Below are 131,571 nucleotides of genomic sequence, written 5' to 3' on the forward strand. Positions count from 1 at the left end.
ACCCTGACACCCAGCACCCAGCGCCCCGGGATACCCCTATCCCAGCACCCTGTACCCTGTACCCCAGGATACCCCTATCCCAGCACCCAGCGCCCCGGGATACCCCTCTGTGGGGGCACACTCACGTTTGGGGGCACACACGTGGGGGGGCATACCCATGTAGGGGGGCACATGCATGTCCTGAGGTGTGCACGCACATGTTTGGGGGCACACACATTTGTGGGCACATACGTGTCATGGGGTGTGCACACCCGTGTAGGGGGACACCCACGTGTCCCGTGGTGCACACACACGTGTTTGGGGACACACACATGTTTGGGGGGCACACACCCGTTTGGAGGCACACATGTTTGGGGGCACACCCATGTTGGGGGGGCACACACCCCCATGTTTGGGAGCACACACCTGTGTAGGGGGCACACACCCATGTAGGGGGGCACACACCCGTGTTGGGGGGCACACACCCATGTGGGGGAGCACACACCCATGTTGGGGGGCACACACACGTGTAGGGGGGCACACACCCCCATGTTTGGGAGCACACACATCCGTGTTTGGGGGCACACGCGTGTCCTGCGGAGCACACACGTGTGTGGGTGCTGCTGCCACATGCATGTGCCCCCCTCCAGCCCTGCCCCCCCCACGCCCCTCAAGGTGCCCCCGCGCTCGGGGCCGGGGGGGTCGGGCAGGGATTAATCCCGGATTAAAGCAGGAACACGGGGACGATCCAAGGACAGAATTCCCCGGGTGGTTCCGCGGGACCCCCGGCCCGGGGGTTTTGGGGCGCGGGGAACAGGGCGAGGGGGGACCCCCTGCTCCGTGTCCCGGGGGTCCCCTGGAATTCCCGCCCCCCCCTTTCCCATAAAAAGCTGCCTCATCCCAGCACAGTTTGTTCCGGCTCTTTTCCCTCTAATTTTGGACCCAAAATCCGGCACAAATGTTTGGAGCTAAAAATACTCCCGGGAGGCAAAGCCGGGGGGGGAGGGGCACCGGGAGGGCGGGGGGGGCACCCGAGCGGGGAACCGGGGGGGGCCTCCATCCCAGGGGGGTTGGGATGGGGTAGGGAGGGGGGATTTGGGGTGGAATGGGGGCTGTGGGGCTGGGGATGGGATGGGAAGGAATGGGATGGGATGGGATGGGATGGGATGGGATGGGATGGGATGGGATGGGATGGGATGGGATGGGATGGGATGGGGATGAAGGCCAGGATGCAACAGGATGGGATGGGGGATTGGGGATGGAGACAGGGATGGGAATGAGGATGGGAACAGGGATGGGCATGAGACCCAGGATGGGATTGGATGGGATGGGGACGAGATGGGATGGGAACAGAGGACAGGGATGAGAATGAGGATGGGAGGGAATAGAGATGGGGGACAGAGAGGGGATGGGATTGGAGGGGATAGGGGGGGAATGGGGATGAAGAGGGGGATGGGGATTAGGATGAGGATGGGGATGATGGGAATGGGGACAGGGATGAGAATGAGGATTGCGATGGGTGACAGGGATGGAGATGAGGATTGGGAGAGGGATGGAGACAGGGATGAGGGCAAGGATGAGATGGATGGGATGGGGATGATGGGGATGGGGATGTGGGATAGCGTTGGGGATGAGGATGAGGACAGGGACAGGGATGGGATTGGGATGATGGAGATGGGGACGGGGCCAGATGTCGATAAGGATGGGGATGGAGAGGGGGATCAGGATGGAATGGGACAGGGACAAGGATGAGGATGGAGACGGGGTTGGGGATGGAGAGGGGGCCAGACCCGGGTCCGATTGGTCCCATTGGGTCTTGGTCTGTCCCGGTGGTCCCGGTGGGTCCCGGGTGGTCCCGGTGGGTCCCGAGTGGTCCCGGGTGATCCCAGGTGGTCCCGGTGATCCCGGGTGATCCCGGGTGGGTCCCGGTGATCCCGGGTGGTCCCGGTGGGTCCCGGGTGGTCCCGGTGGGTCCCGAGTGGTCCCGAGTGGTCCCGGGTGGTCCCGGCTCTCCGCGGGTTAACCCCGAGCGCTGCCGCCATTGGCCGAGTGCGGTGCGGGGCAGCCAATGGGGACGCGCCGTGCGCGCCGGCCCCGCCCCCAGAGCCGTCCGGGCAGCGCCGCTCGGGGACGGTCGGGAAATATCGGAGAGAATCGGAACCGCTCGGAACAGTTCGGTTCCCATCGGAACCGCTCGGGGACCATCGGAACCGCTCGGGCCGGGCCGGGTCCGTTCGGGTCGGTTCGGCTGCACTCGGGAAGGATCGGGAAGGATCGGGGCGGTTCGGCCGCTCTCGGCCCGGTTCGGCCCGGCCCGCTCGGCTCCGCCCGGATCTGTTCGGCTCCGCCCGGATCGGTTCGGCCCCGCTCGGCTCGGTTCGGCTCCTCTTGGCCCGGTTCGGCTCCGCTCGGGTTCGCTCGGCTCGGTTCGGTTCGGCCTCCTTGGGCCCCACCCGGCCTCACTCGGCTCGGCCCGGCCCGGCCCGGCCCGGCCCCGCTCTAGGCCCGGCCCGGCCCCGGTGGTAACGCCCGGGAGGTGGGGGGGTGGGGGGGGCTGAGCATCCTCCGCCGGCCCCGGGACTGGGAGAGAGGAACCGAGGAGGGACGAGGCGGGGGAACCGGGCGGACCGTGACAGCGGGGACATGTCGTGACAGCGGGGACAGGGCCACCCCGCTCTGTGACCCGCGTGGGAAGTGACCCCGCGGCACCCGTGACACCGAGGGACCGACCACCCCCCTCACTGTGACACTGAGGGACCACCGGGGACAGAGACACTGCACAGTGTGACACCGGGGACAGAGACACTGCACGGCGTGACACCGGGGGACAGAATCACTGCATATCGTGACACTGAGGGACCACAGCCACCCCACGGTGTGACACCAGGGGACCTCAGCCTCTCCATGCCGTGACACCAGGGGACAAAGCCACCCCCTCAGTGACACTGAGGGACCACAGCCACCCAGCACCGTGACACTGAGTGACAGAGCCACCCCAGACTGTGACACCAAGTGGCAGAGCCACCCAGCGCGGTGACACCGGGTGAGCCCCGAGCCCGGCCGGGCTGTGACAGCGGGTGACTGAAGCCACCCCGGAGCACAGAGTGTGACACTGGTGACAAAGCCACCACACCCTGCACCACTGGGGGACCGGTGACTGGTCAGTGACAGTCACCCCGGGCTGTGACACTGGATGACTGAAGCCACCCTGGATGGTGACACTGGCTGAGCCCCAAGCCTGCTGTGACACTGGGTGACTGAAGCCACCCTGGACTGTGACTCTGGGTGACCCAACCACCCCACTCTGCAGCACCAGGTGACCCCCCGGCTGGTGACACTGGGTGAGCCCCGGCCCCAGCACGTGCTGTGACACCGTGTGACCGAGCCACCCTGGCCCGTGACACTGGGTGACCAGCTAGCCTGGCACATGCTGTGACCAACCCGCCCTGTGCTGTGCCACCGGGTGACCAACTCACCCCACCCGGGGACACGGGGTGACCAACCCGCCCTGGACTGTGACTCTGGGTGACTGACCCACCTCTCCTGGGGACACGGCGTGACCAACCAACCCCACCCGGGGACACGGGGTGACCGAACCCGCCCCGTCCCCCACCCTGGTGTCCTCCCGGCTGCCCCGTGCCCTCACGCAGCCATGGGTGTGCCCGGGGGTGCCCCGTCCCCGCCGTCCCCGCTGTCCCTGCTGCTGGCCCTGGCCCTGCTGTGCCCGGGGGGTTCGGCGGGCGGGTCCTGCCCCGCTCACTGCATCTGCGCCTCCAACCTGCTGAGCTGCTCGCAGGCCAACCTGAGCCTGGTGCCGTCGCCGCTGCCGCGCTTCGCCTCCGTGCTGGACCTGAGCCACAACAACGTGTCGCGGCTGCGCGGGGACTGGAGCCCGGCGCGGCTCCCGCACCTGCACACGCTGCTGCTGAGCCACAACGGGCTGGCCTTCGTGTCCACCGAGGCCTTCACGGCCGTGCCCCGCCTGCGCCACCTCGACCTGTCCAACAACCGCCTGCGCGCGCTCGACGAGAACCTGTTCAGCGACCTGGGCGAGCTGGAGGTGCTGCTGCTCTACAACAACGAGATCTCCAGCGTGGACCGCACGGCCTTCGAGAACCTGGGCCGGCTGCGCAAGCTCTACCTGGGCCGCAACCGCATCGCCCGCTTCCCGCTGGAGCTGCTGCGCGAGGGCTCGCGGCTGCCGCGCCTGGCGCTGCTCGACCTGTCGGCCAACCGGCTGCGCGCCGTGCCCGCCGGGGAGCTGCAGGCGCTGCCCGCCTGGCTGCGCGACCGCCTCTACCTGCACGACAACCCGCTGGGCTGTGACTGCGCCCTGTTCCAGCTGCTCGCCCGCGGCCGCCGCCGCCGCCTCAGCGCCGTGCTGGACTTCCAGGAGGAGCTGACGTGCCACCTGCCCGGCTCCCCGCATGCCTCCGTGGCCATCCTGGAGCTGGCGGGGCGGCAGCCCCTCAACTGCAGCGAGGCGCGCGAGGCCGTGCTGGAGGCTCACCTGGGCGACAGCGTCACCCTGGGCTGCGACAGCCGCTGGCAGGACGGCAGCCGCCACTGGGTGACACCGGCGGGGGACAGGGTGATGCCGGGGGACGGCGGCGGCAACGGCACAGCGGCCCTGCTGGCCAACGGCAGCCTGGAGCTGCGGGCGCTGCGGGCCGAGGACGCGGGCACCTACGCGTGCTGGGTGGCGGGGCCGCTGCTCAACGAGACCCTCTACGTGGAGCTGCTGGTGCACAACTTCACCCTGCACGGCCCCCACGACACCCTGAACACGGCCTACACCACGCTGGTGGGCTGCATCCTGAGCGTGGTGCTGGTGCTCATCTACCTGTACCTGACCCCGTGCCGCTGCTGCTGCTGCCGTGCCGCCGAGAAGGCGCCGGCGCCGCGCGACGACAGCATCAACTCCTCGGTGCTCAGCACCACCCCCAACCACGACGGGGGGCACGGCGAGCCCCGGCCCGCCCTGGGGGGGGGCCCCGGGCAGAACGGCAGGTTCAAGGGAGGAGCAGGGACCCCTCCGCCGGCCGCCCCCCGGGGCCCCAAGGGGCAGAGGAAGGTGTCCGACCCCGACTCGGTGAGTTCGGTGTTCTCCGACACCCCCATCGTGGTGTGAGCGGCGCCGGGGACGGGCCCCGGGACGTCCCGTGAGCTGTCCCCGGGAAGGAGGGGTGGCCGGACCCCCACTGCCGCGTCCCCGGCTTGGGGGTCACCCCGTTGCCCCCCAGGACTGCGTGTCACCGCTGTCCCCTCTCTGCCGAGGTCACTGTCACTGCAGGACCACGAGGGACGAGCGTGTGAGGGGACACAGTGGGGATGGTCCCTGGGCAGGAGGGGTGGCTGGACCCCCACCACCATGTCCCCAGCTTGGGGGTCACCCTACTGCCCCCCAGGACCTGCCGAGGGCACTGTGAGGGACGAGGCTGTGCGAGGACACTGGCAGGACACCATGGGGACAGTCCCAGGAACACCCCATGTCCCCACTGCTGCCGTGACAGTCCCCAGGCAGAAGGGGTGGCCGGACCCCCAGCACCGTTTCCCCAGCTTGGGGGGTCACCCCATCACCCCCCAGGATTGAGCATTGCCCCCCAGGACCGCCCCAGGTCACCGTGGGACCGTGAGGGACAAGGGTGTGAGGGGCCACGGTGGGGACAGTCCCAGGCACCCCGTGTGTCCTCACTGCTGCTATGGCCTGTCCCTGGCAGAGGGGTGGCCGGACCCCCAGCACCGTTTCCCCAGCTTGGGGGGTCACCCCATCACCCCCCAGGATTGAGCATTGCCCCCCAGGACCGCCCCAGGTCACTGTGGGACCGTGAGGGACAAGGGTGTGGGGGGACACCAGAAGGACCCCCCAGGGACACCCCCTGTCCCCACCACTGCTGTGACAGTCCCCAGAATGGAGGGGTGGCCAGACCCCCCCACACTGTGTCCCCAGCTTGGGGGTCACCCCATCGCCTCCCAGGACCCCCCCAGGTCACTGTGTGGACAATGTGGGCACCGCAGAGCAGGGGGGGCCCACTGGTGACAGTGACAGCACCGTGACCCCCCCCAGGAGCAGCAGCCTCCCTGTGGCAGGGCAGTGGCCCCCCGCAGCCCCAGCCCCCCAATCTTCACTGCCCCCCCACCCCCGGCATGTGAACCCCCAGCATGACCCCCCCGGGGAGCACGAGCCCCCCTGGGAAGGGGGCACCAGGGGTGTGCCCCCCACCCCCCCCGAGACCCCCCAACACCCTCCTGAGCCCCCCTGCAACCCCCCCGCGAGGAGAGCACCCCCCGCACGCAGGGGGGGACCCCGGGGGTCCCAGCCCCCCAAAGGGTGCCCCGTGTCCCCCCCTCCACCCCCCGGCCGTGCCCCCTCCCGCGCTGATGCCTTGGCCAAAATAAACCTGTCCCCCCCCCCCCCCCCGTGTCTGTGCTGCCCTCGGTGGGTTTGGGGGGGCTCCAAGGGGGGGCCCTTTGGCGGGGTTGGGGACAAGGCCACAGTGACAGCGCCGGGGGACCCCCCCAGGGAGGAGAGTCGGGGGGGGGCTTTGCTGCCATCGGGGAGGATGAGAGGGGAGCAAGGGGGGGTCGAGACGGTGGGGGGTCACCCCGGTCACCCCCCAGGGCCCCGCTGACCCCCGAGGGCTGTGCTGGGAGGGGGGCTCAGGGCAGCCCCCCAGGCCAGCCCCATGTTCACCCCCATCCCACTGCCCCCCAGCACCCCAATGACCCCCCCAGCACCCCGTTGACCCAGCACCCAGGGGTGTGTGCACCCCACCAGGGAGGTGTGTCCCCCATTAGGGGTGTGTACCCCATTAGGGGGGGTCTGTACCCCCCCCAGGGGTGTGTACCCTATTAGGGGTGTGTGTACCCCCCCAGGGCTGTGTGTAGCCCACCCAAGGGGTGTGTACCCCACCCAGGGGTCTGTACCCCATTGGGGGGCTGTAGCCCACCAGGGCTGTGTGTGGCCCACCGGGGGGATGTGTCCCTCATTAGGGGGGGTCTGTACCCCCCCCAGGTGTGTGTACCCCACCTCGGGGGATGTGTAGCCCACCCAAGGGTGTGTGTACCCCATTAGGGGGTTCTGTACCCCACTGGGGGTGTGTGCACCCCATTAAAGGGGTCTGTAGCCCACCCAGGGGCGTGTGTAGCCCACCCAGGGGGTCTGTAGCCCACCCAAGGGGGCCGCACCCCCACAGCGAGGCAGACAGCAGGACCCCCAACCCAGAGCTGGTACCCAGGACTTTATGCACCCCCGCACAGCCGCGGACTCCCCGGGGGTGACACACAGACCCCCGACGACCCCGAGCGGGACCCCCGGCATTGCCCGGCCCCCCCTCCTGGACCATCCGACCCCCTCCGCGGCTCCAACCCAGCGACGCCCCCCCCCAGGCTGGCGGCCGGCGCGAGGACCCGGGGCCGGGGGGTCCCGGGGGGGTACCGGGGGGGTCACTGCTTGTCGATGGCGCCCTGCTCGGCATCGCTGTCCCGCGCCGGGGGGGGCCGCAGCCACGGCGTCTCCCGCAGCACGAACCAGCAATTCCCGGCCCAGAGCAGGAAATTCAGGAACCCGAAAAGCTGCGGGAACGGGGGACGGGGAGAGGGAGAGAGGAGAGGGAGAGGGAACAGGGATAGGGGACAGAGAGAGGGGTCAGGGGAGGGGAGAAGGGAGAGGGGGAAGGGAGAGGATCGCATGGGGCACCCACGGGTGAGAACAGCACCGGGCACCCCACACACCCCGTGAGCTTCAAGCACTGTGTGTGTCCCGTGTGCCCTGGGCACCCCATGGACCCCACACATCCCCACATCCCACAAATCCCACACGCCCTGTACATCCCATACATCCCCTACATCCCATATATCCTATACACCCCACACACCCCATAGACCCCACACACCCCATACATCCCCAAATCCCACACACCCCATAGACCCCACATATCCCCAAATCCCACACATCCCACACATCCCCAAATCCCATACACCCCCTATATCCCATACATCCATACACCTCATACACCCCCTGGACCCCAAACACCCACCCCGGGGGTCCCCCATGGCTTGGGGGGTTTCCTGGGGGTGCAGGGTGGGTCCCACAGCCCGTGGGGCCCAGGGGGGGAGGTGGGCACCGTGGTCGTGGGGGGTTCCTACCCCATTTCCACCTGTGTTCCCATCCCATTCCCACATGTTCCCCCATTCCCACATGTGTTCCCACCTATTCCCAAATGTTCTTCCATTCCCATGTGTGTTGCCACCCCATTCCCACGTGTGTTCCCCCATTCCCATGTGTGTTTTCCCATTCCCATTGCCCTCTCCTGGCCGGGCTTGGGAACCCAGCAACGCCCAGCTCTGCCTGAAACCCCACAAACCCCGTCCCCAAGGGCACAATCACACCCTTGTGCCCATGTGTGCCCCACAAGGCCCGGAGGTCACTCAGCTCCACTCAAACCCCCCCAAACCCACTTCCTCAAGTGACCACCCCCCCGTGCCCACGCCAATGCTGCTGGTCACACCTCACCCTGGAGATGTTGGCCAGAAACCCCAGAAACCTCAGAAACCCCATACTCACCCCAGAGATGTTGGCCAGAAACCCCAGAAACTCCATAAACCCCATAAATACTCACCCTGGAGATGTTGGCCAGAAACCCCATAAAGCCCACAAACCCCATAAACCCTCACCACGGTGTTGTTGGCCATAACCCCGCTCTCACTCGCTACGAAGATGCTGGCCATAAACCCCACAGACCCCATCGTCACTCACCATGGAGATGCTGGCCAGAACAAACCCCATAAACCCCACGAACCCCACAAACGCTCACCACGGAGATGTTGGCCAGAACAAACCCCACAAACCCCATCCTCACTCACCACGGAGATGTTGGCCAGCCCCATGGCGGGCGTGGTGCCGGGGCTGCAGCGCACACCCTCGTCCTGGCACACGGCCATGGCGCCCAGCAGGGCCCCGGGGCGCGTGGCCGCCTTCACGTCGCTCAGCCCCTTCCCCCAGGCCGCCGCCGCCACCAGCCAGAAGAAGGCAAAGCACACGGTGACACAGAAATCCTGCAGGAGCGGGAGCGTGGAATCACGGAGTCACGGAGTCATGGAATCACGGAGTCATGGGATCATGGAATCACGGAGTCATGGGATCATGGAATCAGAGAATGAGAGACTCAGCTGGGCTGGGAAAGCCAGGCCTTGAGCTGTGCCAGGGGAGGTTTAGGTTGGATATTGGGAAGAGGTTCTTTCCCGAGAGAGTGCTCAGCCATTGGAATGGGCTGCCCAGGGAAGGGGTAGATTCAGGATCATGGAGTCAGAGAGTCACAGAATCAGCCAGGTTGGGAAAGACCTCTGAGATCATCCAGTCCAACCCTTGATCCAACCCTGCTGTGGTTCCCAGCCCATGGCACTGATGCCACATCCAGTCTCACCTTCAACATCTCCAGGGACGGAAAATCCACCCCCTCCCTGGGCAGCCCATTCCAAGGGCTGAGCACCCTCTCTGGAAAGAAATTCTTCCCAATATCCAACCTAAACCTCCTCTGGCACAGCCAGGAGGTCTCCCTTGAGCCTCCCCTTCTCCAGCCTCAACAGCCCCAGCTCCCTCAGCCTCTCCTCATGGGAATTGTGCTCCAGACCCTTCCCCAGCCTCATTGCCCTTCCCTGGACATGGAAGGGGGTCAGGCACTGGGAGGAGCTGCCCGGGGGTGGGAAGGGGTCCAGAGGATGGGGTTTGGGGGCTCAGGGGGCGCTGGCACTGCTGGGGCGGGGGTTGGACCCAATGAGCTTAAAGGTCTCTCCCAACGTTGATGATTCCATGATTCTGTTCTGGGATTATCAATGATTCCGGTCCCCTGGGATGGAGCGAATAACCAGGTTGGGGTAGTTCCTTGGGAATGGGGAGGACGGATGGAATAACCAGGCTGGAATGGTCTCCTTGGGAATGGGGATGGATGGAATAACCGGGCTGGGGTGATCCCCTGGGATGGAGGGAATAATGGAAATAATCAGGCTGAGGTGGCTCCTTGGGAATGGAGGGAATGATAGAAATTGCTGGAATAACCAGGCTGGGGTGAGGGATGATGGGGATGGAAGGAATAGCCAGGGTGGGGTGATCCCCTGGAATGGAGGGAGTAATGGAAATGGCTGGAATAGCCAGGCTGGGGTGGTCCCCTGGGAATAGGGATGGATGGAACAAGCAGAGCCCATCAAACCCCCCCAGGGGTGGCACGGCTGCCCTGGCACCGCTCCCTGGGTGGGAGACATGAGCTCATCCCTGCAGGAACTGCTGGGGTTGACGCTTTTCCCCGGAAAACTCATCCCTCCTTAAACACAAATATTCCCATGCACACCCCCCTCCCCCACGGCCCGGGACCCCCCCGCTGGATCGGGGGGTGCTGAGGGGTCATTCCCATCTTACCCCGAAGGGGAGCTTGGTGTTCTGGGAGTAGAGGGAATGGAAGCGGAGGTAGATCCCCAGGGCTGCCATGGAGTAGAGGAAGCAGAAGACCCCCAGGGTCACGAAGAACTCGGCGGGGGCCGAGAAGTCGCCCACCAGGTACAGGGTGCGGGCCTCGGACTCGTCCTGGCAGTCCGGCATCCCGAAGGGAATCTGGTACAACCTGGGAGGGAGGGAGCATCAGGGGATGGAGAGGTGGGGGGGGGAATAACCGAGCTGGGGTGGTTCCCTGGGATGGAGGGAATAATGGAAAGGGCTGGAATAACCAGACTGGGGTGAGGGATGGGGATGGAGGGAATAACCAGGCTGGAGTGGTCTCCTGGGATGGAGGGATGGAAGGAATAACTGGGCTGGGGTGGTCCCCCAGGGCTGGGGGGATGGAATGACCGGGCTGGGGTGGTATCCTGGGAATAGGAGGAGGATGAGGATGGAGGGAATGACCAGGCTGAGGTGGTATCCTGGGAGGAGGGCACAGATCTGCTGCCAGGCCCGAGCCCGGATGCTTTTCCAGGGTGCAGTGCCCTGGCACGGGGCCGGTGGCACAGGGAGGGGGCAGAGCCGGAGGCTCAGGGCTGGCCCGGGTCCATCAGCACATTCCCAGATAAACCGGGATTCCCCTGGTGCTCCCTGATGAACGACAATCCCGCTGGATGGTGGTGGGAACTGGAGCCACAGGGATCCCCTGTGACCCCAGGGATGTCCCATGACCCCAGGGATGCCCTTTTATCCCAGGAATGTCCATGGGTCCCAGGGATGTCCTGTGACCCCTGGTATGCCCCATGACCCCAGGGATGCCCCGTGACCCCAGGGATGTCCCATGATGTCCCCATGGTGTCGGGGTGTGACAGGTCCCCATCAGGACACAGCCTCACAGGGCCACGCCCGTGTCCCACAGGGGTCCTGGCAGTGGGAGGGGGGGTCTCACCCCAGCGCAGCCCCCTCGGGGGGGATCCCGAGGGGGTTCCGGGGCTCAGCCCCCCCTCACCTGAAGGGGTAGCCGAACTGGACGGAGATGGCCGTCATGACCCCGCTCTCACAGCGCACCGTGGCCCCCGTCTCACCGCTGAAGGAGCCGCAGGAGCCGAAGGCGAAGATGGCAAAGAGCTGCGGGAGAGGGGACGGGTCGGGGGGAGACCCCGCGGGGACCCCCCCTCATCCCGGGGGGGGTTTGCACTCCCCGGGGCTCAGTCCCGGGCAAAGTGCCACCCTGCAGCTGTCGGCCCCGGGTGGCAGCTGCTGGCACCAGGAATCCGCTGGCACCAGGATTTCGCTGGCACCGGGATTTGAGGACGGGGGTGATGTTGGGGGGGCACCAAGGCCGAGCCTACTCCTCCCCTCCCTTAATTTTCGGCGGGCAGCCGAGGGCCTGGGGGGTTTCCAGCCGGCCGTGGTGGGACCCCCGGGGTAGTCCCGTCCCTCGGTGCCGCATTGCCCTTATCTCCGGGATGGGGGCGCTGGGAAAACCCCATTCCCGGAGTGTTTTCCCGCAGCTCTCCCCGGCCGAGCTCCCGCCTTCCCACCAAGTGGGGATTCCTAGCCTCCCGGCCCGGGCGTAGACAGCCCCATGTGCGGCACCGAGGGGCGAAGCCGGGAATTCCGGTGGCTCCTCCTGGGATTTTTCCCTCCCGGTTTTGCTTTCGGAGTCTCTTTGCACACCCGGGGGCCTCCCTGGGTGGGATTATCCGACCCATAGAGCCCCTGGCAAAGCCCCCAGTCGGGTTGCTGCGGGTGGGAGATGCCCAAACCGGGCTGGAAGCCCCCCCCGTGCCTCAGTTTCCCCCGGGAGCCCCCGGCCCCGGCGAGGCCGAGGCGCGGAAATGCCGTCCTGAAACCCAATCCCGCCGGGATCGGCCCTGGCACGGCCGGGCAGGGTCCGCGGGCACTCGGCTCAGCCTCCGCCGAGGGTCCCCCGGCCCGGGCCCCGCCGAACCCCGGACCCCTCCCCACCCCACCCAGCGCCTCCCGAGCCCGTGGGGGGACCCGCCCCCCGTGTCCCCGGTCCACCCCCCGTGTCCCCGGCCCCCCCGGCCCGGCCGGGCACGGCCACCCGCTCAAGGTCACCCGGGGGGGGGACACGAGGCCCCGCACCCCAACCCCCGAACGGGGCCGGCGGGGGGGCTCCGGAGGGGTGGGGGGGCTCCGGGGTCCCCTCGTGCCGGGGGGGCTCCAGGGGAGGGGGCGGTGGCTGTGCCGGGGTCGCAGGGGTCACTCACCCACTCGAGCACCTTGATGAAGCCCAGCGGCTCCTGCAGGCGGGACCAGCGCAGCCCACCCAGGACACGGTCCTGCGGGGGAAGAGAGCCGGGAACACCGGGAATACTGGGATCACCGGGAATACAGGGGATACAGGGAATACAGAGATCACCGGGAACACCGGGATACAGGGGATACGGGGAATAGAGGGATCACCGGGAATACTGGGAATACAGGGGATATAGGGATCACCAGGAACACCGGGAATACAGGGGATACTGGGAATACAGGGATCATCGGGAATGCAGGGAATACAAGGATCACCGGGAACACTGGGAACACCGGGAATACAGGGAATGGAGGGATCACCGGGAATACTACGGGGATCATCGGGAATAAAGGTAACACTGGGAGCACGGGGATTAGAGGGATCACCAGGAGTACCGGGAATACAGAGAACACGGGGAATACAGGGAAAAGAGGGATCACCCGGAACACAGGGAGCACTGGGAATACAGGGAACACCGTGGACACCGGGAGCACTGGGAACAGCGGGGGGCCGGGAATACAGGGAACATCGGGAACACTGGGACGGCACCGCGAGGTGCCCTGGGGAACCGGGAAGCGCTTCAGGGAACCGGGGGGGCTGCACCCCCGGGGAAGCGGGGGGCGACCCGGGTGACGGGGAGGCTGCTCCAGGGGGCTGGGAAGCTGCTCCCGAGGAACCGGCGGGGCCACCACGGGATGGCCCCGGGCAGGGGGGGGCAGCGACCGGGGAGCTGCTCCGGGAGGAGGGGTTACAACGGGGCACCGGGAGGCAGCTCCGGGGACAGGGGGGCTGCACCAGGGGGATGTAACGGAGGGGCTGGGGGGCTTCGCCGGGGAACCGCGAGGACCGCACGGGGGGCCAACGGGCCGGGGGGCTGCCCCGGGGGGCTGGAACGGGGGGCAGGGGGAGCTGCAAGGCGGGACCGAGGGGGCAGCAGCGGGGCCTGCCCCGGGCTGGGGGTAACTCAGTGGGCTGGGGGCTGCTCCCAGGGACCGAGAGGCTGCTCGGGGGGAACCGGGGGGGGCTGCAACGGCATTGTCCCCGCCGGGGGAATTGAGAGTACCACACCGGGGGACCGGGGGGGCTGCTCAGGGCGTCGGGGGGACGCCCCCGGGGCTGTCCCGAGGGACCGGGGGGGCTGCAGTGGGATTGCCCCGGGCTGGGGCTGCACCGGGGCTCGCCCGGGGCGGCTGCACCGGGACACTGTGGGGCTTCTCCGGGAGTCGGTACCGGCCCCCTGGCGGGACACTGGGGGTTGCCCCGGGGGTCTGTGCGCTGCCATCGAGGGGCCGCGCCGGGAGCCCGCCCGGTGGCCCCGGAGCCCTACCTGGAGCCGGGTCGCTTTGTCACCGGCCGCGGGGGCTCCGGGCTCGGCCATGGCCGGGCCGGGGGCGGTCGGTGCTGCCTCCGCCGCCCGCTGGGACCGCTCCGCTGCCGGAGCCGCCGCCGGGCACCCCCCGCCCCGGGGCCGGGCGGCCCCGCCCCCTCGCCCCCCCGGGCCGCCCCCCGGAGCAGCCCCCCCGGTTCACACCTCTCCCCCGGGCCGGCCCCCACCCCGGGCCGCCCCTGTGCCCCCCGCCCAGTGCGGGGGGGTCCGTGTGTCCGTCTGTCCGTCCATCGGCTCCTCCGAGCCCCCGTCAGTCGGGGACGCTGGGACGGCACGGGGGTCGCACCGGGCGCCGGGCTTTGGGGTCCCGGCACGGCCTGGGGGCACCCCGGCGGCTCTGCCCTGGCACCCCCTCCCCGTGGCCCCCTCCTGTAGCCTTTTCCCTGTCCCACTTCCCGGGACACCCTCCCCAACTCCCTCCCCGGTACGCCCTTTCCCAGTACCTCCTCCCGGGACCCCCTTCCTTGTGCCCCTCTCAGTGCCTCCTCTCGGTATTCCCTCCCCAATACCCCCCCCCAATACTCCCCTCAATGCCCCTTCCCGGTGCCCCCTCCCCGGTACCCCCGTCCCAGGGGCCCCGTCCCGGTACCGCGCCGTGCTCTCCCTCTAACCCCGCCCCCTACCCATATAACCCCGCCCCCCGCTCATCTAACCCCGCCTCTGCTCATCTAACCCCGCCCCATTGACCACGCCCCAATCCAATGTCCCATCGCCCTGTGGCCCCGCCCCCGTGTGGCCCCGCCCCACCCTCAAGACCACGCCCCCACCTCGCCTCCTATACCTGAGTATCGGCGGCGTTCTGGCCCCGCCCCCGGTCCTATGACCACGCCCCCTCAGCTAGGTCTCCCACGCGCTCCGTAGCCCCGCCCCCTCCGCTAATCCCGCCCCCCCACCTTCGCATTGGCCACCGGGGCGCGGCGCTGCCCAATGAGCGCGCGGCGCGGGCGGAAGCGGCGCTCGGAGGACCGGAAGCGGCGCAGGAGTGCCGGGTCAGGGTCGAGACCGAGCGGAGTCCGCGAGACCCCCCGGAGACCCCCCAGCAACCCCGAAAACCCCCCGGAACCCCCCGAGTCCCAGCCCCGCGCCCCAGCCCCGCGCCGCCGCAATGTTCCTCACGCGCTCCGAGTATGACCGGTGAGTGTGCGGCCGCCCCCGCTGAGTCACGGGGCCCGTGCGCCGAGCGGGGCCTCCCGGGCCGGGGTCGCACCGCGGGTGGCGGGAGCCCCGGGGGGGGAGTGTGAGGGTGGGGTGGGGGGGTCTGGGGAAGGGGCTGGAGCACCGGGAGAACTGGGGGAGTTGGGAAGGGGCTGGAGCAGCAGGAGCTGCTCGGGGAGCTGGGGGGGCTCAACCTGAGAAAAGGAGGCTCAGGGGGGACCTTCTGGCTCTGCAACCCCCTGACAGGAGGAGGGAGCTGGGGGGGGGTCGGGCTCTGCTCCCAGGGAACAAGGGACAGGAGGAGAGGGAACGGCCTCAGGCTGAGCCAGGGAGGGTCAGGTTGGATGTTGGGGAAATTCCTGCCTGGAAAGGGCTGTAAAGCACGGGAAGGGGCTGCCCAGGGGGTTCTGGAGCTCCCATCCCTGGAGGTGTTCTCAAAACCTGTTGATGTGGCCCCTGGGGACACGGGCAGGGGTGGCCTTGGCAGGGCTGGGGGTGGTTGGACTCGATGATCCCAGAGGGCTTTTCCAGCCTCAAGGATTCCCGCGGGAAAACAAACCTCTCCTGGCAGGGTCAGGTTGGATATTGGGGGAATTCCTGCATGGAAAAGGTGGTCTGGCCCTGGGAGGGGATGCCCAGGGGGGTTTGCAGCCTTCATCCATGGAGCTGTCCAGAAAACACCTGGATGTGGCACCTGGGGGTGTGGGATTCCAGAATTCCAGGGGCTCCCAGGGCACCACTGGGATTCCAGAGGCTCCCAGCCTGGAATGGGACGTGTTCTGTGACGCTCCCTGTTCCCTGTGTCCAGGACCATCCCAAATCCAGTCCCCAGGGGGGTCCCAGGTGGCTCCAGGGCCCCCATTCCCGGTTTTCCTGCCCCCCTGAGTGTCCCTGTTGTCCCTGCAGGGGTGTGAACACCTTCTCTCCCGAGGGGAGGCTCTTCCAGGTGGAATATGCCATCGAGGCCATAAAGGTACTGTCACCTCCACCCCCTTTCCAAGCTTTTGGGGCTCCTGGGGCTCCTCCAAACCCCAAACTGGGTTGGTTGGGACAAATTCCGGGGCTGTTCCCTCCCAAACTTCCCACCCTCTGCTCTCCTGAGGGTCACGAAGGACCAAATCCCAGCGTTTTCCCCCCAGTTCAGGGGGATGGTCCCTTCCCATGTCCCCAAACCAACCCCAATCCCAAGATGTTTCTCCTCAGATCAGCCCTAAAAGGTTGGATTTAAGAGCAGGAAGCCCCAAAGGGACTTTTGGGGTTAAATGTCCTTAATTGGAAAATGTTCCTGTTTATTATGTGGTATTTATAGGATTGGGAATAAGGTTAAATTTGGGATAAACTGATTGAGAGATGAAAGGAAGGAGCCCTGGGGGGTTTGGGTTGGGGAAGAGGAGGGTCCTGCCTTCAGTTCCTGGGAGCACTAAAATGAGGGCTAAAGGGATAATGGGGGGGAAAAGGGGGGGAAAAGGTGATGGAAGTGGTAAAATCTACAAGGAATTGGGAATTAAAGCTCCCGGGATGGGGGCTCAGGGTGGTTGTTCATGGGATCGAGGGGGGATCAAGGATGGGGCTGGTGGGATCAATATGGGATCAAGGTAAGGATTGGTGGGATCAATATGGGATCAAGGTAAGGATTGGTGGGATCAATATGGGATCAAGGTAAGGATTGGTGGGATCAATATGGGATCAAGGTAAGGATTGGTGGGATCAATATGGGATCAAGGTAAGGATTGGTGGGATCAATATGGGATCAAGGTATGAATTGGTGGGATCAATATGGGATCAAGGTAAGGATGGATGGGATCAATATGGGATCAAGACAGGGATAGGTGGGATCAAAGCAGCCACTGGTGGGATCAAGGTAAGGGTTAGTTGGATCAAGGTAAGGATGGGTGGGATGAATATGGGATCAATATGGGATCAAGGCAGGCACTGATGGGATCAAGGTCAGGGGCTGGTGGGATCCAGGTAAGCCTTGGCAGGATCACAGTGGGATCAAGGTGGGATCAAGATGAGGATTGATGGGCTCAAGGTAAGAGTTGGTGGGATCAAGGTTGGATCCAGGCAGGGACTGGTGGGATTAAAGGTGGGATCAGGGTGGGCTTTAAAGTAGGGGCTGGTGGGACCAAGGTGAGATCAAGGTAGGGGTTGGTGAGATCAAGGGAGGGATTATTAGGATCAAGGTAGGATCAAGTCGGATCCAGGCAGGGATTGGTGGGATAAAGGTGGGATCAAGGCAGGGATTGGTGGGATCAAGGTGGGATCAAGGCAGGGGCTGATGGGATCCAAGCAGAGGTTTCCAGGTGCTCCTGGGATGTTCCCTGTGCTTGTTGGGACACCACAGTGACCCCGGGGTGTCCTGGAGCTCCCGGGACACTGGGCAGAGCAGGACTCCTGGAAAGCAAAGTGCCCAGGTTTCAGGCTGGGATTTGGGCCCATCTGGGAAATCCTCTCTCCCTTTAAGCTTCCTTCCCTCTGGCAGAGGGGGATTCCCAGGGCCTTTCCCACTCCTCAGGCCTCTCCAGCTGCTGTTGCCCGGGAGGTGAGGGATCTTCCAGCCCAGCCAGCTGGGAATGCCGTGGATTCCACCTTCCCCACTTCCCAGTTCAGGGAATAACCTTGGAAACCCAGAGTGGGTTTGTCCGGGGGGGTGACGGGATGAATCCCGGGAAATCCCAGCCCCAAATAAGGCGGATCTGGGAGTTTCTGTTGGAGCTTTGGAGCCTGGGGGGTGTTTTCCAGCTGGGCTCCACGGCCATCGGGATCCAGACGTCGGAGGGAGTGTGCCTGGCCGTGGAGAAGAGGATCACCTCCCCCCTCATGGAGCCCAGCAGCATCGAGAAGATCGTGGAGATCGACTCCCACATCGGTGAGAATCTGGGATACAGCCCTGGGAACAGCCTGGGAACAGGGATACAGCCCTGGGAACAGCCTGGGAACAGGGATACAGCCCTGGGATCACCCCTGCAATCCTGGGGGTTTATTTCCCAGGGGTCCACCCCCTGGGAGGTTGGGAAGCTGTGCTTTGGGATGAGCCCTGCCTGAGAGGGGCAGGAAAACTGGGAATGGGGGGCCCTGCAGCCACCTGGGACCCCCCAGGGGCTGAATTTGGGGTGTTCCTGGACACAGGGAACAGGGAGTGTCACAGAACACGTCCCGTTCCAGGCTGGGTGCCTCTGGAATCCTAAATGGTGCCTGGAATTCTAGAATCCCCTAAAGGGGCCTCTGAAATTCTGGAATCCCACATCCCCAGGTGCCACATCCAGGTGTTTTCTGGACAGCTCCAGGGACAGAGGCTCCAAACCCCCCTGGGCATCCCCTCCCAGGGCCAGACCTCCCTCTGGGAACAGCCCTGGGAGCACCTCTGGAATCCCAAGGATCTCCCCCAGGAGTTTGGGAAGCTGTGCTTTGGGATGGGCCCTCCCAGTGCTCCTGGGCACTGGTTTTCCAGGCTCCAGGCCAGCTCCAGGAGCCGGGAAGAGGCAGCTGAAGCACTGCCCCTGCCTCAGTGACCTCCCTCATCCCAAATTTAGCTCTGGAAGGGCAGGGAATGCAGGGATTTGACTCCAGGCCAGTTTTTCTGGGAGAGCCGGAACCAACCCGGAGCCACCCCCTCCCTGAGGGCCCCCCACGGGCTCCTGGAGGGCAGGAGAGCTCCCAGATTCCCATATTCCTGCTCTGGGGGCATGGGAAGAGCTCCAGGAGTCCCATTCCCTCCCCCGGGGGCTGTTCCAGGGGCTCCTGCTGCGGGTCAGCCAGGAAGGGCCCCTTCCCAGCAGGTTGTTTCCATGGAATCCTTGAAGTTGGAACCCCCCCCTGGGGTCATGGAGTGCAACCATTCCCAAGGGCCACATCCAGGTGTTTTTTGGATGCTCCCAGGGGTGGGGATTCCAACCCCCCTGGGCAGCTCCTTCCCGTGCTTTGCAGCCCTTTCCAGGCAGGAATTTTCCCAGTATCCAACCTGACCCTCCCTGGCTCAGCCTGAGGCCGTTCCCTCTCCTCCTGTCCCTTGTTCCCTGGGAACAGAGCCCGACCCGCCCCGGATCCCCCCTCCTGTCTGGGAATTCTGGAGAGGGAGAAGGTCCCCCCGAGCCTTCTTTTTTTCGGGATGAGCTCCTGGTTTTCCAGCCCTTTCCCCATCCCTGGATGCTTCAATGTCCTTCTTGTTCTGAAGGACCCAAAGCTGCCCCCAGAATTCCAGGTGTGGAATTCCAGTGCCCAGCACAGGGGGGGCAAATCCCACCCTCTCCCGTTCCCACATTCCCGCTTGGGAAACTTTGTGTCTCACGTGGGTTTTGGGGCAGTTTGGGGGGAAAACTCATCCCGAGGAATGTGTGGAATGACTCCTCTCCCATTCCAGGCTGTGCCATGAGTGGCCTGATCGCCGATGCCAAGACCTTGATTGACAAGGCCCGAGTGGAGACTCAGGTGAGATCCCACAAATCCCGGGAATGCCTTGGGAGTCCGGGGAAAGGGAAGATCATTCCAGTAAAGGAGCTGGAATGGGAAAGGTGTGGAGTGGGAGGTTTGCTGGGAGCACAAGGGCTGTGCCTGCCTCCTGTTTTGGCAAAACACTGGATATATTGGATGTGTTTTTATCCCCCTAAATTTCCTGGATGCTCCAAGGTCCCAGGGGCAAATCCCTGCTGGAGTAAAGGCTTTTCCCGAGGCTTTTCCTTACATATTATCCTACATATTTCCTACATATTCCCCAGCTCTGGAGAGCTGGATAACCCATCGCTTCCAGAACAGCTGCTGGGATAAGGCATTCCAGCCTTGTCTTTCCCTGCTGTTATCCCAAGGTTTGGTTATCCCGAGATTTTCTGGGGATTTCTGCCCTTCCCGGCTCTTCCACAGGAGAACAGGCACCGAGTTCCCCAGGGAGATAATCCCTGTGTGTTCACCCGGGGGGATGCTCCTCCCCTTCCCACCAGCCCCCCGGGAATGCTGTGTTTCCCGGGAGCACAGGGATAGCAGGAATGTTTGTCCCCCTTTCCCTGCAGAACCACTGGTTCACCTACAACGAGACGATGACGGTGGAGAGCGTCACCCAGGCCGTGTCCAACCTGGCCCTGCAGTTCGGGGAGGAAGACGCCGATCCCGGAGCCATGGTGGGCGCCAGCAGGGATTTGGGAATGCCGGGGGGGCTCCCGGGGGGTGTTGATCCCCCCTGTCCTGCTCCGTGTCCCACTGTCCCCTCCTGTCTCCCGCAGTCCCGCCCCTTCGGCGTCGCGCTGCTCTTCGGAGGAGTGGATGAGAAGGGCCCCCAGCTGTGAGTGCTGCTCTTGGAATCCTTTGGGAAGATCCAAACCTCCCCTGGGAACTCCCCGCCGGGCGCATTCGGGGATTTTCCCAAAGGGTTTATCCCGCTGTGTGTCTGTCCCGTTATGGATCCCTTCCCTGAGCCCTCCCTGCCTGTTCCCATGGGAAACACCCCCTGATCTTCCCCAAATCCTTGTTTTCTGGGTTAAAGCCGTGCTTTCCTGGGAAAAAGGGAAGCGTTCCAGCTCTCCCTGGGCCGAGTTTATTCCTCCCTTTCCCTAAAGGAGGCCGGTAACCCAATCCCTGGGACATTCCTTGGGGAGGTGGCTGTAACCTGAACTCTGGGATTCAAAGGGCCCTGCTGGAGGTGGGAAGGACTCGGCAGAGCCAGCCCAGCAAGGCCCGGCTCCCAGCAGGGAAAACTGGCTGGATTTACTCCAAAAAATCTGGAGAAAGGGGGAAAATCCAAAGGGAAATTGTTCCCTGGGCAACAGAGGCAGTGTTGGAGTGCCCAGAGGGGTTTGGAGCCTCCATCTCTGGAGCTGTCCAGAAAACACCTGGATGTGGCACCTGGGGATGTGGGATTCCAGAATTCCAGGGGCCCCTGGGGCACCATTTGGGATTCCAGAGGCTCCCAACCTGGAATGGGATGTGTTCTGTGACGCTCCCCGTTCTCTGTGTCCAGGACCATCCCAAATCCAGCCCCTGGGGGGGTCCCAGGTGGCTGCAGGGCCCCCCATTCCCAGTTTTCCTGTCCCTCTCAGGGAGGGCTCCTCCCAGAGCACAGCCTCCCAACCTCCCATGGGGTACCTCCTTGGGATATAAACCCCCGGGATTCCCTGGGGATGAATCCCAACTGCAGGCACTCCAGGAGCTCCAGGGGGTGGTGGGAGGATCCCTGGGGATGAATCCCAACTGCAGGCACTCCGGGGGGGGTGGTGGGAGGATCCCTGGGATGCAGCCGGCCCCGCTGTGCCTGCAGGTTCCACATGGATCCCTCGGGAACGTTCGTGCAGTGTGATGCCAGAGCCATCGGCTCGGCCTCCGAGGGCGCCCAGAGCTCCCTGCAGGAGGTTTATCACAAGGTAAGGAATGGCTCTGGGATTGGGAAGCGCATCCCAGGGATTTGAGGAACCTCAGCACCTCCCGGCATCCCCAAATTCCCTTCCCAGGGAGGATTTAGGAGTGGGGTGAGGAGGAGGTGCCGGAGCCGCTCGGGGCGGGTCATCCCTTGGCAGAGCATCCCGTGAGGATCCCGTGGATCCCTTGAGGATCCCATGAGGATCCTGTGGATCCTGAGGATCTTTACAGCCCGGAGCAGAGCTGCTTCCAGCACCTGCTGTGCCTATGGGATAATCCAAGCCTTGGCAAGAAGTTCCTTATAAATAACCCTGAGCTCCGAGCGCTGCCATTGGCATCAGGCTCCCCAGGGGGCCAGGCCTGGGAAACCAGGGAATCTTCTGCTGGAATTCCTGCTCATTTGGGATATTCAACAGGAACTTCCTGCCCCTCCACGACAAGGAGGGAGATGGGAATCCGAACCTTAATGAAAAGCACAATTAGTGGGAAGAGGGATTTGTCTGCTAGGATTATCCCAGTCCTGCATTCCCAGGGTTGCCAACCCTTTTCCAAGTGCAAAAGGCTGGGAAAACTCATTTATCCATTAGAATTATCCTAATTCTCGATGCCCTGGATTATCAGCCCTTTTCCAAGTGGTGAGTGATGGTGGGAAGAGTCATTTTTCCACTAGAATTGTCCCAGTTCTGGATTCCCTGATTCCCGACCCTTTTCCACGTGGTGACAGCTGGGAAAACTCACTTCTCCACTAGAATTATCCCAGTTCTGGGCTCCCTTCATTCCCAACCCTTTTCCAAGTTTTGATGGCTGGGAAGAGCCATTTATCCACTGGCATTATCCCAGTTCTGGCTCTGGGGCTTCCTGCAGGGATTTATGGGATTAAACACAGAGGCTTCTTCCAAGAGGGAATTTGGCTTTTTTTGTGGGAATTGGGTGCCAAACCCCAGCCCCTCGTGTCCCAGTCCCACCAGTGGGATTTCTGTGCCCAAAGTGCCAGTTTTTAAGCTGAAAAAAAAAGCAGGATTTCACCATCCCCGGGGATGTCCCTGCCCTGATGATGCTGCAGATCCCTGGATAAGCTGCTCCATCCCGGCTGACGGGATTTGGGGAAGGGGAGGGGGAAGAGGGGCCCCATCCTGGGCCGAGGGATCCAGGAGATGTGTGTTTTCCAGTCCATGACGCTGAAGGAAGCCATCAAATCCTCCCTGGTGATCCTGAAACAGGTCATGGAGGAGAAACTCAACGCCACCAACATCGAGGTGAGTCCTCCTGGAGACGGGAATGCGCCTGGAGTCGGGAAGGGAGCAGCCCAGGGCTTCCTGGAGCTGGGAATGAGCAGCCCAGGGCTTCCTGGAGCTGGGAATGAGCAGCCCAGGGCTTCCTGGAGCTGGGAATGAGCAGCCCAGGGCTTCCTGGAGCTGGGAATGAGCAGCCCAGGGCTTCCTGGAGCTGGGAATGAGCAGCCCAGGGCTTCCTGGAGCTGGGAATGAGCAGCCCAGGGCTTCCTGGAGCTGGGAATGAGCAGCCCAGGGCTTCCTGGAGCTGGGAATGAGCAGCCCAGGGCTTCCTGGAGCTGGGAATGAGCAGCCCAGGGCTTCCTGGAGCTGGGAATGAGCAGCCCAGGGCTTCCTGGAGCTGGGAATGAGCAGCCCAGGGCTTCCTGGAGCTGGGAATGAGCAGCCCAGGGCTTCCTGGAGCTGGGAATGAGCAGCCCAGGGCTTTCTGGAGCTGGGAATGAGCAGCCCAGGGCTTCCTGGAGCTGGGAATGAGCAGCCCAGGGCTTCCTGGAGCTGGGAATGAGCAGCCCAGGGCTTCCTGGAGCTGGGAATGAGCAGCCCAGGGCTTCCTGGAGCCGGGAATGAGCAGCTCAGGGCTTTCTGGAGCTGGGAATGAGGTGGTGGAGCAGCTCAGGGCTTCCCAAGCCAACAGCTGATGTTCCTGCCCCTTCCAGCATGGGAAGCTGGAGTGTTTTGCCTTCCAGAGGTGCCTTCCTGGTGTGTTTTCCCAGCTAATCCATGGTTTGGAAGGTGTTCTCTGCCCTTCCCGAGTCAGCAGGGACCTGGGTTGCCCCCCTGGGTGGCTCGCTGTCCCCCTGGATTCAGCCATTCCCGGTAATATTAGAAGGAATGGAAATTCTCCAGCTCCTGGGCTGCTAAATCAGGCCTGGGGCAGTGCCAGGAATGCCCTGGAGGGACAGAGCAGGATCCTGCAGGAATGGCTGTGCCCCTGGAACCCCGGGAGAGCCCAGGACCTGGGGGTGCCTGATCCCCCAAACCTGCTCCTTGTGGGCTCCTTTTAGGGTGGGAAAGGCAGGAGCCCCCTCTGGATTGGGTGGGATCAGTGGGAGATGAGGAGCCAGGCCCCTGGATAGGGTTTGCTTCTATTTCTGGCGGGTTATGAGACACCAGACCTTTCCAAACCACGGCATTCCAGCTCCTCTCTCCTCCCATTCCTTCCCTCTGGCTGCTGGGAGCCCTTTCCCCAAAGTTTGCACCCCATTTTTCCTTCAGCATTCCTGCTGGTGGGATTCCTGGTGGGATTAACCAGCTTCCTTTGGGAGGGGGAAGCCAAGAGCACGTGAAAACTTGGATCCTCGTGTCCCAAAGCGGTGCCACCCAGCTGGAATCTCCTTCCCAGGTGCTCTCCCATCCCTGGTACAGTGAGGGCCCTGGAATGTGTACAGTATCCTGATGTCATATCCCGATTTAACAGGGGCTTAACTGTGCCTGGCACGGCCCTGGAGTGGGGAGGAATGGGAATGGTGCCAGGGGGGCAGGAATGTGCTGAGGGATCCAAAGGTTCCCCTCGACTCCACTCACCCCCAGGGCCCTTTGCCTCCTGGAAGGAGGTGCTGCTCCCATGGATCCCTGGGGGTTTTCCATGTGGGAACAAAAGCGAGGCTGTGGAAGAGTAAAATCCGTTGGTGGCAAAGTTTGGGAGCCTGGAAGGGTTTTTATGGATTTTCAGATGAATGACTTCCCTGTCAAAGCTGCTTGGGAATGGGGGAGTGAAGGTTTGCAGGGAGAAGGTTTGAGGAGAGCTGGAAAAGCGACAGGATCAGTGTCTCTGAGGGCTGGGTTTGGCTGTTTGTGCAAGGTTTTGGGGAATTTAGGGATGGTTTGGGGTGTTTCTGGCTGGTGGGTCCAGGATCAATCCAGGTTTGGTGCCCAGAGAAGCTCTGGATGCTCCATCCCTGGAAGTGCTCAAGGCGAGATTGGGCAGAGCTTGGAGCAGCCTGGGATAGCGGAAGGTGCCCATGGCAGGGGGTGGGATTGGATGGGATTTAAGGGCCCTTCCCACCCAAACCATTCCAGGATTTAAAGGGTCTAAAGGGCATCTCCAGGTGTCTCAGAATTCCAGGTAAACCCTGAGCTCCCAGGCTGAGTGTTGGGATGTTTCTTGTGGGAAACACCTCCTGGGCTCCCTCCCTTCCCCCAAATCCTGCCCCTCCCCTCTTGCTGCTCCAGGGGGGATTCTGGGAGCAGAGTCACCTCGGGAGAGCTCTGGGATTCGCTGGGATGCTCCACAGCTTTCCTTGGGTGCATCCAGATAATCTGATCCCAAGGAGTCAAACTGTGTTCCCAGTTCAGGAGCATCCCAGGTCATTCCTGCCCCATCCCAGCTCCCTCCAGCCCCATCCCAGGCTGTTCCTGCCCCATCCTATCTCTCTCCAGCCCATCCCTGCTCCCTCCAGCCCATCCCAGGCCATTCCTGCCCCATCCCAAGCTGTTCCAGCCCCATCCCAGGCCATTCCTGCCCCATCCCATCTGTCTCCAGCCCCATCCCATCTGTCTCCAGCCCCATCCCATCTGTCTCCAGCTCCATCCCATCTGTCTCCAGCCCCATCCCAGCTCTCTCCGGCCCCATCCCAGCTCTCTCCGGCCCCATCCCAGCTCTCTCCGGCCCCATCCCAGCTCTCTCCAGCCCCATCCCAGCTCTCTCCGGCCCCATCCCAGCTCTCTCCTGGAGCCTTGGCTGTCCCTCTGGCCCAGCTTTCCCTGTGTTGGGCTCATCCCTGAGCCAGGTGTGACCCTTCATCCTGATCACGTTCCTGCTCCATCCCAGTGTCCCTTGTCTTGCCTCTGGAATGCCTGGGCTGCCTGCCCTGGCCCTGTGCTGTTCCCAGCCTCATCCCTCAGGCTTTTCCTTGGAGATCTCCCTGCAGGATGCACTTAGGCCTGGCCTAGTGTGGTGTTTGGCCCTCCTCCAGCTCCCAGACAGGCCGGGATTTATCCCCTTGGAGGAGAAGAGCCAGGAATTCCCTTTTTCCCGGGGTTTTTTGATGCCTTTCCTCCCCCCCCCACCTTCCTGCTCCCACTGCAATTCCCTGCTGCTGCTCCTGGAGGAGCCTGAGTCAATCCAAAGCTATTTGTGCAGCCAGCAGCTATTTTAGGGAATGAGGGCTGGCAGCTCAGGGAACAGCTGCTCCCTGCTTTCCTCAGCCCCTTAACCCCTTATTCCTTGTTTTCCAGCTGGCCACGGTGGAGCCCGCGATGAAATTCCACATGTACACCAAGGAGGAGCTGGAAGAGGTTATCAAGGATATCTGAAAAACAAGGAAACCCCCCCAGAAGCTCCAATTTCCCAATCCCAATCAAAGGAACTCTCCCAGTGCACCCAGTCCCTGGGATTTCCCCTCCTTTATCCCGCCAGATCCGGAGGTGTTTTTTACTCTTTGTGGACAGAACCGAGGAGGGAATGAAATAAATGATTTTGTTATTCCCTTTGGGGCCCTGGGAGAGGGGGGAAAAGGTGGGAAGAGGGGGTTTGGAGCAGGGATTGGGGGTGGAGCAGGACGGGAGCGGGGCCAGGGGCTCTGCTGGGGCAGAGTCTCCCTCTCGTGGTGAATCCATGGGGAATTCCAGGTGGAATCCCACAGTTCTCTTAAAAAAATTAGGGCTCTTTGGACCTGTTTGGTGCATTCCCCCCACTCCCTTTTCCGGTGTTTTTTATCCACAAATGTCCCAGGAGCTCTGACTCCTTCCTATAACCTCGGGTTTCCTTCCAGAAAAGCTTGGAAAAAATCCCTAAAAAGTCGTAAAACAGAGCCCACCAAGCAGGAACATGGATAGAGGATTTTATTATGGATAAAAATCCTCTAAATCTCTCAAATCCTGCAGGTACCATCGGATTTTATGGGTTTAACCCCATTTTTGACCAAACAATTCCTGCTTATCCCACTTTTCTTCCCTTAGTTTCTCATTCTCCAGTGGGAATCTCTATTCCTGTCCTCCAAAAAGAATCTGGGAATCAAGGATCAGTCTGATAAGGGAATAAACTGAGATTATGAGAGTATTTTCCTGTACAATCGTGGTTGTGTGGAAAACCAGCTCTGCCTGGGAAGGGGAGAGGCCTGGGAACTAAATTCCAGGAGAAATTCCAATTTTAAATTCCAATTCCTGAATAAATTGCAATTTCAAATCCCAATTCCAGGAGAAGCTACAATTTTAAATTGCAATTTCAGGATAAATTGCAATTCTAAATTCCAATTCCAGGAGAAATTTCAGTTTCCAATTCCAAGGCAAGTTACAATTTTAAATTCCAATTCCTGAATAAATTGCAATTTTAAATCCCAGTTCCAGGAGAAATTGCAAGTTTAAATTCCAAACCGCCTTTTCCCCCTCCTTTCTCCCCCTTTTTCTTTCCCCTTTTCCTTCTTCTCCTTCCACCCCCCTTATTTTTTTCCCTTTTTCCCATTTTCCCCCTTTTCCACCAAAAACAACTTCTGCCTTTTCCAGACAGGAAAATGCCCATCCTGTTAATTTTCCCCTCTCTTGCCATTCCCAGCTGGATTCAGGAAGGGAAGCCAGGTCTGGAAAAACAGGCCTAACCCAGAACCCTCCTCTTGGGAATTCTCCTTTCCCAGAGGAGTTTGAAGGGAACACCTTGGCTCCCCTGTGGTGGGGTTGGATCCAACCCCTGTCCCTGCATTAATCCATTAATGGCTTTTTCCCTTTGGGAAGACATTCCCTGGAGCCTGGAATGTGGGGAATTCATCTGGATTCTGGAATGCTGGGCCACTCCTCCCCCCAGCCCAAGCTGGGGCAGGGCTGTGGGACAGGAGCTGCTCCATCCGGAATATCCAGAGGAGCAGGAGCAGCGCCCTCACCCTTTATCCCACTTTATCATCCCAGAGCTCAGCTTCCCTCTGGGAATGAGGCCCAGGGGTGTCCTGGGGGCTGTTCCAGCTGGATTTGTTTGTGTCCCAGGGACACAAAAGCCCTTTGTTGCCACTGGGACAGAAATGGCCCTTTGGGACAGAAATGGCCCTTTGTGCCCCGTCCTGTCACCAGACTGGGGTGGCATTGCCAGGGGACCTTTTGTTCCCCCAAATCCACACATTTTCCCCTCAGGATTTCCTCCCACCACCCAAAATCTGCCTTTTCCACCCCAAAACCTGCCCTTCCACCCCAAAATTCACCTCTTCCACTTCAAAATCTACCCCAGACCCCCAAATCAGAATTTTTTACCTCAGAAATGTCCCCACCCCCCAATATTTGCCTCATCGCCCCTAAATCTACCTTTTTTTTTTTTTTTTTTACCTCTAAACCTTATCCAGACCCCAAAAATCTGCTTTTTTTTTTTTTCTGACCTCAAAACCTGCTTCTTTTCCCTCAGGATTTCCTCCCACTCCTCAAAATCTGCCTCCTCCACACCAAAATCTCTTTTTTTTTGCCTCAAAAACTGACTTTCCCTCAGGATTTCCTCCCACCTCCCAAAATCTGCCTCTTCAACCCCAAATCTGCCCCAGAGCACAAAATCAGAAGTTTTTTACCTCAGGAATGTCTCCACACCCCAATATTTGTCTTATCACCCCCAAATCTGCATTTTCCCCCTCAAAATCTGCTCCTTTTCCCTCAGGATTTCCTCCCACCCCCAAAATCTGCTTCTTCTACCTCAAAATCTACCCCAGACCTCCCAAATCAGAATCTTTTACCTCAGAAATGTCCCCACCCCCAGATATTTGCCTCATCACCCCCAAATCTACCTTTTTTTTTTACCTCTAAATCTGATCCAGACCCCAAAATCTGCTTTTTTTTTTTTTTCTGGCCTTAAAACCTGCTTCTTTTCCCTCAGGATTTCTTCCCAACCCCAAAATCTGCCTCTTCAACCCCCAAATCTGCCCCAGAGCCCAAAATCAGAATTTTTTTACCTCAGGAATGTCCCCATCTCTAATATTTGTCTTATCACCCCCAAATCTGCATATTCCACCTCAAAATCTGCTCCTTTTCCCTCAGGATTTCCTCCCACCCCCTGAAATCTGCCTTTTGAACCCCAAAAGCAGCCTTTTGCTCCCCAAAATCAGCTCCGGATCCCAAAATCTATTTTTTTTGCCTTAAAAACTGCTTTTCCCTCAGGATTTCCTCCCACCCCCAAAATCTGCCTCTTCCACCCCAAAATCTACCCCAGACCCCCAAATCAGAATTTTTTACCTCAGAAACATCCCCATCCCCCAATATTTGCCTCATCACCCCCAAATCTCTTTTTTTTGCCTCAAAAACTGACTTTCCCTCAGGATTTCCTCCCACCCCTCAAAATCTGCCTCTTCAACCCCCAAATCTTCCCCAGAGTCCAAAATCTTCATTTTTTTTACCTCAGGAATGTCCCCACTCCCAATATTTGCCTCATCACCCTCTAATCTCCCATTTTCCCCCCTTGAAATCTGCCTTTTCCACACCAAAATCTGTTGGGTTGGGGGTTTTTTGCCTCAAAACTTGACTTTCCCTCGGGATTTCCTCTCACCCCCCAAAATCTTCCTCTTCAACCTGAAAATCTGCCTCAGAGCCCCAAATCAGAATTTTTGAGGTGCCCAAAATCGGCTCCTTTTCCCTCAGGATTCCCTCACCACTGCCTCCCCCCGAAAAAAAAAATCTGCCTTTTTCATCCCAAAATCTGCCTTTTCCACCCGAAATCTACTCCAGACCCCCAAATCTGCATTTTTTTTACCTCAGAAATGTTGCCCCAAGTTCTTGGCTCCTCGGGGACCGGGGCCCTTGTGCTCCGTGTGGGATCCGTCCCGGAGCCCTTTCCCTGCTCCCTGTTTTCTGGGAAAAGGGAATAAAAGAGGCAGGAAGATGAAATTTTCCCCTCAGCACAATGAAAATTCCCTTTTATTTTTTTTTTAATGCGGGATGAGGGTCAGGACAATGAGCCCGAGGGTCAATCCCGTCTGTGCCGGGCTGGGAATTCCAGGATCTCCCGGTGCCTGATCCCGAGGGGGTTTTCCGTGGGCAGCCCCCCCGTTTTCTGGGGGATGGGGGGTGGTGGTGTTGCATCAGGAATGGCACCAACTGCTCAAGGCGATTGTGCAACGGGAAGGGGCCCCAAAATTCCCGGGACACCGAGGGGGGAGCCGGTCGCGGAGGGGAGTGTCCCGCTGCCGTGCCCTGAGCCACCCCCAGGCCGTGTACCCCCTGTCCCCACGCCGGGACCACCCTCCCGGCCCTGGGACCCCTCTGTCCCCACGCCAGACCCGTATGTGCCCCCCTCCCGACTCCCGCTCCCCAGACTGAGACCCCCCTGTCCCCGCCCCGGGACCGCTCCAGGCCCCCCTGTCCCCACCCCTTGTCCCCTTGTCCCCAGCCCCGGATCCCCCGGGACCCCTTGTCCCCACCCTGGGCCCTCTGTCCCCTCTCTGGGACCCCCCTGCCCCCCGAGGGTCCCCGCGCACGTGGGCTTCTTCACTTTCTGACCGGGCCGGGTGGGCCCGGCGCGCCCCCCGCCACCTGTGCCTCCGACCAATCAGAAAAATCTCCGCGGCACCGCCCGCCAATGAGAGCGCTGTCGCTAGGTAGATTAGCGCGCGGGTGTCAGCGGGCAGGGGGGCGGGCTCCTCCCCATCGTGCAAGCGCCGCCGGCCAATCACGACAGAAGGCTACGATGATTGACGAACAACCAAACCAATTAGAGCAGGGCGAGCGATGACGGCAGGGAGAAGGCGTGGCCGCGCCTTGAGCGACATCTCATCCAGCCAACCAGAGCGCGGGGGTGCGGCGCGGCAGCCAATGGGAGCTGTGGGGCGGGCCGCGGCGGGCGCGGCGGTGCCGGGCCGGGAGTCGCGATGGGGCCGCGACGCGGGGCGGGCGCGGGGCCGGGCCCGGCGCTGGGTCTGGCGCTCGGACTCGGCCTGGCCGTGGCCGCAGGGGCCGCGCTGGGGCTGAGGCACCGCGGGCCGCACCGGGACCCCCGCGGCGGTGGCGAGGCCTGCGCCGACCTGCGCGGGGCGGCGGCCGCGCTCGGAAACAACACGCACCAGGTGAGCGCGGACGGGCGGACGGACGGACAGAGGGGAGGGGGCTGTGCGGGGAGCAGAGACACCGCGGGGACGGCGGGGACACCGCGGGGACACTCCGCCCTCCGGCCGGGACGGACGGGACACGCACCTCCCGCCCCCCAGCCCCGCCCCCGCCCTGCGGGACGGGCGGACTGACGGACGGACAGGGAGATAGACGGAGAGACAGAGGGACAGGCGGACTGATAGAGAGATAGACGGACAGACGGACAGAGCGGTAGACGGAGAGACAGAGGGACAGGCGGACTGACAGAGGGATGGACGGAGAGACGGAGGGACAGACGGACTGATAGAGAGACGGAGAGACGGACGGGAGATAGACGGAAAGACAGAGCGATAGACGGACTGATAAAGCGATAGACAGAGGCGCAGACGGACAGAGCGGTAGGCGGAGAAGCAGAGGGACAGAGCGATAGACGGACCGATAGAGTGATAGAGTGACAGACGGACAGACCGATAGACAGGCAGGCAGACGGACAGACCGACAAACAGGCAGATAGATGGACCGACAGATGGACAGACCGACAGACGGATAGACAGACTGACAGGGCGATAGACAAACAGACACTCCCTGCCCTGGTAGAGCCCGACCCCCCACATGTGATGGTACGTGGTGGTGGGACGGACAGACAGACAGATAGACATCGTCCCGTGCACCCCTTGGGATGGACAGACAGACAGATAGACAGGCAGACATCCCCCCCTGCATCCCCCGGGCTGGACAGACGGACAGACAGGCCCCCATGAGTGTCCCTATGCCCCCTCCCAGTGTCCCCAGACCCACCCGAGTGTCCCCAGCTGCCCCCCCCGCAGCACCTCCAGTCCCCCCGTGTCCCCGGGGGTCCCTGGCTGGCGGGGGTGGCCGTGGGTGGGACCCCTCCCTCTCTGGGGTGGGGGGTCCCAGCACGGCCCGGGAGGGGCTGAGGGGGGGGGCAGGGTGGTGTCACCGTCCTGGGGGGGTGGCAGGGGACAGCCCTGTCCTGGGAGGGGTCTGGTGGGGGGGTCTGTCCCTGAGGGGAGGTCTCTCACTTTGGGGGGTCTGTCCCTATGGGGGGGTCTGTCCCTATGGGGGGGGCCTCTGTCCCTATGGGGGGGTCTGTCCCTGAGGGGAGGTCTCTCACTTTGGGGGGTCTGTCCCTATGGGGCAGGTCTGTTGCTATGGGGGGGTCTGTCCCTGTGGGGAGAGTCTGTCGCTATGGGGGGGGCTTTGTCCCTATTGGGTGGTCTGTCCCTATGGGGGGGGGAATCTGTCGCTATGGGGGGGTCTGTCCCTATGAGGGACTCTGTCCCTGGGGGGGGGGTCTGTCCCTGTGGAGGGATCTGTCCCTGTGGGGAGAGTCTGTTGCTATGGGGGGGTCTGTCCCTTTGGAGAGGTCTGTTGCTATGGAGGGGGGGGCTCTGTCGCTGTGGGGGGTCCCCTGCTGTCCCCCCCAGCTCTGGGGGTCCCTGTGACGTCTCTCCCCCCGCAGTGTGTCTTCGATGACCTCAGTGGCTCCGTGTCCCTGTCCTGGGTGGGCGACAGCACCGGGGTGAGCACTGGGGGGGCACAGCAGGGTCCCCATGTCCCCCCGAGGGGCTGTGAACGCCCCTGTCCCTGAGGGGCTGTGGGGTTGGGGGTCCCTCGGTCCCCCCTGTGACCTGTGGGGTTGGGGGTCCCTTGGTCCCCCCATGTCCTGTGGGACTGGGGGTCCCTCTGTCCCCACAATGTCCCTGATGGGCTGTGGGACTGGGGGTCCCTCGGTCTCCTTCACGATCTGTGGCATTGGGGGTCCCTTTGTCCCTCCAGTGTCCTTGTGGGGCTGTGGGATTGGGGTTCTTTCAGTCCCCTCCTTGTCCCCATGTCCCTGTGACTTTTGGGGTCCCTTTGTCCCCTCTGTGTCCCTGAGGGGCTGTGGGGTTGGGGGTCCCTTGGTCCCGCTATGTCTTGTGGGACTGGGGGTCCCTCTGTCCCCTCCATGACCTGTGGGGCTGAGGGTCTCTCTGTCCCTCCATGTCCCTGTGGGTTGGGGGTCCCTGTGTCCCCCCCATGTCTTGTGGGGCTGAGATCTCTGTCCCCCCATGCCCTGTGGGGTTGGGGGTCCCCCTATGCCCCCCTGTCCCCCCCACCCCCGAGGTGCTGGAGGGCAGGGGGTGCAGGGAGGGCCCCCCCCCCGTGGGGTGTCCAGGGACCCCCGTGTGACCCCCCCGTGCCTGTTTCCCAGGTGATCCTGGTGCTGACGACATTCCATGTGCCCCTGGTGATCATGAGCTTCGGGCAGTCCAAGCTCTACCGCAGGTGACCCCCTTGACCCCCCCAAAACGGGACCCCCCTTAACCCCTCCCCCCTTAACCCTGCCCCTCCTAACCCTGCTCCCTTAACCCACCCCCTTAACCCCTCCCCAACCCCTCCCTCCTTAACCCCACCCCCTAACCCCACCCCAACCCAACCCCCCCACTCTGCCCCTTAACCCTGCCTCTTAACCCGTCCCCAACCCCACCCCTTAACCCCACCCCCCATAACCCCACCCCTTAACCACGCCCCACTTAACCCCACCCCCTTAACCCCACCTTTCTTAGCCCTCCCCCTTTAACCCCACCCCCTAACCCCTCCCCCAACCCTGCCCCTTAACCCCGCCCCCTTAACCCCTCCGGAATTCCAGCGAGGATTACGGGAAAACCTTCCAGGACATCACGGGGCTCATCAACAACACCTTCATCCGCACGGAATTCGGGATGGCCATCGGGCCCGAGAACTCTGGGAAGGTGGGCAGGGAGCCGGGAATGAGGGGAGGGATCTGGGAATTTGGGAACCCCCCCAAATTTCCCTGGCTTTCCCTCGTGGGGTGTTTTGTGTTTTGCGTTTTGCGTGGGGTGAAATTGCATCACAATCCCCAAAATCCCCCCCAAATCTTCCCCCAATCCCCCAAAATTCCACCAAAATCCCCTGAAATCCTCCTAAAATCCCCCCAAATCCCCCAAAGTCTTTCCCAAATCATTTGAAATTCTACCAAAGTCTCTTGAAATCCCCCTAAAATCCCCCCAGATCCCCCCAAATCTTTCCCAAATCCCTTGAAATTCCAGCAGAATCCCCTGACACCCCCCTCACACCCCCCAAATGCAGGTGATCCTGACGGGGGACGTGTCTGGGGGCGGGCGTGGGGGGCGGATTTTCCGCTCCTGGGACTTTGCCCGGAATTTCGTGCCCACGGAGCTGCCCTTCCACCCCCTGGCCCAGATCTCCTACAGCCCCCAGCGGGCAGAGCGCCTGCTGGCACTGAGCACCGAGGTACTGGGGACACTGGGGGGACTGGGAGGACTGGGGGGGCAACTGGGGACACTGGGGCAACTGGGGGGCAACTAGGGGGGAAACTGGGGGCATGGGGGTGGCAACTGGGGGCACTGGTGGGGGACTAGGGAATACTTTTGGGTAATTTGGGACACTTGTGGGGCAGCTCAGGGCATTCGGGGGCAACTGGGGACACTGGGGGGGCAACTGGGATACACATGGGGAGGGTGGGGACACTTTTGGGGTGTCTGGGCACAGTTGTGAGGCACCTGGGGACACCTGTGGGATGACTGGGATCCTTGGAGGGGGCGTGGGGACACTTTTGGGGTGTTTGGGGACACTTTTGGGGTGCTGGAGACATTGGTGGGGCCCCGGGCTGGGGGCACACGGGGTGGGGTTGTCAGGGTAGCCCATCCCGATCCCGATCCCCCCTGTCCCAGAACGGGCTCTGGATCTCCACGGATTTCGGGGAGCGCTGGCGGGAGATCCACAAATCCGTGTGCTTGGCCAAGTGGTGAGTCCCTGCTGGATTTTGGAATGGGGGGGGACCACATTTTGAGAATCACCCCCCCTCCTCCCCTCCCCAAATTACATCTCAGCCCTTTTCTTGGGGCTGAATTCCCAAATTCCCTCTTCCCTCAGGGGCGGGAACGACACCATCTTCTTCACCACGTTCCTGAACAATTCCTGCAGTGAGTCTCGTGGGATGGGGGGTTAGGAGCATCCCAAACCCCTCCGGAGCCCCCTGACCCCCCCTCCCGTGTGTTAAGAAGCTGATCTGGGATTCCTGGAGCTGAAGAAAACCCCCGACCTGGGACAATCCTTCCGGACCATCGGCTCCCGGATCTACTCCTTCGGGATGGGCGGCCGCTTCCTCTTCGCCTCCGTCATGACGGAGCAGGTGCCGATCCCGCTTTTCCCGCTGTCCCGTGGTCTCCCTGTGCCATCCCACGGCTTATCCCGGCGCTGCTGCTCCCACAGGGCACCATGAGGCGCATCCACGTGTCCCTGGACCAGGGGGATTCCTGGAACATGGCCCAGCTGCCCTCGGTGGGACACGAGCAGTTCTACTCCATCCTGGCCGCCAACGACGACCTGGTGTTCATGCACGTGGATGAGCCCGGGGGTGAGGGAGAGTGGGAATGGGAATGGGAGTGGGATTGGGAGTGAGAGAGGGAGCGGGAACAGGATCGGGGAGTGGGATCGGGATTGGGAACGGGATCGGGAGTGGGATCCAGGAGTGGGAGTGAGACTAAGAGCGGGATCCGGAAGCGATATCTGGGATTGGGATCAGGATTGGGAGTGGGAGCAGGATCAGGAGTGGGAGCGGGAGTGAGATTAGGATCGGGAGTGGGATCTGGGATCAGGAGCAGGAGTGAGAGCAGGATCTGGGAGCAGGCGTGGGATCCAGAGCAGGATTGGGAACAGAATCCAGGAGCAGGAGCGGGATCCGGGAGCAGGAGTGGGATCTGGGAGTGGGATTGGGATCGGGAGCGATATCGGGAGTGGGATCCAGGAGCAGGATCTGGGACTGGGAGGGAGATCGGGAGTGGGATTGGGATTGGGATCAGGATCCAGGAGCAGAATCAGGATCCAGGGGTGGGATCTGGGATTTGGAGCGGGATCTGGGAGCGGGATCCAGAGCACCGGGAGATGGGCAGGGATGGCAGGATACTGCTGGGAGATGGGAAGAGATGGTGGGACACCCCCAGGAGATGGGCAGGGATGATGGGACACCCCCAGGAGATGGGCAGAGATGGTGGGACAGCCCTGGAACACAGGCAGGGATGGGGGGACACCCCCAGGAGATGGGATGGTGAGACACTCCTGGGAGATGGGCAGGGATGGTGGGACAGCCCTGGAACACAGGCAGGGATGGGGGGACACCCCCGGGAAGCTCCAGGGGGAGCACAGGGGGGGTTTCCTCGTGGGACTCTGCTGATCATCCCCCCGCCCGCTGCGTTTTCTGGGGATTTGGTGCTTCCCGCCCCCCCCCACTGCAGACACGGGATTCGGGACCATCTACACGTCGGACGAGCGCGGGATCCTCTACTCCAAGTCCCTGGAGAGGCACCTGTACACCACCACGGGCGGGGAGACCGACTTCACCAACGTCACCTCCCTGCGCGGCACCTTCATCACCAGCGTGCTGGCTGAGGGTGCGCTGGGAGCCACCTGGGGTCCGCCTGGGAGCCACCCCGGGATCTGGAATCAGTCCCTGGGAGCTGGAATCTACCCCGGGATCTGGGATCAATCCCTGGGAGCTGGAATCCACCCTGGGATCTGGGATCCACCCCTGGGGTCTGGGATCAATCCCTGGGATCTGGGATCCATCCCTGGGATCTGGAATCCACCCCGGGATCTGGGATCCATCCCTGGGAGCTGGAATCCACCCCAGGATCTGGGATCAATCCCTGGGATCTGGAATCCATCCCTGGGATCTGGAATCCTCCCCTGGGATCTGGAACTCACCCCTGGGATCTGAAATCCACCCTGGGATCTGGGATCAATCCCTGGGATCTGGAATCCACCCCTAGGGTCTGGGATCTGCCCCTGGAAGCTGGAATCTACTCTGGGATCCATCAATGGGGGCTGAGACCCACCCCTGGGATCTGGGATCGACCTCTGGGATCTACCCTGGGATCCGAGACCCAGGATCCACCCCCACCCCCCTGCTAGGATCCACCCTGGGATCTGGGACCTGTCCCTGGGATCCACCCCTGGGCTCTGGAATCCACCCTGGGATCTGGGATCTGCCTGTAGGATCCATCCCTGGGACCTGGGATCCATACTTGGGATCCACCACTGGGATCCACTCCTGGGATCTGGGTTAAGGGGGATGGAGAAGAGGGTGATCCCATCCCAAAAATCCTCTCCATGGTTCAGGGACCTGGGGTAATGGAGAGGAGAGTAATCCCATCCCAAAAATCCTGCCCTGGGATCTGGGGGGATGGAGGGACGGGGGATCCCACCCCAAAAATCTTCCACAGGGGTGGGATTTGGAGTCTGGGATCTGATCTGGGGTGATGGAGGGGAGGGGGATCCCACCCCACAAATCCTCCCTTGGGATCTGGGATGGGGGGGATGGAGGGGAGGGTGATCTCATCCCCAAAATCCTCCCCTGGCATGGGATTTAGGGTCTGGGATCTGATCTGGGGAGATGGAGAGAAGGGTGATCCCATCCCTAAAGTCCTCCACAGGGATGGGATTTGGGATCTGGGGGGATGGAGGGAAGAGGGATCCCATCCCAAAAGTCCTCCTCTGGGATCTTGAATCTGGGATCTGGGATCTGGGGAGATGGAGGGGAGGGAGATCCCATCCCAAGAATCTTCCACGGGGGTGGGATTTGGGATCTGGGGGGATGGAGGGGAGGGGGATCCCACCCCACAAATCCTCCTCTGGGATAGGCCCCGGGTGGGAGGGAGGGGGGTAAACCCTGCCCCCAAACTGGGGGTGCTGGGGGATGTCGAGGGCTGTGCTGAGCCCCCCTGTTCCCTGTCATTCCCGGACATTCCCTGTGCCCATCCCAGACAATTCCATCCGCTCCGTGATCACCTTCGACCGGGGGGGGCAGTGGGAGCCCCTGCGCAGACCCCACAACAGCCCCTGTGATGGCACCGCCCCCAGCGGGGACCAGGTGGGACCACAGGGACCCCAAAAGGGGGGAGACACCAAAGGGAGGGGGAGAGAACCCCAAAAGGGGGGGAGACACCAAAGAGAGGGGGAGAGAACCCCAAAAGGGGGGGAGACACCAAAGGGAGGGGGGGACCCCCAAAAGGGGAGGAGGCACCAAAGGGAGGGGGAGAGAACCCCAAAAGGGGAGGGTCTCCCAATGGGGGAGACCCCAAAGAGGGGGGGAGCCTAAAGTGGAGGGGAGACCCCCCAAAGGGGGGGAGGAGATCCTAAAGGGGGAGGGAGACCCCAAAGGGGGAAGGAGACACCAAAAGGGGCAACCCCAAAGGGAGGGGGAGACCCCCAAAGTGTGGGGGGAGATCCTATGGAAGGGGAGACCCCCAAAGGGGGGGGGAGACCCTAAAGGGAGGGGAGATCCTAAAGGGGGAGGAGATCCTGGAGGAGGGGTGAGATCCCAAAGGGAGAGGGAGACCCGCAAGGAGGGGGACCCCAAAGGGGAGAGGAGACCCCCAAAGGGGGAGGGAGACCCCAAAGGGGGAGACGGTAATGGGGGGACCCCAAAGAGGGGCGAGACCCCCAAAGGAGGAGGGAGACCCTCAACAAGGGGGAGGGACCCCTGTGGTGACCCCCAGGTTGAGGGGGGGACGACACCCCCAACCTGGGGCCGAAAGGGGAGGAGGAGGGTGGGACCCCTGGGTGGGGACCCCCAAACTGGGGGGAAGGTGGGTGTGACTCCTGGGTGGGACCCCCAGATTGAAGGGCTGGGGAGGGGAGGAGGGGAGTGGGACCCCCAGAGGGGACCCCCAAACTCCAGAGGTGAGGGAGGGGTGGGGGAGACCCTCAGACTGGGGGCTGCGGAGGGAGCCCCTGGGTGTAGGTCCTGTGTGTAGGACCCCCGGGTGGGACCCTCATGGGGGGCTGGGGGGAGGTTTGGGGGCTCCCTGAGTCTGAGGGGTCTGCAGGAGGTGCCTGGGGGTACCATAGGGGGTCCGTGGGGATCCTGGGGGTCCCGTGGGGGTCCCATGGGTGCCATAGGAGATCCTTGGGTGCCATGGGGGTCCCCTGGGGGTCCTGTGGGTCCTATGGGGGTTCTGTGGGTGCTGTTTGGGGTTGGGGGGGTCCATGGGTGCTCTGGGGGTCCCGTGGGTGCCGTGGGGGTCCCTGGGGGTCCTGTGCGTCCCATGGGGATCCTGTGGGTGTGCCATGGGAGTGCTATGTGCCTGGTGGGGGTCCCACATCCCCCCTAGGTGTCCTGTATGCACCATGGGGGTCCGCTGTCTGCCCTGGGGGTCCTGCGTGCCCCGTGGGTGTCCTGTGAGCCCCGTGGGGGTCCCATGAGCCCTGTGGGTGTCCCATGTCCCCCCAAGGGTCCTGCGTGCCCCGTGGGTGTCCTGTGAGCCCTGTGGGTGTCCCGTGTCCCCGCAAGGGTCCCCCATGTCCCCCCGAGGGTCCTGCATGCCCCGTGGGTGTCCTGTGAGCTCCGTGGGGGTCCCGTGTCCCCCCTGAGGGTGCTGACAGTGCCCCCCCTGCAGTGCAGCCTGCACATCCACGCCTCGTACAGCATCTCGCAGAAGCTCAACGTGCCCATGGCGCCGCTGTCGGAGCCCAGCGCCGTGGGCATCGTCCTCGCCCACGGTACGGGGGGGCCGGGGGGGCTGCAGGGACCCCCCCGGTGCCCCCCGGACTGACGTGAGCCCCCCTAGGGAGCGTCGGGGGGGCCATGTCCGTGATGAGCCCCGACGTGTTCGTGTCCGACGACGGCGGCTACAGCTGGGCCCGGACCCTGCGGGGCCCCCACCACTACGGCATCCTCGACTCGGGGGGGCTGCTCGTGGCCATCCAGCACACCAACCAGCCCCTCAACACCCTCCTGTGAGTCTGGGGGATCATGGGGGTTTGGGGTGTCTCTGGGTTTGGGGACTTCCTGTGTTTGGGGCATCCCTCAGGTTTGGGGTGTCCCCGTGTCCAGGGTCCCTGGTTCTGTAGGATCCATGGCTTTGGGCTGCCCTGGCGCTGGATTATCCCTGTTTTTGGGTACCCCCATCTCCAGGGTCCCTGGCTCTGGGTTACCCCTGTTTTTGGGGTGCTCCCATTTCCAAGGTCCCTGTCTCTGGGTTATCCCTGGCTTTGGGGTGTCCCTGTCTCTGAGGTCCCTGACTCTGGGCTCCCTGGTTTTGGGATACCCCCATCCCCAGGCACCCCTTCCCCGGTGGTCCCTGGCTGTGCTCCCCAGGTTCACCCTGGTGGTCCCTGTTTCTGGAGCATCCCCCTCCCCAGTCGTTCCTGACTGTGCCCCCCGTGCTCCCCCAGGTTGTCCCTGGTGGTCCCTGGCTGTGCCCCCCATGCCCCCAGGTTCTCCCTGGATGAGGGGCAGTGCTGGGACACCCCAGGTTCTCCCCAGGGTCCCTGGCTGTGCCCCCAAGGTTCACCCCAGTGGTCCCTGTGCTGTGCCCCCCAGGTTCTCCAAGGTGGTCCCTGGTTCTGGGCTGTCCCCCTTCCTGGTGGTCCCTGTGCTGTGCCCCCCAGGTTCTCCAAGGTGGTCCCTGGTTCTGGGCTGTCTCCCTTCCTGGTGGTCCCTGTTTTTGGGGCACCCCCTCCCTGGTGGTCCCTGACTGTACCCCCCCTGCCCCCAGGTTCTCCCCAGATGAGGGGCAGTGCTGGGACACCCCAAGTTCACCCCAGTGGTCTCACCCTGGTGGTCTCTGTGTCCCCAGGTTCTCCCCGGATGAGGGGCAGTGCTGGCACAGCCGCAGGTTGTCCCTGAGGGTCCCTGACTGTCCCCTGTGCCCCCCAGGTTCTCCCCAGACGAGGGGCAGTGCTGGTACAGCCACACCTTCTCCCCCGAGCCGCTCTTCTTCACGGGCCTGGCCTCGGAGCCAGGGGCTCGCTCCAGCACCGTCAGCGTGTGGGGATTCCGGGGGGCCTTCCCCGCCCGGCACTGGGTGTCCTACACCGTGGACTTTGGGGAGCTGCTCAGCAGGACCTGTGAGAGGGGCAGGGACAGGGAGGGGATGGAGGGATGGAGAGATATGGGGGATGGAGGGGATGGGGGGATATGGGGGATGGGGGGGATGGAGGGATGGGGGGATGTGGGGGATGGAGGGATGGAGAGATGTGGGGGATGGAGGGATGGGGGGCATGCAGGGATGGAAGGATATGGGGGATGGAGAGAATGAGGCGATGGAGGGATGGAGGGGATGGGGGCAATGGAGAGGGACAGCAGGGAACAACCAAGGATGGGGATGGCTGGGATGGGGATAAACTGGGATGGGGACTGTGGGAACAGCAGGGACAGACTGGGATGGGGACAAGGGGGGCTGGGGACAGACTGGGAGCTGAGCTGGCGACATGGGGACAGGCTGGAGTTGGGATAACCTGGGCTGGGGATGGGCTGGAGTTGGGATAACCTGGGCTGGGGACACAGGGACAGGCTGGAGTTGGGATAACCTGGGCTGGGGATGGGCTGGAGTTGGGATAACCTGGGCTGGGGACACAGGGACAGGCTGGAGTTGGGATAACCTGGGCTGGGGATGGGCTGGAGTTGGGATAACCTGGGCTGGGGACACAGGGACAGGCTGGAGTTGGGATAACCTGGGCTGGGGACACAGGGACAGGCTGGAGTTGGGATAACCTGGGCTGGGGACACAGGGACAGGCTGGAGTTGGGATAACCCGAACTGGGGACTTGGGGACAGTGGTGGCTCTGCAGCCCAGGCCGGGCCGTGTCCGTGTCCGTGTCCCCTCCATCGTGTCCCCGTGCCCGAGCAGGCGAGGACAAGGACTACACCATCTGGCTGGCTCACTCCAGTGACCCCAGTGCTCCCAGTGACGGCTGCGTGCTGGGGTACAAGGAGCAGTTCCGGCGCCTGCGCAAGGCCTCGCTCTGCCGCAACGGGCGCGGCTTCAGCGCCAGCCCCCAGCGCTCCGTGTGCCCCTGCACCCTGCAGGACTTCCTGTGGTACTGATCCATCCATCCCAAACCATCCCAAACCATCCCAACACAGCCCCCAGTGCTCTGTGTGCCCCTGCACCCTGCAGGACTTCCTGTGGTACTGATCCAACCATCCCAAATGATCCCATCCCCATTCCCGTCCCATTCTCAGTCTCATTCCCATTCCCATCCCATCCCATTCCCATGGGATTCCATCCCATTCCGTGTTCCCAGTGATTTCGGGTACTACTGCCTGGAGAACCAATCCCCATTCGCATCCCATTCCATCCCCATTCCCATGGGATCCCATCCCATTCCTTGTTCCTGCAGTGATTTTGGGTACAACCTCCTAGAGAGCCAATCCCCATTCCCATCCTATCCCCATTCCCATTCCCAATCCCATTCCCTTTCCCATCCCATCCCCATTCCCATCCTATCCCCATTCCCATTCCCATCCCATCCCCATCCCATCCCATTCCCATTCCTATCCCATCCCATCCCATCCCATTCCCATTGGGTTCCGTCCCATTCCGTATTCTCAGTGATTTCAGGTACTACTGCCTGGAGAACCAATCCCCATTCCCATCCCATCCCGTGGGATCCCATCTCCCATTCCCTATTCCCAGTAGTTTTTGGTATTACCACCCTGAGAACCAGTCCCCATTCCCATCCCATTCCTGTTCCTATCCCATCCTGTGCCCTTCCCGTTCCCACAGGATGCCGCGTGTTCCCTGTTCCCAGTGATTTCGGGTACTGCTGCCCGAAGAACTAATCCCCATTCCCATCCCATGCCATGGGATCCCATCCCATTCCCTGTTCCCACAGTGATTTCGGGTACTACCGCCCGGAGAACCAATCCGAGTGTGTGGAGCAGCCGGAGCTGAAGGGCCACGACCTGGAATTCTGCCTGTACGGCCGCCGGGAGCTGCTCCGCACCAGCGGGTACCAGGAATCCCCCTTGGCATCCCCCAGTCCTGTGGGATCCCCGGGAAGGGGTGCTGGGAGCTGCGGGGTCACCGGGTGTCCCCTCCCCGCTCCCAGGTACCGGAAAATCCCGGGGGACAAATGTTCCGGAGGGGAGAGCCCGAGCCGGGAGGAGACGGACATGAAGAAGAAATGCACCAGTGACCTGCTCAGCCCCGGGCAGCTGGTGGGTGCTGGGACAGCTCCGGGTGGGGGTGGGACAGCTCCAGGTGTCCCCGGGGAACCGGGAATTCCGGGATGGGCGGGATAACCCTCCTCAAACCCACCCCGATCCTGGTGCCAGGGCCGCTCATCCCCGGGATCGGCGGGAGGAGGGGGGTGTTTGGGGGGAGGGGGGTGTTTGGGGTGTTCATGGGGGTGTGTTTGGGGTGTCCCTGCCCCCCTAGCTCTGGGTTTTCCTGGTTTTCCAGCAGCTCCATCCCAGTGGTCCCAGCTGTGGTGGCCGTTAAATCCCTGGGATCGGCAGGAGGGTGGCTGTGTTAGGGGGAATGGGGGTGTTTGGGGGTATTTTGGGGCGTCTGGGGGGAGAAAGGAGTGTTTTGGGGTGTTCCTTCCCCCCCAGCTCCGAGTTTTCTCACTTTTCTGGCAGCTCCATCCTGGGGGCCTTGGCCATGGTGGCCATTAATCCCCCGGGTCAGTGGGAGGAGGGGGGTGTTTTTTGGGGGATAGTTGTGTTTAGGGGTGTTCAAGGGGGGTGTTTGGTGTGTCCCTGCCCCCCCAGCTCCGTGCTTTCCCGGTTTTCCAGCAGGGATCCTCAGGCAGCTCCGTGCCCGTGGCCCTGGCCGTGGTGGCCGCGCTCGTGGTGGTGGCCGTGACCGGGGCCGTGCTGGTCAAGAGATACGTCTGTGGGGGCAGGTGAGGGCACAGATCCCATCCACCCCATCCCAAAGCATCCCAAAGCATCCCAAACCATCCCATCCCATCCCATCCCATCTCTCACTTCCCATCCCAATCCCACTCTGACGTCCCAAATCCCCCCTAAACCCCCTGATCCCCCCAATCCCACCCTGACCCCCCAAACCCCTCCCTGACCCCCCCCAATCCCACCCTAACCCCCCCCATTGACCCCCTGACCACCCCAATCCCCCCCCGACCCCCCAAACTCATCCCGACCCCCCAAACACCCCTGTGCCCCCAAATTGCCCCCCTGATCCCCCATTGACCTCCTGGCCCCCCCAAAACCTCCTGACCATCTCTGACCCCCCCACTGACCTCCTGTCCCCCTCATACCCCCTCAATCCCCCCCAATGCCTCCATTGACCCCCGAGCCCCCCCAAAACCCCTGACCCCCTTGACTGCCCCATTGACCTCCTGACCCTCCCATTGACATCCTGACCCCCCATACCCCTCAATCCCCCGTGCCCCCCCCATGCCCCCCTGACCCCCCATGCCCCCCAGGTTCCTGGTCCATCGCTATTCCGTGCTCCGCCAACACGCCGAGGCCTCCGGAGCCGACGGCATCGAGGGGCTGGAGCCCCCCCCTGCCCCCACCAAGGGGGGCTTCCACGACGACTCCGACGAGGTCAGTGTGGGGGGACACCCCCCGGCCCCCCAGACCCCCCTGAGCCCCCGAACCCCCCATTTTGGGAGGATCCCCCGGGGTGACGCTCCCGTGTTTCCGCAGGATCTCCTGGAGTAGCCGAGAGTTCCCACGCTGGACACCCTCCCCCGGCGAGAGGACCCCCCCAGGCAGGGAGGGACCCCCCCAGAAACAGGCGGGGAACCCCCCCCAACCAGCAGGGGCCCCCCCGAACTGGCAGGACCCCCCAAAACGAGCAGGGTCCCCCTGAACAAATGGGGAGCCCTCAAATAAATGGGGACCCCCCAAAAAAACCCGGGGAACCCCCAAATAAGCGGGGACCCCCCAGATAAATGGGGACCCCCCCAAACAAATGGGGACCTCCCAAAAAAAACCAGGGACTCCCTGAACAAATGGGGACCCCCTGAACAAACAGGGACCCCCCCAAAAAAATGGGGACCCCCCAAATAAATGGGGACCCCCCAAATAACCCCCCTCCAAACAAACAGGGACCCCCTGAACAAACAGGGACCCCCCAAATAAATGTGGATCCCCCCACAAAATGGGGACCCCCAAAATAAACATGTACCCTCAAAAAAATGGGGAAGCCCCAAAACAAACTGGGACCCCCCTAAAAAAAAAACTGGGACCTCCCCAAATAAACAGAGATCCCCCCCAACGAACAACAGGGACCCCCTGAACAAATGGGGACCCCCCCAAACAAACAGGGACCCCCTGCACCCTCTACCTGGGAGAGGGGGGTTCATCTGCCCCTCCCCCTTTTTGGGGTGGTCTATTCTGGGGGGGGTGGGGATGCCCCCCATGGTGTCCCCCCTGCTCTGGGGGGGCCGGGGGGGCTCAGGGGTGACCCCCCCCAGCATGTTCCTTCCCTAAAGCGCCACAAATTTGGGGGATCCCCCGTGCTTGGGGGGGATGGGGGGGTCTGTGCGCCTCCCCAAGGTCTCTGTGCCCCACCCGGGATCTGTGCCCCCCCCCCTCCCCGGGGATCTCTGTGCCCACCCCGGGGTCTCTGTGCCCCCCCCGGCCGAGGGACTCGCAGCAATAAGGACACAGAAGCAATTTGGGGGGGGCCGGGGAGGGGGGGGCAGGAAGGAGGGGGGGAGAGGAGCGGCCCCCCCAGTTTGGGGTGTCCCCCCAGGGTTGGTCCCGGCACTGGTTCAGTCTCTGTACACTGGAAAGACCCTTTTATGGGGGGGGTGTTGTACCCCAAAATACCCCCCCGACTTGGGGGGGTGTCTTTACAACCCCCCCAGTGGGTTTTGGGGTCTTTATGACCCCCCCATTTGGGGGTGTGGGGTCTTTATGACCCCCCAATTTGGGGTGCAGAGGTTTTATGACCCCCCCCCCATTTGGGGTCTCTGTGACCCCCCCATTGGGGTTCAGACACTTTATGACCCCCCCCATTGGGGTGTGGGGTCCCTGTGACCCCTCCAGTGGGTTTTGGGGTCTTTATGCCCCCCCAAATTGGGGTGCAGAGGTTTTATGACACCCCCCCCCCATTTGGGGTCTCTGTGACCCCACCCATTTTGGGGTGTGGGGTCTTTATGACCCCCCCCAAATTGGGGTGTGGCGTCTCTGTGACCCTCCTAGTGGGTTTTGGGGTCTTTATGGCCCCTCTCAAATTGGGGTGCAGAGGTTTTATGACACCCCCCCCCCCCATTTGGGGTCTCTGTGCCCCCCCCCACTGGGGTTCAGAGGATTTACGACCCCCCCATTTTGGGGTGTGGGATCTCTGTACCTCCCCCCAGGGGGTTTTGGGGTCTTTATGACCCCCCCAAATTTGGGTTCAGAGGCTTTATGACCCCCCCCCCATTTGGGGTCTCTGTGACCCCCCCCATTTTGGGGTGTGGGGTCTTTATGACCCCCCCAAATTAGGGTGTGGGGTCTCTGTCCCCCCCCCCAGCTGCAACAGCGGGGGGGGTTTCAACAAGACGGGGGGGGCGTTGCTGCAGCCCCCCCGTGCTCCCCTCCCCCACCGCTATCGCGATATGGCCCCGCTGTCACGACAAAGCCCCGCCCCCAAAGCGGGGGGGCCGCGGCCGAGCCCCCCCTTGCATGTGGGACCCCCAAAGGAAAAGCCATAGCCCAGGACCCCCTCGGCCCCCCCGGGGGGTTTGGGGTGCGGGGGGGTTTGGGGCGGGGAGGGTCCGGTAAACAAGGGCCCCCCCGCCCCCCCCGCGGTTTGTGTATATTTGGGATTTTTGGGGTTCGTAGAAATAAATAAATAAAAGGAAAATGGAGACGGAGTGGCCTGGGGGCGGGGATGGGGGGCACACAGATGGGGGGGCATTTGGGGGTGTCACACGGGGGGATCACACACAGTGGGGGGGTCAGATGAGGGGGGGTCACACAATTGAGGGGACGTGGGGGGGGTCAGACACCGTTGGGGGATCACACACAGTGGGGGGGTCAGATGGGGGGGTCATACAGTTGGGGGGAAATGGGGGGGGTCACACGGGGGGGGTCAGATGAGGGTGGTCACAAACACGGAGGGGGTCACCCAGTGTTGGGGGAGTCCCATCTGGGGGGGGTCACACACAGTGGGGGGGGGGGACACACAATTGGGGGGCACAGAGGGGGGTCAGAGCTGGGGGGGTCACCCAGATGGGGGGCAAAGCTGAGGGGGGGTCACAGGTGGGGTCACACAGTTCGGGGGGGTCACACAGAGCTGGGGGGGGCACACAGTCATGGGGGAGTCATGGGGGGGTCACACACTTGGGGGAGTCACACAGTGGGAGGGGTCACACACAGTTGGGGGGTCACACAGTTCGGGGGGGTCACACAGAGCTGGGGGGGTTCCTCCCCCGTTCGGGGTCGATGCTGGGGGGTCCCAGGGGGGTCGCGGGGGGGTCGTGCTGAACCCACGATAGTTTATTGCGGTTTAAGGCAACTCGATACAAACCCACGGACACGACACGGGGGGGGCACAGAAACACCGCGGGACCCCCCGGGGGGGGGGGGCACGGGCACCCGGGGGGGTGTCGGTCACGGGGCGGGGGGGCGTCTGTGCACCCCCGGGGGGGGAGCTGGGGACCCCCTTTTTGGGAGAGGAGGGGTCAGGATGGTCCCAAATGGATAGTGGGGGGGGGCACGGCCGGGGATGCTCGGGGGGGTCCATCCCAACCCCCCCGGGACCCCCAAAAGGTGATTTATGGGGGGGGGGGGAAACAAGGGCTGGGGGGCACCCTCAGACTGGGGGGACCCGTCAGGGGGTCCCGGGGCGGGGTGGGGGGGACAGGGGTTTGTGGGGGGCGCGGTGAGGGCGGGGGGAGGTCCGGGGGGGCTCGGGGGGGCGTTGGGACCCCCTTTGGGGGAGGGGTTTTGGTCCCAAATGGATATTGGGGGGGGGTCATCCCAATCTCCCCGGGAACCCCAGGGGGTCGTTTATGGGGGATGGGGGGGGAACAGGGGTTGGGGGGGACCCTCCAGGTTGCGAGGGGGGGACACGGAGCCCCCCCAGTCGATCTGGGCAGAGGGTCCCAGGGTGGGTGGGGGGACGGGGGTTTGGGGGGGCGCAGGAAGGGCGGGGGGGTCTCGAGGGTCCGGGGGGGATTTCAGGGGGCTCGGGGGGTGTTGGGGACCCTCTTTGGCGGGGGGGAGGGCAGGATAGTCCCGGGTCTGCCTGGACAGAGAGTCCCGGGGGGGGGGGAAACGGGGGGTGGGTGGGCGGGGTCAATCAGGGTGGGGGGTTCTCGGGGGGGTCCTGGGGAGGGTCGGGGGGGGCCGGGGGGGGTTTGATGCCCCGCGCCTTCATGTAGGACAGGAGCTGGTCCGGGATCTCGGCCAGGACCTCCCGCGCCAGCCCCGCCATGCTCAGCCCCGCGCCGGGACCCCCCGACATGAAGTCTCGGAACGGCACGAACTGGGGGGGCGCGGGGGGGCAAAGGGGTTGGGGGGGTGCTCGAGGTTGGGAAACCACCCCCCGGCCCCGTTTGTGTCCCCCCATCCCTCTGTGTCCCCTCCCGTCTCTCTGTGTCCCCCTCCCCGGCCCCATTTGTGTTCCCCCATCCCTCTGTGTCCCCTCCCGTCCCTCTGTGTCCCTCCCTGGCCCCGTTTGCCCCCCCCCGGCCCCATTTGTGTCTCCCCATCCCTCTGTGTCCCCTCCCGTCCCTCTGTGTCCCTCCCTGGCCCCGTTTGCCCTCCCCCGGCCCCATTTGTGTCCCCCCGTCCCTCTGTGTCTCCTCCCGGCCCCGTGTGTCCCCTCCCCCTAATCCCAGTGCCTCCCACATTCCACTGTCCCCCCAATGTCCCAGTGCTCCCCCCAAATCCCGGTGCCCCCCCAGTATCCCCAGTGCCCCTCCTTTATGTCCCAGCTCCCCCATCCCCCTTCAGGGGGGGTCCCGGGGGTCCCGTTCCCCCCGGGGGTCGGTACCTGCACGATGTCCCTCTCGGCCACCTTCCCGCGGGACGAGATCCTGATGTCGTCCCCGTCCAGCTCCACCATGGCTGGGAGGGCGCGGGGGGGGCTCAGAAACCACCCCCCAAGTGCCCCCTCCCCCCTAGGGTGGGACTCCGTTACACCCCTAACCCCCCCCCACCCCCCCCCCGGCAAAGCTGAGCCCTGACACGCTCAACTCACAGTTCCCAGGGGCTGGGGGGGGTTCCCCCATCTCCCCCAGACCCCCCCGGGCCCCTTAAACCCCCTCGGACCCCCCCAGGGCCCCCAATCTCACCGTCGAACTCAGCCTGGCCGACCCCCACGATGATGATGGACATGGGCAGCTTGGCAGCCTGGGGGGGTCGGGGGGTGAAGTGTGTGGGGGGCGCTAAATGAGCCCCCCCTTCCCCCCTCCCCAGCACCCAGGGGCCCCAGACCCCCCCCAGGGGTCCCAATCCACCCTCCCCCTCCCACCTTCAGGGTCCCAGCCCCCCCGTGCCCCCCCGGGGGTCTCACGTTCACGATGGCCTCCTTGGTCTGGGCCATGTCGGAGATGACGCCGTCGGTGATGATGAGGAGCACGAAGTACTGAGACCCATCCAGTACCGCCGCCGCCGCCCTGGGGGGGCCTCGTCACACGGGGGGGGCGCAGGGACACCCCCCCCGGCCATTGGGATCCCCCCGGGCCATTGGGACCCTCCCCGGGGCGTGGGGACCCCCGGGTGCTGGGGGGGGTGTCCTGGGTGCTGGGGGGGTCTGGGAGCCCTGGAGAAGTGGAGTGGGACCCCTGGGGAGGAGGGCTGGGATTCTGGGGGGGGGTTTGGGACCCCTGGGTGCTGAAGGGGGTCCGGGGTCCCTGGGGGGGCTCTGGGGCGATAGGTGTGGCCGCCGAGCTGGGGGGGGGCTCTGTATGACACGGGGGTCGCGCAGGGACCCCCCCCTTACCGGGCCACGTGGTTGACGACGGGGGCGAAGTTGGTGGGGCCGTAGAGCTGCACCCGGCGCAGGCTGCGCTGGTACGCCTCGAGCACCCCCGAAATGCCCTGGCACGCCGGGTTGGCAGCGTCCCCGTTCTGCCACCGGGACACGGGGACACCGCGGTGACACCAGGGAACCCACCCGGGCACGGGGGGACACCACGGAGCCCACCCAGGGACAAGTGTGACACCATGGACCCCACCTGGGGTCACAGGGACACCACGGAGTCCGGTGGGGGACAAGGTGACACCACAGCCCTCACCCGGGGACGGGGGCACACCAGGGAACCCCAGTGACAAGGGTGACACTGCCACGGCCCCAGAGCAGTGACAGGGATGATGCCACCACATCCCCCACCCAGTGAAAAAGCTGACACCAACCTGTCCTCACCCCAGTGACAAGGACGGCACTGCCATGTCCCCAGACTGGTGACAAGGTCACCACTCCTCCCACCCCAGTGACAAAGGTGACACCCCCACATCACCCCCAGTGGCCAGGGTGACACCGCCATGGCCCCGCCCCAGTGACAAAGGTGACACCCCCCATCTGCACCCCAGTGACAAGGCCACCACCCCATCCCCAACCTGGTGACAAGACACTCCCACTTCATTCCCAACCCGGTGACAAGGGTGACACCCCGCACCCCCACCCCAATGGCAAAGGTGACACCCCCCATCGCCCCCAGTGACAAAGGTGACACCCCCACATCCCCCCCAGTGACCAGGGTGACATCCCCCCATCTCCACTCCAATGACCAGGGTGACACCCCCACATCCACCCCAGTGACAAAGGTGACACCCCCCCACTGCCCCCCCCCAACACCCCCCCCCGCGCCCCCGTCCCGCCGCCCCCGCTGTCCCCTTTGTCCCCTCACCAGCGGGAACTCGTGGGACACGCGCCCGTCCGGGGGGACCTTGGCGCCGAAGCCGAGGGCGGGGACGAGTTTGTCGCTGTCGTAGTCCTGCAGGATGTCCCCGACGGCGCGCAGGGCCAGCGAGTACGCGTTGGGCTGGAACGGGCTCAGGTAGTGCAGCGACGTGGGCTGAGAGGGGTTCCCTGCGGGGGGGGCGTCAGGACCCCCCTGTGTCCCCTGGACCCCCCCGTGCCCCCAAATCTTCCTGTGTGCCCCCAGAACAACCCCTGTGTGCCCCCAAAACAATATGTGTCACCAAAATCTCCCCGTGTGCCCCCAAACCCGGCTGTGTCACCTCAAACCCCGCTGTGTGCCCCCAAAACAACCCCTGTGCCCCCAAACCCTGCTGTGTGCCCCCAAACCCTCCTGTGTGCCCCCAAACCCTCCTGTGTGCCCCCAAACACTGCTGTGTGCCCCCAAACCCTCCCATGTGCCCCCAAATCCCACTGTGTGCCCCCAAAACAACCTCTGTGCCCCCAAATCCTGCTGTGTGCCCCCAAAACAATCTCTGTGCCCCCAAAGCCTGATGTGTGCCCCCAAAACAACCTCTGTGCCCCCAAATCCCACTGTGTGCCCCCAAAACAACCCCCCCGCTGTGTCACCTCAACCCCCCCCGTGTGCCCCCAACCCCTCCATTCCCCCAAACCTCCTCGTGTCACCCCAAAACAACCACTGTGCCCCCTCAACCCCCCTGTACCCCCCTGTCACCCTGTGTGTCCCCCCAAAACCCTCTGTGCCCCCCAACCCCCTCATGTGCCACCCCCAGACCCATTTTGGGGTCCCACCGTTGGACGCCGTGAAGTCGATGGCCACCGTGAAGTTCAGCTGCGTCCTGGGGGGCACAGGGGACACAGGTGGGGTTTGGGGGGCACACGGGGGGGTTTGGGGGGCACAGGGGGTTTGGGGCCACTACCCCCTCCTCAGGGTGCCCCGGGGTCACAGGATGGGTCCCTTCCCCCCTTCCCCAATTCAGACCCCCTGTGGTGAGGTGGACCCCAAAGGAGGAACTGGGGGTGCCAGGGGCCCCCAAGGGAGGGGCCAGGGTGCCAAGGACCCCCCACCCTCCGGGGGACAGCTGGAGGTGCTGAGGGAGGAGCTGGGGGGACTGGGGACCCCTAAAGTACCAACAGACCAACACTGAAAGGACCCCCAAGGACGATCTGTGGTGTTGGGGACCCCCAAGGACCAGCAGCGGGTAACAGGGACCCCCAAAGGAGCAGCTGGGGGTGCTGGGACCCCCCCTCACCCGCCCCTGATGTAGTCGAGGAAGGTGGGCTCGGCCTCCACGGCGAAGGACAGCAGTGTCACCTGGGGGGGACATGGGGGGCTCGGAGGGGGTCAAACCGCATCTCCCGTGTGTCCCCCACCCCCCGGGCCCCTTCTTCAGCTCCCCGATTCCCCCAAGCCCCCCTCCGAGCCCCCTCGAGCCCTCCCGATACCCCCAAGCCCCCTGATCCCTTCTGATCCCCCCGATCCCCCTCCTGAGCCCCTCCTGAGCACCCCGATCCCCCTCGAGCCCCCCCCAGCTCTCAATCCCCCCCGAGCCCCCCAAGCCCCCCAATCCCTTCCAATCCCTTCTGATCTCCCCGAGCCCCCCCGTGCTCACCGTGGCCCCTCCGAAGCCCCCCGAGTCCCCCCAATCCCCCCGATCCTCCCCAAGGCTTCCGATCCCCCCCAATCCCCCCGATCCCTCCGTGCCCCCCCGATCCCTCCCAATCCCCCCGAGCCCCCTCGATCCCCCCGATCCCTCCCAATCCCCCCGAGACCCCCCGAACCTCCCCGATCCCCCCCAATCCCCCCGAGCCCCCCATGCCCCCCCGATCCCCCCGAGCTCCCCGTGCCCACCGTGCCCGAGTTCAGGTATTTTTTCTTCTTCAGCTTCTTGCGGGGGTTCACGACCTGGGGGGGGGGCACGGGGGGGCTGCGACCACCCACACCGGGTGGGGGAGGACCCTGGGGGGGTCACATCCTGGGGGGACACTTCTGGGGAGGGATCACATCCCGGGGGACGGGGGGGGCACAGGACACCCCGGGGCAGCGTGGGGGGTGTCACACCTCGGGGGGCAGCAGGGGGGCACCCTGGGGGGGGTGTCACACCCTGAGGGACGGGGTGGGCACAGGATACCCTGGGGGACGGGGGGGGGCACTCTGGGGGGTGTCACATCCCGGGGGAAAAGGGGGGGCACCGTGGGGGGGTTTCACACCTCGGGGGACACAGAAGTCACTGGGGGACAGCGTGGAGGGGTGTGACACCCCGGGGGCGGGGGGGGCGGTGACACCCCCGGGGGGGCAGAGGGGGACCCTGGGGGCGTGTGACACCCCGGGGGCGGTGGGGGGGGCAGAGACACCCCCGGGGATCCCCTCTCACCTCGTAGATGTTGGGGGGGCTCCGGCCCCGCGCCAGCTCCCGCAGGCTCGTGCGGAACTCCCCGATGAAGTCGTGGCTGCGGACGGGGGGATCGTCAGCGGGGGGGGGGGGGGGGACCCAGCACCAGGGGGGGGTCCTGTCATCCAGAGGGGGCAGGGCCGCGGGGGTCCCCATCTCACGGGGGGTCCCCGTCACCCGGGGGGTCCCCAGCACGGGGGGGGGATCCCCAGCACACGGGGCGGTACCCCTCACCCGGGGGGGTCCCTGTCACTCGGGGGGGGGGGGCGGCAGAATCCAGAGGGTGCTCCATCAGCCGGGGGAACCCCCAAAACCGGGGGGCGCCGGGCCGGGGGGTCCCCGTCACTGTGGGGGGGTCGCAATCACCGCCGGGTGTGGGACAGGGGAACCCCCGTCACCTGGGGGGTCCCAGCACCCGGGGGGGTCCCCAGCACCCGGGGGGTCCCCATCGCGGGGGCGGGTGCCTGGCACCCGGGGCTCCCCGCTGCCCGGGGGACCCCCATCGCCTGGGGGGGTCCCCATTACTCGGGGGGTCCCCATCGGCCGAGGGACACTCCCCATCACTCAGAGGGTCCCTGTCACCCGGGGGGGGGGGGGATTGAGGGGTGGCCCATTACTGGTGGGGTCCCCGTCAACCCAGGGGGTCCCCATCAGCCAGGGGGTGCGGGGCCAGGGGGTTCTCCATCAGCCAGGGAGGGTCCCCATTACTGGGGGGTCCCCATCACCGGGGGGGGCGGGGTCAGTGGCTCCCCGTCACCCAGAGGGGTCCCCATTTACACCCAGGGGGGTCCTCATCACCTGGGGGGGTCCCTATTAATGAGGGAGTCTCCATCACCTGAGAGGGTCCCATCACCGGGGGGTCCCATCCCCAGTGTGGTTCCCATAACCGGTGGGGGATGGAGGACCAGGGTGTCCCCATTACTGGGGGTCCCCATTACTGGGGGGGTCCCCATCACCCGGGGGGTCGCCAGGCCCCCCCCTCACCTGCCGTCCCGGTCCCAGTCGTACACCTCCACCTTGATGGCCCTGCAAGGTGTGTGTGTGGGGTCATCCCCGACCCCTCCAACCTCCCCCCAGACCCCTCCGGGGCCCATCCCCCCCCCTCCGCTCCCCCCGGGACTTGTTTTGACGCCTCCGCGGGTTTTTCCTCCTTCCTCCTCCTCCTCCTCCCGGGGTATTTTTATCTCTCGTTGCCATAGAAACGCCCGACACGGATCCCAAAAACCAGCGTGAGGAACGGTGTGCCAGCGCAGCGGCTGGGGGGGGGACAACCCCCCGAGTGCTCAGGGATGGGACAGGGACACCCCCCCCAGGGATGGGACAGGGACACCCCAGGGGTGGGACAGGGACAGGGACACTCCCGGGATCCCATAGGGACACTGCCAGGGGTGGGACAGGGACACCCCCCCAGGGATGGGACAGGGACACCCCAGGGGTGGGACAGGGACACCCCAGGGGTGGGACAGGGACAGGGCCGTGCCTCGTGCCCGGGGGGGAAGCCGGGGGGGCACCGAGGAGACATCGGGGGGTTTGGGGGGTGCTGATGTCACCGAGGGGGGGCCGGGGGGCGGGGGGCCGGCGGGGGGAGGTGATAGGGGGGCTCGGGGGGGGGCTTTGGGGACCCCAGAGATGAGGGAAGGGGGTCCTGGGGGGACACAGGGGTGGGGGAAGGGGGTCTTTGGGGACCACAGCGGGGGGGTGCAGACGGTCTGGGGGCACCACAGCAATGGGGTTTGGGGGTCCCAGGGGACCCCAGGGAGGGGAGTAAGAGGGATTCCCAACAGGGAGGGGGTTTAGGGTGTGGGGGGGGCTTGGGTACAGCAGTGCCAGGATTTGGGGTGTGGGGGTCCCGGGGTACCCCAGGGAGGGGGTTTGGGATTCCCAGGGTACCACAAAGAGGGGTTTGGGGGTCCCAGGCTACAGCAGGGAGGGGGTTGGGGATTTCCAGGGAGGGGTTGGGGTTTGGGGGTCCAGGGGTAACCCAGAGAGTGGGTTTGGGGTTTGGGGTGCCCCCTCACTGGTGCTGGTCCCCCTTGAAGTTTTGGGGGTTCTCAGGGTGCCCCGGGGGGGATTTGTGGTCCCCCTCACCGGTGTGGGTCCCTCCTGCAGAGTTTTGGGGTTTGGGGGTCCCAGGGGGTGTTTAGGGGTTCCAGGAGGGATCTGAGGTGCCCCCTCACTGGTGTGGGTCCCCCTTGCAGAGTTTTGGGGGTTATCGGGGTACCCTGAGGGGTGTTTGGGGGTCCCGGGGGGTGTTTAAGGTTGGGGTCCCCTCACCGTTCCGGGTCCCCCCCGCACAGGGCCCGCACGGGGATGGCAAACGCCGCCCACACGGGGTTGAGAGAGCTCCGAACAACCTCGGTGCGGTGGCACAGCGTGAACCTGGGGGGGCACAGGGGGAGAGGGGGGCATGGGGGGACACGGGGGGACACGGGGGACACAGGGGGTAACACGGGGGGGGACACGGGGGAAAGGGGGGGACGTGGGGGGACACGGGGAGGACACGTGAGGGACAAGGGAGGACATGGGGGGACACGGGGAAAGGGGGTCATGGGGGGGCACAGGGGACACGGGGAAAGGGGGGACATGGGGGGACACAGGAGGATATGGGGGGGCACAGGGGGGACACATGGGGGGCACAGGGGGACACAGAGGGACACGGGGGAAAGGGGGGGCACGGAGGGGACACACAGGGGGCACAGGGGGACACGGGGGGACATGGGGGGGGACATCAGGGTCACCCCCCGCCCCCCTCCCCCAGCGCACAGGGGGGGTTTGGGGCCACCCTCGACCCCAACCCGGCCCCTCGGGGACAGCAGGGACACGGGGGGGGGGGGTGAGACCCCCCCGCGCTGGGCTGGGTGGGACACTGGGGGTTTGGGGGGGTCCCTGTGGGTGCTTGGGGGGGGGTCCCTGTGGGTGCTTGGGGGGGTTCCTGTGTTTTTTTTGTGGGTGTCACTGTAGGTTTTTGGGGGGTCCGTGTGTTTTGGGGGGATCACTGTGTTTTTGGGGGGTCACTGTGTGTTCAGGGGGTCACTGCGTTTTTGGGGGGGTCCATCTGTTATGGGGGGGGGTCACTGTGTTTTAGGGGGGTCACTGTGTTTTTTGGGGGGGTCACTGTGTTTTTGGGGGGGGTCACTGTGTGTTGGGGGGTCCCTATGTTTTTTGGGGTGGTCCCTGTGTTTTTGGGTGGGGGGGTCCCTGTGTGTTTTCTGGGGGGTCTCTGGATTTTTTCGAGGGGGTCCCTGTGTTTTTGGAGGGGTCACTGTAGGTGTTTGGGGGGGGTCATCCCAGTGTTTTTGGGGGGGTCACTCACGTCCCGTCCTCGTTGCTCCGGTAGAACACTAGGAAGGGGTCAGATTTTCCAAAGAAATCCTTCTTGTCCAACTTGTTGGCACAAAACTGGAGCGTGGCCACGTCCTGGGCGAGGGGAATTTTGGGGGGGGGTTATTTGGGGGGGGCTTTTATTTGGGGGGTGAAACTCTTTTAGAGGCAGGTGTTTTTTGTGGGGGGAGGGCTGGATTTTAGGGGGCCTTATTTGTTTTTGCAGGGTGAATCTTTTGGGTTTTTTTCGAGGGGGGGCAGGAACAGCTTCTTCTTAAGGGACTGGATTTTTGGGGTTTTCTTTATTTAGGGGGGGCTTTTTTGGGGGGTGAATCTCTTTTTGGGGGCTGTTTTTATTTTGGGGGGGTGGAACAGTTTCTTTTTAAGGGGATGGATTTGGGGGAGTGGCATTAGGGAGTGAACCTCTTTTTGGGGCAGGTTTTTTTGGGGGGGAGGGTTGGATTTTGGGAGAGCTTTTATTTAGGGGGGACTTGTTTTTTTTGGGAGGAGTGATTCTCTTTTTGGGACTGTTTTTTGGGGGGAAGAACATCTTTTTAAGGGGCTGGATTTTGGGGGCCTTTTATTGGGGGAGACTTGTTTTTTTGGGGGGGTGAATCTCTTTTAGGGGCAGGGTTTTTTTTGGCTGGGAGGGCTTCCTTTTGGGGTTGGACTTACTTTTTCTTGGGGGCGGGGAATCTTTTGGAGGATTTTTGGGGGGGGCAGGACCAGCTTCTTTTAAAGGACTGGATTTTTGGGGACACTTTTTTTTGGAGGGGGGGAGAAGCAAAACCCGTGGTTTTGGGGGTCCCAAAACTGTCCTGTCCCCCCCCCTCAATCCCAAAATCCCCCCCCCGGGCTCACCCGGCAGTTTCCCAACTCTTCGGCCACGAGGATGATGGTCCCGCATTTCTTCCCGGGAATTCCACTGCTGGGATGGGATGTGAGGGGGGAGGGGACACGTGGGGACCTCGGGGTGTCCCCCACCCCACTGGAGACCCCAAAACTCACCCGCTGGCAGAGGCAGGAGCAGGTTTTCTACCCCGGGAGTGGGGGGTGGTTGTGCCCATCCTGGTGGGGTGGGAGGGTGGGTGAGGGAGGGGAACCTCCCCCGAGAAGAAAGTCCCCCCGTGCCCAAAAATGTAAGTCCCCCTCCAAAAATAAACATCCCTCTCCTCAAAATCCAGCCCCTTAAAAAGAAGCTGTTCCTGCCCCCCCCAAAAAAACCAGCCCCTAAAGAGATTCACCCCCCCCAAAAATCAAGTCTCTTCTAAATAAAACAGGCCCCCCCAAAAGCCAACCCCCCAAAAAAATCAGACACCCCCAAAAGATTGAGCCCTAAACCAGCAAAGTCCCCCCCAAAAACCAACCCCTCCAAAAAGACAGACCCCCAAAAAACTCAGACTCCCCCAAAAAATCCAACCCTCACAAAAGTTGCACCCACCCAAAAAAGCAAATCACCCCAAATAAAACAGCCCCCCCCAAAAGCCAACCCCCCAAAAACTCAGACCCCCCAAAAAACCTAACCCTCCCAAAAGCCAGACTCCCAAAAACTCAGATCCCCCCAAAAAATCCAACTCCCTCAAAAATTCAGATCCCCCCCAAAAAAAAATCCAGACCCCCCCCAAAAGATTTACCCCCCAAAAAAGCCCGGGGGGCCTCAGGGGGGACATGGGGACAGGGGGACATGGAGACACAGGGACATGGGGACATGGGGATGGGAGGGGTCACATCAGGGCCTTTTCAGGGGGGACATGGGGACACTGGACCAGGGGGGTCACATGGGGGTTTCTCTGGGGGGTGGTGACATGAAGACCCTTGGGGACCCTTGGGGACCCTTGGGGACAGTGGGGTCATGGGGACACTGGGGATTGGAGGGGTCACATCCAAGGGGGACACAGGGACACACGGTGACATTGGGGATGGGGGGACACGGTGACATTGGGGACAGGGGTCTCACGTGAGGGGTCTCTCCAGGCGGCCGCCGGCAGCGCCCACGATCTCGCCCAGGGTGCAGAAGGCCTGGCCCAGGAAATCCTGGGGATTGGGGACACCAGGGGACACCAGGGGGTCACCAGGGTCACCAAGGGTCACCGGGGGTCAGAAGGGGTCACTGGGGTCACCAGGGTGTCCCCGTCCCGGGGCGGGGGTTGGGGTGGGTCCTTCACTCACGTGCTTGGAGAGGTCGGGGCTCTTGGAGTCCACGTCGTACCTGGGGACACAGGGGACATGTGGGGACATGTGGGGACACAGAGGACACAGGGGACATGTGGGGACATGTGGGGACACAGAGGACACAGAGGACATGTGGGGATGGGGGGGACACAGGGGACATGTGGGGACGTGTGTGTGGGGGACACAGGGATGGGACACTGCAGGGGTTGTGCTGGGTTGACCCTCAGGTGACACTGGGGGTGACCTTGGGGGTGACCTGGGAGTGTCAGGGGCACTGGAGATGACATTGGGGTGGCCCTGGGGGTGACCCTGGGGGTGAGCTGGGGGGGTGACCCTGGGACGAGGGGTGACACAGGGGTGACAATGGGGTGACCCTGGGGTGCCCAGGGTGCCACAGGCACGGGGGGTGACACTGGAGTGACCTGAGGGTGACACAGGGGTGACCCAGGGGTGCCTGGGGTTGCTGAGGGCACTGGGGATGACACTGGGGTGGCACTGGGGTGGCACTGGGGTGGCACTCACAGGTCGAAGCGCAGGTTCTGCCGCTCCTCGAAGCAGAAATCCAGCACGAACTTCCGCAGGAAATCGGGATTCAGGGAATTGTCGATGACCTCGGTCCGGCCAAACTGGGGACAAGGGGACAGTGGGGGGGACAGAGTGGGACAGGGGACATGGGGGGACAGCAGGACAGAGGGGACACAGGGGGTGTGGAGACACAGGGACACAGAGACATGAGGACATGGGAATACAGGGACATGGGAATACAGGGACATGGGGACGTGGGGACGTGGGGACATGGGGATGACATGGGGACATGAGGATATGGAGACATGGGGACACAGAGATATGGGCACACAGGGACATTGTGACACGGAGATGGGGCCATGGGGACACATTCATGTGGGACACGGGGATGAGGACATGGGGACACAGGGACATGGGAATGGGGACCAGGAACATGGGGACATGGGGACACAGGGACATGGGGACATGGGAATGGGGACCAGGAACATGGGGACATGGGGACATGAGGACATGGAGATGTGGGGTTGGGGACATGGAGACACGTTCATATGATATGTGGGGATGAGGATACAGGGACACGGGGACTGGGGGACATGGGGACATGGGAATGGGGACATGGAGACAAGGGAATGGGGACCAGGAACATGGAGATGTGGGGCTGGGGACATGGGGACAGGGACATTGGGATATGGAGACATGAGGATATGGGGATATGGGGATGGGGACACGGGGACGGGGACGCGGGGACATGGAGAGACAGGGACACGTGCACAGGGGGTTGGGGACACGTGCACAGGGGGTTGGGGACATGGGGACACGCGCATGGGGGTCGGGGCCGTGTGGGCGGGGTGGGCGGGCGGGGGCGGGGGGGACACACGGGGACAGGGGCAGGGGGGAGGGGCGGCCGCAGGTGCCGCTTTGTGTCTGCGGGGGCCGTCCCTCCCCCCACCCCGCCCCCCGCTCCTCACCCCGCAATTAACACCTGCCTAATTACGGGGGTGGCGCCGCCAACGCTGATTGGTCGGCTGGACGTGGGCCCGTAGTTGATTGGCTGCCCCACATCCCCAAACTCTCCAAGACGCTGATTGGCTGCCTGCCTGCACCCCAGGATGCTGATTGGCCTTCTCTGTGCGCCCCTGGATGCTGATTGGTCGACTGTGTGAACCCCATCGTGCTGATTGGTCGGCTCTGCGCATCCCAGGACACATTGCTTGCTGCCGATTGGCCAACTGTATGGCACCCAAACACCTGATTGGCCGGTTGGCCAACACCCCGCCGTGCTGATTGGTTGGTACCCCAGTGCTCTGATTGGCCAGAACTCCACGTGACGATTGGTCACCTGGTCCAGCCCCCCAGTACCTGATTGGCCGGTTGGCCAACACCCCGATGTGCTGATTGGTTGGCACCCCAGTGCTCTGATTGGCCACGGGCTGGTGCCCAACATGCTGATTGGCCAGAACCTCATCTGCTGACTGGCCGGCCCGTAGGCACCCCACATTCTGATTGGCTGCCTGGTTGGTGTGGTCGCTGCTGATTGGTCACTACCCTGTCACGCTGGTGATTGATTGGCCAGCCAGCACCCGAGGTGCTGATTGGTTGGCTGAGTGCCCCCTCATGCTCTGATTGGTTGTCCGAGTGCCCCCCAAGGTGCTGATTGGCCGCCCTCCCACCAACCAGGGCACTCACCTCCCGCCATTGGTGGCTGCCCGGGCGCTGCGTGTACAGCACACACACTGTGGGGAACAGGGGTTGGAGGGACCCAAAACACCCCAAAATACACACCCCAAAACACCCCCAGGGACCCCAAAACACCCAAACCCACCCCAGAACACCCTTAGGGACCCAAAAACCATCCCCAGGGATCCCCCCAAACACCCCACAGACACCTCCCCCCTGAGACACAGACACCCCCAGAGACCCCCCAGAACCCCCTAGGGACCCCCAGAGACCTCCTAGAACCCCCCAGGGACCCCCAACACACCCCCAGGGACCCCCAAAAAAACCCCAGAGATCCTCCAACACCCCCAGAGACCCCCAAAACACCCCAGAGACCCCTAAACCACCCCCCAGAGACACCAACACCCTCCAGGGACCCCCAAAACACCCCCTGAGCCCCCCCCCCGCCCACCCCACTCACAGGGGTCCGACTTGGAGAAGGTGTCCCGGTCTAGGAGCTGTCTGGGGGAGGGAGAGAGAGTGTGACTGTGAGTGTGAGCTGAGTGTGAGAGTGTGAGAGTGAGTGTGAGTGTGTGTGAGTGTGAGCTGAGTGTGAGCTGAGTGTGTGTCTGAATGTGATCTGAGGGACATAATGGGATTGTGAGTGTGTGAGTGTGAGTGTGAGCTGAGTGTGAGGGTGTGAGAGTGTGTGTGATTGGAGTGTGAGTGTGAGGTAGAATGAGTGTGATCTGTGTGAGTGTGAGCAAGCGTGAGCATGAGAGTGTGAGTTAGAATGAGTGTGTGAGCGTGAGTGTGACCTGAGCATGAGTGTGAGCTGAGTGTTAGTGTGAGAGTAAGTGTGAGTTAGAATGACTGTGTGACTGTGTGACCTGAGTGTGGGTGTGTGATCAGTGTGAGTGTGAGCTGAGTGTGAGTGTGAGTGAGAGTATGAGGGTGTGAGTGTGTGTGTGCAATCTGAGTGTATGTGTGAGTGTGAGAGTGAGTGTGATCAGTGTGTGAGAGGAAGTGCGAGAGTGTGATCTGAGTGTGAGTGGGAGGGTGTGCGTGTGTTGTGTGTGTGTGAGTGAATGTGAGTGTGAGTGTGATCTGAGTGTGTGTCAGTGTGAGTGTGAGTGTGCCCAGGGCTGTGCCCGGAGCTGTGTGTCCATGCCCAGGTGTGCCCCTCACACACACCAGGGGCACAGGGGGTGTTGGGGGGCACAGCCGGGCCTTGGGGGGCACGTGTTGGGCTGCCATGTGTTGGGGGGCACAGCCGTGTGCCAGGACACCCCCGCAGGGCCCTGGGATGCAGAGAGGGGGCGTGAGGGGTGCAGGGGGCACTGGGGGGGGTCAGGAGGTTCAGCCCCTCTGGGGGGGGTCGGGCCCATGTCACCCCCCAGCCACTTGGTTTTGGCACTGCCCCCAGTGCCCCCAGTGCCCCCCAGTGTCCCCCACTTCGCCCAGTGCCCCCCAGTACTCCCAGTGCCTCCTAGTGCTCTCCAGTGCCCCCCAGTACCCCCCACTCCTCCCAGTGCCCCTCAAGTGCTCCCCACTCTGCCCAGTGTCCCCAGTGCTCCCCAATTCCTCCCAGTGTCCCCCAGTGCCCTATAACGCCGGCTGTTCCTGCTCCCAGTGCCTCCCCGTGCTTCCCAGGGGATCCCAGTGCTTTCCAGCACCCTCCAAAGCCGGCTCCCGCCGCTCCCAGTGCCTCCCAGTGCACCCCAGTGCCTCCCGGCCCCTCCCAGCACCCTCCAACGCCGGCTACGCCTGCACCCCAGTGCCTCCCAAGGGATCCCAGTGCCTCCCAAGGGATCCCAGTGTCTCCCAGCACCCTCCAACGCCGGCTGCTGACGCTCCCCAGTGCTTCCCAGTGCCTCCCACTGTCTCCCAGCACCCTCCAACGCCGTCTGCCGCTGCACCCCAGTGCCTCCCAGTGCCTCCTGGTGCACCCCAGGGGATTTCAGCGCCTCCCGGTGCATCCCAGCACCCTCCAGCGCCGGCTGCCGCTACATCTCAACGCACTCCAGTGCCTCCCAGTGCACCCCAGTGCCTCCCAGTGCATCCCAGGGGATCCCAGCACCCTCCAACGCCGTCTGCCGCTGCCTCCCAGTGCCTCCCAGTGCCTCTCAGTGCATCCCAGGAGATTTCAGTGCCTCCCGGTGCATCCCAGCACGCTCCAGCGCCAGCTACGCCTGCACTCCAGTGTCTCCCAGTGCCTCCCAGTGCCTCCCAGTGCCCCCGGTACCTGCAGGACACGGTGATCTCCACGCGGGTGGCCGGGACGGGGCCGGGGCCGGTGCCCGGTTCCAGGGAGCCCAGGCCCGCCATGCCCCGGCTCCGCCGCTGCCCCGGGATCGGGATCGGGATCGGGATCGGGATCGGGATCGGGATCGGCTCCGCCCCGGGACCGCCCCCGGCACCGCCCGCGGCTCCGGCCCCGACCCCGCACCGAGGGGCTGCCCCGGGGGTTCCTTCGGGACCGGCCCCCCGATCACCGGGACCGCCCCGGCACCGCCCCGGGGATCGCCCCCAAATCCCGGCACCGCCCCGAGGATCGCCCCCAAATCCCGGCACCGCCCCGAGGATCGCCCCCAAGTCCCCTTCACCGCCCCCGGGATCGCCCCCAAATCCCCGGCACCGCCTCCGGCATCGCCCCCAAATCCCCGGGATCGCCCCCGTCACCGCCCCCGGGGCCACCTCCCCATCCCTGCTACCCCTTGGACTCACGGTACCACCTCCGGTACCGTCCCCGGATCACCCCTAGACCCTGGTACCGCCCGGTACCGACCCTGGGATCACCCCCAGACCTCCGGTACCCCCCGGGATCAGCCCCGGTACCGATCCCAGGATCACCCACAGCCCCCGGTACCCCCCAAATGCCGGTACCACCCCCCCAAACACCCCCAGACCCCAGGACCTGCCGGAACCCCGGGATCACCCCCAGACCCCCGGTACTCCCTGGTACCCCCCGGTACCCCCCGGTACCCCCCGGCTCACCCCCAGACCCATGGGCAGGAAGAGCTTTCTGTGAGGGCACCTTTTGTCTGGGAGGAACCTTCATCCGTGTTCAATTTTGGGAGTGGGACCGGCAGTTTCAGCGCAGGGCTCCGAAAACGAACCCCAGCCCTTTCTCCCCTTTCTTCCAGGAGTGAAAGCCTGTCATTTTTAGCTGTCAGGTGCGGTTTGTGGGCCACCCTGGGCACTCCGTGGGGAGCTGGGCCTTTCTGTCCTGCACCTTCTGTCTGGGAGGAATCTTTGTCCGTGTTCGATTTTGGGAGCCCCACACGGAATTTTAGCGTGTGTGTTTAACTGCCCTATCCCGACCCACGAGTTGTTTTTTCCAGCTTGCTCTCTCTCCTGTCTGGCTGGGAAGGGGAGGGATGGAGCGGCTGGGTGGGCACCTGGCCTCCAGCCAAGGTCAAACCACCACAAGTCCTTAAATTTTGTAACTTTGAAATCCTTACCTAAACCCTGCTAAAAAAATAGAGAGTAAAAATTAAGGAGGTCAGCAACCTGTGCAGCTGGAGCTTGGATTAGTTTTGGAGACTGTTACACTCTAAAGAGGTAAATCAATAAATCCTCTAACGATAAGATATGAAGATACACTCTGGAGAGCTAAATCAATCAAAGATTAAGTGGAAGTTTAAGTTATCTTCACCTAAAAATTGATGTTGAGGTCTCGTAGCAATAAAATATGAAACTATTTCAAAGATTGTTTAAGTAAAAGAAGTCTAGGTTACCTTTAACTAAAGATTAATGTTGTAAGAATAAAATGATTGACTGTCAAGGAGGGGTTTGAGACATTAAAGGGAGTAAAAGCTCATGAAATCCTTGTTTCAGTGGAGTGTTTATGGAAGAGCTATTCCCAACATTACAGGGCTTAACAGCATCAAGGTGTCGAGTTTGATTTCTTTGAATCAAGGTGTGAAAACTGCAGCAGACAGGGGTTGGCATTCAGGAGCTGGCCGGGCTGCCCCCTCCAAAAGAAACACGTACTCGAGGTAGGTTTTACTGAATTATGGTTTAATTTCATAATCTCCAGTTTGTCTGTACAATGTTGTACAAAACGTAACCAAAGGGAACATTTCAGCCCCACAGGAGGGTTTGGTTGTCTGAGGATCCAGGGAATTGGAGTCTCTGATCTGTTCTCTCCTGGATGCTGTCACAGCAGTACCTTTGGTGCTCAGGCTGTGACACCTCACTGCACTCCCCAGAACATTTTGCTTTCCAGTCTCCCCCTCTCAGTGGTGGAATCCCCCCACCGTGGCAGGAGGTGTCTGCTGGTACCTCTTATTTCTGCTCAGACATGGAAGGTTTTTAAGGTCTTTTTGCACCAGGCAGAACCATCCCAGCAGTGCCACGAGCCAGGGGCAGCGAGGGTGCAGAGGTGACACTGGGGTGGCAGTTCAGGGCTGGCACAGCCGTGGGGCTGCTCTGCTCATGCTGCCACAGCTGGGGGCAGATTGGAATTCCAGTCCTCCCCAGCAGGGCATTTGCACTGTGAGTGCCACCTCCTCCATGCCAGCCTGGTCTGGGAGTTCATCTCTCACCCAGATCAAAATGAGCAGGCAGACGTTCTTTTTAACTTAGAGGTGACGGACAACAACATACTGAGCTGCTACTGGCAGTGCAAGACATGCAGAACTGCTCCCAGAGTTAGGAAACCTGCTGAGAATCCAGTGGAATCCAAAGGGGTTGTTTTGGCTTAGAAAACCACATGGGAAAGGCCAACTCCAGAGATCTCTGGTGGCCAGAAATGTCCCTGTTGCAGCCTGACAGCAGGTGAGAGGTGTGCTGGGATGATCTCTCCTGCCTGTGCTCTCCATGGAAAGTTTCATTTTGGCCAAATATTTTTCCTCTCATCTTCTGTGTTCCCAAAGCTTCTAATATGTGTTTTAAAGGTCTAGTGGAAAGCCATGATCATTACAAAAATAAAAATACAATTCTCTTGAAACATTTTCCCCCTGATTTTGACTAAAACGCAGTGTCGTGTTCAAAATGCAATTACTGGGTGTGAAAAATAAACCCCTTGGGCTCCAGTGAACATCTGAAAATAAATGCACAGGCTTAGGATGGACCAGTCCTCACTCAAACCTTCTCATCCACAGAGCAGGGCAGGGATGTTCTCGGCAGGGTCAAGCTACAGGGCAGAGTCTGGAAATAAGAGAAAGAGAAGTGGCTCAGCGTTGTGATGAAGGAGGTGATAAATAGCCTGAAAAGTCTCCCTGGAAAGGGGGAGCTGAAAACTTACAGGGCCAAAAAGACCAATGTCTGCAAAAGGATGACAGGGATGGTGCCTGTGGGTCCCTTCCAACTCGGAATATTCTGTGAAATCTGGGAAATCTGGGGGTTTAACTGACCCGTTTCTCCACTCGTGTCATCCCACCGAAGGGTTTTGCATTAAAAGGAAAATATTTGACTCAAAAGAAAGGATATTTCACTGGGTACAATCACCAGCAATATTTATCCATAAGTTTATCCATTCTTTCTCCTCTATTCCCATCACGATCCCAGTGGCCCTCACCATGTCCCTCCCTTTCCTCCCTTCCCATTGCCTTTGGCCACCAAACCTTCCCTGTTCCCTCACTGCTCCCCCTCCACTTGCACATCTGCAGGATCTTTATTCTGCAGCTCCTGGACTGGGGATAAACCCAACCAAGATATTACCTCTTATCCAAGGAAAATGGGATTGTTCTTTCTAAAAAATTTGATCAGAGCCAACCCAAACCTCTGTCTCACATAGAAACCGAGTGGTTTTTTCACATCTGCCTTTCAGTTTCTAGTTCTGTTCCACCCTTGATCACTAAAAAGGTAATCAGGAGTTCAATAAAGCTGCACTTGGCAGCAGGTAGAGCTGCACAGGACCATTTCTGGGGCCCTGGGCAGCAACAACACCCCTTGGCATCTCCCAGGGGAGGAAGAGTACTGTGGATTTTACCTTTGATGGCAAGGAAGGCTCTGCTGGAGACACGACCCACTTCATTGGAGGCTTCCACCATGTATTCTCCTGCGTCCTGCTTGGTGACTCCCAGGATGACCAGGGAGCAGACTCCGAAGTCGTTTGTGCAGAAGTAGTTTGGATCGTTGGAGAGGTCTCTGTTGTCTTTGTACCAGGTGACTTTTGGGGGGGGGTGGCCCCCCACTGCACAGCTCATGTGACACTCACTGCCTGTCACCACCACGTGGGGCTTCAGCGGGACGAGGAACCTTGGGTGCTGGTTTTGGTTGACTCCCCTGTACCTCTGGGGTCTGACCCAGATCTCAGCTGTAAAAACAAACAGCGACACACGAACGCACCCTCAGGTCCAGCTCCCAGCAGGGAAGTTTGCAGGGCTGGTTTTCAGTCGGACACTCGGCTGCCGAGAGCCTGGAATTCCACACTGCAATTCCCAGAGATCCCGTGCACCCATGGACTGTAACCTGTGCTGCTTATCACGTGACCCTGGATTTCACTTTGGAGCCACAAACTTTGGTTTTTCCAGGAATTCGTTTTGTGGCAGATTGCCACAATATAAGGGCTGGGAGTGAAGGGACTCTGCAAAATGTCCCTGCAGAAAAGACAAAACTGGAATTCCTCAGGGTACCTCTAGGCATTCCTGATCTGGGCAACTAAACATTCCCAGGAGGAGGGACCCATTTCAGGATGGGGCATTAGAAACAATAAAAGAAACCAAGCACGACCACACACACAGAGAAATATCTGTAAAAGCTGTTTTACCCTTTGCTTTTCGAATCCTCCAAGGCTGCACGGTTTCAGATGGAGCACTGGCTCCCAGGCTGTTCTTGGCCACCACTCTGAAGTAATAATCCCTGCCTGGGATCACGCTGGTGAACGTGAACTTGTTGTTGTAGAGCAGGTCCCCCACCACGCGCCACACGCCCTTCTGGGACTCCCGTTTCAGGACGGTGTAGTAGAGGTTCTTCTCCCACTTCTCAGATGCTGACGGTTCCCAGGTCACTGTCACTGTGTTGGGCACATTCTCTTCCAACCTCAGTGGTCCAGGAGGCTGTGGGATGTCTGTAAGGGGAGGGCAAATAATGTCACAGGGGTAGGGACAGTGGCACAGTGCAGAACCCTAAAAACTTGGAGTCTATCCCATGGGGGCTCAGTAAAGATCCCGATCATTGGAAGGGGCAAATTCAATTCCTTCTCCAGCCACACAAACACTTTTGCCATGAACTGAGTTGCTGCTGTGGAACATTGGCATTGCAGGGAGGAGAGGAGGGTGACAGAGCTGAGCTGCTTCCCCTCCCAGGGACACAGCTCTGAGAGCTCATCCAGCTGGGGCTCCGTGTCCCACAGCCTGTGCTGACCCCCCTCAGGCTCTTCCAGAGAGCAGGAACTGCTCCTGGGGTTTGCAGTGTCTGTGTTTGGGACCTGGGCCGGCCCTTTCCAGCAGAGTCACTCTGGAAGTAGAGTTTTAGTCAGTGGATTGCTCTGTCCTGCAGACCAGTGATATCATGAAGTGTCCAGACTGAATCCCAAGGAAAGTTGTTCCCCAGTTCTCCCTGTGCCTGAACGGCCAAACTGCACCACAGCTCACCCTGTCCAACTCAGCTTGGTGCCTTGCTGCCTGTTCCCAGTAAATCAAGGAATCCGAGACTGGTTTGGGTTGAAGGGACCTTAAAACTCATCTCATTCCACCCCTGCCATGGGCAGGGACACCTTCTGCTATCCCACGTTGCTCCAACCTGGCCTTGGACACTTCCAGGGGTGGGGCAGCCACAGCTTCTCTGGGCAATCTGTGCCAGGGCCTCGACACCCTCACAGAGAGGAATTCCTTCCCAATATCCCATCTATCCCTGCCCTCTGTCAACATGAAGCCATTCCCTGTGTCCTGTCCCTCCATCCCTTGTCCCCAGTCCCTCTCCAGCTCTCCTGGAGCCCCTTTAGGCCCTGCCAGGGGCTCCAAGGTCTCTCTGGAGCCTTCTCTTCTCCAGGGGAACATTCCCAGCTCTCCCAGCCTGGCTCCAGAGCAGAGGGGCTCCAGCCCTGGGAGCATTCCTGTGGCCTCCTCTGGACTCTCTCCAGCAGCTCCACATCCTCCTGCTGTTGTTCCCAGGGCTGGAGGCAGCTCTGCAGGGGGGTCTCACCTGAGGGGGCAGAGGGGCAGATCCCCCCTCCCCTGCTGCCCACCATCCCTGTGGGACCAGCTCAGGGCACGGGGGGGTTCTGGGCTGGGTCATGTCCAACCTCTCCCCCACCAACACCCCAGGTCCTTCCCCTCGGGGCTGCTCCCAGTCCCTTCCCCCCCAGCCTGGACTGACACTGGGAGTGCCTGGTGCCCACGGGTGGCAGGAGTTACCTGTGATTTGCACCTGGAAGCTGAAGGTCTCCCTCTTGCCCAGCCCGTTGAGCAGCTCCACGCTGTAGCAGCCGCTGTCCCCGAGCTCGGCCGTCCCGATCAGCAGCCGGGTGGATCCATCCTGGGTTTTTATGGCAGCCCGGTCGGGGAGGGGGAGCCCATCCTTCAACCAGAGCACCGCCGGCTCGGGAGAGCCCTGGAAAGAACAGCACGAGTCACAGCCCACCTGCTTCACCTCCAGATCCTGTCTGTACATCCGTGGTTTCATTTTCTCGTCCCAAATATGTTCCTGCACCACACAGTAAAGTCACGTCCAGGAAAACGGACCCGAGATGGATCCAAGAGCCTTGATGTGCTCCTTTGGAACTGTTTTCTTTCTCAGTGTCTTTAAAGATGTTTTTGCAGCAAAGAGTTCAGAACTATGTCAGCCAAAGTATTCTGCATCAAGAACAGATGCCATCAGTAATTAATACTTTCTACTTTTTAAAAAAAAAGATCTGTTGGGTTTGGAAAGAAAAAACATCCTCAAAGCCTTTATTTCCCTTGTACCATCTTTGGTCTCAGTTGTCGCAGAGATCAGTAGAAAGGTCAACATATATCATATATATGTATTATATTATATAATACTATATAATACTATATAATTTTTATATATAATATATAATAAATATATAATATTATACAATGTAAATATTTTAATATATAATATATAATATATTTATATATTTACTATATAACATTAATATATAATATAATAACAATATATTAATTAAAATTAACATATAATATATTAATTAAAATTAATATATAATATAATATTAATATATAGTATAATATATAATATATATTGTTTATTTAATATTTATATTTAATAATACTATTTATTCCCATATAATTATATATAGTAGTAAAATTTATTTAATCTGTTATAATACATAAATATAATATTTAATATAAATGTTAACTAGAAATATCTAATATAAAAATTAATGATTTTTAGAGTCTGGCAGAGCAGCAGCAGATGCTGACAGCGTTGCTGAGGTTGGATGGACAGCTCTGGGCCTTGTTTGCAGAGGTTAGTGACTGCCCACAGCCTCGTAAAACACCGATGCCAACAAGCGACAGCTGAATTTCTGCCGCTGTTTTCCTCGCCCAGAAAGCACCCCCAGCACAGGCAGCCAAAGGATTTGCCCGGTGTCTCATAAACTGAATTCCATGGCAAGAAAACAGTGGCTCAGTTTTCATGTCTGACTCCCAGCACAGGAACAGGCAGGGAATTCCACAATCCATGGAACACGTACCTCGAAGGGAATATTCACCCGCAGGGGGTTTCCTGCTCTCACCACCAGGAGGTTTTTCACCGTGTCGTCGATCAGTAACCTGGGGGGAACTGGTAAACACGGGGGTTACACTCAATAGTTGGACATTTACACCTTTCAAATTCTGTTGCTATTTATTTATCGCTGTGGGCAAAGGAGGGGAAGTGACATAAAAATACATTCACAGCAATCTCTGTGTTCTTGTGATGTCTCAATCCTGGAGAAATTGGCCCTATGACACACTTTACCCCATCACAGGGATGATCCTTGGTGTTTAAATGGTGTCTGGAGACAAGGAGATTCCGAGGGACACTTACAAATTACACATTCAATACAGAGCACAGAAAACTCCCAGGAGACCAGCCAGAGTTTATTTCAAATAATATTATTTTAGTATTCAAAATATGTATTTTTTTAACCAATATAATATACTATTGTATTTAGTATTTTTCTTTAAATGCCAAATATAATAGTGTTAAATTATAGTTAGTGTTTCCACAACAAAACTGAAAAGCCTGCTTCCCAGATGGACTTATTTTACCTATTTACTGATTGATTATAAAAGGAGTCTCCAGGCATAGCCCAAAAGTAGACAATTTCCCTTAGGCCCCAAGTTAAGGAAGATGAATCCCTCACAGAATTATCTCTTACTTCTGTAATTCTGCAACATTCCCAAGCAGCAGGGAAAAAAAAGCAGAGCTACAGATTGTAAATCAAGATGGAAAAGTGGAAATGGTAAAAAACTTTCAAACTAGGCAATTAAAAAGTAAAATAAAGCATCCAAAAACCAATCTAAAAATTGGGATTTAAGGGAATGAAATAAAATGCTTAGTTCCACAAGACTGTGTGAAAAGAGACTGAAAACTCTATTTTCCCTCAAAAGAGGTGGGTAGGGATAAGGGAATGTGGGGTTTCTGTTTGGTGACTGTGGTAAGGCTCTGCAAATATAAATATAAAAATATAAAAATATAAATCCAAAGAGAAGAGAGAGTTTTGGGGGTTCTTTTGTCCTAATGGGTCTCCAACATGAGCCGAACGCTGTGCTCTGCACATCTGACATCGGGTCAATATTCAGAATTTCCTGGTGACGGGACCAGGTAAGAGCAGAGTGCAGGGGAGACACGGAGTGCTCATCATCCTCCTGTCAGTCTGGGATGGGAAGGAAGCTCATCCCCGTGTCCCACAGCCCTCTGTGCAGCCTGGACCTGGCTCCCCACCAAGTCCCCAAAGATCCACATCGAAATCCCCCCCCTTACCTGAAGGAAAGGGAAGAGGGGAAAAGGAACCAAAAGACCCGAAATAAACTGAGCTAAAGCAGTATATATATACATACATATTTAAACTTATATACAATTGCAAAAAAACCCATTTACATATAAGAAAGAGAAAACCCCACCACCCCAAAACCCAAACGGAAAAACCGATATACGCAGATGTACACAGCTAGTAGAGAGCTAGCAAAGGAATCTTCATACTTCCCTTAGGAAAGCAGAACTGCACCACCAGCCCTCCCCTCCCGGGTTGGGATGCAGTAACCCCCTCCCAGGGCCCACAGCAAACCCCGGGAGCTCAGCGGGGCTGCCCCTCCTCTGCAACCCCAACGAAGAGCTCTGACCTCGGACTATCTTCCTTCCCTCTTGTAGTAACACTTCTGCTTATGTACAGAAATAGAATGGAATACTAGGATATAGCCACCTTCCCAGTTTCGAGCTGGTTGTCAGGAAGGCCCGGACCAAACCATCAACCCTGGCTGCTCCCGTTCCCCCTGGAAGGAGCCCCCGACTCACCCGCCGGGGCCGCGGCCTCCGCGATGGCCTCGAGCTCCGCGGCCTCCCCGGGGCCGCTGTCGTTGAGGGCCCTCACACGCAGAAAATACTTCTCCTTGGGCTGCAGGCCCTTGATGGTGCCCGTGGTGGCCTCTGCAGGGAGGGTGAGGCACTTGGTCCAGCTGGAGCTGTGGGAAGGCCTCATTTCCACCTCGTAGCCCTTCACTTCATTCCCATCCTTGACCTCAGGCCTGTTCCATGTCAGGGTGACGCTGGTGCTGTCACAGCTGCTCACTCTGAGCTCCTGCACTTGGCCTGGGGATTCTGGAGAGAGAAATTTTGTTGAAAGTATTTTTTTCTAGGATTTCTGTTCCGTCTTTTCAGTCACTTCCTGAGATTCCCCGGTGTTCTTGGAGAGCACTGGATATCCACCCTGCTGTTGTGCTCACACCTCGTCCCGGTTCTTGAAAGGTGGATCTTTGCTCCTGCCAGCCCTGCAGGACAACCCACAACACCCCCAACATGGCCTGCAGCCCATCTCGAGTCCTTCACACTGCACAAACCCCACACAGAGAGTCTGCCACACCTTCCCTTGAACATCCCACGGGAAATCCTTCTGCTCCTTCCTCGAGCTGATTCTCAACCCTGAAACATTCCCCAGCTATTTGATCTTTGTCTTCACACACTTTTACAGAGCATTTCAGAAGGTCTGCTCTCCACTGACATCCCCAGTGTGTGTTCAGCTACCCCAGAAGCAGAAGGACAGAGCACTCACTCGTGGGGTCCCGGGCAAAGACGGGCGGGGAGGGGTCGCTGGCATCTCCTGTGCCAGCAGCATTGACAGCTGCCACCCGGAACTCGTACTGCACACCCTTCTTGAGGTTGGTCACCTTCAGCTTCTTGTCTGCAGGAAGGAAAAGAGTGTGTTGGCTTGGCTGAGCTGCCCCCCAGCAGGAAAGGAGAGACAATGATGCTGGACCTCACTCCGGGTAGAATTATGGACTGAATCATTCTCAGGAGCTGTAAATGCTGTCATTGACTCCCCTGCCCTTCCCTATCCAAGTGCGTGTGTACTTCTGGGATGTGCTCATTCAAAATCAAACAGTACTTGAATCACAGAATCATTTAGGGTGGAAAAGACCTCTGAGATCATCGAGTCCACCCTGTGCCCGATGCCCCCCTTGTCCCCCAGCCCAGAGCACTGAGGGCCATGGCCAGTCCTTCCTTGGACACCTCCAGGGGTGGGGACTCCAAACCTCCCTGGGCAGCCCCTGCCAAGGCCTGACCACCCTTTCCAGGAAGAAATTCCTCCTGATGTCCAACCTGACCCTCCCCTGGCACAGCTGGAGGCCGCTCCCTCTCCTCCTGTCCCTTGTTCCCTGGGAGCAGAGCCCGACCTCCCCCCAGCTCCCTGAGTTCTCCTGCTGCTCCAGACCCTTTCCAGCTCCCTCAGGGGTTCTCCAGTCCCTTCCCCAGCTCCCTCAGTTCTCCTGCTGCTCCAGCCCTTTCCCCAGCTCTGTTCTCTTCCCAGGACACGCTCCAGCCCCTCCATGTCTCTCTTGAATTAGGTGGTGCAGAACTGGGCCCAGCACTCAGGGCGCAGCCTCAGCAGTGCTGTTGAGAGTTATTAAGTTAGGGATACAGGATGCATCCTGCTTTTCCTCAGGAGATGATCCTAAACCCTTCTATACCTGAGAAGTCCTAACTTGCCCCTAATAGAAGATGCTGCTATAGTCAAAGCACACTCTGGAGCTCAGACACATCACTTGGGTTTCTTTCTATTGCTTGCATTTATAAAGTCCTATCTGTAGGACTAAGGACAATAGTTCTGCATGTGAAGTGAAGGCTTTAATTCCAGAAACTGGAGACATCAGAGGAGCTACGTCCCAGGATGCAGCATGAACTTCTCTGTGCTCTTCTCCAGGTCCTTCCACACAACCTAGAAAAGACCCTAATCCTGCCCCCAGGCTCAGCTGGGTTTAAACCAAGAGCTGGTTTTGCTGTGGCACAGCCAGGAAACCTCAGCTGGGAGAAAAATGGAGTTGAGAAAAAACTCCAGAACACACCAGAGCCGAGAAAAATAGAAGGTAAAATTTCAGACAGGCTAAAATGGCTGTGAGGGGGTGAGTCAGAAGCTCAAGAATTGCAGAGGAAAAACACGCGTGTGAAAAGGTGTGAGATCTCAAGCCATTCCTGAACCCAATTGAACTTTTTGCCTTGTCAGGTCTTCCAGATTGTTCCAGGATTTGGGATACCCACCTTTCACAGGCCCACTGGTGACTGGTAGCCAGGTCATGGTGCCCTTCTTGCGTTTCTGAACGATGTATCCCACGATCTGGGAAGTGCCAGTTTTACGAGGTGCTTTCCAGGATATTGTGACGGTGTCCCTGCTGGCACTGACGATCTCAGGGGGATCTGGGGCACCAGGGGAAGCTGGAAAGACATCAGGGTTCCATTATTAGCAGATGTATTTTTATTGCAAGATAAAACAGTGTTCTGTGTCATTTCTTCTTCCACTTTCCCCAAGGTATTCCCATGGATGTGCTTTGAAAACCTGGATCCAGCATGGACCTTGTTCCTGAGTTTTGATTTCACAAAAGACCTGCTGTCAGCAGGACTGACAATTCCACTGTCAGCCAATGGAGTGAAGTGTGTCCTTCTTACGTGGTAAGAACAGTCAGCATCAGTCTTGCTTTTAGTGACAGAAACTGGGACCAGAATGGATTTTTTAACCCTCTGCTAAAGCTTTCAAAATACATAGTCAGTGTAGAAAGAACCAGAATATAGCATTGCTCTCTCTAGTACTGCATTGGTGCTCATGGCTAACCTGTTCTAGTATTTGAACTCACTGAAGGACAAAGAATATATTCAGTTGTTTGGAAACCAGGAGGATGGAGTGGTCATGCTACAAATGCTGCACCTACGGAGACACTGCTTTGCCCAGGAAGCTGAGAAAAGGCCTCACACGTTCCCTTTGTAGCCACACTGGGAAAAATTCCTTTGATCCTGATGCGTTTTGCATTTCCCCTCTGGGACTGGTTTTCCAATTCAGGATGGAGCATTGCCAAGAAGGTAACTCCTCCTCAGCACCACCAGAGCCTACAACAAACTGCTGCTCTTGCTGTGCAGCCTCCACAGGTTTGTGTGAAGACCTCACAGCAACCATTGGAGTTTAGATCTGTAGCAACACCCAAAATGCAGTGAGTGTTCTCTGATGTCAGCTTTGACAATGGACTTCCCAACCTGAACTGTGAATTATGAGTTCTCCTCACCTTTGCCAGCTGCCTTCACTTCGCCCGACTCCAGCGCGTCGCTCGTCCCCTCCACGTTCACGGCCCTCACCCTGAAGTAGTAGCTCGTGTCTTCTTCCACCTTGTTGGTGGTGAAGGTGGTGCAGCTCCTGGAGGTGTCTCCCAAGGTCTCCCAGTCGTTCTTGCCCGCTTGCTGCCTCTCCACAAGGTACCTCTGCACTGGTTTGCCCCCATCATCCTTTGGGGGCTGCCACTGGATGGTGATGGCATTGGCAGAGCTCTCCACGATTTTGATGGGTCCTGCTGGTGGCTGTGGCTTGTCTGGAAAGATGGACAGAGGGATGATGAGTTGGCTCCAGACCCAGATGTGCTCCTGGGTTTGGAGCACATACACTGGCTCTTGCTCACCAGCTGTGAGACTGTTCCTGATGGCACAGCTGCAGAATGAGGGCTGGGCACTGAAATTGCCTCTTCCAAATATCCACTCTTCTAACTTTGATGGAAAAGGGGAACCAGGCCCTTGCTCTCCCTGTTCCCATAAGCACTGCACCAAGTCAGCTTGATAACACAGGAAGAATGTCATTTCTGGTCTCCCAAGAGGGCCCAGACATTGATGGTAGGGTTGAATTTGGCCTTGAGACCCCGTTTCAGATTTGCATGTTGAGCACAGTCCCATCTCCCACAGTCTCCCAGCATTCCAAACTCAGTTGCTGAGGCTGGGAAAAACCAAACCAGACTTGTGCCACCTTGTACTAAAGGGCAAGAAGCACGTCAGCAATCTTTCCTTGTACCCTGATTTAGTGGCAAAATACAGTCTTGTTCCTCTTGGAACACCCTGCAGCTCCAAATAAGATTGTCACCAGTGTCAATGGGTTCCCTGCCTGAGCTCAGCAGTGGATTTATGGGGCTCTTACCTATGACCATGAGCTTTAAGTTGATCTCCAGGACCCCGCTGTCGTTCTTCAGTCTGACCTTGTAATCCCCACAGTCCCTCCTGTCGCAGCTGGGGATGGACAGCGTGGTGTGGGTGTCTGTTTTATCCACACGGATCCTGGTGTCATCTGCCAGCTCCATCTTGTCCTTGAGCCACGTGGCCCTGACGGGCAGACGGCCCTCGAAGGGGATCCTGAGCTTCACCGCCTGCCCAGCCTTGGCCACCATGGGGACATTGCTCAGGTTCTTGAGGAGAACTTTGTCAACCTGTGGAGGGTCTGACCAGGTGATACAAAAAGTCATTAAAACCCACAATTCAGAGAGGACAAGGCTTGGAGGGAAGGGCTCCCCTCGGGACGCTGCCAGGAACTCTGAGGATCTCACAACACTTGGACCTTCATTGGTTTTGTGCTCGGGGATTCACAAACTTGTACTTTGCTACGGGATAATTATCACGAGGTTTTGTGGTGTCACAAAAACCTTCCACTGGAGAAGGTTTCTCTTTAGCAACACACTAAACACAAAGAATGAAGAACTGCTCTGATAAAGTGTTCTGTGCACCCCAAAATCTCTGAGTTACCAACAGGATCTATGTGGGAAGGCTCCCTAGTTAAATTTGTGTATACAAAATGCACCAACCTGCACAAAAACCATCTCTCAGTTATCTTGGGATTCTTATAACAAAGTTATCTCCATAACCAACTACTGGTCTCTGATAAAACATATTACATTTAAAGCCCATCAAAGCTCACGTCCTGCATTGGTGGTTTGAACAGACTCACCTTCAACAAAAATTGAAGCCTCAGTTTTCACATCTCCGCCTTCAAACCTGTATTTCCCAGCATGAATGTCTTCGGCTTTGTTAATAATTAGTTTGTGGACTAGACCTTTCTTTTCAAACACGACTCCTTGCATGCTTGTCAACTACAAGGTAAGGGACAGAGACCCATGCTTTGAGAAAAAAAGGGGAAAAAACAATCCCAACTGAAACTGAGATAAGCATTATCAACATACTCCCCACAAAGACTTGGTTTTTTTCAAAGATCAATTAAAAAAATGTTAGTTCAACTCCAAGTTCTCTCTTTCTGTTCTTAATGACAAAACTTTTGATCAGTGCTTGAGTCTGACACCTCAGAAGTCCTACAATATCATCTGGATCCCACAGCTGGAATCACTCTTCAGCGTTCTTTAGGAACACAGAATAAAGGATATAGAATATATCTACAGGATATGGATATGTGGTGGTGGTGATGGGTTCAAGGTTGAAGCTGATGGTCTTAGAGATCTTTTCCAACCTAAACAACCCTATAATTCTGTATGATGTCTGTGCTTGACCTCAAGCACTAATTTGAATGAACACTCTCCACGATATCCCCGCCTGAAAGATCCTTTGAGGATTCTTCCCTTGCTTTTGGCATTTTTCTCTCATTCACCAAGGAAAAGAAGAAGGGTTGCATTGCAAGCAAGTGACCACATCATCTCCATCCTTGAAAAAGAATGGAAAATACAAAGCTGGCTGTTGTCAGCAAGAATGGGAATGTCTGGTAGCAGGAAGGGGGGGAAATCTTCCTGGGTTTCTATCAGGAAGCAGATGCCCCATCCCTGTAAGTGTTGGACGGGGCTGGGAGCAGCCTGGGCTAGTGGGAGTCCCTGCCCTTGGCAGGGGGTGGGAACAAGATGGTCTTTGAGGTCCCTTCCAACCCAAACCGTCCTGGGATTCTGTGAGTCTGTGTATCCTTCCAGGGCCCCGCTCTGGCTGCAGCAGAGGGCAGAGGGAAGGACACCTTGGCACGGCACTTAGGGAGTGAAGGCAGAGAGCAGAGCATTGCTGACCAAAGGAAACAACGAGGGGAAGGACACCCACCTTCAGCCCGTCTTTAAACCAGGTTCCTGTCACGTCATCCTTGCTGACGGTGCAGGAGAGCTCGGCTGGTTCCCCCTTCACCACCCGCACCGTGGCCAGCTGCTTGTTGAGGTAACACCGGGGGACTGAGCAGCCAGGGGGGAAAATGGGGAGAACATGGACATGGATATGCATGGGAAGAGAAAAGAGAGCTTTTTAGAACATGTATCCTGTGGCCATGACAGGCTTTTGTGCCCCACACTGTGACCACCTGGGTACCCTCAGAAGGGATGTGCCAGCCTGGTCTGTTCATGGTACAGTCCCACCATCAACCCCTGAGCAACGGAGTCATCACAAATCACACTGTCCAGCTATGGATTTGCTGCTTTATGTCTGTGCTGATTGTCTTGGCTCCCTCTACAGCCAGAGGGGAAAAACAGGCTGTTCCAGGGTGTGGATATCCTGCTTCATCATCCTCTTCCTCTGCACTGACCAGACACGGGGCTGCCTGACCACGTTCCCCCAAAACAGCCCCGGGAATATTGTTCTCCACCCCCATATTCCTCTTTCCTTTCCCAAGTTCTTCTCCATTAACAACCTCAGCCCCTCTCTAATAAACAACCCTTGAACTCCAATTTTGTTTTACTTCCTTATTTATATTTTATTTGCCTTGATAGTTCCTAACTTGTCAGCAATCCCATTAGGTGAATATTCCCCTTTGGTTATACATTTGAAATTCCTCATTTTTACAATTTTCACATCATCATCTTGCTAGTGGAGCCACAGGTCTTACTCAAACAGCTGCAAACACATTACTCCCCTTTTGTTATATCAGCACCTTATTATTTCTGATGTTACAAGACAAAAGAGCTCTTTACATTATATAATCCAGTATAAGCAGGCACTTTACATTAGGCCTGATCAAATAGAGCCAAATAGAAGCAAAGAATTATTCCCAGAACTTGGAAAACCACAGTTCTTTGCACTAGATGTTAGAAAAAATAAGTTTTAAATTAGCAACAAGTTTTAAATTACAACAATATCAAAGAAACACGATGATATTCCTTGAAACTTTATGGGAATCGGTCGGTTCCACGTGGATGTGAAATGTATTTGAATGAACAGATGTGACCCGATTTAGACCATTTAAGCAAAGATCATTTAAATATTGAAGGCAATTTGATCAGAGCAAGTTGTGTAAGATAAACAGCAAATCAGTGGGAGAATTAGGAAGGGATCACAACCAAATTTCTACACAGAGCTCTGTTTGTCTGACCCATAAAATTCCATTTCTTTGCAGGATCAGGAATGTGAGTGTCCAAATGCAAAGCCCAGGAGTCACCAACGAGCCACTGCACCACCACGTACCTTTGAGATCATCCAGGCAGGACCGTCTCTTCTGGGCTGTACTTTCCGTGTTGGTCGGGAGATCCTTTGCTTTAACTTCCACGTCAGGTTCCTCGTTTCTCTGGCTTGCTGGGGCAAGCCCACCAAAAAGAGCTGACATCTGGTCATGACTGGGTGGACCTTGACCGAAACCACCTGAACTGCTCCCATCAACAGGTCTGTTCCAGGATTTGCTCCCTGCCCCTCCAAAGGCGGAATCTTTGCCATAAAGGGAGCCCAACTGTCCTAAATCTCTGAGCTCACCCCAGACATCTCCTTGACCTGACAGTGACCCTCTGTCACCAACCGAACCTTGGTTCCCCGATCCTCTGGCATCATTGACAATGCCCTTTCCATATTCACCACCTGGTCCACCACCACCTCCCATACCTTCTTTACCAAGGAATGAATCCCTTCCATCCCCTCCCAACCTCCCACCAGCTCCTGCACCAGCCCAGGCTCCAGCTGATCCCACGTCCTTGCCATAGGGAGACCCAGTGTCCCACGCTGCAGAGCCACCCACACCCCCCCCTTCCATGGAAAAGTTCTCTCCTCCTGCTCCCCCTGGATATCCCGGAGCTGTGCCCAGCCCACCATCCCTGCCACGCTGGGATCCCATCACTCCCTCACCTCCAAAGGGAGAAGGAGCAGCTCCTGCCACAGCCCCAGCTGGGAGACCATCCATTCCATAGGGAGACACAACCCCTGCACCACCAGCAACACCAACACCAGCTCCAGCTGGGACACCATCCTTTCCATAGGGAGATACAACACCAGCTCCAGCTGGGACACCATCCTTTCCATAGGGAGACACAACACCAGCCCCAGCTGGGACACCATCCTTTCCATAAGGAGACACAACCCCTGCACCACCAGCAACACCAACACCAGCTCCAGCTGGGAGACCATCCTTTCCATTGGGAGACACAACTCCTCCAGCACCACCAGCACCACCAACACCAGCCCCAGCTGGGAGACCATCCTTTCCGAAGGGAGACTCAACTCCCCCTGCACCAGCACCACCACCAACACCAGCTCCAGCTGGGACACCATCCTTTCCAAAGGGAGACCCAACTCCCCCTGCACCAGCAGCACCAGCCCCACCAGCCCCAGCTGGGACACCATCCATTCCATAGGGAGACACGACTCCTGCACCACCAGCACCACCAACACCAGCTCCAGCTGGGACTCCATCCATTCCATAGGGAGACACGACTCCTGCAGCACCAGCACCACCAACACCAGCTCCAGCTGGGACTCCATCCATTCCATAGGGAGACACGACTCCTGCAGCACCAGCACCACCAACACCAGCTCCAGCTGGGACTCCATCCATTCCATAGGGAGACACGACTCCTGCAGCACCAGCACCACCAACACCAGCTCCAGCTGGGACTCCATCCATTCCATAGGGAGACACGACTCCTGCAGCACCAGCACCACCAACACCAGCTCCAGCTGGGACTCCATCCATTCCATAGGGAGACACGACTCCTGCAGCACCAGCACCACCACCAACACCAGCTCCAGCTGGGACTCCATCCATTCCATAGGGAGACACGACTCCTGCAGCACCAGCACCACCACCAACACCAGCTCCAGCTGCGAGACCACTCTTTCCACAGAGAGCCCCAACTCCCCCTGCACCACCAGCACCACCAACCCCTGCTCCAGCTAGGACACCATCCTTTCCATAGAGAGCCCCAAGCCCCCCTCCACCAGCTACACCAACCCCACTAGCACCACCAGCCCCAGCTGGAAGACCATCTATTCCATAGGGAGAACCAACTCCCCCTGCACCAGCACCACCAGCCCCACCAGCCCCAGCCCCAGCTGGAAGACCATCCTTTCCATAGGGAGACCCAAATGCCCCTACACCAGCACCACCAACACCAGCACCACCAACACCAGCACCACCAACACCAGCACCAACTGGAAGACCATCCTTTCCAAAGGGAGCTGCAATTCCCCCTGCACCAGCACCACCAGCACCACCAGCTCCAGCTGGGAGACCATCCTTTCCATATGGAGATCCAACTCCCCCCGCACCAGCAGCACCTGCTCCAGCTGGGAAACCATCAATTCCATATGGAGCTCCAACACCTCCCACACCACCACCTGGAGCTCCACCAATGCTTGGTCCAGCCAGGACACCATCCTTTCCATAGGGAGCCCCAATTCCCCCTGCACCAGCTACACCAGCACCACCAGTACCAGCCCCACTAGGGACAGCCCCAAATCCCCCTGCACCAGCAGCACCAGCAGCACCAAAACCTGCTCCAGCTGGGAGACCATCCTTTCCATAGGGAGCCCCAAATCCCCCTGCACCAGCTACACCACCAACCCCTGCTCCCACTGGGAGACCATCCTTTCCATAGGGAGTCCCACCTCCCCCTACACCAGCAGCACCTGCTCCAGCTGGGAAACCATCCATTCCATAAGGAGACCCAACACCTCCAAAGCCACCACCTGCAGCTCCACCAGTGCCTGCACCAGCAGGGAGGCCATCTTTTCCATATGGATACCCAAATACCCCTGCACCAGCACCACCAGCACCACCAACACCAGCTCCAGCTGGAAGACCATCCTTTCCATAGGGAGAACCAACTCTCCCTGCCCCAGCTACACCAGCAGCACCAACACCTGCTCCAACTGGGAGACCATCCTTCCCATACAAAGATCCAACACCTCCAAAGCCACCACCCTCAGCTCCACCAACACCTGGTCCAGCAGGGATGCCATCTTTTCCATATGGATACCCAAGTGGTTCTGCACCAGCACCACCAGTACCACCAGCCCCAGCCCCACCTGGGAGACCATCCTTTCCATAAGGAGCCCCAAATCCCCCTGCACCAGCTACACCACCAACCCCAGCCAGGACACCATCCTTTCCATAGGGAGCCCCAAATCCCCCTCCACCAGCACCACCGACCCCAGCTCCAGCAGGGATGCCATCCTTTCCATAGGGAGCCCCAAATCCCCCTGCACCAGCACCTCCAACACCAGCACCACCAACCCCAGACCCAGCTGGGACACCATCTTTCCCATAGAGAGCCCCAAATCCCCCTGCACCTGAACCACCAGCACCACCAGCCCCTGCTCCAAGTGGCCGACCATCTGGACCATAGAAAGCCTCCATTTCTCCTACAGAACTGCCACCTGCACCAGGTAGAGCCCCATCTCCACTGGGAAGGCCACCTGGGCCATACAGCGAGCCAGACCTGCCCCCCTGACCCAACTGAGCACTGGCATGAGGTGCCAGGCCGTCCTTGCCATAGGGAGCCCCTGTTTGTCCCTGTCTGTTTATCCCTGCTCCGTTCATGTCACCCACAGTCAGATCACCACCCTTGCCATGGTGGGACCCCATTCCTCCTGCAGCCCCTGCAGCACTCCCCCACGCTGCAGCCCCTGGGCCAGCCCTGCTGAACAGATCCCCCATACCATCTCCCACCCTGGCTGAACCAGGACCGAGCCTGTCTGCCACAGAACTTCCATCAGTGGCACCAAACCTCCCAACACCCCCAAAGCCAGCTCTGGAGCTGGGATCACCTAAATTCCCATCCTTGTCATCCTGAGAGCCCAAACCTTCTCCACCATCCATGTCCATGTAACCAGCACCCAGCACACCCTCTCCTCTGCCAGCCACAGAATCCCGTCCCCCTGCTCCTCCTGCTCCATCCCCAGGACCTTCCCTGCCTGGCACAGAGTCCTTGTCGTGCACAGGCCTCAATCCACCTTTGCCTCCTAAGCCTTTTAATCCAAAGATGCTGCCATCATTTGTCACTGAGTCTCCATCTAGATCTGCTCCAGAAAACTGCCCAGGCCCCATCCCTCCGTTTATGTGGGTTTTGCGGAGCCCCTCTTTTCCCAAAAATACGTGGCTTCCATCATCAGTATCCATGGAGTGGCCTTGGCTGCTGCCTTGGCCGCTGCCTTGGCCTCTGTCCTGGCTGCTGCCCTGACCCTTCCGGTACCAGCCCTTTTTTTCCATGCTGGTGTCCATGGCATGACCTTCATCCCCGGCACGTTCCTGGCGCCGAAGTTTCCTCGCCCTTTCATTGTCTGCCATCGTTTCCTTCAGCCACTCAGATGTCTCCCTTTCGATTTTTTCAATTCCTTCCTCATCCTGCCTCTTCTTCCCTTTGGCATCTGCGTTGAAGTTGCATTGTTTGATTGGAGCAGACAGAATTTACAGAAAAAGGGAGGGGGGACAAAGAACAGATGATCAATAGGTCACCTACTGCATTAGTGGCCAAAGAAAATGTGTAAGCAATTTTATAATTTAATTTTAGGATACAGACACATAATACATTTAAATAAATTTAAATTCATTTCAAATCCTGAATTTTTTCAGTGTCACATTCAGACAATGAAAAGTTAATTAGAGACAATTATTTTTATTTAAAACACAACTTTTTTCAGTGGAAACGTGGTTGTTATAACAAACAAACAAACAAGACAAAACTGACAGAAAAACAAATTTCCATCATGACAGGTCTGATTTAGAGGGGCTTAGATTGTATCTGGAACTCATTAGTTCATTTTGCCTTCTCCCTGACCCCATGCTTGCTGTAGTGTGGTCCCAGTGACAGCTTCCTCAAAAACACATGGTGAGATATGGAGCGGTTTTGGATAACAGAGAACATTGTAGCTGTACAGCAATAAGCCAAGAGGATTTGTCAGGATTAATTAAAAAGAGAAAAATTGGTCTCATTTGAAGAGGAAAGGGGGTCTAACCAGGCCTTCATTTTCCCAAATAGAATTTAGAATCACAGAATCACAGAATGGTTTGGGTTGGAAGGGACCTTAAAGCCCATCCAGTTCCACCTCCTGCCACAGGCAGGGACACCTTCCACTATCCCAGGTTGCTCCAACCTGGCCTTGGACACTTCCAGGGATCCAGGAGCAGCCACAGCTTCTCTGGGCAACTGTACCAGGGCCTCCACAACCTCACAGGGAGGAATTCCTTCCCAATATCCCACCTAACCCTGCCCTCTGTCACAATGAAGCCATCCCCCCCGTCCTGTCCCTCCATCCCTTGTCCCCAGTCCCTCCCTAGCTCTCCTGGAGCCCCTCTAGGCCCTGGAAGGGGCTCTAAAGTCACCCCAGAGCCTGAACACCCCCAACTCTATCATCCATGACTGAGGAACCAGAGGCTCAAGAATTGATTTCTCAGCATGGAAACATCTCCCTGGACAATGCGGCAGCGAGGGGAACGTTCCTGTGTCCCACCCCCCAGACCCACCCCGGCACTCACACTCCACGAGCAGCCAGGCGCTGGAGGAGCCCTGCCCGACCTCCAGCGTGTACATCCCGCTGTCCGAGGGCTCCACGTTCTTGATGATGAGCTGGTGGGTGAGGCCGTCGGGCGACACGGAGATGTGGTGCCTCGGGCCGGGCTGCAGGGCGTGAGTCTTGTGCAGCCAGGCGGGGTGGTGGCAGGGGGTGCGCAGGACGCAGCGGAACGCGGCATCGCCCTCCTCGGGGCAGCGCACGTCGCTCAGCGGCTGCTGGAACCGGGCGGGGATGGCTGCGAGGGGGAAACCAGAGCTATCGGTGCCGAAAAACTCGGCGGGAAGGACTGCTCAGAGACCTTGCATCCTTTGAGCAGCGAGGTATCTACTGGGATGCCTCAGAGTCTTTGATTTTTGATTTTTCTAATTTTTATAAGTTTTATAAGTAGTTCTGTAGTAAATGTAGGTCTTAGAACCAGCTGCATTTATTCCCTTACCCTTACCTTTAGCACAGTAGATACACATTCCCCAACCCTCTTACCCCATTCCATGCTCCCCACATCAATTACCCCCCCTAAATTCCATTAGAATAGTTAGACTTCCCTTCAAGGTAGGCCTCTTCTGTTTAAGAACATCTAATCCCTGGTCTGAGCCGCAAGGTACAGTCAAGAACTGTGTGCCTGTGTGCCCTCCATACTCCCAGGAAGACCAAGGTGATGAAGAAAAGGGTCTCAGAAAGACTCTAGACTCAGTTCCCAAGGGGCAGGCTGGGGGTGGATGGGGGTGAAGGCAGGGGTGGATAAAATCCGGGATTGGACAGACAGTGTTATAAAATTGAAACACTGGATCAGAGCTGCGGGTCTTGTAACGGTTTTACACATGTGATTACTGGCATATTCATATGATTACATCTATCTATACATATTCATGACAGGCAGAGTCCAGGCAGAGCTTAGGGAGGTGCTTCTCTGGGCACTGAATTTCAGGGGTACATCCAGCCTTTGGCCTCAAGCTGGGGGTCGTCTTCTCACCTTTCTCACTCTGACCTTCTTACCTTTCCATGGGTCTTGTCCTAACTACTGAAGCTTGCAGAAAGGCTGCAAGCCTTTTTCTCCTATTCAAATGTCCACCTTACCCTAATTTATTACCCCCAGGTTCATTGTACACCATTTCTAGCATTGTTCTGGGTTTAGGTCCAGTGAACAGAACAGAACAGCTCTGAGCAGCAGAACAAGGGCTGGGGGGGCTTTTCTTAGCAGGCCCAGATATCTCAGTTAACTCTTTCAGGCCTGGCCTTTGTTTCACTATGGAAAGGCAACAGCTCATTCTGTCCTCCCAGAAAAAGCTCGTTGCAGCTCAGGGAAGGAAGAACAGAGGGTTGTGGTGCCTGTGAGTGTCGATTTAATGGAAAAAAGGGAACACCGAGATGTGATCCTGCAACCAATTCTGCAGGATGGACCAGCAGGAAAGTGGATTTTTGTGTCATTATCTTCTGAGACATTTATCCCACACGTCGTTGGTGTGCTGACAGTTTGTAGTCATCAATGTATTCCTGCAGCACAATGTTTGGATTGAGTTATATCATTATTATTCTGGGCTTACAGAAGGAAACTGTAGCATGGGGAAGTTGAGGAATGTGCTCACTGTCATCCACAAGTCAGAGCCAAACTGGTACTTGAACCTAGACTTAGTCCTTTGGACTGCAAATGCAGCACCTAAATCACATAATCTCCCTCCTGCTCTTTTTCACTTCTGCCATACAGGGAGCCCTTATTTGGCAACACCAAGCCAGTCAGTCCTCTGTAGCTGTTGGGAGTTACTGCTGAGCTTTGCATTTGCTCCTAGATAAAATTTTCAAGCAAAAAAAATAACCTTTTGTTATAGTTGTACATCACACACCTTCAGCATCCAGCTCAGTGGAGAAAACAGGGACGTCCTCCACCCTGACTTGGTACACGCCCGCATCCTCTGGCTGCACGTCGTTGACGATGAAGTGGTACCTCCTCCCAATCCTCCTCAGGCAGTGCTTCCTGTACTCGTCCCCCGTCCCATAGCGGAGCCGCTGCCCGTCCTGGGAAGAGGAGGAGAGTTCCCACACAGGCAGAGCTCAGTTGGGGCCAGGGACTCATAGACTCACAGAATCCCAGGATATGCTGAGCTGGGAGGGACCCACAAGGACCATCCAGTCCAACCCTCAGCCCTGCACAGGCCCATCCCCAGAGTCCCACCCTGTGCCCCAGAGGATCAGCCAAACCCTCCTGCAGCTCTGGCAGCCTTGGGGCTGTGCCCACTGCCCTGGGGAGCCTGGGCAGTGCCCAACAAGCCTCTGGGGGAAGAACCTTTTCCTGAGATCCAACCTGAGCCTGCCCTGACACAGCTCCAGCCATTCCCTGGCTGCTGTCCCTGGTCCCCCCAGAGCAGAGCTCAATCTCTGCCCCTGCCCAGGAAGGAGGAACTGCACTGAGGTCTCCCCTCAGTCTCCTCTGCTCCAGCTGAACACACCAAGTGCCCTCAGTGTCCTCCCACAGCTTCAAATCAAGGCCCTTCTCCACCTTCATGTCCCTCCTTTGGACACTCTCTAATGGTTTCATATCTTCCTCACATTGTTTTACCGTAACTGCTACAATATTCCATGTGAGGCCAGCCCAGAGCAGAGCACAAATCAGGGCAAATTGGTGCTACAATCCCCTCATTGATACAAATGAGTAACTGCAGAGAAGTCTCCACTCCACTCCTGCTGACAGTGGTCAGAGCTCGTTGCTTGTGCAACATCTCTGCATAAAGTCCTGCACAGAACAGAGCACCAGACCCTCCAACTGGGCAGAACAGCAGCTCTCTGCTGGCCCACATAAGGGTTTGAGGCTTAACTAATGCACAGTCACAGTAACTGCAAAGACAAAGTGCTTTCTTTGCTCAGATTTCAGCATCCTCACAGGTGGAGAAGCAGGAGAGTTCCCTTTCTGGAACACGACTGGGTTACATTCTCCACACTGTGGCTCAGAGACTTCATGTCATACCTTTGATTCAGAAGTTCATGGTTAGTCTGATGTCTCCAATGAATCCTGATTTCCCCTGTGTTAGAGCCACTAACCACAGTTTGACTGGAATTTAACTTCCAGAGACACATCCACGGCCCTGAGCACCCGGGGATCACATTGGAGGAACTACACATCTAAATGGGAGATTTTACTGCCTCGACATTTCCTTTCACGGAAGGGAGTTATAGTGGAATAACTTTAGAAAGGGAATAAAATTTATATGAAACTGCAGGATTTCTGCAGCCTGAAAGACTCTGTTAGGACAAGGGGTGATGGTTTTAAACCAAAGGAGAGTCAATTTAGATCAGATATAAGAAAGCAGATTTTTACAGTGAGGGTGGGGAGGCCCTGGCACAGGTTGCCCAGAGAAGTTGTGGCTGCCCCATCCCTGGGAGTGTCCAAGGCCAGGTTGGACGGGGCTTGGGATAGTGGGATAGTGGAAGGTGTCCCTGCCCATGGCAGGGGGTTGGACTAGTTGGCCTTTTAAAGGTCCCTTCCAACTCCAGCTGTTCTATGAACCTCTTCTCACTGGCAGAGCTCTTGCCAAGGATGTCAGTGACTGACTGTGTGCCCTGTGCTTGGATTTACAAACCCCAGGGGATGTTCACCCCCAGAGACTGGTCACACCAACACTCCTCCCTAACCCAGGGCTCTGCCAAGGACAGATAGCTTGATTTGCTCTCCCCACTGCTCAGCAGATGAAGCATTTTCTGCAGGAGACTCCAGTGGCGCTCTGACCAGCTGCCCCACCTGCCCTGAGCTGCTGCTGCCCAGCCCCCCTGCCCCTCACCTTGAGCAGATACACGTTGCTGTTTTTGTTTTTCAGCTCCATCTCCAGGCTGAACGTGGCGTTTCCCTCCTTGTTGACTTTGATGTGTTCCAAGTTTTTGATACTGTGAATTAACTGCAAAGGAAAATCAAAGAACCTCATAAATGGTAAAGCTACTGTGACAGAAGTTCCTAAGCTGTTGAATTCATGTGAAATCTACTGTTTATCTGCAGATAAAGGCTACCTCTAAGGTTATGTGTGCAGAAGATGTTTTTGTGAACTTCCACAGTTTCCTCCTGCACACAAATTGTATTTTACGTGCTGCCTCTTGATCATTCACACACTGTCCATGCAGGTTTCTACATGCCCCTGTATGTCAAGACCAATTTTGACTCTTAAGCATATAACTTTTCAGTTTGGGGTCCAAATTCTCATCAGAGGCAGCTGAACCCCCCTGTGGTCAGTGTCTCCTAAAATCTATGAACTGAATTTCAAAAGAGTCATCAGCATTTTCATCTGCAGGAGTAAAATGAGACTTCTTTAAACATTGTCATAAATCACTCTCTCATCCAGTAAGATTTTCATCTACAAAGCAATTTAGGAAGATTTAGCCTGTTGCCAGGAGCTACCGAGGACTCTGCTGTTTGTTAAAAATCAGTGGTTTCAGTTTATTTTACCTCATCTTGTTCACTCTCTGTGTCCTTCCTCAGCTCCTGCAGCTTCCTCAGCATCCCACGGAAGTCGACAATTCCATATTTAATGCAGATTTTCTCGTAGTCTCTCCTGTCTGCGTGGAGCAGCAGCTGCCACACAGCCTCTTTGTCCAGGGGTTTGGGTTTTGGTGCTACAACCCTTGGAACCAGGGGGAGGAAAAAAGAAAAATCTAGACATTTTGACAGACAACAAAACATCTCGGGTTTTTTTCTATACTTGATTCTCTTTCATCTCTCTCCATCATTTCTGTGGTTCACTGGGCCCTGGAGGTGCAGGCAGGAAAGAAGGGGGCTCCTCCAGAAGAGGTTTCCTGTATTATTCATGAATTAAGTGATGACAGGGAACAAATGTAGACACTGTTCCATTATCAGCAGAGTCACTGGCACAGTTTGGAACCAGAGTTCTGCACAGGCCAGAGATCATTCCCAGCAGGCAATCCTGGGAGGTTCCCAACTGGGAAGGGAAGGGGTTGTGCCATGTACACTGGCCAGGGAGCCAGGGCTCACCCTGATCATCCAGAGCCACCAGGACATGAAGATTTGCCCCTTGGCCAGGAAGTTACTCATGAGCTGAACACGGGAGAGCAGAGGAACATCTTTCCAGCCAGAATCTGCAGAGGGACATTCCTCCCAAAGGAGGTTGGTGCCTTGTGTTATCTCAGCCTCACAGGCAGGGCCGAGCTGTCCTGGGTGTCTCTCCACAGGGAGGTCTCACCACAACTTTGGAAACAAGAGGTGTTGCCCTGCAGGTCTGTGAAGTTGTCCCCTGTCACCAACAAGCTTCCAGAAGTGTGACAGTGGCCCTCACTGTGGAGACTCACCTCTTCCTCAGCAGCTTCTTGGAGTCCTGGAGTGTCTTCTTCAGCTCTGTTAGAGGGGTGGGGGGAAACAACAAACCTTCAGACACCCAGCACTGTAAAATCCATCCCCAAAGATGATGCAAACCAACCCCTGACAACAGCCCTCCCTGCTGGGCTCTGGGGATTTGTCTCACACTTTGCAAACTGTCATGAAACTTGGAGTCAATTCTCACTGCCAGACTCGTCCTTTGAGTGCCAACAACATTCATTTGCTCCCTCAGGGGCTTTCCTCCAGTAACCCACTATTTTCCATATGAACATGTTTGATCCAGCTGTATTTGACATCCCAAAATCCTTCTCTAGCACTAATGATTCTGCAATCACTAATTAGAGCAGCTCAAAGCCAGGTTTAACGTCATCACTTTACCCAAAGGTAAAGAACAAGCAGAGATGAGAGAACACCAGAGATTCATTAATCTTTTTCTTACTTTAGTCTTTACAGATTTGGGATAGTAATAATGTGGCAGACAGAGTATTATTAACTATGCCTCCTCTATAATATAATATAATATTATATTATAATATAATATAACATAACACAACACAATATAACATAATATATAATACAATATAATATAATATTATATAATATGATATAATATATAATACAATATAATATAATATATATCTCTTTCTCTTACCATCAGCAGCATGAACAGGAACATATTTTGCTTTCCTCTTAAAGCCAACTGATAGTTTATAAGAGAAAACAGAAGGAAAACAAGCCATGAGATGAACAAACAGCAGTAAACCAATGAACCATGAAACCAGTATCTGTCCCCACTGTAAGGGGAAATCCCAGTTTGGATTTCTTTGTCAGTGTGACATTGACTCCCAGGAATCTCCATCTATAAATGTGATATTTCCATTGCAATGGACTCTGTGCTGACTGGATGCTCCACACAGAGGAGGAGAACGTTTCTGCCCCATGAATTTGATGGTTTAAGCAAGGGGAGGAAAAATTAACACCTTGTTTTGGAGGTGGGGAGCCACGGTGGAAGTGGCCAACTGCAGAGACGTGCCCTCTAAACTTGCTTTAGAGGACACTTCCAACACAGTCCAGCTTCTGCTCAAACAGATTCCAAGAACATCAGTTGTATTTGACCCACAAAATGCCCATTTCTCCCCACTGACTCTAAAGGGAAGCAGGGGAGCACAGCTGAAGTGGGATGGACCCCTCCCAAAGGACTGATTTGTTTAGCAACACAAAGGAAGGGTCAAGCCCAGTCAAACCCAGAGGGGCAGGTTTGCATCCAGTGCCGTGACCACAACTCCTTCTCCCTTGCCTCAAAGCTCACAGTGCCACGGAGCCACCACCAGACCTCCAGTCCTCGGGGAGGGAATAAGAGACCCTCACCCCGAGGATGCTCAGACAGAGCCCAGGGCACCCACCCCGGGGCAGCCAAGGACTGTTTGGGACCTTTGGAGCCCTGTCAGCCCCACCTTGGATGATCCTGAGGCCCACGGAGCAGGAAGCCTCCCCATACTCATTGACAGCACAGCACCGGTACAAATCACTGTCATCCATCACCAGCCTGTTGATCTGCAAAAGGGGAACACGGGAATTGCTCACTCCCAGCACTGGGGGTCAGTTCACGCCGTCAGCTCCTGACAAAGCAGCCACTCAAAGGTAGCTCAGAGCTCTCTTCTGTTCCCAGAAGGGCTCTTAAAAGCTTTGCTTGCTTATCTTTGTGTTATCTCAGAGCTGGGGACATGTAGAATCACAGAATATCATGGGCTGGAAGGGACCCACAGGGATCATTGAATCCAACCCCCAGCCCTGCACAGGACCATCCCCAACAATCCCACCCTGTTCCTGAGAGCGTTGTCCAAACCCTCCTGGAGCTCTGGCAGCCTTGGGGCTGTGCCCACTGCCCTGGGGAGCCTGGGCAGTGCCCAACCAGTCTCTGGGGGAAGAACCTTTTCCTGAGATCCAACCTGAGCCTGCCCTGACACAGCTCCAGCCATTCCCTGGCTGCTGTCCTTGCTCACATAGAGCAGAGCTCAGTCCCTGCCCCTTCTCTGCCCCTCAGCCCATTGCAGGTTTTTCCTTCTCATTTCTCTCTCAAGTTCCACAAGTCCTTTCTGGAATATTTGATCTTTACCTGCAGAATGAATTCATTTGTAGCACTATTGAAGGACGTTTCATACTTGGCAGGATCATCCATCCCTTTTCGTGTACGTGACCATTTCACCTCTGGGGTTGGGACACCTTTGACTACAGCTCTGAAAATGGCATTTTTACCTTTGAAAAGAGGCAAGAAATTAGCTAAGACAGTCTTGAACATGAACAGTCTTGAACTCTCATACCAAGCCCCTTGTGTTATCAATAGACTGATCTCCAGAGTGAGCCACCATCTGTTGTTTTGGGCAGAAACATTCTTCAAAAATAATGATGGCTTTTATTTTGCACATCAGTAATTCAGGGTTTGCCTGTATTCAATCATAAAAGGCCTTTAAAATGTGGTGTTACCCTGCCAGATGTGGCTGCTGACATCTCTGACTATCTCTGCAGCCCTGCAGCGAGTTCAGCCTTGACCTGCTTTTGGCAGCTTGTGCCACTGCCTGACAGCCAGAAAACGCCCAAATCTATTCTCTTCAAACATATATTCCCTATAGAATCCCAGTGCTTCTCCATTCTTTCAGACTACAGTGCCTTGTCTGACCTGGCACCACCCTGCACCCCAACCACCCCAGGCTCTGCTCTGTGAAAAGGCAGGGAAGGGAGGAGGGGATGGGCTTCGGCTCCTTCATCCCTGCTCCCCTCAAACCTGGGTTTTCTGAGCGCACAGACACCTCCAACAGCTTTCCCACTGCCTGCTACAGACCTCTGCTTCCAAAAGGCTTCAAAAACACGGGAAACACTGGGAAACAACGAGTCAGAGAAGTGACTCGTGGTGAAGTGGAATAGAAGTGGAGGTGAGTTATCCACGGACGAAGCTCTGGACAGAAATGGTTGTTGTCTTTCTTGTGCAATAGTTTTGGTCTTCAGGTGCCCAATACTGTTAAAAAGTCTCCCCAGGAAGCCTTGCAATGCTTCCCACACCCTTCTGCAGTCACCACCACCAACGACTTCTTTTATGGAACAAGAGATTCTTATCAAAAGGCGTTTTCCAACCTTTGAGATCAGAGCACTATTGTTAAAGCCTGATTCCAATTTACTGTCCCCATGTCACATTTTAGCCATTTTGGCTGCACTTTTGCTCATCATCTGCCACAGGCCACAGCTGCACAGCCAAGGGAATCAGCTCCCATATGCACTGAACACAATGGGGGGATGATGATGTAAATAAAGACACTCCTGGTGCCTCTGCACAGAATTCAGGTTACAGTGACCAACCTAAATACACAAACATTCTGTACAGGAACCATGAGAAACCTGCTGCAAATGAAATAACTGGGAAAATTCAGACAGGTGAAAATTCAGACAGGTGAAAATTTAGTCAGGGGCCTTGGTTCATTCCTGAAACTTGAAGGTGGAGGAGGAGGAGAAGGGAGGTTCCACTAGAGGCCACTGTGCTCCTTCATAAAACCTCAATGGCTCATGAAAATCAACAGATGGGTGAGAAACACTGAATCCACAGGTCAGTATTGGGAGGAAAGAGGAGCTACAGGATCTCCTCAGGCCATTCCACTCCAAATAAATAGAAATATATTATATATTTTATATATATATACATATATATGAGTCTCTGCAAGTGCAGAGAGACCACTGGGAGGCTTTTCATTGATGTTTGGCCTTGACTCATCAGCTGCTTTCCCTGTGCAAGATCCATGTTACTCCTTAAACAATAAATGGAATCATCATAGAACCATGGAATGGTTTGGGACCTCAAAGCTCATCCCATTCCACCCCCTGCCATGAACAGAGACACCTCCCACTCTCCCAGGTTGCTCCAAGCCCCATCCAGCCCAGCCTTGGACCCTTCCAGGGATGGGGCAGCCACAGCTTCTCTGGGCAACCTGTGCCAGGGCCTCCCCACCTTCACAGGGGAGAATTCCTCCCCAGTATCCCACCTAACCCTGCCCTCTGGCAGTGGGAAGCCTTTGCCTCTTGTCCTGTCACTCCAAGCCTTATCCAGCCCTCTTGGAGCCCCTTTAGGCATGGGAAAGCTGCTGTAGCCAAAACAGCACCTGCAGGTAGAATATCTTACTTTAAAAAGCAGTTAATTTTAGTGCTGAACACTCATAATACAAGTTAGTTCAATAGGAAAAAAACCAAACAAAACCCCAAATTTTTCAACATGCTTCATCTTTTGCTGCAAAATACTTACTTTGAGAGCTTCCTGCAGAATTCACAGGATTTTTTGCCCACTTTAGGAGCCAGATTTTGGTCTTGCACATGTAAGGAGTCCTCTGTCAGTACTGATGGAATTTTCACCAGTGTAACAAAGACTTTGGTCACACAACACTTTTTTTCTGGTCATGCCAAACCACTTTAGAAACTAGTTTGATTTAATTACGATAATTGTTCCATGCTGGTGAGAGGTGGAGTCAAGCCTCCAGGTCTGGGGCTTTGCCCGTCTTTCAAGAATCTCACCTTCCTGCAGGGTCAGGGTGAGAGGTTTCCTCTCAAAGTCAGGTGTACTGCATCCTTCTGGAACATCATTCACAAACTGGGTGATGAGAACCCCTGGGATAGCAGATTTCTTGAAGGCTTTTACTAGAAAGGCAAGAAAAAATGCATTTAATTAGCATAACATTTTTCCTTCAGGAACAATCTCTCAGCCTGCAGAGAAGCAGCTGCTCCTGCCCAGCTCCTCTTGGACTATGGAGATCCCACCCATTCCAGTCCCACAGGCTCTGTGTCCCGAGGCTGGAGCATTGAGGTCTTGGCTTTGGAAAACCAGTGGCCAAGTGGGAAAATCTGCAAGGAAGATCCCAATGCAGGGCCCCCTCGGGTCCCAGCTCTAGGGGTGGCTGGGACAGGGGAAAGCTTTGCATCATTGTCCCAAATAACACTTCCAAACCTGGCAGGACAAAGCCCCTCTTGCCAAGGTCAGCAGCACCCAAGGGGTCAGTGTCTGGTGTCCCTCCTTGAGGAGGGGGGACAGACACCCCCAGACCAGACAGATACCTCCAGAGCAGCCAAGCAAGCTGGGGTCATTCCCAGGGTATCACAGGGAGTTCCCAGAGCTGTGTCTGTTTTCTCACCTGCCTGGGGGCTGGTCATGGTGCCCTGCTCAGCTTTCTGGGATCACCACAAACAGGTCGGGGGTTCTCCTGGGAAAAAGGACAAATCACTGCATTATTCACAGTTCACAAGGGAAAGGGCAGACCTTGACACCGCTCCCTTCACTGGCACAGTTTGCCCTTCCTCACTCGCAGCCAAGCTGAGACAGAGCTGCCAATCAACGTGTCCTCTCAGGACACATCTCAGCACAGTTCTGAACCAGCACAAACTGGGCAGGAGAACGACTGGAAGGGCTGAGCAGGAAATGCACACATCCAACAGCATCCCTCTGCCACCCCTTCCCTGCCCATGGCACCTGGCTCTCCTCCAAACACCTCCTCTCATGTTTCAGGCAAATATTACATCACATGGCACTCACATGGGGCGTTCTGATGGATGGCAAGAGCAGTTGCTGAGAAGAAAGCCACAGACATGGATGTCTAAACTGGGGCATGAAGCAGAAGCAAGCACATCCTGATCTAAATTAGCTTGTTTAAATTAGCAACAGACCCGAGAGCAGAGGACTTTAGAAGGAAACGGTGAAGTGTGAGCTGGGCATTAAGCAGTTATTGTCATGGATCACTCGTGTGACCTTCTGCCAGAGGCGTCTCTTTCCTTGTATTTTAAACTGGACAATGTGTAATGTAACACATCCCTGTCCTGAAGGCAAACTGGGAAGGCAGATTCCTTGTCACATGAGAGATGCTCATAAACTCTAGAGTTACTGCAGCTCTGCAAGAGCAGTTGGACTGGATTCCCCCGTGGGATTGATGCTGCTCCCTGTTTACCCTCTGCACTCCTTCAGTCAGGAGAGGCACACAGGAACATGCAACTTCCATCAGTTTTAAAAGGCATGGGGACTTTGGGAGCACACCTACGTCAGGCATTCATCCAGCTGAGAAGTGTCACAGGCACGTGGTGAAAACCCAGAGTATGACCCCAACACCTCCCTGTTCCACACTCAGCTCAGAGCTGCATCACCTGGGTGAAACCTGCTTTCAGCTAAAGGTAAAACCAACTAATAAATAAAAATAATTTGTGCTGTGTGCCTCATAGACAGGCCAAAGAAAGTATCACTCACAGTACTTCTGGGTCGAATTCTGAACCAAAATTTGATTTTCCATTACTCAAAAGCTGCAAAGAGCCACAGGCACCTCCCTACAACAACTCACTGGCTCCACTGTTGCCTTAAAATAAAGTCTTATTTTGGGGCTCTGCACACTACACAGATCTCATCAGTAATTAATATCACTCCTGAGACTCACTGACCTCAGTGGAAATGCACTGAGACAACGGACATGGGAGATGATCCCGGGGCTGCGTGAGCACCAGCCAGATCATCCCCTCTCCCTGTCCCTCCCTGCCCTGCTGTGAGTGATTCCTGCTCTCCCCATGAGCACCAGCCAGGTCATTCCCTCTCCCTGCGCCCTCCCTGCCCTGCTGTGGGTGACTCCTGCACTCCCCACCACCACAGGAGTTCCACGTCTCACTTGGGTGCTGCTGTTTTGGCAGTTCCTCCTGCAAACCCCTGTAAACAGGGTTTTACAATGACCTCTGTCAACCTTTGGGAGATGTTTCAGAACTTGCAAATGAAGGGAACGAGCAGCTTGGGTCAGGGGAAAGACACAAACCGAAAGGAAAGGAAAGGAAGTTGATTCCAGGGCACCCTGCCCTGCCCCGGGCAGAGCTTTGCACAGTGAATGGCTGAGATTTTGAGAGGCTCTTGATCACCCTCTTCTGATGGATTTAATTTGTCCTCCCAGCAAATATCATAATCCTCTATTGCCTCTTGTATCTCCCTTGTCACCTAAACATGTCACCACTCCCGGGGCTGGAATGCCTGGTGCTTACAACGTTCACCAAGCAGGATTACCTGACACCAGCCTGCAGCAGCTTTCACTAAGCTCTATTTATGTTGCACTTACATGCATTCTTTGCTACTCCCAACTTCTTTCCCTCCCCACCAGGCAATGGTGACAAGCATACACACTGAAACATGAACATGGTCCAAACTTTCAGGTCCAAAGCCATCAAGAATCTAATTATTATTTTAAATCACCAAATGTTTCAAGCCAGGCTGTTGTTCTCAGCCCTGTGGGACCGTGGGTATATGTAAACATAGTTCAAACCAACTGAGAAATGGCCACATTCAAATCTAGTTTTGTAAAAAGCCTAAATATTAACAATATTTTTACACAGGCTCCATGTCTGCATCTCCCAGTGCACAACATGCACTGTATGTGCACTATGGATAAACTGCTGAGTTTACAGGGTCTTAAATATTTCAGAAATTCTCTTGGATTAAATAAGCTGCTGTGAGTCCTTAAACTGCTGTGAATTGCTGACTTCTGGAGAATGAGAACGAAGCATGTTAATGCCACACATTGATTGCACAGTTAAAAAAACAGTGCCAGGGCATGCAAGGGAACATTCCTTCAGTGTAATTAATCCAACCACATCACATTTTCTGGTGTCTTGTGTGTGAAATAAGGACCAGAAAATAACACACTGGTTGGCATGGACTCATCCAACCCTGCCCTTCTCACTTTTAAAATTTCTACTCCCCTGTTACATGAATGCCCATGTCTGTGCTTTGACTCCAGTTCAATCCAGAAAAAGAAATCACAAGATTTTTAGAATGAGACAGCAAAAACGGTCACAGTGTCACGTCTTCACTCAGAGGTGCCTGAAACTTTGGTGTCCACATCAGGATGATTTGTTCAATGGAGGCAAGGAAATGCTTCCAAGAGGGAATCCCTCCTCCCCAGGGGAGTGCTGTGGACCAACACTCCCAGCACAACAGGGAGACGCTGGAAGGAGCTCAACACCCTCACTCCTCTGGAAAACACAGCAGTGTTGTGCATCAGCCATGTGCAGGTATCCAAGCCTTGGCCATTCCCCATCCCAGGTGGAATTCCGTGCAGCTGCACAGACACCCCCTCTGGAGATGTGGCAAAGCCAGAGCGAGCCCTTGGCTACTGACAATATCTAATGCACCAAAATAACCCAGCTTGCCCGGTGGGCTGGCAGGGCTGCCCCTCATCCTGTCTGTCCATCAGTCTGGATGAGCCAGAGCAGGAGCCCTGTCCCGGGGAGCCTGACTGGACACCAGTGCTGGGGCCATAAATCAGCCAAGTGGAGAAGAAGAACATTTGGGAGTCACAGGATTTGTAGGTGCTGGTGGTGTCACAAGGAGTTATTTATGGGGTTCAGACGGTGGAATACACAGACAAGATGTGACATAATTGCTGGCAGGGGCTGGTGAGCAAAATTAGCCAAACCTGTGGGGAAGTGCTGGGCAATGGGAGATTCACAGGGAGGTGGGTCCAGAGGCACAGGATGTGCCACAGGCCCTGCACAAGCATGTGGGGGGGACAAAACCATGGACACAGCCTTAAATCAGCATTATTAATAAAGGAATCAGCAACAGATGCAGCATTCTATTGCATAGGAGCACAGAATCATAAAATCAGAGAATCTCCTGAGCTGGAAGAGACCCTAAGGATCATCCAGTCCAAGCTCTGGCCCTGCACAGGACACCCCAACAATCCCACCCTGTCCAAACCCTCCTGGAGCTCTGGCAGCCTTGGGGCTGTGCCCACTGCCCTGGGGAGCCTGTTCAGAGCCTGACCACCCTCTGGGGGAAGAACCTTTTCCTGAGATCCAGCCCAAACCTCCTCTGACCTCCTTTTCTCTATCTCTCTTTGAATTTCTCTTTGAAATTCATAAAAATCAAGGCAGTCCTAACACAGCAAACCTTCTAACCAAAATACCAAACTGTTGTGTGCTTGGTCCCAAATTCCAGCAGTGCTTTACCCCAGAGACCCAGGTACTCACTGAGAAGAAGGATCTCTCACCTAAAATTTCTCTTTTAGCTTTGGGTGGGCTTTCTGTGTTTATTTGTTAACCTGAAGCAATCTTTTGAGCTTGAGTCTCCCCACTGCACATTTCTAAAGGACAATCTCCAAGCCCTTGTTTAGAACCACAGGATTGAAGACCAGCAACTGCAGAAGTGCAGCTTCATGCAAAGTTCTGAGCAGGTCACAGAGGGGGAATGAGCTCCCCAGTGATGAATGGAGGTGTTGTGCAGAGTGAGGAGGAATGCCCAAGGATCAGATTTTGTGTGACTTATCCCCTCAGTAAATCTATACCCCCCCGATCTTCTCCTCTGCCTCGGGGATTACAAATACAACGTAAGTGGTTGCTCCTTCTGCCCCTGGTCCCTGTACACAAACACCAGACACTCTGCCCCTGTTTATTTAGCACAGTGGCACTGAGGCCAAAGGCCAAGAGGCAACACACCCCAGCTGTATTTCCTAAGGGTGAGCAGGACAATGAATTCACCCCCCTTTGGTGAAGCAGGTCAGGCTGTCCCCTCCCATGTCCACAACACCCCCAGAAATTCTTTTGTAACACAGACAGGCACTTTCACAGAGTCAACAGATTAAAAGCAAGTGTCACAGGGTATCTACAACAGAGTCCTACTGCCAGGAAGGAAAAATAACATATCCCTACTTACTGTCCAAAGAAATGATGAGCCCAAGACAAAAACCTTTAGGAACCTCAGTGTACCTGTGCCACGAATGCAGTGTCAGCTCCATGGGACAGGTACAGGAGATCCTCAACAGCCTGTCATCTCCCTTGGGAAACCAGTGGGTGCTACAGGAGCCCAGGGATACAGGACCCCAACCTTACAGGAGATTGACCCTACAGTACCCAACCCTACAGGATCCAACCCAACAGGAGCCCAACCCTACAGGAACCCAACCCTACAGGAACCCAACCCTACAGGACCCAACCCTTTAGGACCCCAATCCTACAGGACCCAACCCTACAGGACTCAACCCTACAGAACTCCAATCCTACAGGACCCCAATGCTACAGGACCCCAACCCTACAGAACCCCAACCTTACAGGACCCCAATCCTACAGAATCCCAACCCTACAGGAGCCCAACCCTACAGGAGCCCACTTCTCCCATAACATTCACAACCATTTTCAGACCTCCTGCGACACAGAGTCCCCCGTGACAGTGAGGGCGGCCCTTCATGGCCCCAGCTCTGCACCAGCCCCACACGAACCTCAGCGGTGACACGACCATCTCGTTACCTTACAGGTTCTGGGATGGTCCTGCTCGAGGTCGCTGCTGTGTCTCCTGGGACCGTGGTGGCTCCGTGTGGTGCCTCAGAGCGCAGAGCTCCTCATCGCTGCCCCGCGGGCCCCTGGTCACAGGTATTTAGAGATCCGCAGGAGACAAGACACGCCCCTCATCAGCCACTTGCAAATGTCACCAAATGGCAACAGAAACAAATTCTTGTCCCTCTCCACCGTCCCAGAAGCTCAGACCGCGCTCAGGAGCTGCTGATACCTCCAGGATGTCCCCACGCTGTGCTGTGGGCACTTGTGGGGGGCTCCTTATAGCCCCACACTGCCCCGGCCCCAGGGGAGGTGCCGTGGAACCCGGAGCCTTTGGCACGGCATGGCCACGGCACGGGGCCAGCCCGGCCAGACGCGACCATCAGTCAGGGCAAGGCTGGAGCTCCAAAGGCAAGACCTTGTGCCTCAAAAAAGGACAAACATTAGTGCAGATCCAAGGAAGGACGAGCTGCACACGCAGTTCTGTGGGACACGCCACCAGAGGGGCTCTCAGAGGCCACGAGTTCTCAGGAGATCCCATAATCCCTCAGCAGAGAAGTAAACCCAGTGGATTACAGCATTTGTGTTTGGGCCAACCATGCCTGGGCTTGGCCTTCACCAGTAGAGCCTCTCAGTTTGTGCTGTTCCAAGAGGTCTGAAAGAAATCCAGTTGCTCCTGGAGGATCTTCGTTGCTGCAGCCCAAAGACACCTCAATGTGCTGTTTTGGCTTCCAACACAGCCACAGCCTGATCCCTTTCCTGAGAGCAGCCACTTCTTCCACCAGTGGAAGGTTCCCCACCCAGGGTAGGGGGATTGGAACCAGATGGTCTTTAAGGTCCCTTCCAACCCAAACCATCCTGTGATTCCCACAGACAGGTTTACTCTGGAAGTGTGAGTGCAGCACATTGTGCCCCCAAATCTCTTGCTACCAGTCTGCCTTTGCCTCTGCCTCTGCCTCTGCCTTCCTTCCTCTCCTCAGGAAGCTCCCCTGGAAGCAAAGGGACCTCTGTTTGGTTCCTGATGATCAAGTGGTGGCCAGCCTTGGGCTGAAGGCTCTCTTCTCCCAGCAGCACCACATGCTGGGAGCAAAACCTGCTCGGTCTGAAGTCTACTTTCGTTCACTTCTGGCTGAGAGCATCCAACCATTGTTTTTAATTTGGATTGTGTGAATGTATTCATATTAAATCCTCGTGCTCAGCTCAGGGAGGAAGGGCTGGCTCCAGAGTAATATTTTTACTGTGGTGGCCATGGTTCACATGATGTCTGGGCTGGCAGAATCAGAACAAGGTTTTCCTCTGGTTTTCTACCAGGAGGTAATAATTCTAAAATCTGAGGTTAGCGTGGAAGGGAACATACAGAAAAACCTTGGTCCTACAGCTAAGACTCATGTTAGATGGGATGAAGACAGAATAACCTCAGAGAGCACCATTTCCACTGGTCTTAGAAAAAAGATTCTCAACCAGGTCTCAAAAACTTCTCCCTTGCTGGGCTGAGAACCATCATTTCAATCCACAATTTAAAAGATAAATGTGAAAATGAAATTCTAGGGTAATTTTCTTCATTCCTTCTTTCTTTTTGACTGTTATTGCTGGTGACAGTGTTTCTACCTTCCCAGTTCCTAAGCAAACCATGTCAATTTTAGCCCACACCTGGGCTGAGATCATTCAATCCTACATCCCCTGGGACATTTGCAGTGATACAGAAGTAAAAGCAATTCCAAACAATCTGAAAGTTGATGAGCCAAGAAAATCGGACAACAAGGATTTGGAAAATCCGGACTGCTGCTGGAAAATCCTCTCAGCAGCAGACACTGTTTTCCAGCAGTGTCCTAGTGGGATTCCCAAGGGGAGCATCCTCCTCCCCCTGCTCTGGCCGATGACCATCCCAAGGGGGCCTCCTTAGGCTTTGGTCTTACTGGTCCAGGACAGCAGTTTGTTGCTTTGTTGACTGTTTGCTGTAGCCTTAAAATTAATAAAACCAGTTGCTAGACAAGTCCCTAAAGACTCCTCATGAAGACCATGGGAACGCTCCCAGAGGAAACATTTCTTGGCTTCCACTGAAACCTGAATTCAGCTTTCATCAACTGCAGCAAGAGCAGAGTTATCCCAAAGGGCCTGAGCCATCCAGAGCCACAGGGATTCCTTCTGTTCCTCTTCTCCCTTTCCAGTCATTTGTTCCCCACAGAAAAGTGCCAATGGTTTTTAGTCTCCAATGGCATTTAGGTGTTGGGTTCTGAATAACTGAGGAATTCCTAATAAGACAGATGGTTGGGTCTAACGAGTACCAGGAGAGCCACCACTCTGCTTGTTCCACTGCAGCCATGAGCCTGATCGGGCTTTGCCTTATTTCCAGAGCTGGTTTTACAGTTTTCTTGGGGGGGGGAGGAATGGAGACCTCTCCATAGACGGGCAGATAACTCAAAACCATCTGCGGCCGAGCAAACTCCTCCAAGAGCCTGACCTTCTTCCATTTCACAGCTTGGTTTCCACCCGCCCACCCAAAGCCCTGTTAACCCCTGTGTGCCAGTGGAGGAACAATCTCTGTGTGCCAGTGGAGGAACAATCTCTGTGTGCCAGTGGAGGAACAATCTCTGTGTGCCAGTGGAGGAGCCACTGGGAACCTGCAGGATGTCCCAGCAAGGCCTGGCACATTCAGCAGTGTTCACTGCTTTCACTGCAGAGGGGCCACATTTTTCCCTGGAAGAAAGTCTGTTCCCCTAAGGAAAGGCAGTGAGGAAGTGGCAAGAGGTGACAGCTGCAGGACAGTTATTTCAGGACTGAATTTAAGAGTCTGATTTAACTGGAAACAAGACTCTTCTAATCTTCTGTTTTCCCTTCCTTGGTACACCAGCACAAAGTCCTCCCCCTACAACTGGCACAGCCCTTCCTGCAGATGTTGGCACCCACCACATGGCTCAGACAGAGCAGGAACCGAAGAAACCAAGGTAGGTTCAAAAAACTGGCTGGATTTTCCATTTCGTAAACAAATGATCAAGTTCAAAGACTGGTCTCGTATGTGAGTCACTTGGCCAAGCCACAGCACTCCCCTGCAGCGTGGGGTGTCCAGGCAGGCACTGCACTGGGGGTCAAGGGGATGTCAGAGAGGTTTTGGAGCAGAAATATTCAGAGATGTAATGGGTGAAGATGTGCAGAGCTTGGCGTTTCAAGTCTACCTTGATGTAACAGCAATGAGCATCCCACAAACATCAGGCAAGGAAACCCCAAAACCTGTAGTCATTTAAAGAGAGACTTGGGCATGGAAAACGGATTAAAGGTCCAAATTCAGTGAAGATTACCAAGTACCTGAAGCTCTACAAGCACTCACCATCCTATCCCGAGTCAAGGGAGTCTGGCAGGGCTGATCACGCTGGTCTTGTGCAAGCAAAGGGACATTTTTTGTCCACGGGCCAGGGGGTGACACAGCAGCGCTTTGGTTTGACCAGGAGGATGCCCTGCACCAGGAATAGTCCCACAATGCATATGGGTGCCACAGTGAGTCTTCTGAACTCATAATATTTGAATTTAAATGAAGGTGAGGTACTAAGTCTGGAGAACATGCTGCTCCCTTCAGTGGGAGAGAGCCAAGCTCAGCCCAGTCCCTCAGCAGCACATCACCCACATTGGACTCTCCAGGAGAAATTTAAGGGACCCACTGAGTCTCCAAGCCTTGGTTATTCCCCCCCACACCCACCCAAATGTCAGTGTGCCCCTTTGCCAGCAGTGAGCTGAGGTCTGTCAGCCCTGCCCACACAGAGCCAGGACTGGACCCACTGCAGCTCCCGCTGAGCTGCAACTCAACAAGAGGAGACTGGAACTGGGGATCCAAGAGGCAGCAGTGCTCTGCCTTCACACTGCGGGTCAGCTCCCTCCTTCCCAGAGCACACAGAATTCCTGCTCTTCCCTTGTCCAGGACCAGTCCAAGGTTTGCACCTGTGACTGACTGGAGGGGTTTGGCAGCACGATCCAGGATCGAGATGGAGCCTGGCTGCCTATAAACCCAACATTCCTGCTTTCCCTGGGGATAGCTGCTCCCAGGACTATCCTTGCATGTTCCAACACCTGGGCTGGCCAGTGCTGGAATTTACTTGCCCTTTTCCACATGGAAAAAACAAGATAGCGGGCAACACATGTTTAATATAAACTCACCGAAGATGTGATTAAACATCAACATGTGACCAGACACATCATCCCCCTCAGGACTTTCCACCCAGACACTGAAGAAAAGCACATTTTAACCCACTCAGAGAGCAAGACATGTCTGTGCCCCTTCCATTTGACCCCACATGGCCACTGGACTTTGCCAAATGCCCTTCTCCAGCTAAAATTAACTGTGTGTGTTGGAACCACTTTGCATGTGCCACCTCTTGGTCAGGCAGAGGGTTAATAAAGCTCAGTGCCTGCAGTAAATAAAAAAAATAATAGAACTTGTGCTATTCAGATGCCACCAGGGATTGAAGTTATGAGGCAGTTTCTCAGTTCCCCTCCCTGCTTCGAACCAGACACAACAACCCCCCCAGTTCTGGTTTGTTTATTTATTTGCTGCCCCAACCTGCCAGTGGCAACAGATGAAAAAAGCCCTGTCCTTGCCTGACGAGCTATTTTAACATTTCATTCCCTGTGTGGGGAAGTTTGACACTGAAATAAATGGTAAGAAATTCTCCCTGGAGCCCCGAGAGGCCCCAGCATGTGCCACCTTCCCACCTCCTGTGTGGGACGCCGGAATTAATTCCAGCACTGTCCCGGTAGTACCCTCCTGACCTGTGCCTGCACAGTTAATGCACCAGAGGACTCCCATTTCTGGGAATGCTGTCCCATTCCTGATGAAGGTTGTTAGCTGTCAAACTCTCTCTTCATCCAGCACGAAAATATCAAAATGAAATAGGCGTAATCCAGAGTCAGAAAATTATGCTGGCATCCAGCAGAGAAATAACCAAAATCACAGAATCATAGAATCCTGGAATGGTTTGGGTTGGAAAGGACCTTAAAGCTCATTTAGTTCCACTTCCTACCATGGGTAGAGACACCTTCCACCTGACCGGGTTCTCAAAGTCCCATCCAGAAAAATGGAAATATAGAGAAAAAGCAAATACAGAAAAAAAATTTAAATATAGAAAAAAAGGAAATATAGGAAAAAAATCAAAAGAGAGGGCATCGCTCTCCTTTTCACCCTGTCCCTCCACAGAGCCTGTCTCCCCTCAGGGTCTGTCCCTCCACCTTTTCTGCCTCGTGAAGGTGATCACAAGGAGCTCAAACCCACCTGGGCTCACGGCAAACACAGCCCCTTTTTGGAGCAGGTCTCAACACTCACCTGCCCGTGCCACCCGATGTCTGTGCACTCACCTGCCCGTGCCACCCGATGTCTGTGCCACCCGACGTCCCCTCCTGCCGCGGGCGCTGGGGCAGCCGCAGCTCAGCCGGTCCCTGCGCAGGCAGAGCTCGGTGGGGCAGTGCTGGGTCCCCGGAGCCTCCTCAGCTGCTCCCTCCTCTCGCCTTCTCCGCGTCCCTTCTCTCCAATGTCCCTTCTCTCCAATGTCCCTCCTCTCCCTGTCCCTTCCCTCCCGGGGGCTGTCTGGCCCTGCCCTGGCCGGTGTCGCCTGTCACAGGGCTGTTAGCCCGCCAGACATCCAGAGGATCTGGTTTTTTATGGGAACCCGGAGCACCTGCCTCCTATTTGTTATTATTTTAGTCCATACCAGTGATGGTGCTGGACAAACTTGAGATGAACAAAATTCTTCAGCATTTCACAGGTCAGTCAGAGTGGAGCTTTTTCTGTGGATTGTGTTTCCTCTTCACAGTGAGTCATTACAAACTTTGATGCAGCTGAAGGGCTCTGGGTGGTTTAAAGGAAACTGGAGTTCAACAGGTTTAAAACCAGCCTGGAGAACAAGTAGGGTCCCTGATGGATAAGATAAATTGAATTTCAGATAAAAGTAGGTGACCAAGTACATTTAAAGACGAGGCTTCTCCACATACTTTCCTTTTTCAAAATAACTCTTTGAGTATGAAAAGGGATGGACAGAGCACTTCACAGCACCAGCTCACAGTGTTAATGTGAATTTATTAGCACAGAGAGGCACGAGCCTGCACTCCTGTTACACGGCTGAGAGCAGCCTCTGTCACCTACAGTCCTTTGGAATAAAAGGTGTGCAAGGTTCTAACAGGGGACTAGGAACCATTGGGTCAGGCTGGAAATCGAGATCAGACACCTCCAGACTTGGTTGGTTTGTCAGTAAAGCCTCTCTCTGCTGGGAGACATTTATCCAGAGTCACCTGGAGCTGATGGAGGGAAATCTTGAGGGAAACGAGACAAAGTCCCAAAATCAAAGCCCCAGGGCAGGGGATGAAAAGGTTACAGACACAGTTCCCTCAGCTGGCAGAGAGCAGTGGGCACCCATGGAGCACCCAGAGCTCTCCTTGCTCCCACCCCTCCCCAGGTCTGCAGACTGCAGACATTCCTGGTGTTTCCTGGCCTGTGTTCCTCCCCTCAGGGACGGTCCCAGCTCGGGGCAGGATGGCAGCCACACTCTGCCATTTCAAAGGCAAGCCCAGGCAACACTGTGAGTTAGATGTGAGCACATCAGGGGTTCTACAAAGCAGATCAGGATAAAGCTCAGCCTTATCTATCTTGTCCTCTCCAAGGAAGCAAAAGTGCCTGTGGGAGAGGCTGGACATGAAGCTCTCCAAGCACTGGAAGGTGGGCAAACCCTGCAGCCCCAGGGATGTGACCTGGCCTGGAATCACAGCACCCAGTCCAGCCTCATCCAACAGGACAGGCCAGAACCTAAAGCAAACATCATTTCTAAAGGTTTGGCTTCTAAGCAGTTGAAAGTAAATCCCCACACACCAGGCAAGGGGCCTGTTGCCCCCCTGCATAAAACTACCTCTGGTGCCCCATGCCTTGGAAAGCAACTAATGGCATGAAGGTACAACAAAGGTAGGAAGAGGAACCGGTGGGAGGAGAGCAGGTTTGCCTGTACTTTTAATGTACTGTCCAAATGGGAATATCATTCCCTAGCTGTCACTTTAGATTAACCAGAGTTTGAGTTTGGATTCTCGGTGCCTTGACATCACAGAGGCCAATTGAGATGTGCTGAGGATTTCCTACCTTGCCCCTCAGTAGCTGAACATCCTCCCTGTCACAGAGAGAGCTTGAGCTGCCACACAACCTGCTGAGCTTGTGCTGTGACAGATTCAAGCTAAAAAGTGCAGGTGACACATCCAAAGAATCACATTTACACATCTTTGAGCACATTTACAGTCACCAAACCACAGAAGGTCTGCAGAAGAGAAAACCCATCTTCTGCCTCAAAAAGCAGAGAGGTACTGACAACTCAGGAGATGCTGAAATCAGTCTGATAGACTTGAAAATATGTGCCAGTTACCAGACCTCAGCGACCCAAAGGGCAGCCTTATGTAATGTGCTTTACTTAGCAATCCTCTGACATAGGCCTTCCCAATAAACCAGCTCAAGGATTTGTAAGGCTGGGTATTCCCTTCCCTTTGACAGCCTCATAAAGATTATTTCCTATCAGCCATGTGAGAGACTCTGCTGGAAACCCACCAAACACTGCATCTGAGCTGACCTGAGGATGTCAGAGTCCAATTCTAATTTCATCCCAAATTAGCAGGTGGTTATTGGTTGTCTCAAAATGGCATTTGTCAGGAATGAAAATTCTTTGCCAAAATAAGCCATTCAGCATTATTTATGACACAGGCAGATTTTGTTACTCTCCCTCAGGGTATTATCCTAAAACACTGACAGCTCAGCCAGCCCTGGCCCTCTCCCCTTTCACGTTTGTAACTCAGCCATTAAATTGTCTTTTGGGGGTTGTACTGAGGGCATGAAACCTTCTCACTTCTACATCAAATGAGGATAAAACACAGAAATGACCCATTTTAAGCCTGAGAACCCTGAACCTTTGCTGTGACAAAGGCAAATCCCCTCTGTGCTCACCTCAGCCTCTGTGCTCGAGCAGTGTGGGGTCCCAGGGAGGTGGATGTGGACACCAGGGAGTTGTCCTTGTTGTCCCACCCCAGCCAGCCCTCAGACTGCAGGCAGGAGTGTCCAAACTCAGCACACAGCCCTGCTTCACACCAGCTGGGCTCCCACACCAAACCAGGAGGCAGCTGCTGGAACAGCATCTCTCTGAGGGCACAAAGACAGATTTTGGTCACCTCTGCCATCTCTCCAGGAACCGTCCAGCGTGATACAGCCTTTGGGCATCTGAGTTGTACAATTCCTGCTGCCTCCAAAGGCCACAGAGCTGCAGGAAGCACTGGAAGGCTTGGCTGTGGTGGGGCTGACCCTGTACAGCCCCAACCCTCCTGCCCCACAGCCAGGAGCTCAGTGTTCACCCCAGACATAGGGGAAAGGTGGGACTGAAATACAGAAACTCTACTGGGTAAGGTGCTGGGGATCCCCTCTGTTCACCCCAGACATGGGGGGAAAGGTGGGACTGAAATACAGAAACTCTGCCAGGTGAAGTGCTGGGGATCCTCCCATTCCCCACTCCCCCCAGGGAGTGAAGCCAAACTCCCCTCTCGTTGTCCTGCAGCCTCTGCCACAGGGCTGGGAGCCCCTGGGAGGGGAAGAACACGAGCTCCTGCAGCACCCAAAAGCACTGGGGGCCTTACGGGGCGTTCAGCGACACCACAAACTGAGGGTCGTTGTCACCAGAGCTGCTTTTTCACCTCCTGTTCGGCCCTGTCCCCTCCCCTCAGCCACACCCAGCACAGCAACAACTCCACCCTCAGCACAGCAGGGGCACCTGGGAATGCCCCAGGAATTCAATCCCAGAAAAAACGGGATGGGCCAATACCTGAGCAGCAGGGTTAACAACACTGGGAAAACCAGACGGGGAAAACCACACTGGGAAAACCAAAGTGGGAAAACCAAAGTGGGATAACCAGACTGTAGTGGTTTAGACCTTGTTTTCCCCAGAGGCTAAGAAAGTGGTAGCCTCCAAGGGGTGGAAAGTTTTGAAATTCTGTCCAGTAGGCGCTCCTGCAAAAATGTAAACATATCACAACCAGACCGGAAGAGAAGAGTGGTAGTTTTAGGTTAGAAGAAGCAGCCATGTTGTGAAAGACCACGAGGAAGGGGGCTCGGAGCCCTTTGGGGCCTCTGGGCCCCCCCCAGCCCCAGCTGGGGGCTACAGAGACTTGGAACAGTGTTAAGCTGGGCTATGTGTCTGTAGCTGTGAGCTGGAGGATGTTTTCCATCGTGAGTGAGCAGAGACAGAGCAGAAGCGGCGGCAGCATCCAGAGGTTATGGCTAAAAGCCAACTGATAAGACCTGAACCAGCGAAGCAGCAGAAACAGCATGCAGCCAAGGAAGACTCAGAGTTGCTCAAACCGAGGTAGAGAACCGGCAGCAGAGAACAGAACTAAGTTTCTACAGAGAGAAAGCTTGGGGGTAAGAACTGCAAAACTCCCCTAAACTTCCTTGGAGATCCCTCCAAAAATGGAGGGGGTGGACTCTTACTGATTAGAAGTCCTAAATGGGTAAAGGAGCTAAGAAGCTCGGTCGTCCTGAGAGCTCAGCCAGGACGGTGTGGGAGGTTGGCCTTGGGGGCCCTCCCTTGCTGCAAGCTACAAAGAAGCTCGCAGCCTGAGACAGGGCACAGAGGCCCTGCAAGGAGCTTGAATCTCCTGGAGATACCAGACGTCACGAAGACCACCTGCGTCTTCGTGATATGACGTGGTGAAGCGACCTTTGTCTGGGGTTACGAAGCCCACAGAAGACCCCTTTGCCTGCGTCAAGGGGCTGAGAGGAGCTTGGAGGCCTCCCTTGTGAGTGCTGGCAGAGATCCAGCCATCAGCTGCTGCATGAGAAAAGGACAGATGACTGCTGCCTTAGAGACATTGCTGCTGTGAAGAAGGGATCTGTCCTTCTTTCCCTCCTGGACTTTTGTTTGGAGGGGAGGGGGGGGGGTCTGAAACATTGTGAATGCTGTGTGTCGTGGTGGAGATAGTTGTAGTCGTGTGTATAATGTATTATGATATTTATTTGTACAGTCATTGTAATATATTCCCTTTCCCCCACTTTGAGTCTGGTTGTGTTTTGTCTGGAAAAACCCATCTCACATTGGGTTGAGATGTGGGAGGGGGATGGAGCTAGGGAATTAGATTTTGGGCTATCTCAAACCATGACACCAGACTGAGAAAACCAAAGTGGGATAACCAAAGTGGGATAACCAAACTGGGAAAACCACACTGGGATAATCAAACTGGGACAATCAAACTGGGATAATCAAACTGGAATAACCAAGCTGGGAGAACGAAACTGGGAAAATCAAACTGGGAGAACTAGACTGGGAAAACCAAACTGGGAGAACCAAACTGGAAAAACTAAACTGGGAAAATCAAACTGAGAGAACCAGACTGGGAAAACCAAACTGGGATAATCAAATTGGGACAATCAAACTGGGATAATCAAACTGGAATAACCAAGCTGGGAGAACGAAACTGGGAAAACCAAACTGGGAAAACCAAACTGGGAAAGCCAAATTGGGAGAACCAGACTGGGAAAACCAAAGTGGGAAACCCAAACTGGGATAATCAAACTGGGAGAACCAGACTGAGAAAACCAAACTGGGAAAACCAAAATAGGTTTGTGATTCACCTTTTCCAGTGTCCTTCCAGTGGAACCAGTAGATGCCAGAGGAGGTGCAGTGGAGCTCACCTGACCCAGCCCCACAGAGGGAGAGGAGCTGCCCTCGTGTGCTCCGGGGGTAACCCGACCTCCCGCCCCAGCAGGGACAGGCCAGATGACACCCAGCCAGGCTGCCCTGGGCCCTGGCCCAAAGCAGGTCTGATATCACCCCGTCCCCCTGGCTTGGCTGGCAGCTGCACGGTCCCTGATGGCCTTGTGAGGGTTTTTACCACATCAGGGTGGCAGCTGAGCGTTGTACCCCCTGAACATCCCGTGGCAGCCGCGTGTGACGAGTTCTCCCGTGTGACTGTGGCCCAGGGTGGGCAGTGCTGGTGCTCACTGCCGGTCACAGGGCCAGGCCAGGCAGCCCAGCAGGGAAAAGCCTGTAAGAACTGGATGCTGGGGAGCAGGAAGAGCTGGGTTCTTCCCTGGGGGAAGGGACTGGGTGCACCGATGTGGGTGAGCAAAGGGGGGACAGCAACAGGCCCCATCAACAGCCCCATGGTCATCAAAGGCAAGGGAAAAGTCAGGTCCAAGGTGAACCTGGGGAATCCAAACAACAATTCAGGTACACCTGGATACAGGGGCAGCTGCAGCAAAGCACAGGAAGGAGGTGAAGGCCCAGCCCTGAGCTCAAGCAGAGTCCCTGTGCCACAGGCAGAGGTGTGGGAAAGTTGCTCAGGGCAGTTAAAGCCTGTTACTGCCCTCAGAGCACTGTCTCCGGACTTCAGGAGAACACTTCTGTGACACATCAGCTCACCCAAGTCTTGTACCAACGAGGACTCTCTTCAAATTGAGCTCCTTTCCCTCTCACCCTGCCTGCCCTAAACCTTCCAGCTCCAGTGATGGTTCTGCTCCCCTGCTGCTCTCCAGGTCCAGATGGTCTCTCCATCCCCTCTGGATGTCTGATGGTCTCTCCATCCCCTCTGGATGTCTGTGCTCTCAGGAACACTCCTCTATCCATGTGCTGTCCCTGTCCATGGCTCCAGGGAATGGCCAGAGCAGAGCCATGGGAAGAGTCGGGCAGCAGGAAGGGAGGGCTCTGAGCAAGGGAGGGCAGACAGTTGAGCACAGAGGGATTCACCTCCCTCTCCTCTCACTCCCCAGCAGGGGACAGGAAAAATTGCACCATTTCATGAATGTGCCATTTGAAACTAAAGAGGAAAGCCCATTTTTGCTGGGACTTTCTGTTCTGAGATGTTCTGAGACATCTCTCCACCTTCTCTCAGTCTCTGGGATGAATCCCTGTGATCCCACTGTCTTAACCTTCCAAAAATACTGCAAGACTTTTCACAAGGAATTTTATTTGGTTTCTGTGCCATTTCCTTCCTTGAGCTTATGTAGTAGATCCATCAATGCTCCCTTTCACAACAGTCTTCATCCAGGTTCATCCCTGCAGGTGCAACTGCTGCCTTGCTCTTCACACTAACATTGAACTTCTAAAAGCATCACAGGTAGTAATTCTTTTTAGGACCAATGAGGAAGATCTCAGAAATCTTTGCCAGAGTAGTTCCTTGCTGTGCTGTGAAGCTGAACTAGCTGTGAACCCAGCCATGGGGGTCTCCTTTTGCCAGTTATTTCTCTGATGAGACAAGCCCAGAACTGGAGATGCCCAGGCACCAAAGGTGAGGGTCAGACTTCCACGTGGCCTGGTCCGGGCAGGGAAAGATGATGGAGTCACTGTCAGTACTTCAAGGCCCCTGAAGATGCAGAACTTCATTTTTCAAGTCATCTCAGTTCAAAGCATCCAGTCCTAACAGGTACTAAGTACCCAGAGCTTTCCCTGATGCCACTGGAATCCCCTGGATGCACATCTCCCAGTGCCTGCGTGCTGGGAAGACCACTGGGACACATCTTGGCCCCAATGCATGTGAGTCTGAGTGAATGAAAACCTTTTGTTTTAATAGAAAATCACCTTCCTCTCTTTTAATGGCTCACGCTGATTTTTGTCACCTCGTTGCAACATTATTCCCCACGGCACAGCTGAGTTTGGAACTGCCTGGGAAAGGCAGAGCCTCTGAACAGGAGCTGGATGATGATCCCAGTTTACAGCTGGTCTCTGGCAGTGCCCAGGAGCTGGTTTTTCTGTCTTGTTTTGGTGACACACAGTCACACCCTCTCTGGATTTCCACCCCCAAGCACATTCTGCTGCTCTTGGCTGGGCAGACAGGCCGGCTCCGGGTGGAAGGTGGAGGGACATAGTGAGCAGGTCACTTTTCAAGGGAGATGGATGGAGGGATGACGGATGGATGATGGATCATGGAAAGGAGCAGGATAATGTCAGGGGTGCTGGTACGTCACAGCCAGGCTGGGAGAAGGGAGGAAGGCAGGAGTGGGTGCCACAGATGGATCCTGTGTCAGGGCCGTGATGGATGAGGCAGGACCGTGTTCTGGGAAGGGCAGACAGTGCCAGTGCCAGGAGCTGAGCAGGAGGAAACCAGACCCATGCAGAGGCCCTGGTTAACCCTGCGTTTAGACAGACCTGCTCTGCTGCTCGGGGGGAAGCCGAAGGGCAAGCAAATTGCTCGTAGTTTGGTCATTTGCAGAGTCCAGCATGTCCTTGCCAATCTCTTTGAGTGACAGACTCAGAGAGCCTGGGGTGGTTCAGAGCTGTGACCATGATAGTGAATGGGTCATCCTCTCATTCATGTGCTCCTCAGCTTCATTCAGCTTATTTTTCAGGCATATCTCATTTTACACTCCCCACTCGCTCTTCTCTCTGCACCCGCTGAGTGTGTCCAGTTTGAAGGGGTTGGAACCAGAGTGAAGGTTTCTCCCCCCACAGTGACTGTGAGGAGGCTGAGCTGTCTGGGCAGCCCATGGTGGAGAGAAGGGGAAACCTCCCATGTTTATCACCTGAAATGTCTGACCTGTGCTCCTCAGTACCCCTCTGGACTCCCTCTGGCTCCTCCAGGCCAGTGACAGTTTCCCAGTCCTCGCTGGTAGAAGGAATGCACCAGTGAGATGCTCCCTTGGCCATCCTTCCCGCTCCTTCCATGGCAATATTGAAGAACTTGGATCCCACTCCAAAGTGGCAGCAGCAGCAAAGTGGGAGCTGCTGATGCAGGAGGGTCAATCCAGCACAGAGAACGCTCCCATCAGCCCAGGGAGGGACAGAGAAAAACTCTAAAGAGCTCCAAAAAGCAGGGAGCAACCAAATAAACCATTGACTGCTGCTGCTCACCTTCTGCAAGCATATGAAGACAAAATTTCTGGGGTTTGTGCACATGTTCATCTTTCAAAGCTCAATTTAAGTTCTCTGTCCCATATATCTACACTAAAAACCCAGCTTTCTCTTCCTGCTGTAGTATTTTCCCCTCTATCCATCATCTTCTAAGCAGCTATCTCATGTTCCAGGTGCTTCTCTTGTCCCCGTTCTCTTTCTTTATTTATCCTGCTGGACAATTTGTCTCTCCTTTGTAGCTTCTGGACATACACCTCATTGATGAGGACATTGAGATCTGCAGTTCTTCTTCTCCGGAAGGGTTTTGGCCTCCTTCCTGACTCTCTAGGTATGCCTGCAAAAATAGAACCTGTGCATGGCTGACTGATGAGCACATCCCTGAGAAATAAACTTCCCTAAAGAACAAGCCACAGCCGTCTGCGGCAGAAGCCAAGACACCCTGGCCTTGCCACATGCCACAAAGGTCACCAGACCCAAAGTGCCACCTCAGACAGGACAGAATGCCAGAAGCAAAGGGCATATAAATCTAATGACTGTCAGCTTAACTATGTCAGCTGATTTCTGAGCTCAACCAGAGGGTGAAAGGAGAAGGATGGCTCCAGGTTCACTTTACACAGCTCAATGAATCGAAGCCTCTTTGGAAGTGGGTAGAGCAGCTCCTCAAACGTTGCACTCAGGAACTGTTCATCAACACTCAGCTCTGTGGAGTATCAGACCAACCATCCATGGATCCCAGAGCGGGTCAGAAGGTGGCAAGAAAGCTGGGAGTCTCCACAGAGCAGATGAGGCCTTTAGGATTTATTTCTCTGCTGTATTTATTCAAAAGGGTTGTTATTTGCCACATCACAGTGCCCTGAGCATTGTTTCCAGAGGTGCAAGGTCACAGTGCTCAGACAAGGCTCAGGCACAAGTCACAGAATCGTGGACTCACAGAGTCCTTTAGGTTGGAAAAGCCCTCTGAGATCACTGAGTCCAACCATTAACTGCCATGTTCACCATTAATCCACATCCCCAAGTGCCACATCCATGGGTTTTTGGAACCCTTCCAGGGACGAGGACTCCACCACTGCCCTGGGCAGCCTGGTCAGTCCTGGAGAACCTGACAGTGCCCTGGCAGTTGACATGGAGCTGCAGCCGGGTCACTGATGGTCACCGAGCCACAGAGGGGGCACTGAAGGGAGGCTCTGCAGGTCCCCAGACCCTTCTCCCATCAGGGCAGCCCTGTCTGGAACAGCAGCTGGGAGCAGCCAAGGCTTTTCCACTGAGTCCTATCAACCACCCCACACTCCCTTAAGGATGCAGGTTCCCCCTCTCTGATGACTTCTCCCAGGCCTGCACCAGCTTCCTGGAGAAGCCTTTTCCTAGTGCCCAACCTGAACCTCCTGAGATGGAACTTGTGGCCGTTGCCTGTTGTGATTTGGCAGCACCGAGAAGTGTTTGTCCCTGTCCCTTCTGTGACCACCCCTCACTCTGCTGGCCACACACCTCCCAGTTCAGCTTTATGATGAGCACACAGAGCTGGTTCATCTCCAACCTGGCATCCACCAGAACCGCTGTGTCCTTTCCAGGCAGGTGGAATATCATGCTGATTCTGATTGTTAAAGATGATCATGAAGCTTCTGTGTACAGTTACCAGGACAAAAGTGAAGGAACGTGCTTTCTTTAAAGATGTGGAAATGGATAAAGGACTAAAAGGAGGTAACAAACATGAACAGAGCAGAGACCAAGGTGAAGGTGGAGTGACAGTGTTGTCAGCATGGCATGACCTGAGGAAGGGTAAACACTGCCGAAAGAATTCCTGAGTCAAAAGTCATCTTGACAAACCATCTCCCATGAGGCAGCTTTGAATTTGAAGCTTCCAAACCTCAGCATGTCAGAGTCAGGGATTTAGGATTCCTGGTAACATTCCTCTTCTAATGGTTTTGCTTACCAGAAAGTCTGTCATTAAGGCTGTGTGAGGAATTGCTGCCATGCTGCAGTCTGATATCAGCTGTCATTAATAGTTGGGCAGACCTGGCTTATGAAAGGAGCACATTGGATGTGCTCAGAGGGGATACACGCTGTCTCCACCTGCCTTCAGGGAGGAAGACAGGTGGGTGATGGAGTTGGTTTGACCTTGCACAGGTGGCATGAAAAGGCCCCTCCTGCCAGGGCCACCGGGGCCCTTTGCTGCTCTTGGGGGCCTGGCTCTGACCCCCAAGGTTTTGTCACGGTGCAGAGTCAGTTTGGAGGGTAAGACTGTTCCATCCCTGCATTGGGGCAGGTTTTCATCTACTTGGTCTTCAAAATCTCTTGATTTCCTTCCATCTTGATGTTCCATAACTTCCTGAGGCTTCAGTCTGAGCCAGACCCCAGTGAAGACCCTCACAAATGAGAGACCCAGGCGTGGGGACCTCCCCACCAAACACAGATGGAAACAAAATACTGGGGTTTTTTCTTCTGTTACCTTAATTTCATGGTGTACTCCCTTCACAGCTTCACTCCTGCAGGTTCTGTCGGGTCTCTTGTCCTGAGCAGCTTGAGAAAGGATGTTTGACTGGGCTTTATGTCTTTTCCAACCCGCTCTGTTTGCAAAGCCAGGTTAAGTGATTAAGTAAGAACTGATAAATATCAGCCCAGGTAGGACAGAACAAATTCCTTAAAATGAACAGTGAACAAATGTAGACCAAAAAAAGATGAATGGGTTCTCTCTGCAGCGTTGAGAGGGTGAGAATGCATGAAGCCTCTGTTTTAAATAATAATAATGGCAAATTAAACCAAAGCTGCCTGGGAACAGAGGACACACAAATGGGAATTACCATGGAAGCAGTGGAAGGAAAACTCTATCTGCAGTTCCAGCACAGGCTGCTGAGTATTGCCAGGGAAATACCAGTGCCAGCTTTTGATCTCAGTTTTTGAGGCCTCCACCAGAATCTGGGGGACACTGCTCTTTGTTCACGTTCAAGAACAACCTGCTCAAGCAGGAAGATGGGTGGAGATGGCACCATGGGCTGCTCAGGGAGTGGAGGGCAAGCTGTATTAAAACAGAGTGAGGAAGGTTTGTTTGTTCATTCCAACAAAAGAGAGATGGGTGAAAAAAACTATTAAATACCATAGAAAGGTAAATGCCAAGAGAAGGGATGAAGTGGCAGGATGGCGAAGGAAATAACTGTCCATAAAGGGAATACCAGAAGATTTTTAACACTCAGATCTGGCCAGAAGAGTGTCCTAGTTAGAATAATAAGGCAGAGGGTCTGACAGAATTCCCATGGATTTATTTTATAATGGAAATGTGGTGTCACAGTTTCTGCCACTCAAATTCAGAGGCCTTTGCTAAGGTCAGGAACGACGTCTGAGAGGACAAATGGCCAGGGGACACTGAGCTCAGAAACTCTTGGCTGCAGCAAATGTCAGTTGGGAGTGACTTGCTCTGCAGTTATTTTGGCAATTTGTTGTCTGAATGGCCCTTGGACATTCTCTCTCAATTGCCAAACAGGGGTGAACTTTGTGCCCAGCACAACAGGGCACCCCTGGCCCAGCCCAGGAGCAGCAATGGAGGGAGCTGTGGGACCTCACTGGAGAGAACCAGGCAGCGTCACCCCAGCTTTGCACACCACCAGCATCCCTGCAGCCCCTTAGAATGGGAGGTCCCAGTTCTTACCTGCTGCAAGACCTCCACATCCTTTAGGTAGAAACCACAGATTGGTGTTTCATCCAAACAGAAACACCACTTTGGTGTGTTTGTCTGTTCTCTGTCAGCCACACTGGTGATTCTTCCATCCATTCACAGAATCACAGAATATTCTGAGTTGGAAGGGATCCACAAGGACCATACAGTCCAACTCTCAGCCCTGCACAGGCCCATCCCCAGTGCCCCAGAGGATCATCCAAACCCTCCTGGAGCTCTGGCAGCCTTGGGGCTGTGCCCACTGCCCTGGGGAGCCTGGGCAGTGCCCAACCAGCCTCTGGGGGAGGAACCTTTTCCTGAGATCCAACCTGAGCCTGCCCTGGCACAGCTCCAGCCATTCCCTGGCTGCTGTCCCTGGTCCCCCCAGAGCAGAGCTCAGTCCCTGCCCCTCCTCTGCCCCTGCCCAGGCACTTGGAACTGCAGTGAGGTTCCAAGTCTCCTCTTCTCCAGCTGAACACACCAAGAGCCCTCAGTGTCCTCCCACAGCTTCAAATTAAGGCCCTTCTCCACCTTCACTGCCTCCTTTGGACACTCTCTAAGAGCTGAATATCTCTCTGATTTGCGTGTAGGTACCTGTGCACCTCTCCCTGGCAGGGTTTCCCTGGGACCTGCTGGGTGCTTTGGGGCCTGAGAATCCCCACAGTTGCCTTGGGGTTCACAGCTGTGCTGCCTTGGGATGGAGAATGTGGAAAGCTGTGCCCCAGGTAGTGTCCCTTCCTCCCTCAGCCCCTGGCTGACAATCGGGCTGCCAGCAGAGCTCCTGCCCCCCCGCCCTGTGCTCACTGCAGACTATAAATTACCCACGGCCACTTTTAACACCTCACTACAGTTATGCCCAAAAAGCTTCCAGTCCCAGTGGCTCTGGAAGTGGTCAGAGCATCTGCCTGTCCAAACAGGTGTTGATAATAAGGAAATACCCCCCTCGGTGAGAGGAATTTTAGAAGCTGTGAGGAGAGGTTGCAGGGGCAGCGTGAAGGCAGCTCTGTACACCCTCTGACACCCCCGGGCACGTGGCTCCAAGGACAGGAGCTCTCCCTGCAAACAGATCCCTGGCAGAGCCTGTGCCAAACACAACTGCTACAACACAGCCCTTGTGCTGTGCCTTTTGGTTAGGAATGTTCTGCTGGACCAGGAATTCCCAGGCTGTCCCCTGAGGAGGTGGAAAGCACAGAACTATTGCATGGTTTAACTGGAGAAATGAGCATTCCTGAGGCAACCACTGGAAAAATCTTTCTCCAGACTTTAGGACAAAACATACAAGACCCGACACAGCTGCCCTACAGTCCACAGTCCCTTTCAGAGCTGCAGAGAGCATGCAGAGGCTCTCAGTCATTTCTCGGTGTTTGGTGAGATGCACTGAGTAATTTGGTTGTGAACCAAAGACATCTCAGTGCCACCACACAGAAAAGAAATCCACTGTGGGAACAAGCAAAACCAAATAAAAGTCTCTTCATACTCATAAATGAGTGTTTCCTCACACTCCATCATCCCCCAGAAGTGAAGAATTGCCTGGCTTTGATGGATTTGGATGAAGTGGGAGAAGGGGTCACAGTGCCCTGCCAACAGCTCTGTCAGCAGCCCCAACCCCAGCTTCAGGGCTTGGCTGCTTGTGTTGGCTCCTCGTGAGTACAGGGGCTGAGTCCCCAGCACACACATTCCAAAAGAAACCATCCAGCAGAGCGTCTGCTCCAGCCCATGCCAGAACCCACCTCCCTTTCACACTGGTTGTTCTCTGTGTGCTGTGCCCTGCAGGAAGGTGAGCTGGCCAAGAGCTGTTTAGATTGAACATTAGGAAAAATTTCTTCACCGAAAGGTTGTCAGGCACTGGCACAGGCTGCCCAGGGCAGTGGGGGAGTCACCATCCCCGGAAGTGTCCAAAAAACACGTGGCTATGCTGTTTAGGGACGTGGGTTCCCTGTGGCTTTGGCAGTGCTGGGTAAATGGTTGAAATCAATGATCTGGGAGGTCTTTTCAGCCTAAATGATTCCATGATTCTGTATTTTGTGGTCAGGGCTGCTGGGTAGCACAGGAGCTTCAGCCTAACCTCTGCTAGTCCTGAGATGCCCCTCCTGCTCCAGGCTTTTTGTCTCCACTGCCACAGCCAAGATCACCTGTTTGCAGTGGTGTAGGACAGTGTAACCCCATGTTAAAGCTAAGGATTCACCTCTAGAGGAAGAACTGGAGCTGGGAAGCTGTGATCCCATCACAGCCTCCCAGAACATGCCATGGAAACAGGTCTGTGTTACTCTGCCCTACAGTCTGTGTGGGAAATGTCTCCCCTGGACCATCAATTACAACACACAATCAGCTCCACTGAGCACAGTCCTGGCAAACGGCCCTTCCTCCCACTTCTCCCTCATTAGGCTGCTCCTCCCCTGCTTGGTCTTTAATTAGCTTGTCATCAGCAACTTGGCCTGGGTTGAACACCTCGCATTGTCCCAAATGAAAACATGTAAGACAGATGGGACACCAACAGCAGCAGGAGAGGAGGGCGAGGAGACATGCAAGGCAATCAATATGTGTCTGACTGCAGGGACAGCTTTGCCAGGGGCAGCAGTAAGAGCTCAGCTGGCTTGGACAAACTGGGGGTGTTCAGACTGTAGGTTGGCTGAGACAAACAACCTCGTTACAGCAAATCCAATGTAGGTCCAACAGCAGGGAGAGATAAAACACAGCAAAACCAGTCGCCTTGAGGAAAGCAGCTGTTTATTGTGCCATTGAGGAGCCCAGCCATGGTCAACCGGCCCATTTAGCTTGGAGCAGTTTCCCAAGGAAGCATTGCCAGCCCCCGACTCCCTGGTTTTCCCTCATTCAGAAGCCAACATTTGGCCTCAAATCACCTTTTCCCTGCGTTCTGCAGCGGGCTGTATTCCCTGTGTGCCACCCACGGAGCTCAGCAGATGCTCCGTGGAGCCAGTGCAAAACACTGAGCCAGCACACGGAAGGAGGGAGAGCAGCAAACATGCTGGACGGGGAGGGCAGCCCATCAAACTGGCACCTGTTGTCAGGCAGAAGCCAAGGCTTGTGTCAGCCTGCTGCAAATGTTTTCCCTTCGACCCCCGTGACCTTTTCCATCACACTTCGTGAGGCAGACTGCTCCCATTAAGTGCCACTTGATCCTCTGCTAATGCAGCAGTTATGAAATGCCCACAGCTCTTGTCACTAGGATAAACACCTCTGCAGCGGGAGAAGGGGCACAGACTCGCTCTGCCCTCTGCTCCCTCACCTCCCTTTCCTGTTTGCCCAGCACCACTGTCACAGCCTCTGGGTTGGAGCAGGAAAGCTGAGCCTGGCTGAAGCTCTGACCTCTGCTCAGGCTCAGCTGCCAGTGCCTGAACGAGCACATGGAGAGGGGCTGGTTTTCTGGTCAGAGAAACCTTCCACTGCAAGGGAGGGGTTCAGGGTGAAGCACTGGCTGTGCTCCCCTCACCACTGAGCATCACAGGGGCTCCATCAGCTCTGACCAAGACAGGTCCTGCTGCAGCCACCCCTGCAGCCTTGTTGTGCTCAGGAAAAAAGGTCTCAAGCTGTGCCAGGGGAGGGTCAGCTTGGACAACAGGAGGAATTTCTTCCTGGAAAGGGTGGTCAGGCATTGGAAGGGGCTACCCAGGGAGGTGGTGGAGTCTCCCTCCCTGGAGATGTCCAAGGAAGGACTGGATGTGGCCCTCAGTGCTCTGGGCTGGGGGACAAGGTGGGGATCAGGCACAGGGGGGACTCGATGATCTCAGAGGTCTTTTCCACCCTAAATGATTCTGTGATTCAGTCTCAAGGGAGCATGAACCCATTTTCCCCACTGGACCTTTTGTTGACACTGCCCTCAGTCTTCAGAGGTGTGACCAGGTGTTGGGGTGGCCCACAGGGTGACCTGACCAGTGCCATAAGGAGCTGGGGGGCACCACTGCCCTGCAGGACTTGCTCAAGGAAAAGAAGAGCTCAGGGGTCAGGGCAGCCTCTCCTCCAGGAGTGTGCAGAACCATGGCCACCACTCTGGGTACGGGGGGAGATGAGAACCTGGAGGACATGGATCCCTCTCAGCTCTGGTGCCATGTGTCTCTGGCCTCTTCAGAGCACAAACAAGCTGCCATTAATGTCCTGTCAGCTGCCCCTTCCAGCTCCTGGTATCGCTCACATGAGTGACCAGCACCAGGTATTTCACCAGCTCTTTGAGGGAGGTGAATAAATTAATTTCCCTCCCCAGAAGGGGACTGGACACACACAGTGTCTGGCTCATCAGCCCTGTGGAGAAACCTACGGCCTCCCAAAAAGGGACTGACTTTGGAAGAAACGGCACATATGGGCAAATTCTAGTGAATTCAAAGGTCCTCAACATCTGCATTGAAATGTTTGTCTAAGGAGCAGAAAGAGCAATGAAATTAAGAACCTTTCTTTCCCAGCAGCTCTGGTGCTCCAGCCCTGGCTCTCTCAACTGTGTCAGGGGCTTTCTGGGTCTCAGAGAGCAAGAGAACCTTCAGCCAGCAGAAGGAGCTGGTTTCCAGCAGCTGTGGTGGCTGGTGACAGTGGCAGCACCCTTTGGGGCCACTTGGGCTGTGGGTGACCTGGGGGGTGAGTGCTCAAGGCAGCTGTGCCTGTCATATCCTGTCTGGCCTGAGTGGTATGAGATTGCTTTTGGGCGAACAGGAGGTGAGTCTGCAGAGACATCCAAGTATTACCTGCTTTGGGCTAGAAACAAACCCCTTCTGGCCCAGCATCCACAGAGGGGGGTTCCTCTGGTCACTGGTCTCTGTGCAATGCTCTGAGTCATGTCTGTGTTTAGGGAAGGGACTTCTGAAGTCTCTAATCCAAGCCCAAACTCTTCTAGAGCTGTACCTGCTCAGGTGTTTTTGGCTCTCATGGGAGGAAGCAATAGAGACAGCAGTGGTTTGTTTGTAGGATCACAGCTCACTGCTCTGGTCACTGTGAACACAGTGGTGGTCCCTGCCCCAGACACTCTGCAGAGCTGGCCACCAATCCTGTGGGCTACCTGGCCATCCCTTATTGCCTGTCATGAGCATTCCCCACTGAGGGAAGAGTCACCAACACTGGGGAGGGGCTGTGAAATCTGCCCATCACAGCAAGAACAGTTTTGAGGAGAACTTTCCCTATTTCTGTTGCACTTGAGGTAGAAGAACTGCAGAGATCTAAGGGGGAATCCCAGCACAGCCAGGGCGCTCATCCAAGGGTTTGGAGAAACCAGCCACTGCAGATGAAGCAGCAAAGTTCCTGCTGAGCAACTGCAGGTCACCAGCAGCAGCTTTCTGTGGATAAGGCAAAAGGAGGAATGGGGGCAGTGACAGAGAACTCTTTAAATCACCAGGGAGAGATTCCTGCCCATCTGACCTGCAGCTGAGTGCCTGGAAAAGACAAAGGAGCCCACTGAACTCCAAAGGGAATGATGTTGTCTCAGCCCTTGGCACGTGACTGTCATCCAGGTGGTGATAACTGGGCGTAATTTATTCAGGTAGAAATCCCACTGCCCACTCCAACAACGCTTTGTTTGCTTTGTCCTGAATAACAAGCCCACTCGTGCCCTGGAAATGATGGTTCAGAACACATGTGCAGAGTTCCCAACCCTGGGCAATGACAAGAAGTTTCATCAGCTCAGATAAATATCCCTCCCCCTCCCCGGCGACAGGCCCTCGTGCTTCAAATGTCTCACCTCCCCTACCTGCCAACATTTGAACTCCAGAAATAGGGCCAGCTGGGAGGGGAACTGGGATGGGCACTGCCACCCACGAGATACCTGTCAGGCCAGGGCAGGCGTTTGGAGGGAGCCTGGGGTGAGCAAACAGCTCAGCAGCACCAGGACAGGCCTGGCTCTGTGAGGGTGGGCAGCCTGTGGGTCACTGAGCAGCCCAGAGCCCCCTCTGGAGCAGATGGAGTTTCTCCAGCTCTCCCACCACCTCTGGAGCACTCCAAGGCTGCAGCAAGGCTCCAGTGGAGACTCCACCTCCCTGCAGCAGGTTCAGGAGCTTCAGGAGGTGCTGGGCACTCACTGATGTTGGTGTCAGCCTTCCCATCACCTACCAGCACTTCCCAGTAACCCACCAGTATCTTCCAGTGCTGCACCAGATACTTGCTGGCCCTTCTCCCTGCACAAAGGCTGCTCTGGGTGGTGTGTGATTCCCAGCAGTGCAGAACACCCCTGTTTCCATAGAAAGGGTAAAAACTTCCCTCCAGAGAGTTTCCTCACACCTGCAGCCAGGGGTTGAATCTTGCTCTGCATTACACTGAGCCCAAAACAGCAATGCAGGGAAACAGGATTTGGGGGTCGTTCCCACTGCTCATGAGACCATTTGTTCTGCAGAGCCAGAAGTTCAGAACCATCCAGCACAGCCTTGGTGATGTGGAGGCGCTCAGGTGTGGTGTGTCACATCCACACAGGCCACTCCTGACAAAAAATACCGCTTGGAACCTACTCTTGGAATAATCCTGCCCAAGCAGAAAGCCAGCACAGCAGAAATGCAGAGCAGCCTCTGTCCTCAGGCCCTCCTTTATCTCCCCTCCAGGGGGGCTCTTTGAGAAGTGACTCTGATATAAATACCTCACAGGTGGGTGTCAGAGGATGGTGCCAGACTCTGTTCAGTGTGGCCAATGACAGGATGAAGAGCATTGGCCATACACTAAAACACAAGAAGTTCCACCTCAACACGAGGAAGAACTTCTTTCCATGGAGGTGGCAGAGCCCTGGAATAGCTGCCCAGGGAGGGTGTGGAGTCTCCCTCTCTGGAGGCATCCCAAACCCACCTGGATGCATTCCTGTGTCACCTGCTCCAGGTGACCCTGCCTTGGCAAGGGGGTTGCACTGGATGATCTCCAGAGGTGCCTTCCAACCATAACAGTTCTGGAATTCTGTGATTATGGAATGGCTCTTTGTTTAGCACGGAATAACCCGTATCCAGTCAGGGCCTACTTGCTGGAGAAGCTGTTAATTGCCTCCTGTGGTCTTCTGTCAGCAACATTATCCCCTCCTGCCCTGCTGAGACTGGGATGAGGGATTGTCCTGCTCTGTGGCTGTAGTGGGATATGGAGAAGGGGAGGGTGAAACATAATCTGAGAAATAATATCTACGGCAGCAAGCGATGCTAATCAAAAAATCGTGAGGGAAGCAGGATTCCAAGGAGAGAGAAATGCTGGGGGAGGAAAAGCACGGACATCTCTTGACGAAGGTCCAGGATCAGTTTGAAAGGGCCCAAGAAATTCTATTTTAACGTCTATTTTTAATACAAGCCCCGTGTGTGAGGAGAGCACCGCCCGCCGCACCGCGATCTCGTTACCGCCCAAATTAGCAACAAAAAGATTAATTTAGACAGGATGGAATAATTTTGAACAAAAGTGTCACTGCCTTCTGAGGAGCAAGGCTGACCTGAAAAGATCACGTACAGGGAAACCCCACACCACAGGCAATCCCTCCTGGAGAGGAGTCCCCCAGCTGGAAACACAACAGTTTGGGCTCGTTGTAGCACAGCTGGGGTGGCACCACTGATGTCAGATGACTGTAATATGTCTCTTTAATTGATCATAAATACATGTATTTCACTACAGCTGACAATAAAATCTGTGGAGACAGCCCTCAGAAGCTTCCCACTTGCCTGTCCTTTGTTTTCCTGGCTTACATTTTAATTCCTCCAAGTCAAACAGAAATAAAGGCTTGTGCTCATTCTCTGTCCCTTTTCCAAGAGCTGCAAACCTCCCTGACAAACCCCCAGCCCTCTCCAGAGCTGGGCCACTCAGAAGATGAAGAGCTCTTGTAGCTGGAGTCTCCATGGTTCTCCTCCTTGAGGTCAGCCCTGCAGGGAGAGGCAAAGCTCCTCTCACACTGCTGGATATCCAGGCATGGCCCCTCTGGGGCCTCCAAATTAAAGGCTGATGGCAGAGCTGAGAAGGCACAACAACATTTGGGTTGCACTGAGGCAACTTGCCCAATTCTTAACATTTTTGTGTTCTCTTCTTTGCCAGAGAAACTGAGCTTTTACTGGCACGGAAAATCACCTCCTCCAAACACAACTGAGTCATCTCCAAGTTGCTATCAACATTTCTGCAGAGCATCCTGCTCCAAAGGAGCCAAATCCAGGTGGGATCCTATAACCACAGCCCCCTCCCAGTCCCACCAGCCCTTTGACACAAAGAAATTCATCCTGCCCGGGGGTCTCCCCAGAAATCCCTCCATCCTTTCCAAAACAGAGCAGCTGCTTAGCACTGGCTCAGCACAGCAGGTCAGAAGATGATGAATTCTGTATCCACTTGGGAATTTTTAGGGAAACGCAAGCCCAGCTGTGCAAGCTGGAAGAGGGTGGAGACATGGTCCAACGCTGCACTGAACAACCCTTCTAAACCATGGGGGCTTGGCTACAAACTGCCCCCAAGGCAGTGACCTCTGGTAGGAGAGACTTCCTTGATCTCACATGGAGAATTCTCCCCCACTGTTCCTGCTGCTGGGAAGCAGTGAATGAGTTCCTTGTTTTACTTTGAGTGCAGGGCTTCTGCTTTACTTATTAAACTGATTTATCTCAACACACAAGTTATCTCACTTTTACTGTTCTGATTCTCCCCCCATCCCACTGCAGGGGAGGGAGAGAGGGAGGGAGTGAGTGTGGGGTTGAGCTGCCAGCTGGGGTTAAATCAGGACACTCACTTGGAAGCAGGAGGGATCCCTGACCACCAGCCCAGCTCAACAACTCTGAGCTGACCAGGCTGAAGGAGCAGATCCCAGTGTGAGCTGGGCTGGGATCACTGCAGCCCTCCTGCATGACCATAGAAGGTAAAACCGAGCCCCGGCAGGCCTGAGGCCAACAATACACTTAAGGCATAAATGTTCTGGTGTTTCATGCAACTCCATCAAAAATCTCAGAAAAGCTTATTTTTGGCTGAATCAGGTGTCAGTGAAAGGAGTGCCAACTGCAGTGCTCTTCTGCCAAGGCAGGAGGGGACAGACTGCCAGGGACGCCCACGGGGTGCAGAGGGGAGGAGTTGCCAGAGGCTCACTCTCACAAACAGGATCCACCACAACCAGCCTGATTTTATCCCTTCCCCTCTTCCCCCACACCCCACATTTATGGGAAGACAGCAGGAAGGGTGTCACTGGTGCTTCACAGACGTCTACACACCCGAAAGGGCTCTGTCTCTACTGTAGGCAATGCCCTACACCACTGTCTTGGAAGGTGAAAAGCATTTTGGGGCTGGTTCTGTGAAGTCTCCATCTGCCCCAGCTCTGTCACAGCGTGTTCCCTGCCCATTCCAGTGGAGTAACCTCCATCCCAGGAGGCTGCTGCTCCAGCTCCATGTAGTTCAGCAGGGTTGCACCACCACAACAGGCTCCAGGACAGAGCATCGGCTCTTGAAAAAATACCTCTGGCACCACGGAATTCCCTTTTCCCTCTAATGAGGCCTCTGTTTACTTGGAAAAGCACGGAGAGCTCAGACAGAGGGCAGCAGTGTGGGCCCATGGCCAGAGCAGTGCCCTGGGCTGCAGCCACTGTCTCCTCTGGTCTCAACCCTGCAGGGGCTTGGCTGAGCTCGGACAAGGCCTCTCTCCTCAGCCGTCCTGTTTCACAGAATCCCAGAACCAGCCGGGTTGGAGAAGATCTCTGAGATCATGGAGTCCAACCTTTGACCAAACACCACCGTGTCAACTAGACCAGAGCACTGAGAGCCACGTCCATCTTAAACACCTCCAGGGACAGTGACTCCACCACCTCCCTAGGCAGCCTGTTCCAACATCTAATCACCCTTCCTGTGAATAAATTCTTCCCAATGTCCAACCTAAACTTCCTGCGGCACATAATTTGGGATTATTTAGACCAGCAATGGTCTCCAGTTTAGGAGCAGAAGCAGCCTATGAAATGGTTAAACACAACTAAGGTGGAGAAGTACAAGTGGAGTCCTTCGGGGCATCAGCCATGTCTGTGTTGTTTTCCCCTCACCACCCCCAGACACCCCAGGTCTCCTCACCATCACAACTCCACTGCTGCCCAGCTGTGAGCCACAAACCCAACACCAAATTCCATGGTCCAGATCTACCCTCTCATGGCTGGTACATTAATGGTTGCTCTGTTCCCATCCCAGGAGAGGTCACGGTTGACAGAGGGTCCTTCACAACACCAGCCTGTCTGTGCATGACCCAAGGACATACACTGACGCTGTGACACACACAGTGACACCGGATCTCCCAGGTTATCAGAGTCCAGTGTACTGGGAGAGCCACATCTCCTGTCAACTCCCACGCACACACCAGCTGCTCCTGCCTGTGACTGACAGGGTTTGTTGTGCTCACAAATCTCCATGAGGTCTCTGCATGGCTTTTTAAGACTGTCAGGTCTTTCATGTTGGGAGGAGCCCTCAAGAACTCACCCTCACAAGCAGGTCTTGTGATCCTCACAAGCTCTTCAGCCACCCTCACAGCACTGCTGAGGACCATTCGACTGAGGAAACTGAGGCACAACACCAGAAACCACTTCCTTGGAGTTGTAAGGGAGCTGACAGCAAAAAGAGGAGGAGAATTGCTGTTACTTGGTCTAACCAACCACCCTGCACAAGGAAGAGCCCTGTAGGTTGGCCCAACGCCCAAGCACCTTTGAATCTTCTCTTGTCTGTTTACAGTTCTCAAATCATTTCATTTTGCTCTTAATACAAAAACCAGATCATCTTGTTGCAGGTGAAGAATGAAATGTCTCCTCCCTGAATTATAGGATGCTTTTATAACGGCGGGATGTATTTCTAGAACATTTACAAGTCAATCTGTGAGCTCACAATTCCAAATAAATTGCCCTTGAGACACGTGGCAGGTGATGTGAGCCCAGCGCTGTGCCGGAAGGAGGTTTGCAGTGCTGCAACCCACACCCATGTCCACAGGGAACAAGGACAAGCTGTTCCTGTGTGTCCTCAGCCTTGTTAACAAAAATGCCACCTGTCCTTCAGGCACTGACACCACGAGTGCCAGCGAGGCCTCATTCCGTGGGTAAGGGGACAGGGACAGCTCAGGGCATTAACAGCGACACCTGACGTCCTTCCCCTCTTTTGCATGTTTCTGTTTCTTTGTTTCCTGTGCTGATCTCTGATTCCCTTTCCCTCCATGCCACAGGAATTGTGTTTGGCCTCTATTCCCACTGGCCCACGGGAGGCTCCTCTGAGGCACCTCCCACCTGCCTGCTGCCAACAAAGGCAGGAATGGGGAACCAACAGCCCCATGGTGCCACTGCTGACCTTGAGGTCTCCAAGGCAGGATGAAGCCTCCTGCCAGAGCACTGTGTTAGTCCCACATCCCTGCAGGTCAGCGGCTGAAGTTAACCCAAGTTACTGGGAATTCAGTAAGGGTTCAGGACCCACTACTGGAGAGGTTTTTTAAGGGACCTGTATTAGACACACTGAGAAATTCAGGAAACATGAAACACTTGGGAATGAGCACAAAGTTGAGCAACAGGTATGGAGAAATAAAGCAGCAAATCCTGCTCCCTCCAGGCAAACTCTCTTTTGCCACTGCTGCTGGGCTTTAAAAACAGTGACAGGGATGACTTCCAGGAGATAACTGAGCCTGCTGCATCCTAGTTATCTGGGACAGGCAAAAAGGCTTCTGGGCAGGGGGAAAGCCAGCAAGGAAGGGACCAGGAAATGGTCTCCTGGAGGAGTGTGTGAGATCTCCCTCCCATCACTACGCAGGAAATGCACATGCAGCTCCCCAAGGAATTGGAAACCAGTCTCTTGGAAAAGGGACTTGAACTGAAATGCAACTTTCAAGCTCATCTTGTGCTGGCCGGCTCTGTTTTTAAGGCACTTACCTAAAAAACCTGATCCCTGCACGTGGTCTCTCAGCTGCCTGGGCCATTCCTTTGCCTCCTCCAAGGGCATTTTCCAGTGTCTTGTCACCAGTTCAGCTGCTTCCTCCAGGTGTCAATCCAGCCTCCTCCAGCCCCCCAAGCAGCAGTGGGATGTACAGAAGAACAGATTGCTGTGACAACAGGCAAGTCAGAGGAGATAAAAATACCTCCTCACCAGTCTGGTGAAAGTCAGTAACAGAAAATCCCTGTGGTCATGTGGCTTTTAAACCTGCACAAACTCAGACCTGTCCCAGCACTGACTGTGCCTGGCCAGGCCCAGGCCTCTGCTCTGCAGGGACATCTCTGAGTTAGCACCAAAGAGCTTCTTCCGCTCGGCAACACTGGAGTAGGAGGAAGGAATTAGAGGTCCTTTGTGCATCTAATACCCAGGATTATTCTCACGGAATATTTCCTTGGATCAGTCCAGCTGACTTAGGCCACAGTCCCATACAGGCTCCAGTGAGTGGGGAGGGAATGCAGCCATGGCAGGGCTAGGATTTTACACATTACAGCAATGGGGTGAGAAAACTATTTACACCATTATTTACAAGAGCATGCAGTAACAGGACAAGGGGAATGGTTTCCCACTGCCAGAGGGCAGGGTTAGATGCGATATTGGGGAGGAATTCTTTGCTATGAGGGTGAGGAGGCCCTGGCACAGGTTGCCCAGAGAAGCTGTGGATGGATCCCTGGAAGTGTCCAAGACCAGGCTGGACAGGGCTTGGAGCAACCTGGGCTAGTGGAAGGTGTCTCTGTTCCTGGCAGGGGTGGAATGGGATGAGCTTTAAGGTCCCTTTCAATCCAAACCATTCTGGGATTCTATGAAAACACTTTTACATTGGCAATTCCCATACTGGGTGCATGGAGCAGTTTTAAAGCCTGGCAATCTCCACAGCAAGTACATTCTACAAACCCTAAAATGAGCAGTCTCAATTATTTACTCATTTATAAAGTTAAAACTATCAGACAGACAGACCCATCTCTCAGACAGAATTCCCCTCTGACTGCCATGTATTTTTGGCTGAAGGTATCTCTCCAACTCTCTAACAGGAGGGGGGAGCTGGGGGAGGTCGGCCTCTCTTCCCAGGGAACAAGGGACAGGCGGAGAGGAAACAGCCTCAAGCTGCAACAGGGGAGGTTCAGGTTGGACATCAGGGGGAATTTCTTCCTGGAAAGGGTTGTTAAACTTCTGAAGGGGCTGCCCAGGAAGGTGGTGGAGTCACCGCCCCTGGAGGTGTCCAAGGAATGACTGGACATGGCACTCAGTGCTCTGGGCTGTTTGACAAGGTGGTGACTGGTCACAGGTTGGACTCGATGAAATTGGAGGTCTTTCCAACCTAATTGGAAAATTGATTCTCTTTCTAGAGGTTAAACCAGAAGTTTGGGTCCCTTTTTCTATCAGTGGGGGGTTTTGCCTGAAAAAGAATTAGATCCTGACTTTATCTGGCATCACAGACCAGCTAAATCTGCACCAGGTAAACGAGTAAAATGCCAGAGAATCACCTCGACCCCTCCAGCTGCAGAGCAGAGCCTTCCAGAGAGCTGCCACTGGAACAGGTTCAAGGGTATTTGCACACCTGAAAGGTGCAGACACAGAAAATGGGGTAAAACTGAGATAATTCTAGAGCCAGATCTCTCAGGAATGTTCTCTTTGGGCAAACGCAAGACCCCGTGACCTTGGAAAGGCCCAGCATTTCTTTTGGAACAAGGACAGGACAAAATGAGTCACTGGTCTCTAATACAAGAGCTTGATGGCAGGACTGCAGCCTTTGAGCCTGGAGGATCACCAATATCATCTATAAGCGTAGATCAGCCAAAAACATAACCAAGGGCACCACTGCAGCCCGGGATCTCCCCTCTGATGGGCACAGCAGCACCACTGGTGTGAGGGGAGAGCAGCGGCTGAGGGGGAACAGAGTGTGAGGGGAGAATGGGGTGAGGGGGAACGGGGCTGTGAGGAGAGAGCTCGAGCATGTGAGGGAAAATGGGGCTGCAAGGGGA

At 56.9% G+C, this 131,571-nt stretch overlaps 6 protein-coding genes and 3 long non-coding RNA genes across 19 annotated transcripts; 3 read left to right on the forward strand and 6 right to left on the reverse strand.

The window, feature by feature from the left end:
- The first annotated feature begins 2,122 nt into the window (after window positions 1–2,122).
- Window positions 2,123–6,393, forward strand: AMIGO1 (adhesion molecule with Ig like domain 1). 2 transcript variants are annotated; one of them, XM_032710900.1, is made up of 2 exons: window positions 2,123–4,948; window positions 5,027–6,393. In XM_032710900.1, the coding sequence occupies exons 1-2, from the start codon at window positions 3,632–3,634 to the stop codon at window positions 5,108–5,110; spliced, it is 1,401 nt and encodes a 466-aa protein (XP_032566791.1). In that variant the 5' UTR covers window positions 2,123–3,631; the 3' UTR covers window positions 5,111–6,393. The 2 variants fall into 2 exon arrangements, with proteins under 2 accessions (XP_032566791.1, XP_032566790.1); XM_032710899.1 differs by having other exon boundaries at window positions 2,123–6,393.
- Window positions 6,394–7,425: 1,032 nt separating this feature from the next.
- SYPL2 (synaptophysin like 2) lies at window positions 7,426–14,052 on the reverse strand. The gene is made up of 6 exons (XM_032710367.1): window positions 14,002–14,052; window positions 12,646–12,837; window positions 11,418–11,536; window positions 10,394–10,595; window positions 8,845–9,036; window positions 7,426–7,554 (listed from the first exon to the last, which is right to left on the reverse strand). Exons 1-6 carry the CDS (start codon window positions 14,050–14,052, stop codon window positions 7,426–7,428), a joined length of 885 nt encoding a protein of 294 aa, XP_032566258.1.
- Window positions 14,053–15,016: 964 nt separating this feature from the next.
- PSMA5 (proteasome 20S subunit alpha 5) lies at window positions 15,017–26,850 on the forward strand. Its single transcript, XM_032710443.1, has 9 exons — window positions 15,017–15,195; window positions 16,123–16,189; window positions 17,959–18,085; window positions 19,577–19,644; window positions 20,220–20,327; window positions 20,430–20,488; window positions 21,461–21,563; window positions 22,728–22,814; window positions 26,028–26,850. The coding sequence occupies exons 1-9, from the start codon at window positions 15,167–15,169 to the stop codon at window positions 26,103–26,105; spliced, it is 726 nt and encodes a 241-aa protein (XP_032566334.1). The 5' UTR covers window positions 15,017–15,166; the 3' UTR covers window positions 26,106–26,850.
- On the reverse strand, window positions 23,294–30,288 carry LOC116798233. 5 transcript variants are annotated; one of them, XR_004360855.1, is made up of 4 exons: window positions 30,249–30,288; window positions 29,503–29,600; window positions 24,375–24,455; window positions 23,294–24,223 (listed from the first exon to the last, which is right to left on the reverse strand). It is a non-coding gene; the product is annotated as an uncharacterized LOC116798233 (long non-coding RNA). The 5 variants fall into 5 exon arrangements; XR_004360853.1 differs by having other exon boundaries at window positions 30,227–30,259; XR_004360854.1 differs by having other exon boundaries at window positions 24,375–24,496; window positions 30,227–30,259.
- LOC116798232 lies at window positions 27,903–28,340 on the reverse strand. Its single transcript, XR_004360851.1, has 3 exons — window positions 28,148–28,340; window positions 27,998–28,025; window positions 27,903–27,957 (listed from the first exon to the last, which is right to left on the reverse strand). It is a non-coding gene; the product is annotated as an uncharacterized LOC116798232 (long non-coding RNA).
- Window positions 30,289–30,644: 356 nt separating the features above from the next.
- Window positions 30,645–44,377, forward strand: SORT1 (sortilin 1). 2 transcript variants are annotated; one of them, XM_032710441.1, is made up of 20 exons: window positions 30,645–30,811; window positions 32,317–32,376; window positions 33,049–33,122; window positions 33,487–33,589; window positions 33,948–34,112; window positions 34,553–34,626; window positions 34,755–34,804; window positions 34,883–35,013; window positions 35,094–35,238; window positions 36,116–36,271; window positions 37,643–37,749; window positions 39,278–39,380; window positions 39,449–39,617; window positions 40,540–40,730; window positions 41,513–41,702; window positions 42,501–42,617; window positions 42,717–42,825; window positions 43,381–43,514; window positions 44,058–44,181; window positions 44,284–44,377. In XM_032710441.1, the coding sequence occupies exons 3-20, from the start codon at window positions 33,091–33,093 to the stop codon at window positions 44,296–44,298; spliced, it is 2,115 nt and encodes a 704-aa protein (XP_032566332.1). In that variant the 5' UTR covers window positions 30,645–30,811; window positions 32,317–32,376; window positions 33,049–33,090; the 3' UTR covers window positions 44,299–44,377. The 2 variants fall into 2 exon arrangements, with proteins under 2 accessions (XP_032566332.1, XP_032566331.1); XM_032710440.1 differs by having other exon boundaries at window positions 30,775–30,811; window positions 43,405–43,514.
- A 3,088-nt stretch (window positions 44,378–47,465) lies between these two features.
- On the reverse strand, window positions 47,466–62,873 carry LOC116798230 (copine-5-like). The gene is made up of 21 exons (XM_032710442.1): window positions 62,774–62,873; window positions 61,010–61,050; window positions 60,559–60,605; window positions 58,870–58,973; window positions 58,345–58,384; window positions 58,133–58,209; window positions 57,184–57,243; window positions 57,037–57,100; window positions 56,168–56,271; window positions 55,129–55,233; window positions 53,839–53,880; window positions 52,837–52,912; window positions 52,314–52,367; window positions 51,715–51,776; window positions 51,254–51,300; window positions 50,430–50,611; window positions 49,523–49,650; window positions 49,094–49,196; window positions 48,873–48,930; window positions 48,572–48,645; window positions 47,466–48,061 (listed from the first exon to the last, which is right to left on the reverse strand). The coding sequence occupies exons 1-21, from the start codon at window positions 62,854–62,856 to the stop codon at window positions 47,876–47,878; spliced, it is 1,737 nt and encodes a 578-aa protein (XP_032566333.1). The 5' UTR covers window positions 62,857–62,873; the 3' UTR covers window positions 47,466–47,875.
- Window positions 62,874–65,129: 2,256 nt separating this feature from the next.
- On the reverse strand, window positions 65,130–100,350 carry IGFN1 (immunoglobulin like and fibronectin type III domain containing 1). 5 transcript variants are annotated; one of them, XM_032710518.1, is made up of 28 exons: window positions 100,229–100,350; window positions 95,101–95,169; window positions 94,487–94,609; window positions 92,052–92,191; window positions 91,390–91,489; window positions 90,588–90,635; window positions 89,908–89,953; window positions 89,051–89,225; window positions 88,395–88,508; window positions 86,466–86,637; window positions 84,590–84,862; window positions 82,405–83,481; window positions 82,252–82,320; window positions 81,592–82,185; window positions 81,484–81,531; window positions 79,315–80,235; window positions 77,968–78,092; window positions 76,886–77,027; window positions 76,085–76,381; window positions 75,192–75,491; window positions 74,179–74,352; window positions 72,695–72,823; window positions 71,941–72,243; window positions 70,136–70,224; window positions 68,835–69,030; window positions 67,247–67,546; window positions 66,467–66,793; window positions 65,130–65,682 (listed from the first exon to the last, which is right to left on the reverse strand). In XM_032710518.1, exons 2-28 carry the CDS (start codon window positions 95,117–95,119, stop codon window positions 65,669–65,671), a joined length of 6,315 nt encoding a protein of 2,104 aa, XP_032566409.1. In that variant the 5' UTR covers window positions 95,120–95,169; window positions 100,229–100,350; the 3' UTR covers window positions 65,130–65,668. The 5 variants fall into 5 exon arrangements, with proteins under 5 accessions (XP_032566409.1, XP_032566410.1, XP_032566408.1 ...); XM_032710519.1 differs by having other exon boundaries at window positions 81,484–81,563; window positions 81,924–82,320; XM_032710517.1 differs by having other exon boundaries at window positions 81,484–81,563; window positions 81,633–82,320.
- A 5,500-nt stretch (window positions 100,351–105,850) lies between these two features.
- Window positions 105,851–111,122, reverse strand: LOC116798472. The gene is made up of 3 exons (XR_004360900.1): window positions 110,880–111,122; window positions 108,210–108,401; window positions 105,851–106,151 (listed from the first exon to the last, which is right to left on the reverse strand). It is a non-coding gene; the product is annotated as an uncharacterized LOC116798472 (long non-coding RNA).
- Between the last annotated feature and the right edge of the window lie 20,449 nt (window positions 111,123–131,571).

This window comes from Chiroxiphia lanceolata, chromosome 25 (genome assembly GCF_009829145.1).
Source record: "Chiroxiphia lanceolata isolate bChiLan1 chromosome 25, bChiLan1.pri, whole genome shotgun sequence".
NCBI lineage: Eukaryota > Metazoa > Chordata > Aves > Passeriformes > Pipridae > Chiroxiphia > Chiroxiphia lanceolata.

Coding starts and splice junctions, on each gene's coding strand:
- PSMA5 (XM_032710443.1), top strand. CDS start 15,167: ATGTTCCTCACGCGCTCCGAGTATGACCG. Junction 16,190..17,958: donor ATGCCATCGAGGCCATAAAG/GTACTGTCACCT, acceptor GGTGTTTTCCAG/CTGGGCTCCACGGCCATCGG. Junction 20,489..21,460: donor GATGAGAAGGGCCCCCAGCT/GTGAGTGCTGCT, acceptor CTGTGCCTGCAG/GTTCCACATGGATCCCTCGG.
- SORT1 (XM_032710441.1), top strand. CDS start 33,091: ATGAGCTTCGGGCAGTCCAAGCTCTACCGCAG. Junction 36,272..37,642: donor CACCAGCGTGCTGGCTGAGG/GTGCGCTGGGAG, acceptor TGCCCATCCCAG/ACAATTCCATCCGCTCCGTG. Junction 41,703..42,500: donor ACCCTGCAGGACTTCCTGTG/GTACTGATCCAT, acceptor CTGTTCCCACAG/TGATTTCGGGTACTACCGCC.
- IGFN1 (XM_032710516.1), bottom strand. Junction 89,226..89,907: donor AAGAAGCTGCTGAGGAAGAG/GTGAGTCTCCAC, acceptor CCTGGTTCCAAG/GGTTGTAGCACCAAAACCCA. Junction 69,031..70,135: donor GGGTGAATATTCCCTTCGAG/GTACGTGTTCCA, acceptor TGTTCTTTCCAG/GGCTCTCCCGAGCCGGCGGT.
- SYPL2 (XM_032710367.1), bottom strand. CDS start 14,052: ATGGCCGAGCCCGGAGCCCCCGCGGCCGGTGACAAAGCGACCCGGCTC. Junction 11,537..12,645: donor TCATCAAGGTGCTCGAGTGG/GTGAGTGACCCC, acceptor CCTCTCCCGCAG/CTCTTTGCCATCTTCGCCTT. Junction 7,555..8,844: donor GGCTGGCCAACATCTCCGTG/GTGAGTGAGGAT, acceptor CCGTTCCCGCAG/CTTTTCGGGTTCCTGAATTT.
- LOC116798230 (XM_032710442.1), bottom strand. CDS start 62,856: ATGGCGGGCCTGGGCTCCCTGGAACCGGGCACCGGCCCCGGCCCCGTC. Junction 52,368..52,836: donor GCCCCCCCAACATCTACGAG/GTGAGAGGGGAT, acceptor CCCCCCCCCCAG/GTCGTGAACCCCCGCAAGAA. Junction 49,197..49,522: donor GTCGTCAACCACGTGGCCCG/GTAAGGGGGGGG, acceptor AGGCCCCCCCAG/GGCGGCGGCGGCGGTACTGG.
- AMIGO1 (XM_032710899.1), top strand. CDS start 3,632: ATGGGTGTGCCCGGGGGTGCCCCGTCCCCGCCGTCCCCGCTGTCCCTG.